This window comes from Sphaerodactylus townsendi, linkage group LG03 (genome assembly GCF_021028975.2).
Source record: "Sphaerodactylus townsendi isolate TG3544 linkage group LG03, MPM_Stown_v2.3, whole genome shotgun sequence".
Taxonomy (NCBI): Eukaryota; Metazoa; Chordata; class Lepidosauria; order Squamata; family Sphaerodactylidae; genus Sphaerodactylus; species Sphaerodactylus townsendi.
The window spans coordinates 62,794,513-62,938,691 of record NC_059427.1 but is presented as its reverse complement, the minus strand read 5'-3'; the positions used below and the strand labels follow the sequence as shown (position 1 = coordinate 62,938,691).

At 40.7% G+C, this 144,179-nt stretch overlaps 1 protein-coding gene and 1 non-coding gene across 2 annotated transcripts; both read left to right on the top strand.

The window, feature by feature from the left end:
* The first annotated feature begins 26,450 nt into the window (after positions 1 to 26,450).
* IARS1 (isoleucyl-tRNA synthetase 1) lies at positions 26,451 to 141,935 on the top strand. The gene is made up of 34 exons (XM_048488688.1): positions 26,451 to 26,577; positions 31,790 to 31,915; positions 32,415 to 32,571; positions 35,742 to 35,861; positions 37,203 to 37,285; positions 43,045 to 43,162; positions 45,558 to 45,705; positions 49,467 to 49,554; positions 53,307 to 53,367; positions 54,651 to 54,746; positions 56,721 to 56,843; positions 57,996 to 58,087; positions 62,494 to 62,592; positions 85,282 to 85,408; positions 88,475 to 88,548; positions 89,621 to 89,815; positions 94,794 to 94,880; positions 96,213 to 96,296; positions 100,220 to 100,367; positions 102,564 to 102,684; positions 105,000 to 105,091; positions 107,598 to 107,675; positions 109,349 to 109,470; positions 113,691 to 113,793; positions 113,975 to 114,058; positions 117,490 to 117,664; positions 119,315 to 119,427; positions 122,229 to 122,324; positions 124,039 to 124,215; positions 128,909 to 129,020; positions 130,074 to 130,199; positions 132,416 to 132,556; positions 133,279 to 133,431; positions 141,333 to 141,935. The coding sequence occupies exons 2-34, from the start codon at positions 31,797 to 31,799 to the stop codon at positions 141,413 to 141,415; spliced, it is 3,795 nt and encodes a 1,264-aa protein (XP_048344645.1). The 5' UTR covers positions 26,451 to 26,577; positions 31,790 to 31,796; the 3' UTR covers positions 141,416 to 141,935.
* LOC125430365 lies at positions 30,892 to 31,023 on the top strand. Its single transcript, XR_007244151.1, has one exon. It is a non-coding gene; the product is annotated as a small nucleolar RNA SNORA84 (small nucleolar RNA).
* Positions 141,936 to 144,179: the final 2,244 nt, after the last annotated feature.

Genomic DNA, 144,179 nt, shown 5'->3' with positions numbered 1-144,179 from the left:
AGGTGGATTACTGACATCTTCAATTGGGGACTTTGGACAACCCCAAACTACTGTGGGAACAGGGAAAATCTCCACCTTTTGTATGATTGATTGATGATGTGGGCATTTTGGGGTGTATTCTTTGCTGCCATTTTAATGTAACCTGTCATTAATACTATAAAAGTAAGAACACACTGCCATTTTGTGTGAGCTCTCCTGATCCTGTCTCTGCTTGGGGATTTGGCTAATAAAAGAAGCTTTTCAAGGAACTTTGTTTGAGGCTTGTGAGCTTCTTTAAGCTTTTTATTATTTAAATCATTACCCTGTAGCAACACCACTGACCAACTCCCTGTCAGTGTCATCCCAGGTTTGAAGGGTAGTAGCCTCATTTGTTTCTACCAAAAAATAAAAGATCACCAAAAAGTGCTTTTTCCTTAATACATTATATTATACTCCTTTTTATTTAATAAACATTTTGATCCATGATCTTCAAGTGAATACATTCAAATAATTGTTCCTGTTTAATAGGCAGAACCCCTAACTGAAGGATTGACATTACTTCCCTGTGACCAAGGTGTTTAGGGCTTTTTTTTCTTTTAAAAATTAAAAAAAAACTATGAGCAGTCCAATGACAGTGGATGGGGATACATTTTTTACTTCCTCTCTCCTAATGCTAGAATTTAGTGCTACCCAAATACTTTCATCTATCTATCTATATATAAATCTAACCATTCATTTGTTGATCTTGCCCTAACGCCGAAACAGCTGGACTGATCGCCCCCAAATTTTCACATGTCCCTCCCTGTTGCGGGCAGGTAATCAGACCTTCAAATTGCCGAAAGTCCATACCTGAGCCAGGTAAAATGTCTTTTTCCTGGTGCACCAGGCCATGAAGCTGGCTCTGTTTAACTGTCACCCTTAGAATATTCATGCAGCCTGTCTGTGGCCTGAGGGCTTGATATGAGGGCTTAGATTGTTCGTGCAGACATTCAGTGCATGCACCACTGTGGCCAGATCTCAGCATTACTGGGCTGGAGGCAGTGTGGATTTTTAGTCATTGTTTTAAAAATCCTGCCCCACTGAATCTACTTCTGCATCCCAACCAGTGATATGTGTCCAAGAGAACCACTGGATTAGAAGACATCTAGAAGACACTTGCAAAACATCTAACTTCTGTTACCATTTTTATTGTACTGATGCTCAACACAGTGATGACCAATAGCATTGCAGATCTTGATCTTCTGTTTTGGAATGACTGAAGCAATTTCAATTGGCACTACTTATTATTAAAATAAGGACTGTGCAAATAAACCTTTCAAAAATCAGATAGATTTATAAGTGATGGATAAAGTGTGAGGTGGGTAAAGCATGTCCTCTGCAGATAATCTATTTTCACTACTAATTCTGTTAGGAAGACTATCATCTAACAAAATAATTACCATATAAAATCAGGAAACTTGAAATTAAACAGAACCAAAGCTGGCACACTTGCATTTCAATTTCATCCTGAAGTGGGATTGATGAGCTTTAGGGGTACTTTACCTTAACCGCTATTTTTAAAATGGCAAACATAGAAGTTTGCCAAAGTAGTTTTATTTAATTCACAGTTATTAAACTAATTGGCTTTATGAATTTAGCTGTTTACTCCCACAACACTGTTCTTTGGCACTCAGATTTGCAATCAGCTCTTAAGAAATAAGAACAGTGACAGGCATGAGCAGGTATAAAGAAAGTTCCTGCCCACACAATGCTTCTCAAGGTCTAAAATTTAAAGTGATATACTATGCAGCATGCTTTTTGCTTTTCTGAGCAATAGTGTGGTACATTGCCTTCCACTGAAAATGGGTTCTCTTTTTGTTCTGGCAGGGAACAAATAGTTACTAGTTGTTAAATAAAATTTTCAATTTTAGCTAGAATTCCTGTGGGTAGGAAGGAAATTATGTTCCCCAAAAGCTGTAAGATGAGGCATGTTGATCTTACGCTGAATCTACTAAGAAATTAGACCAAAGAGCAAACTTGTCTTTCTTGCTGGCTACTCCAGCCAATGCTCACAATTTTCCCCACTCACTGTAATCATCCTCAGACATTGTTCCATTCCTGTTTTACAAGGAGAGATGTATTTTTAAGTGCTACACAGAGATGCGTTACAGAAGGCTTGCAGGCTTCTTGTAAGGGTGATTTAAAATGTTTAATTTAATGTATTTACTTTAGAGTTCACCTTTCTAACGGAGATTCAAGGTGGATTATAAAATGCAAATCAATGAGATGTGACATCTAATAAACAACACAATTGGACAAGGATTACGGAACTTTGATATAAAGCAAAAAGTATTGAACATAAAGACGCTTGTCTTATACCCTGTCTTTCTTCCCAGTGGGGACCCAAACCAGTTTTCATTGTTCTTTCTTCCACTTTACCCTCAGTACAATCCTGTGAGTGGGTTAGGCTCAGATCACCCAGTGAACTTCCATGGCAGAATCGTAGTGATACAAACCTGGGTCTCCCACATCCTGCGTTCTGTGCATTGTAGCAGACAGACTTCAAGGAAAACTCTAGACCATCTAGAGAAAAGGGGAAATGTGTATAATTGTGCTAATCCTTAAAAACTACTAATAGATTTTGATTTTCTTCCTTGACCTGCTGGCTGCTTGCATACTCTCAGAACTAACAAATACTGTTTCTTGTTTGCATTCCCCTCCAAATTTCAGCTAGTTATCAGAATCCAAAAACTGAACAGGGAGCTATAGCTCAATGGTAGAGCATCTACTTTGCATGCAGAAGTCCAGGTTAAGTATCTGATGTAAAATGTAAAACACCCTGGAGAGCTTCAGCCGGACAATACTGACTGATATAGAATAATGGCCTGACTCAAAAGCCCTATTCATCATGTTAAGTGAACACATGAACATCACTCTATACATGTAAAAATAAGCCAACGTGTTCACTTCGCAAATGAAACTGAAGATCAGTGCCTGAATAGAGCTACAGTTTCAACACAAGAATTACTCAACACATTGATAATCAAGTGTAAAAAATGTGCAGATGGCTCTGTAGGTTGTGAACAGGACTAATATAAAACAGGATTACAGGTTCAAACCTTTTCTTTAAGACTCTTTCCTATAACAGGTAACACTATTTAAATAATATTAAGCAAACAGGTGTCTCTTTCGCTTCAAGACCTTGTGCTTTCAGCTGCTACAGACAGACTGACACAGAAGAACTCCTTGCTGGCAATATGATTTGTTTCTCTGCAAGAGTTCTTATGTTCTCTAATACATGTGTCAAATATCATGATTATGAACTGCTAAGGAAGTGTATTTCCCCCTCCCCCGCCCCATATTCAAAGCTGAATGTTGAGGGTGCTTATTTTTTAGCTGTCCATTTTATTAACACTGCTTAGGAGAGCTGGTGCATGTGTGTGTGTGTGTGTGTGTGGGCCTAAATAGCTATGTTTCCATTCTGAATGCATCATCCCATTGATAATTTACATACAGCAACCTTTCACTCACTCAACATCAGTGGCTTTCAAAGGCCTGCTGCCACATTTTAAACTTCTCTACACCAGCCAGTTTTCTACTGCCTTTTGAAGATATTTATTTTATATCTCATTCCTCCATCTCACAATAGGGACCAACTTTCTCCTGTCCTCCATTTTATCATCACAACTCTGCTGTGAGGCAGGTTAAGGCTGAACGTATACGGCTGTGTGTGGCCCCAAAACAGCTAGCAATCCTCCATGGTGGAGTGAAGTTTTGAATCTGGGTCTCTGAGATTGGAGTTTGTCGTTCTAACTATGCCTCTATGCATGCATATCAAGCAAAGGTGCCACTCCTCCTGCTTTGCATGCATTCTAACAAGAGCAACAAGATGATACAAAGAAGTCACTTTGAGAATTTTCTTTCATGGCTTTGGAGTTGGCTTGTTCTTCCCTGTTATACCTCCCGGAACTCAACTCTGCACTTCTTTTCCCGAGCTATCCTACAGTGCCATCAGGACTAATTATACTGAGAAGTCCGCTACTCATGATTCCGGCCTTGATATAACAACTCTGGCCCTTGTGTCACATTACTTTGATGTTACATATTTGCAGTTCAGTGGATTTCAAGCATGGAAAGACTGAAGATGTTCCTCACCACTATAGAGCCACCAGCAATACCTTCTTCAGTTTACACCCAAATAGACCAGATTGGGTAAGAGTCACACACTGAATTCTGCTGTTGCTGCTTTTCTTGTTAGAGGCAGGTTCTCACATAGCCTAAACTTCTCAGTCATTTTTTTCCAGCCACTTTTTGTATGTGTGTGTTATGTGCATACATATTATATGCAATGTCCTTTCTATTTTGCTAACATAATATGGATTGTTCATTGTCTTATTATTTAAGTACTGTTGTTTCTTGCATAACAGAGAGTTAGAAAGCAAATGGAGGAACCCTGAAATCCCCAGTCCCACCATATGATTTCCCACAACCTTTAGTTTTTTGCTTGCACTTTTAACTAATCACAAGCTTCTCACCTTCCCCTGTAAACCAAACACGCACTTGATAGTCAACCATTACTTCTTTCCATCTTCTAACAGAGTGACTGAGAACAAATATTTCACAACAGATCTGATTTTATTACAAAAATGTACTATATTTACAGTCAATATTTTGCATAATAAATGGCCTGGCCCCATTTGACAAAAATGCAAAGGGGTAGCAGGGAAATGTTTTTCTTCTAGATGCCCCAATACAGAGCTCCTTCCTGTCGTCTTCACAACCATTTTTTTCCACTGGTGGGAGGTGAAAGTATGGAGAGGTGTGTAGACACAACTTAGCATGTTAGCAACAATAAAATAAAATCAAAATTCAGAGATTATATTGGGTCTTACACAGGATCTGTTTTACTGTATGCACCAAATCTCAATACAAATCATAGCACACTGATCCTATTGTATCATAAAAACTGCACGTTCAGAATGTATCAGAAATAGTAAGCTGAACCAGATCTAGTATGGGAGAAAATCCTCATCCCTTCCCTCCTATTCCAACCTGTGCACAGACTTGCCATCTTGTTTAACCTTTAAACAGTCATTCCTAATGTAAAACTATTGACTTTACAAAATGGTAAACTCTGCTTAATTTGCCTTAAGAAATGTTTCCCAAACAGTTCTTGTTTGCATCTCCCCCAGTTCTTGTTCCTCCCCTCCCCTTGGCAAGCTGATGCAGGCAACCCTTTTATGTTGTTTACACGCACACCTCACCATGTTACCACCTGGTTATAGACATGTACCCCATTTCTTGTGCAGGTAATGCTATAAATATTATGAAGCACACATTCATGGCAACCCCCCACCCCCACCCCGTCCAGTAACTACCCAGATTCCAAATGGAGTTCTGATACCGAGATTCGCGCAGACAAATGGTACAAGGAAAAGGTGGGAAAGTGGCACAGCACAGGAAAGGAACGGTTTCCACCAGCCCTGCCAGTGAAGCGGCATGACGCCAGCTTAGGCGATCCTGCTACAAAACTCCTGAAAGTCCCTCTCCATGAAGAGCTCGCTCTCGATGACGTCCTCCTCGGAGGGGAAGTACTGCAGGCTCTCCTCCTGGAGCACGCCCTCCAAGCAGCCGCCCAAACAGCGCAGTCCGGGCGGCGGTGAGGGGAGGGCGCCGGCGGGCGGCGACTCCTGGGCGGCCGGGCAGTCCAGGAGGGCCCCGCGCGAGTTCTCCAGCACACCCAAGTAGGAGTCCATGTCCAGCGGGTCCATCTCGCAGTCCGAGCCACCGCTGTCGGTGCCCACCGAGTCCGAGCGGAGGTGCATCAGCTGGTATTTCTCGCGCATCAGAAATTGGTTGGTGTTGCGCGGCGCCCGCATTCCCGGCGCCCGCTTGCCCATGAGGTTGATCGGTCGCAGCGAGAGAAGCATGGGCCGCGAGCAGCGGGGCCAAACCTTGGCTTGCTGCTGGTAATGTTGGCGGCTGGGTGCACGGGAGAAGCTGGGGGTCCTGCCCCGCCGCCTGTGATGCCACCCCGGCCTCCTGCTGCTGCTGCAGACACTCCTGGGCTGCTGCTGTCTTGGTTTCAGCTGCTGCACCCGGTGGTGATACGCCCCTCCTGGCACCTCTTCGTCTCGCCCCGCCTGGCTGGGCTCCCAGCTGCTGGCGTTGAAGACCCCTTTGCCGCACATCAGCAGCGCTTGCCTTCTCAGCATAGCCAGCGCGCTCTTCTCACATAGTCTTGGCAGCCCAGGACCGCAGCCAAGAACCCCCTCTCCCAGCAGCAGAAGCGACGAAGTCGTCTTCTCCTCCTCCTCCTCCCTAGTGCAATCAGTGCCCGCAGCCAGAGGGGCTTCCCCGGGGCCTGCCTACCTTTTCACTATCCGCTGCGTTTTTTTCTTGACCAGGGCTTTTCTACAGCGCATAGCCCAGCGGAGAGGCTGCAGGCTGGGGGGCAGCTTGCCCAGCTTCGGGCTGCGGCTCAGCGTGCCTTAGATCGTCCCTTGTCTAACTGGCGGCTTCAGCGCTCGGTCCCCTAAACCCTCTTCGCAATGCAACGACTGCTTTACGGAACGGGGGTCTGCACCGAAGACACTGAGAAAGGGGCAAGCAAAACGTCACGAGACTGGCTCACCCAGGCCACCAAAACAACCGCAGCATCTCACACACCCCTCAGCCTTCTGGACGCTCGACGCTGCGCCTCGCCCTCTTATATATACAGGACTTGGAATAGTCCAAATCGGGCCTCCCTAGAGGGGTGCATCTTTTCCATACATCAATTACTGTAATTTCAGAGACTTAACTTAAGGAAAGGAAAAAAACCTGGAGTCACAAAGGTGCAACAGACAGTTGTTGCCGCTACTCTTATGTACCCACATTCTATTTTTGGCTGTCTATAGATTGGTTGGCCCCAAATTTTCCGGCAAGTAAAAGTCTCTTGAACTGCTATGCGGAAACGATATTTACGCAAAGATTTCTTCCCAGTGTTAGTCTTTCCACGTCGCCTACGTAAAATGCTTAACTGTTGAAGCTCAAACAAGTGTTAGGAGGTAAAATGGCTCGAAGGGAGAGATAGAAGCGAGTAGAGGCAAGGGGAAGTACGGAAAGTGCGTGTCTCCCTTCTGGCAGCGAACAACCGAATGATGAACCAGACGGGAAAGGTTGCTGTTTTGCAAAGTGGCATTTCCGCAGGAATAGTTTAATTTTATCGACGTTAGCGTCTTGCCCATTAACAAGCAGGCGTGGACCCAGAAGCAGCAAGGAGACGGCGGCGCCATCCTGTTTGCTATGAACAGAACATGGTGGTAGTGCTGGAAGTGAGGTGGGGGGGTGGGGTTGTGTTGTGTTTTGATGGTGGACATATTTGTTTGGAGGTTTTCACGTACATCACGATTACTGATTTGCAAGAAAGCCTAGAGAAGGCACAAGTAAAAACGACCAGGATTTCTCCCTCGGTTTGAAACGCCACGTATAAGTCTTGCCTCCCGACCCCAAACATAACTTACTCGAAGAAACAGCTCTCTTTATACACTGAGAAAATTCTCCCTACGAAAGCAATGGGGACAGCTCGGTTTAGTAAACTGGACAAATGCAATCAGCCACGAAGTCCTCGTTGCTAATCAGCAGAGGAATTTTACCTTTTCAAAATAGGAGCATTTTAACAGACAGCATACACTTCTGTAAAATTAAATGGCGGCCCTGAAAAGTAGAATACGTAGAAAGAGGCTGGACAGACATTTTCGCAAGCGTCTTTCTACTTGGATAGTTACGGAGGCAGGGCCGTGGGCGCACCCCGTTCTGCAACCCTGGCTTGTTATCATCACGTGGAGCAGTCGCTGCACACACCCATCCCTAAAAAATGAACAGACAAGCTCAGTTGCCTCCGAGGGAGATTCGAGGGAATCAGGAGCAAACTTCATTGTCCCCACGGTTGCACTGATTTGAGAATTCACACAAGCGAACCCATTTTGAGCATTGCTGGAAAGACTGCATGCCACCTAGTTCTATGTTTATTTATTTAGCATATTTATAGACTGCCTAAGTGGGAAGGGGTTGTGCATGCCAATGTTTCAAATGACAACAACCTCTTTTTTAAGTTCTTGCAGAGCAGCGTCTAAAAAACAAATTAGTGTGATCTTCATGTCATTCACTCTTTTTCCTCATGATTTATTTTATTTAAAACATTTGTCTCCCTCCCTTTTTGCCCAATCAGAGCCCTCAATTCAGCAAGCGGTTAAAATGATTAAAATGCATTTTTAAAACAATATGCATGTACAAAACCAGAAGTTAAAAGGAAGGTCAGTGAGGGACTACTGGACGAAAAAGTAAAGCCTTCACCTCTTTGTGAAAAACAGTGATCAAGAAGGAGGAGAGACAGATCTCCTTGAAAATGGAATTCCATAATCTTTTCAGTTTACTGCCCTTCAAGCCTCAGATGACAGGGATGCCCAAAGCATATGTAAAATCCCCCCCCCCCCCGCAGCCAGCATTTCGTTTTTGACCATTTTATTTCTGAATTTTTAACGGTTTGTCATTTTAATGAGTTGTTCTTCCCCTTTCCCACTTTATGTCCATTCATTTTAATAGCCCCATTTTCCTAAAGCCCAAATGAGAGAGTGTAACAAACGCGGGTAGACCGCCACTGGCAAGTGTGTTGAACAATGCAGTTCTGGTCATATTCCTTGGCACTTAGGGATGGCTTCTTACCTAAGCACCGAAGGCACTGCTAGCATCACTGGGGCAGCAGCATGAGAGAAGGTATGGGTCATAATGTCTTATGCACAACATTTTTGGCTGGACTTGTTCCAGTCTACTTCAGAATCAATGTGTCTTTTCACATACTATTTTATATCCTTAAAAGTAACTGTTTGCAGCCTACAAAGAGTGGATATGCCAGGAAGCAGGGGCATAACGGCCTAAGGACATGGGGACATCCATGTCCCCGATGCATGCCTTTTGGTCACGTGGGGGCACTCCAGACGCCCCCTCGCACATGACAAAACGACGTGTGGCCACCTGCCACAGCGCCCCATCCCCCCCCCAGCCTCCCTGCAGGCTGGCTTCTGCCCTCCCGAGGCCCTGGGGAGAGCAGGAGCTGGCCTCCAGGGATCTTGGGGGGGGGGCAGCACCCCCCAGGCTTCCTGCAGCCTGGTTTCTGCCTTCTCCAGAGTCTGGGGAGAGCAGGAGCCGACCTCCAGGGATGTGCTTTTAAAAGCACAGAGGCCAGGAGGGCCACACCCCTGAGCGCGGTGGGGGGACACCCAGAGAAGGAGTTGTTTCTGGGTGCCATTTCCCCCCCCCAGTGAATTATAAAAAGGATCTAACATGAATTCAGAAAGCTACAAAACTAGACCAGTGCTTCCATTTCTAAGAAGCACTTCATTTTTTGGAGATACCGTTTGATGGAGACCCTCTTTTACCCTGGTCTTTGAATAGACCCTACATGAGATATCCTTTTTACTTTGCTTGAATTCTGTGACATATTATTACATTTATATATGGTATGTGGATATGATTAGATGGTTTTACACAATGAGAATTCCCTATTGTGCTCTCATTGCTGCTGTAACTACGCAGTAATTTTTTCCATGCTTCTCTCAGAACTCGAAAGTGTCTATCCTCATCTCCCCATTAACAGTGGGCTTTTTCCAGCTTAAAAAAGCCAACATGACTGTAGCTATATCGCTGTAGTATTATGACACTATGTAGCAATGACTGACTGTCACATTTAAAACAGCAGCAAAAAATATCCTGTTGGTGATTTGGGGGTGGGTGGGGAGAATTTTGGGTGTAAGGTGAAATGGCATTGACGTGGACAGGAAGGTCTGGAATTCCACATTTTTCCACGGACACAGTGGCCAAACCCGATAATATCAAAGCAGGTTTGGGAAATAATCATAACAAAACTGCGAAGAGGATCTAGGCTAGGAGATAGACAATTGCACAATGATATGGGATGGTTTGGGAGGCAAGGTGAGAAGAACATCCTTATGGAAGCGACCTGGGCTAGACTAGAATTGCAATCATAAAGACACGTTCCTAAGAGTAAGCCCCACTGAATAACATTGTGCTTACTTTTGAGTAGGTCCACTATTCAAGGTTGCCATAAGTTGAAAGTAACTTGATGGTGTACAACATATACATAATAGACCTGCTTGCCTAGAATTCTTTGTATCCCTTTCATATTTAATAGTCCAAATTATGTCAGAGGTAAGTTATATAGCATAGTGGTTTGTGGAAAAAACCCAAAGTATTTGAAAAATTACAGCAGCAGAAATTGCAGATAGCCCCATGACTTCATTAGAAACAAAATCCTATCTTTTCTCCCATTTCAGCTGCAAGAGACAATGCAATTGAGCAGCAAAAATAGCTGTAACTTAAAGGATGAATGGACTAAAAATTTTTTAGTTACAAAGTAATTTTTTTAAAATCACAAAGTAAAAAGTCAAAGTGGCCAAAATTGAACGTTCAGAAAAATGGTAATTAAAAGAGCTTTGAGATATTCATAATATGGACACTTAAGAAATATCAGAAGCAGTGATGTAGGTATAGATTTTTTATGGGGGGATTCGAGGGCAGGACCACGTATCCCCAAGCCCCACCCCCGACCTCAGTACTTATAAAAGCAGCTCTCCGAGGCCAGGGACGGCAGATTCACCTGCCACGCCCACTCCCCGGGCTGGGTTCCCAGCCGGCAGCCAGCAGTCCCTTCTGCCCTCATCTCTGGGTAGAGGCGTAGCTAGGGGAAATGGAGCCCGGTGCAAAATCTGAGTTTTGTGTGCCCCCCTCCCCCATGGGCAGCCACTGTGATGCTGGAATCCACCCCCAAACAGCATCACTTTCAATGGTGTTTAAACTAGGGAGCCCAGATTCTCCTTTTAAATCCCCAGTTTAAACGGCATTGAAAGTGATGCTGTTTGGGGTGGATTATCTCCCACCCTGAAACAGCATCACTTTCACTGTTTCAACTGGGGACCTCAGTCTGAGCCCCTGCCCTTGCCTTAACCTAACCTATTATTTTAATTTATTTTTTGTTTCAATTTTGGGAACCATTTATGACTGAATAATTAAATAAAAATAGTAAGTTACTGTTCGGGATAAGGCAAGGGCAGGGGCTCAGGGTTGCTTTAGTGATACGTTGTGTTTTAGGGTGCAGTCCGAGAATTGTTTTTTTTTTTACAATGTTGGGAACAATTTATGACTGAAAAAATTAAATGAAAATAAGAAGTTAAGGATAGGGTTAAGGCAAGGGCAGTGGCTCGGGCTTGCCTTAGTGTTACGTTGAGTTCTAGGGCGCAGTCTGAGAAAAGGGCTATGGTCAGTTTCAGGTTTCGGGGTTTTGCCTTAACCCTGGATTTTGCTTGAACCCCAACCCTACCTTTTTATTTTTATTTAATTTATTCAGTCATAAATTGTTCCCAATTTTGTAACAGAAAGCAGAAACCTAAAACTACCCATCAGGCTATTATTGGACTGCGCTCTAGAACTCAACGTAACCCGAAGACAAGCCTGAGCCCCTGCCCTTGCATTAACCCTAACTTATTATTTTTATTTAATTTTTTCTGTCATAAATTGTTCCCAATTTTGTAACAGAAAGCCAAAACCTAATACTGACCATCTCACTATTATTGGACTGCGCTCTAGAACTCAACGTAACGCTAAGGCAAGCCTGAGTACCAGCCCCTAAACATTATTTTTATTTAATTTATTCTGTCACGAATTGTTCCCAAAATTGTAACAAAAACCCGAAACCTAAAACTGACCATCGCCCTATTCTCGGACTGCTCCCTATAACTCAACATAACACTAAGACGAGCCTGAGCACCAGCCCCTGCCTTAACCCTTACCTTATCCTATTATTTTTATTTAATTTATTTTTTGTTACAATTTTGGGAACAATTCATGACAGAATAAATTAAATAAAAATAATAAGTTAGGGTTAGGGTTAAGGCAAGGGCAGTGGCTCGTGCTTGCCTCCTTAGTGTTACGTTGAGTTCTAGGGTGCAATCCGAGAATAGGACTGTGGTCAGTTTCAACTTTTGGGGTTCTGCCTTAACCCTGGCCCTTGCTTGAAACCCAACCCTAACTTTTTATTTTTATTTAATTTATTTAGTCATAAATTGTTTCGAATTTTGTAACTGACAGCCAAAACCTAAAACTGCCCATCGTGCTATTACTGGACTGCGCTTTAGAACTCAACGTAGCACTAATGTAAGCCTGAGCACCTGCCCTTGCGTTAATCCTAACCCTAATTTATTATTTTTATTTAATTTATTCTGTCATAAATTGTTCTCAAAATAGTAACAAAAACCTGAAACCTAAAACTGACCATTGCCCTATTCTCGGACTGCGTTCTAGAACTCAACATAACACTAAGACAAGCCTGAGCACTATCTCCTGCCTTAACCATTACCCTAACCTTTTATTTTTATTTAATTTATTTTTTGTTACAATTTGGGAACAATTTATGACAGAATTAATTAGGTAAAAATAATAAGTTAGGGTTAAGGCAAGGGCAGTGGCTCAGGCTTGTTTCAGTTTTATGTTGAATTCTAAGGCGTAGTCCGAGAATAGGGCTATGGCCAGTTTCAGGTTTCGGGGTTTTGCCTTAACCCTGGCCTTTGCTTGAACCCCAACCCTAACTTTTTATTTGTATTTAATTTATTCAGTCATAAATTGTTCCCAATTTTGTAACAGAAAGCCAAAACCTAAAACTGACCATCCAGCTGGCTTGCACTTCTGCTAGAACCAGTGGAAAAATGGTTATGATTATGATGATGGGACTGAGAGGAAGTCATTTCCTCAAAAGCTAAATAGTAGCTGCAGTTGATCTCAGTTTGGCTTCGTTATGGATGTGAGTTTGCTTGAAAGTATTTAAACACACCAACCGTTTGACCAACAACAGAAAAGACAAGAGAAAGTAGGATCCTCTCTATAAGTAGTAGAAATAAATATGAGAACAGCAGAAGTGATGAGGACAGAAAAAAATGGCAAGAAAATGATTGGGAAATTACGAGAGATTTGCGGTGGATCCTGGAAGTGGCACGGTTTGGAGACAAGGGGGACCTGCGGAAAGGATTGTGCCACCCTGCAAAGCAACCTGTAGTCTGGAAATCACTTGCGATTCCAGGAGATAGCCAGGTTCCACCTGGAGTATGGCAACTCTAGGGATTAGTCTCAGCCAGGGAATACTCACATGCAGAGGTATACTGAGGGAAATTGGTGCCTGGTGTAACACCTACTCAGGGCGCCCCACCCACTGCCCCCGCATCCCACTTACCTTAGCTGGTGGAGGAGAGTGGCGGCGGTCGCAGGAAGCCTGGCGGGGCCGGGCCAAGGGGTGCCTGGTGGGCTTGTGGCAGGCTCCTGGCCTGGCTGTGCTCAGTGGCGGGCAGCTCAGGCAGATGCTGCGGCCACAGGCCGGCTCCTGCCCTCCTCAGCCTCCCTATCAGCAGGGAAGCCAGGGATGGCAGGAGCCAGCCTCAGGCACCTGTTTGAGTTGCTTGCTGTTAAGCTGCGGCTGCAGGCTCACTCCTGACCTTCTGGCAGTCGGCCTGTGGCCGCATCTCTGTAGCAAGCAGTTCAGGTGGGTGCCTGAGGCTGCAGCTCACTGGTGAGGACAGGAGCCGGCTTGTGGCTGTGGCTCACCAGCAAGTTGCTCAGGTGGGCGCCTGAGGCTGGGTCCTGCCCTTCCGGTAGGGCAGGAGCTGGCCTGTGGCTGTGGCTCACCAGCAAGCAGCTCAGGCATGTGCCTGAGACCGGCTCCTGTCCTCCCTGCTGACAAGGAAGCTGGGGAGGGCAGAAGCCAGCCTGTGGCCACAGCTCACTGATGAGTGGCTCAGTCGGGTGCTTGAGGCTGGCTCCTATCCTCCCTGCCCTCCCTGCCAGCAGGAGAGGGCTGGCACAAGGCCCCAGCCGGCACCCAGTGCCCCCCCCCACATGACTAAATGGCACGCACCTAGGGACATGTGATACCCCATGTGATACCCCATGGGCAGTATTGTCAGAACCCCTCTTTGCTTTTAAGTGCTGTGTGAAATGAAAACCGCCATTCTTGGCTTAATGTCAGAACCCCCAGTAAATCCACAAAACTCGTGTTGTAGAACAGCAGTTTTATTGAAACGATGAGTCTGCAAAGGCAAAGCCAAGAATGGCGGTTTTCGTTTCACACAGCACTTCAAAGCAAAGAGGCTGGCTTCCCCAAGCCTGGGAAAGAGCGCCCAACAGAGAATGCATATAGATAACAGTGTAAGGAAAGCAGTCCATGACCTTGGAGACACCTGCACTTCGCAGACATTCTTCAGTAGCTAGAAAAGACAGTTAGGAACAGCATTAACCCTTAGCAACCTCCCACCAGTGAAACATAGTGCAGCATAAGCAAAACCCCTAAACACAGGCCTCCTGACAGTATGCCACTACTCCCATGCTTACCTGGTATCTGCCACATACCTTCACACACATGCCAAATCAAATCCAGGCTCATTGTTTTGAGATGGATTAACCTACCTTCTGTGGAGCTCTGAATTCATGAAAGATTTGTAGAAAATATATTAGGCTACCCAGCACAATTTGTTCAAACTCAGTAAATATTAATTCACTCATTTATACCTCACCATTCTCCCCAACAGGGATTCAACGTAGCTCACATTGGGTTCCTCTTCCCCCATTTTGTCATTACAACATTACCCTGTAAGGTAAGTTAGGCTGAGAGTGTGTGACTAGACCAGGGGTAGGGAACCTGCGGCTCTCCAGATGTTCAGGAACTACAATTCCCATCAGCCTCTGTCAGCATGGCCAATTGGCCATGCTGGTAGGGGCTGATGGGAATTGTAGTTCCTGAACATCTGGAGAGCCGCAGGTTCCCTACCCCTGGACTGGACCAAGGTCACCCAGCAAACTTCCAAGGCAAAATACAAATTTCTAGCTAGTCCTACCAGATCCTAGTCTAATAGTCCAACAACTATAGAACACAATAATTCTTTTTAAAAAATGATTTTCACTCATCAGTTGAAAATATTTATAAAAACAGATATTAGTAAGTAAACACAAAATAGATAGTGAGCATGAATAGGTATGGAATATTTTTCTTGTTAATTTTTATTAGAGGGAATAGTATTTGAAAACAGATTGTACAATGGTTGATGTAAAAGCTCTATTACATCAATATTTAATAAACCTGCTTAAAGAAATTTTAGTTTTGTCTCTTCCTTTATTCTGCTTGGCCACAGATGCATATCACTTTAGTTTCCCATTCTGCATTTATATTATCCATCTTGGGCATTTTAACCTATAGAATTTTCAGTACTGTCACTGCAGTTTTGGCCTAAGATATTCACTGTATACCAGTTCCTTCTTTAATTTTTATCAACACTCAAGGAGGTTGAATCAATTTCAGAAGGCAGTGATGGGCTGGATGATACAAACAGAAGCTTAATCCAAACAAGACAGAGGTGCTGGGATGTGGCGTCCCCTGAAGAGTCACAACCAGACTAGATGAGCTCTTTGACTCAGTATGGCTCTTAGATGAGTAGTAGTGGCCAAGGCTGTATTTTACTTGTTTAAATTAGCATACCAACTGTGTATTTTTCTGGCACTATCTGATCTGGCCATAATCACATATGACTCAGAAACTTCCATATTATAATGCTGCAATGTGCTTAAACCATTGAAAAGTTCTTGGGAATCTCAATTAGTCTGAAATGCAACTGGTTGGTCATTGTTGAGAGTCAGTCACAGGGATCTTATCATACCTATTGTGCTCAACCAATTTGGTTATTGATTCATTTCAGAGCACAATTCCAAGTACTTGATCTTTAAAGCCCAAAACAATATGTTCATAGAATATTTGAAAGACTTGCTTTTACAGCATTCGTTATGAAGGTTATAAGATGAAGCACAAAAACCTTTAATATCTCACCATAAGTTGTAGGGCCTTCATAGTGGTTGAACTGGGATTGTGGAATGCCTCTCCACAAGAACCAGACAACAATCTTTTAGTATTTAGGACAATAATAAATTTTATTTCCTGGCAAGTATTTGCACTAAGAGAATATGAACTACTGGAAGTATTGAGTGGATTTTTCAGTTACTCTTTATGGATTCTGGTTTGTTTTTTAAATTCTGCACTTACTGGGGCCCTTCTGCACATGCAGAATAATGCACTTTTAATCCACTTTCACAATTGTTTGCAAGTGGATTTTGCTATTTTGCACAGTAAAATCCAACTTCAGATTGCATTGAAAGTTGATTGAAAGTGCGTTATTCTGCATGTGTGGACGAGACCCGAGATGATATTTTGTAACGTGAGAGGCAGTGGTGTAGTTGTTAAGAGTGTCAGAGAAGGACCACAATCTTAGCCTGAGCTATTGCACAGGTTTATTATCCTATTACACAGGATTTCTGCCCAGGAGGATAACATGGGAGGAATGGATCCAGAACTGGGGAGAAAGGTGAGGTATCAACGTAGGGAAAAAAATACTTTAGTTTATACTGTATTTTATCCACAGTTTTGCCAGCGTTTTTTAACTGATGTGATCTATTTTTGCATCTCATGGGACGAAGTTGAACTCATCGCAGCCGACGGAAATAATTGGAGAGCACTTGTTGCCCAATGTGCCCAGTTGCACGGGCAGAACTAAGTCTAAGTAAGAAAGTGATCTATTTTGGTGGTAAAAAGTGATATATAATTATTTTAATAAATATAAATGTAAATTAGCTGTATGTTTCCTTGGTTATATATTAATAAAAACGAACAGGGTCTAGGAGTGATTTAAACCATTTAAATGTGCTATTTGCTTTTAAGCAAAACAACCTGTCTTGTGGACAGGACCATCAAAGAGCTATACAGTTCCTAATTCCCTTTTATATTGCCATTTGTGTTATTTGCTGTCATGATTACCCTATGCATTAATGACCTCTAAAACGTACGTCCTATCATTAAAAGCTTTGCTCAAGTCAAGCAAACTGAAGGTCATAACTTCTTTTATGGACTCAATCAATCCTCCCCTTTTCTTACTGCCTTCAACCTTTCTAGCAACACTGCCTTTCCAAGTTAGCCTTGTCTTCTAATGACCACTAATTCTACAAAAAATATTCCTTAAACACATATGAATGCATATGTGTGTACACGCGCGTGCGCAAAGTGGAAAGCTATATGGTTCCTGAGAGGACATGGAGCAGCTCTAACTTTTCCGAAGTGGAGAAATGGTGCCCTCTAATGGTCCTTGATTCAAAGTGGATGGCTGTTGGGCTGAGTCTGCAAAAGCACTGATTATCTGAATCCACTTTTAAAGAAATACTTTTGAGACCCATTTGCAAAACGTCTTCATGATACTTCCATGACAAACAGTGGCATGGTCCAAATTGGACCATCCTTTGCCCAAAAGGGTTTAAATCTTCCAGAACTGGCCAATGAGGATTGAAAGTGAATACCTCATTCGGATGGAATTTAGGGGTCCACCCCAGATGCTCTAGGGGGCATTTTTGAGCAGAGGTGGGATGCATCCTATTCGCACCTATTTGGTAGAACCGGTTACTAAAATTTTCCTCAGTTCAGAGAACCGGTTATTAATGATTAACTCCACTAGGGACAAGGGGGTAATCTCTGTCCCTGGGTACAACAAATCTCGTGGGATGCAGAATCGCCCCCCAGGGCCCCCTGCAGCCCCCTGCCCCCCATGGCACCCCTCATTTGTGTATGAACTGTATGAAATAATACAATATATAGTAATTCTATTTTTTTGTTCACTGGTATAAAGGTTGGGAAAGTATTATAGGTAAAGATTTTTTCATTTTCTATTTTTCCCTTGAAATTTATACTGGAAAGAGAGGAGTTTAAACTACTCTTTTAAATTAAGGATTTTGGATCTCTCCCTCTGTTAGTTTTCTTTCAAGTGGAATAGATAAATTAGTTATAGGAATCTGAAGGGGAAGTAGAAAGTAGGGAGGGAGGGAAATATGGGAAGGAGGGAGGCAATCTGAATTCCCCAGATAAGCCTCCACAGCTCAGGCGGCAGAGCTGGAAATCAAACCCAGTTCCTCCAGATTAGATACACGAGCTCTTAACCTCCTACGCCACTGCTGCTCCTTTCAGCCTATATACCCCACATCCTGTTCTGACCAATTGGCTACCACTCCACACTGACCCTTCCAGACTGGAGAGATCATACCCAAGGACCATTTGTGGATGCCTCCTCTTCCCACCTCCTCCTGTTGCTGGTCTGAGTGCCACAGAGCTTGCCATCCTCTGAAGTTAGCAATGTTCCCATGGTAACAAGGCCTCCTTTGTCAAACTGGCACTGTGATGTCACAAGAACCCAGAGGTCACTGCTGCTAAAGGTCATGGAAATCAACCCCTCCCCATCATCCATCTGGTCTCACCACAGCAAAAAGATATGGGTACCAGACCATGGCCACACAGCCCAAGAAACCCACAACAGCCTGAACGACAGGATTCTTTTAATCTGAAGATGCTAGAGGTGGAACCCGGGATCTTCTGCGTGCAAATGGAATGCTCTACCTGTAAGCACCCGGGGATGGCCTCAATTGGCTTTGTAACTAATAGGCACTCAACCATCAACTTCAGTATTAGAAGGAGGAGTGGCTTTGATATTAGTGTTTCAACACTTCTTTACTGGGACATGTCACCAGGTTCTGTCAGAGTGGGCTACACCCTTGGCTTGTTTGCCACAAATACTGCAAAAATTCTTCTTGTTTCATACCATGGGATCCATTTCCCCCTCTGACACACATAATACTCATACTTGAATAAATATTGTTGGTCTTCAAGGTGCCACTGGATTTCTGTTTTCTTTTGCTGCAACCGATTGGCAAGAAATTATGCAAATTTAAATATACTAAATGCAAGGTCCATTTTTATCACTAAGTGGCAGGATGCAAACATACATTTCCAGTCTATCCCATCTTACACACAGAGATCCTGCAATCCCCAATCTCCCGGTATATTTTCCACTCTCCTGGTACATTTATAGTAGCTATGTTATAATGAAATAGATAGCTCCATGGCGTCAGGTCTACACTTCTTGAGCCATTTATCCGTGGCTACATGGACTTGTTTGCCTCCTCCAGGCTAAGCACCTTCAGACATAGTTCAGCATCTCCACTGGCAGGCAGCACCTATCTCCAAGCACTTCTCAAATTCTGTCTTCTTCTCCAGCACCAGCTTCTTCATCAGTTCCTAAGCCACGATGAAGCCTTCAGCTTGGTTCTTTTGGCAGCCAAGCTTGGCTGGTCAACTTCCATAGCAAGGAAACAGCAGAAGCTGTCGAAGCAGCGGCTTACACGAGAGTAGGACACCTTGAGGGGTGCAAGGCAAACAAGAACTGCAAGACACACAGTCACCGTTCAGATCCGTTTATTTGCTAACCACCACCAAAGTGCTCCGCCAGACACAGCTGTTTCCAAGCTCCTTCCACTGAGTGGACTGTGTCTACTAATATACAAACCAGGTGCCAATCCGATGCCCATGCCATATCAGTCTTTGCACACGTTACTTGGTTATGCACACTGCACTGATTTACACACGGCACTAGCAGGAGGGAGTGTCCAACTGTCAAATAGATCATGTCCCATCTAAGCACATGTTCCAACACCCCTTCCATGATCGGTTTGACAGACATTACATATTTACACTTTATACATTGGATACAGACAGTACATTCAGTTGCTCACATAAAAGTACATACTTTTCTTTAGCAGTAGGCTTGGTTAAGGCGTCAGCTACATTTGACTTTGAATCCACATACTGCAGCTTAATGAACCCACATTGTATCCCAGAACTAAACTCTCTGGGTTGGATAATGAACACAAACCCTTTCTGCATTTGTTATGAAAGAACTACATGATTTCCAGTCTTCCTAAGGGGGTCAAGTTGCAAGTCCCAGAGAGACCTGCTATCTCAGCTGTTGAAGAAGCCTTGATTTGTTACTTGTTTAATGTCTATGCCTAGGTAGTGGGTTATTTCACCTAGATCTTTCACCACAAAGGTTTCACTGAGTTCTTTGTAGATGTTTTCTGCCTGCTGGTCAGTCTTAGTACATACACAAATGTCATCAACATACACCAGTATGATTTCTCTGTCTGATGCTTGACCTCTTACATACACACAGGCATCAGCAGAGGTACGATGAAACCCACACTCTTTCAGTTTTGCATCTAAGCAGCAGTACCAGTTCCTCCCAGATTGAATCAGGCCGTACAGGGAACGCTGCAGCTTATAAACCATGTTTGGGTCATCGCCTTCATATCCAGCAGGTGGCGCCATATAGACATTTTGCCTTAGTGGAGCATTAAGGTACGCACATTGAAAATCAAAATGGCGTAACCTCATGCCATATTTGCTCGCTAGAGCAAGGACAGACCGTAAAGACTCTGGTCTGGCTGTGGGAGAATACCCTTTCTCCTCCTCCGGTTTTTCCTGCGCAAAGCCCCGAGCAACAATTCTTGCCTTATAAATCAGCCTATTGTCGGGCAACAGTTTTCTCTTAAATACCCACTTAGAACCGATTATTTTCTGCTTCGGGGGTGCAGTTACCTTTACAAACACATTTTGTTTAACAAGGGTACTATGTTCCGCCTCCATAGCTTCCTCCCACTTCTCTCTTTCTTCAGTGGGAAGAGATAAAATCTCTGCATAGGAGGACGGTTCAAAAACAGAAGTCTGACACACATAAACATTCTGACTGTGACCGTACCGGTCAGGTGGTACACCCTTGTTTATCCTTTTGGATGTCGGGGATGGATTCGTTCCACCTCCTCCCCTTCTGACTCTTCACTAGAGGGAGACAGTTTGTTTATTTCTCGGACGTTTCACACTCTCTGAGCGCTGACCTTGAACAGCAGCTGGCAAAGCCTGCTGTCCATTAACTGTTTCAGGCTCAGTAAATGGGAGTAACACCTCAGTGTTTGAGTGTATCTTCTCCCAGTTCGCATGCTTAACAAAATTAGCACTCCGGGAGATGACAACCCGTCCAAAACGATGAAAGAAACGAAATCCTTTAGTCAGTGGCTCATAGCCAACAAAGGTCAGAGTTTGCCACTTGGGGTCACCTGTTTTTCTCTGCTGTGGTGGCACCAACACATGAGCCTTACTGCCAAAAATCCTCATATTTGACAAGTCTGGATTTTTTTCATACAGCAGGAAAAACGGGGTTTGTTCTACTACTGAAGACCACATTCTATTCAGCACATATGTGGCTGTATTTATTGCTTCAGCCCAGAAGTACTCTGGCAAACCAGCATCTAACAACATGCTTAGTTTCATATTTTTTGAGTAATGCGGCTATTTTTCTTTTCCGATACGCCGCTCTCATGAGCCCGATAAGGATTCGTTTTCGGCGGTGTTGGATTCCCCTTCTTTCCAGCCAAGACTGAAATTGATTACCTGTCCATTCTCCCCCCCTGTCCGTCTGCAAGCGCAGTCACCTTATGACCCAGCTCCTTCTCTATCATTTCCACCCAGTTCTTGAACTTTGGAAATGCCTCAGCCTTCTCGACTTTAGGAAAAGGAGCACGTGGTACCTACTAAAATCGTCACACAGAACCATTAGGTACTTCGCTTTTCCCTGACTGAGTTGGAACGGTCCTGCAAGATCCATATGGACCAGTTGGAGTGGACGGACAGACTCTCTGGTGCTTCTGGCAGTTGAAGGATACGCCTTCACTTTGGTTCTGCCACACACAGAGCACTCCAAAACTTTGCAGGGTTTTACCTTCAGACCGCACACCTTTACTAGGTTGGCTAGTGCTCTGGAAGTTCATGTGTCCAAACACACGATGGTAATAATGAATGCATTGGTCATGAGGAGGAACATTAGACATTGACACATTTGCTACCTTCTCAGACATACAGACAGTACCATTATCACTGTGTTCTAAATAATACAAGCCATTTAACAATTTCCCTTGCGCACACACAACTTCATTTTTAGATATTGTACATGTTTGATTAGCAAAAGTAACAACATACCCATCTGTCGTCATTTTAGCGACGCTAAGCAAACAGTAATCAAACAGGGGCGCATAGAGGACGTTTTTAATGTGTCCATGCAAAGCAGGCACGTAAGCTGTTCCTTGCTTCTCCACAGAGGCTGGAGTCCGTTTGCCAAACACACGTGTTTGATGTCTGGGGTGCGTTGATCCTCTGTAAGCAAATGCTCACGGTTCACGATATTGCATAGAACAGGCAGAGTCAATGAGCCAAAGTTCCATCTCTGTCCTTGCCAGTGCATCGTAACCAAAAGCAGACGGAAGAAGAGGCAGAGTCCCCTCTCCCAGGACCCTTCTCCTGTCTCTGTTTGGGCTTCCGCCGGTCCAGCACTTTCACGCATGCTCTTGCTAAGTGGCCAGGAGCTCCACACCGGTAGCAGCGCCTGGTGGCACAAACAGCAGCGGCACGACGGACCGAACTCTCAGGAGTTGTTTCCCTCTGAGGCTTCTCGGCAAGCGCTCTTCTGGAATTCCCTCTGTCGCTCGCAGTCCAGCAACTTCGAGGTGACGTAGTCCAGAGTTAAAGGCGGCATCCGCGAACTGTCTGGAGGCTGCTGACCAACGACTCCCGCGAATCGTCCAGCGACGAAATCAGCAGGTAGGCTTTATGTGAGTCCTCATAAAGCAGACCACGATCAGCCAGCTCAGAAAATAACGTTCGCATTTTCTGTAGGTGCTCAGAGACGGAGTCACCCTTCCGTAGCCTGAGGTGATGCAACTGTCTTGTTAGTAAGACATTCACTCCAACAGACTCACGCTGGTAGACGCCTCTGAGTAAGTTCCAGCATTCCGATGCAGCCGCTGCGTCTTTGTTTTAGAGCAGGTGGGAGCTTTCTACTGCCAAAATGATGGATGCTCTTGCCCGGCTCTTCAGCTCTTATCTCCAACGCTGGAGGGCTGCGCTGGTAAGGGAGCTGACACAAAAGTCCACAAATCCTCACGCAGAAGATAGGCTTTCATCTTCAAACACCAGGTCACATAGTTGTGCTCTGTCAGCCTTCGAAAAGGCAAACCGCAAAAGAAGCAGCCATGGTGCAGCCGGGAACTGTTTCGCACACAGCAACAAAACAGCTACTCTCGAGTAAGGGCAGAATCTGGGCCCATAACCTGTCGAAGCAGCGGCTTACACGAGAGTAGGACACCTTGAGGGGTGCAAGGCAAACAAGAACTGCAAGACACACAGTCACCGTTCAGATCCGTTTATTTGCTAACCACCACCAAAGTGCTCCGCCAGACACAGCTGTTTCCAAGCTCCTTCCACTGAGTGGACTGTGTCTACTAATATACAAACCAGGTGCCAATCCGATGCCCATGCCATATCAGTCTTTGCACACGTTACTTGGTTATGCACACTGCACTGATTTACACACGGCACTAGCAGGAGGGAGTGTCCAACTGTCAAATAGATCATGTCCCATCTAAGCACATGTTCCAACAGAAGCTGCTCTCGTGGTCCATCAGATACTTTGGTGACATTAGTGTGGTAGGCCTTGGAAATCATGGCGACCAACTGGACCATGCTGGAACTACGTTTACAATCTGTCTTTCTCTACAAAGTAGCCAAATTCACTTCCTTTTCATATTCATAACCCTGTTGGCAAGGAAAAGGTCTCGTTCTTCCATCCTGGTGACTGATGAGTTGTAAAGGAAAAGCACCAGCACTCTCCTCACTGGGCGATTTCGCACTTGAGAATTGACATAGGTTCAACTCATCAGGCTGAAAAGAGTCGACCTATGTCAATCCCTCGTAGCTTTCCACAGCAGCCGTCAGGAGCTGCAACCGAGTTGATTCCAGCAAGTCGTCCTCCCCCAAGGAGGATTGCTGAGGCGTCCCCGGGTCTGCTGGAGGAGCTGCAGCAGCGACGCCAGCACTCGCCCCAGGTGTCCCTCCAAAGTATGGCTGCCCACGGCTGGGGGTCCCAACACTGCCCCACAGCCAGCGATGGTTGCTGAGCGAGATGCCCAACACACAACGCTGTGACCCCACAGGCCAAACCTGCTGGGACTAAGCACAGGAAAGTTAATGTGCAGGGAAGGGGTGCCCTTAGCCCCTGCAGGCCGAGGGCAGCCACCCCCCTCGTTGCCCGGGCTCGTGGCTGCAGGCCTACGCGCCTCGCGATGCCTGTAGGTGACGCCCCTGGCCGCAATCCAAACTTCGACCTGCAGGAAGGGAGCCCACGATGAGAGAGGCCACACTCCGCCATGTCGTCAGGTGTCGCCACCACTCCAACGTCCTCGCAGGGATGGCCCCAGACAAAAGCCAGTCCCCCATGCATCAGCACTCGCGAGTCGCACCCCTCATCTGAAAGCAAGAGAGTGTGTCGGCCCCGCTGGTTCCTGTGCCTGGAAAAGACTTCCTTAACAACAGAAGTTAGTCAACTGACCACCTGTCCCCGGAGGTGATGGCCAGTCCGCCAAGCCGCCACGAGGGCAGCCACCTCCCCTGCCGCGGCTGGGATGGAAACAAAAACTTGGCGCCTGGCTAGGCAGGCCATGAGCCGGGACACTCTCCCGCTAGCAGGGAAGTGCTGGAGGCAGCTGGAGGCTCAGACGGGCTGCCGAGAGAGTGACCGCCTCTCCCATGACAGAGGGGCAAGAGGCTGGGAGGCCTGCTGGGACCCCTCCCGCAGCAGCGGAGGGCCAGACAAGTGCCCGCCCTGCCGCTGATGAGCCGGGTGGAAGCCACCGCAATCCGTGTGAGGCTGCTGTGGAGAAGCCCAGGAGTATGAGACTTGGCATGGCCAACGGGGCAGGGCTGGAGGTGGCGATGGGCCAAACTGAGTCGCCTCAGGTCACTCCTGCAGGGGAGGGGCAGGCATAGGAAGAGCGCCCTGGCCCCAGGGGCAGGCCCGGCTGCTATGTGGCAATACCACACCCTGCAGCCAGCGGGGAGGGGCAGCAAGAAAGGCCCGGCTGGCGGTGGCAAGAGCACCCGCCCTGCCAGTCGTTGGGCTGGAGAAACAAGGCCTGCAGCAAGGGAAGCCGCCGTATGCCAGAACGGCCGGCAGTGAAAGGAGCAACTACCCTGCAAACAGCACAGCGGGAAAAACAAGGCCCCCGCTCGCCCAGCACCAAGGCGATCAAGGGGGGCCACACACCTGCACTGCAGGTAGCAGAGTGGGGAAAACAATGCCTGCTTGCTCCCGGAACGGGGCGAGCGAGGGATAGGCTTCGCGCCTGCCCGGCTGGCGGCATCAGGAGCACGGGCTCTGCACGTAGCAGAGTGGTAAAACAAGGCCCTTGCTCGTCCCCGCACCGAGGCAAGCAAAGGGGGAAGGCCACATGCCTGCCTGGCTGGCGGCGACGGGGCATGCACCCTGCAGGTAGCAGAGCAGGGAAAACAATGCCCGCTTGCTCCCGTAACGGGGTGAGCGAGCGGGGAAGCCAGCCACCTGCCCAGCCAGCCGCTAGCAGGAGGAACACACACCCTGCAGGCAGTAGGGTGGGAAAAACAAGGGCCCGCTCGCCCCTGTCCCGGGTGAGTGAGGGGGGAGAGGCTGCACGCCTGCCCAGCCGGCGGAGTCACAAGTGCGTGCCCCGCAGATGGCATGGTGGGGAAAAAAGGCCCGCTTGCTCCTGCAACGGGGCAAGTGAGGGAGGAGGCCGTAAGCCTGCCCGGCCAGCGGCAACTGGAGCATGCGTGCTGTAGGGAGCAGGCGGGTAACCAGGCCCACACATTCCCGCAACGGGGCGAGTGGGGGGGGGGGGGAGGAGGGGGGAAGGCCGCACGCCTGCTGGCCGGCAAATTGCAGCCGGTGAGCACAGCACATGGCTGGCACAAAGGAGGGTGAGCCTCCTTAAAGTCTTGGTTTACTCCTCCTTTCTGCAGTAATGCCAGCCCTTGCCAGGCATGGCTCCCTTTCCATTTCTGTCCCTACTTGGGCGGCATCTGCTGGTTTCGCCTCACCCCATCCCCACAGCAACTTCAGCCCGGGGTGATTCCCAGCTTTCTTTACATGAATACAAGCCTTCTTAACTCCCCTTTACATCAGTGTATAGGATTGTGTTTCTCCTATTAGCGTCCATAGGATTATTTTTTAAAAAAATTTTCTTCATACACCCGCACTTGTACTATATACAATCATGTTTTTGCTTTTATTTTAAGGGGTTAACTTTGTCATACAGCGATTTAAGTCCTGAATCATCCCATCGTCTCCTATGAGGAAGTATCAGTCCCCGCTATCACGAGGAGGAAAAACAATAACGTGGCATCAACCAGGAGAAAAAATAGTCTTCCAACAAAAGACTTCTCAATAGCATATTATGGAGAAAATCTGGAAGCAGCATCCCTTTAAACAGCATAAATTGCACCTCCTCCCTAGAAAACTACAACCAACACAACCCAATCTTTGAGTCTGCGCAAAGAAGCCACCTCCATTTCCTTCCTATGTTTTGCCGGCTCGGCCAACATTTATGGTTGCTGGGAGCCCTTCGTGTCCAATTAGAGGGCGTCTTGTTTGCAGCCAATGCATGGAGTGCTAAGTCAACGTGCTAAGAAGGCGTGCATCTCGCTCTCTCTTTTTACTTCCTGCACTTCCTGTCATGCTTTCCATTACTTTCAGGTTGCATCATTTCTAGCCGGTCGGGTGCTGCGGTCACTGGGCCTGCTGGCGGGTGAGTGAGGGATGGAAGGGGGGGGGGGGGGGAGAGGAGCGGGGGTTCACTCCATATCGGATGACTTTCTTTTCTTGTCACTATTTGGATCATGGATCTTTCCGCAGGGATTTGCTCTGTGGCTTTCCGGTTTCAGGTGGCGAAAGTGCTCCACTGTGTGGGTCTGACGTCTATGGTTTACCGTCAGATGGGGTGTTTTGGGGTATACGTGTGCTCCTTTTTGATGGCTAGTATTGTGTTCTTTTGCAAGACTGTTTCTCACTAAAGCTGAAAAAGAAATCGATCTCCCATCAAATAGGGAATACATATGCAAAATGTGCATTAAAGGTTTCATACTTCTGTGTTTTGTCTCTTTTTAAAATTAGCTGTTATGTACAGAAATGCTTTAAGTCGCCTATTCTTAATGCGTTTAACTAACGATTGGGATGAAAGGTTCGGTTCATTCATGTGGCTTACCCTTTAATGAGGTGCATTGAATTTAAACTCATCAGGAATGATAGACATTGACAATGAATTAATGTAGTGTATTTAAGAGGTAGGAGCCGCATGGCGTAGTGGTTAAGTGCTTGCAGTGCCACTCACACTGTCAGGAGTTCGAGCCCCCTGTGGGCCAGATATCCTGGTAGCTGGCTCATGGTCAACTCAGCCATCCATCCATTCCTTGTCAGTAAATGAGTACCTAGCTCAGGGGTAGGGAACCTGCGGCTCTCCAGATGTTCAGGAACTACATTTCCCATCAGCCCCTACCAGCATGGCCAATTGGCCATGCTGACAGAGGCTGATGGGAATTGTAGTTCCTGAACATCTGGAGAGCCGCAGGTTCCCTACCCCTGACCTAGCTCATAGCTAGGGGGTAAAGAATAGCCGGGGAAAGCAATGGCAAACTACTCCACAAAAGTGGCTTGCCTATAAAATCACTGCTTGCAGTGGTACCCCAGGATCGGATACGAGTGAAGGGGAAACTTTACCTTTTACCTTTATTTAAGAAGTATTCTGGATGTTAGTTTCTAACAGCCAACCATATGGCAAGTGCCATATGCTTTTGGTCATGCCGCTGTAGTAGCCACATTAGGAAACTTACCTACAAAAGGGTCACAAACTTTAGATGAGCTTTGTTGACCCAGGACACAGTGGTTGTCTGGGTAGACAAAAGCTGCAATTATCCTAATTGTATCTCCCACATGCTCTACAGTAGCTTCTTCCTTTGAGTTGCTTGCTCTGTGTAATTTCTTACTAGTACTGATTAGAAGAAAAGAGAGCGTGTGTGTGAACATATGTAACATGGTGCAAATGAAGTGTCATGCTTGGAACAGCCTGGATTCAAGTCCCTGCTCAAGCCATGAATGTTACTTTTTTGTAGCCTGCCTTGTGAGGAAAATGGCTGCTTCCATCTGTATCTGCCACTCTCAAGGTTCTTGTCAGAAGAATAAATATGACAAGAAAATGGATATAATAGCACCTATGCAGTGTCTCAGAGAATTCAGTGCACTTATACATTATCTTAGTAATTCTTCCTACAATCATGTAAGTTGGGCTGTGTGATGGAGAGATTCAGAAACCAAAAGGTAACATAGGCATGAGAAGTAGCTTTGATCTCAGGAGAGAGATCCGGAAATCCCTTCGGGGGTAGGGTGGTTTATCAAAGTTTATCAAGGTTTATCAAGGAAGGCAGGCAGGCAGGAAAGGCAGGCAGGAAAGGCAAGCAGGCAGGCAAGCAGGCAGGCAAGCAAATGTACCAGGGTAAACTTCAGAAGACCTAAATTACCTCGTTTTGTGGCTGGAACAGAGTTTTACTGATCCATCAGAAACAAAGGCTAAGGAGATTCCACCTTGGGCTAGGCTAAGGGAACCAGCTCCCTGCCATGGCTGAGTTTTGAAACAAAGGAATCCTATGAGAATGAACTATGCTGAGGAAACTATGTAAAAGCAATCTTTCTTATTTTATTGTTTGAAATAAAGACTTTAAAAACTCAGCAGTTGGAGTGCCTGGTTGGAAAAGAACCTGGATTTGTAGAGGCAAGGCTGGAGCCCTCAGTCTTGATCTCGTGACAGGCTGGTTCCAAATTTTGTGAGATCTTGGGCAGATAGTGCCCCAGTAGAAGCTATGGACCCCAACCACTTCCCCACCTCTGGGAATGTTGATGCCAGCCCTGGATGTAAGTTGTCTGCATAACCCCTAAATATGGAGGGTAGGAAGGTTGTCCAGAAACAGTGACTTGTCAGGGACACCTAGTGAGGCTGTGGTATATGCTTTATTGTACTCGAGAGCTTATTTCTCCAGGCAGTTTAACATGGTCAAGCATGTGAATCTGCCTTACACTGAGTCTAACAAGGTCAGTTTCTGATTAGCAGTGGTTTCCTAGGGTCTTGCAAGATGTCTTCCTTATCACCCATTTCCTGATTTTTTTAAAACCGGAGAAGCCAGAAATTGAGCTTGGGACTTGGGCATTCCATGTAGAGTTTGTGCCACATGAGCCACAGCCCTTCTCCCTTGTGTGGTTCTCCAAAAATGTTTGTAACTTTTCCTTATAAGGATATAGATATCCATACATAGTAGAAAACATGGCAAAGAAGTAGTCACATGGAACTAATTACACTACATCTACTTTTTTTGTGAATGCAGCCCAAACCTGTGTTAAGGTAAACTGAGAAAAAAATATAAAGGTTGGTTAGGAAGGACAGTCACCAGAATTAATTGATAGTTGCATTCCTTGCTGTGTCTTTATTGGAATACTTGTGGCTTCTATGGATACTATGGGGCATAAAGTACCTGCTGGAGGCATAAAGTACCAGCTTTAATGTACCAGCCATTCATTAGCATGTACAAAATCATTTACTGTTCATGCACTGAAAGCATAGTAGCTGAGCAGGTTCAGTGCTCAAGGGGCTGCTTGAGGAGTCAGCCGGGCAAGGGGCTCTGGCATGGTTTGAGTGTAGATATCTGACACCCAAACTGTGCCTGTGGTGCTCCTGCCTACCTTGAAGCTCCCAAAGACAGCATTGGAGGAGGTGTACCCCAGCTCCACTTGGTTCTTGTGCTACTGGCTTCCAATGAGAAGAGGTGTCTCTGCCTCCCCCCTGCCATCACTGGGCTTCAACACTTGATGCTCTAAACTGGTGACTTCACAATTATTCATTTGCTGGACTTGTGCATTTTCAGCATCCTTTGTTTTGAGTTCTGTATTTTTTCCAATCACCTTTGTTTTATTTGTGGAGCACTTTTATTCCTGGCAGTTGCTTTGAGGGCTTTCTTCTTTCCTCAGGAAAGAAGGGGTTTGGTATTGCCAATATAATAATTCTGTGAACTAATAGTGCTTGACGCCTTCCTTGTTCCAGCCTTTCTCTTCCTTGGAACTTCTCAAGTGTGCTTCAAGTAGGCATTTTAGAACCAGTATATGCTAATTAGAGTTAACTGCAGCTACCCTGTTTCCCCGAATATAAGACATCCCTGGAAAATAAGACGTAGTGGAGGTTTTGCTAAAGTGTGAAATATAAGGCATCCCCCAAAAGTAAGACGTAGCAAAGTTTTTGTTTGGAAGCATGTCTGACGAACAGAACACAGAAAAATAAGACATCCCCTGAAAATAAGACATAGCGCATCTTTGGGAGCAAAAATTAATATAAGACACTGTCTTATTTTCGGGGAAACACTGTAGTGCATTACAATTAGTAGTTACTTCTTGTGTGAATGTAACCCCCATGCTCAGAATGGGTTGACCCAGAAAGGGGTGGAGACTCAAAGCAGCAGGAGGGTGCAGAGCTCATGTAGTTTGGAGGAGACAAGGCTACCAGACTCCGACCTTGATTTGTATAAACCCTTAACACCTTGTTAAGGTAACTGCAATGTTGTTGGGAACTAGTGGGAAGGTAGTTGTTTATTTTTGCTATGTTGTAAATGTTGGAGTTTATTGTTCCAGGGTTTTTTGTGTTTGTAATGGGTGAGAGTTCTCCTGGAAATCTTCATCATGTTGAATCCTGTTCACCAAGCCCTTGGAGTCTTCAGGAGCCAACCCACTTGCAGGAAGAATTGGACTTGGCAATATCTGAAGACTGTAACTAGAAGGACTTGAAATGAAACCTGAACAGGACCTTGAAGTGTGATGTTAAATGTTGATGTTTGATGTTATATGTTTTTAAAATTTGTTGTTGCAAACTCATTCCAAGTTCTGCCCCACAGAACCCACAGATAGAGGTTACATGAACACTGGGCACAGATCTTGCAACAGCTACTGTTCGAGATGTGTATAGTAGAAGTAGTTTAGGTTGGTTTAAGTAAGCTATTTAAATAAGTCCACAAATGTCCCTAGCTCATATGCCCTGTGGTTACTGGTCACTGTTGTCATTGTACAGTGCTTCAGTTATTAAAAATGGGCGAAAAGTAATACTTTGACATATGCATGGAGTCTGATATTTAGTAGCCTCCATAGCCCGGTCATTGTTACACTTCATTACTATTGTGTATCTTTGTTTTTATGACTACCAATATTTACATGGTTAGTATTTACAAGAGCATATGTACATGCCTATGTGCATGCTTAGCTTTTCCTTCTTTCTGAGAAAACTGTTAACCTTTTTCTCTGACTTTCAAAATTGGGACATATAGGAACAAAGCAAGCCAAGTCACTACTAGTGCAACTCTGTGGACAGTTACTTCAGTTTAAGTCCACTGACTCCAATGGGCTTAGACTGGAGTAACTCACCATAAGATTGCACTGTACAACAGAAGGCTTCTGGGCACAGACGTACCAAAAGTTGCGTGGAAAACTTGGCATTTATTTTTCAGTCCTCACACCAGCAGAGTGAGAGCGTTTATATACTAGTAAAACTAGGATAATGTTTGTCTTTATACAGCAGGGTGTCCAAGTTGTTGTCACATTTCAGTCAGTGCTCCAGCAGTAGTGAACGAGCAATAGTAATAACTGGATCTATGTCTTTTATTATTCCCATTAAATAATTATATCTTGGGAAGCTGCTAGCATGGTATCTGCAATGACAAATGACTTGGAATAACCTTCTGGGTTCTTTTCAAGGGACATACTTGGCTGTAGCAAGTTGAGACCTGTACTCAGGCGTGGGACGAGGTCTTCAGATTTTGATGACCACTGTATTAAGTGATATATACAGCAGAAGGCATTGTGTTGCATAATGTACGTCCCGTGAAAAAATGATCTCTGATCATTTGTATATTTTTGAATTGTCTTGATTTACATAGGAAAGCAATGGTTCAACAAGTTGCAGAGAATATAAACTTTCCACAGGAGGAAGAGAAAATATTACAGATCTGGAACACGCTGAATTGTTTTCAAGAATGCCTGAAACAGTCAAAAAACAGGCCTAGGTAAGATGAGTCCCATTTTTTCTTCACCTTTCCTATGAAAAAGCAACTGCTCCTGGCTTGTATCCTCACATTGCCTCCCACAGTAGTCGCTGCTGCTGTGAGCTACTTTTGTCTGGAAAGGCTGCCTAGGCAAGGCTCTGACTTTGTAGAGTGAAATTATGCGGTACAAGCTGCTGCTTTTATTACACAGCTTTGCTTTCAGTCAACATTATGGTTCAAGTCTATCATTGAAAAAGTAATGAGTATATGTGGGTATGTGTACTGATGAGGTTAGAGCCAAATTGTGATATTCCAATTTCCAGAGGAACAAGAGAGCCAAATTATAAATGTTTACATAGAACAACTCTGGGAAGATTCTTAGTAGGATAGCATTTGGAAAATTATACATGTCAACATATACAGCTTTTCTTATACAGAGTGATTTACTGTGAAAAACAGATAATACATATGGCCATCCTTACCTCTTTGAAACAGGTTTTTTTTTTTTACTGATCTGCAGGTTTACATTCTATGATGGCCCTCCATTTGCTACAGGCCTTCCACATTACGGACACTTACTTGCAGGAACTATTAAAGACATAGTCACTAGATATGCTCATCAAAGTGGCTTTCATGTGGAAAGAAGATTTGGTTGGGATTGCCATGGCTTGCCAGTGGTATGCTGAATATTTTCTCATATTAAAAAGTAGTCTGGATTTAGTTTTTAGTGTATTAAGTTGAATGTTGATTCCTGCATCTGAATTTATGGTTTTAAAAATGTGGATAGACAAATTCACCATTTTCATTATAGACATAGCTTGAATGCACTGTTTGAATAATGCTTTTATTGGCTTAAGAAAAATAAGCATTCTTAATCCAGGTAAGGCTTCACCAGAACCTCCTTCATTTTTTTAAGACATCTAAAATGAATGGATTGAACAGTTTTGATCAGAGACGTGTCCTGGCAAGATTTTCCCAGTCAGGAAATACATGGATCTTCTGTACTTTCTATCCTCCCCCTCCCCAAGATCTTGTCAGCATCAGTCAAGAGAGTCTATAATCTTTTTATTTACAAAAATTTATATCTTACCTTTTGTCCTCACAAGGAATACCAGAGTGGGTAACTATTTAAAACACACATAATGACATTACATCTTAAAACGATGAAAATCAACCCCCTCCCCCCAAACACACTTCATTAAAACAAAGAAAAAACACAATTAAAATATATACAAAGACATAAAAACAGCCATTAAAACATTGGTCTCACTGAGGGAATGCCAGCTAAAACAATAACGTATTTAATTCCTGGCAGATAGTGACAAAAGGGGACAGACTGATCTCCCAGGGGAGAGAGTTTCAAAGCTTTAGGGCCATGACTGAGAAGGATCTCTCCCAAGTTGTCACCCATCTAACCTCAGAAGGGCCTTAGAAAGTGACTGCAGAGGTTGCATGGATCCTTAGGGGTTTATACGGTTTGTTGATCCTAAACCATATAGGCCTTCGAAGGTCAAGACCATCACCTTGAATTGTTCCTGGAAATAAATTGGAAGCCAGTGTAGATGGGCCAAGACTGGAATGATATGGACTCATAGCCCACTCCGTTCAGCATGCTGGCTGCAGCATTCTGTATCAACGGAAGTTTCCAGCTGGTAAAAAGAACTCCTGGCCACAACTGCCTCTTACTTATCCAGCAGTAGGCCTTGGTCCAGGAGCACCCCTAGCATATGGACCTGTTCCTTCAAGCTGCAGACCATCACAAAGAATAAAACCTTAAATCACGGGTCAGATCATCTGCCGACCAGTAGTACTTCTGTCTTCATGGTATTGTGCTTCAGTTTATTATCCTGCATCCACTCTAAAACTTCTTCTAGGCACTAGTTCAGGGTTTCTGCAGCCTTCCTGGGCTCAGCTGGAAGTGTGAGGTAAAATGGAGTGTCATACATATCCTAGAATCATAGAGTTGGAAGAGACCCCAAGGGCCATCAAGTCTAACCCCCTGCAGTGCAGGAACAGCAAAAAATTTGCTTCCGTCAAGCCGGAGGAATATGTTAGTGAAAGCTCAGCTTCCGTCAAGCCGGAGGAATATGTTAGTGAAAGCTCAGTTAGTGAAATCTCTCAAGGACCTAATCTAGCAGTTTCATGTAGATGTTAAAGAGCATATAGCACAAGGTGGAACCTTGTGGGTCCCCTTGGCCTTTGGCCAAGTGTCAGTCCTCCAACACCACCTTCTGAAACCTACCTTGCTGGTAGGACCAGAACCATCACAGTGGTGTATCCCAGCCCCAGCCCAGATAAGTAGTCCAGATGGATACCATGATTGATGGTATTGGAAGTTGCTGAGAGGTCCAGGAGCATCAGCAGAGTCACTTTTTCTGGCCATTTCCAGCAACAGTCATCCACCAGGTTGACTAAGGCTGATTCAATCAGATAACCAAGCCTGAAACCAAATTGAACTAGATCTAAACATTTAGGGAAACCTTGCAATATGTGCAACTGGCACCTGTTCAGTCACTGTGCTCAATAATGAAACATTTGTTCATTTAATTATTGAAGTCTCTTGGATCCAATGTAGGCTTTGTTTCAAGTCTGGGAGATCACCCCCTCTCTGTTAAGGAAGGATTAATTACCTCTTGAACCCAGTTAGCCAATGTGCCCCCCTCCTTTCCAGGAGGTTTAAGTAACCTGGAAGGGGTGGGGTTTTATTATATTTATTTATTTGTTCAATTTTTACTCCACCCTTTCCTGACAAATTGGGTTTAGGGCAGTTTCCAATAAAATGCAACAGTTATGACAAATAAATATAAATACATTAAAACCACAAATAATAAAAAGTCAGTGGTGTCAAACACAACAGGTTGCCCAATCAGAAGGAAGGGCCAAAACTGAAAGACTAAAAGTAGGGATATCATAATAATAAGTGAGCAAGGGGAAGGGAAATGGGGTCAGCAAGATGAAAATTTTTGCTGTCCTCTGCCATAGGCCTGGCAGAACATCTCAATCTTACAGGTCCTTTGGAACTGCCTCACATTCTGCAGGGCCGGGTCTCACTAGATAGAGGGTTCTACCAGGCCAAGGCTGGCTCTAAAAAGGCTCTGGCTTTGGTTGAGGACATCTGGATGACTTTTGACAGATGGTTTTGACAGGTGGATGCTTCAGACATCTTTGACCATTTGTATTGCATTTTTTCCGGGGGGGGGGGGGAGATCAGGGTGTTTATGCACACACAGGCATGCGCGTGCGTGCGCGTGCTATGCTGGCCACTGGTTGCACTGGGTTTCTGTAGGTGGAGTAAAATGTTAGGCCATGAAACTGTTTTCTATGACAACTTACTGTTTGGTGTCTGGGTCTTTTTATATTTGTAAAATAGCAAATGTTTCCATTTCTACTTTCAAGTTCGTTCTGTGGGCCTCTTTACATGCTCATTTTGCACTATGATTAGTATCACTTCTGTCAATCTTGCTGTCCCTATTTTCTCTAGTATTTCTAAGTTTTAACTCTTTCCTGGATTCATTTGTTCATCTTTCTTTGCCTTTCCAGTTTTGGGAAGGAATAGACTATCTTAAAGGCACATTCTGTGCCAAAGAGCATCCCCCCAAGGACTGTGGATATGTTCAAAAACTGTTTAAAAATATGAGGGGAAGTGTTTATATCAGAATATTTACCTTCTGGCTGTGAACAAATCCACTGATTAGAATAGACTATTCTTATTCATTAATATTGAAGGCCTAAGCTGGGTACACTGTTGCTACATGGTTGAAACATGACTTTTCCCCCAGTTACTAGGGCTGTATTTTTAGAAGTGTAAGCAATTCATGAGCTTTATAACACCTTTTGCTCATTTCAGGAATATGAAATTGACAAAGCATTAGGGATCAAAGGTCCTGAAGATGTGGCAAAAATGGGAATAGCTGAATATAACAACCATTGCAGAGGAATTGTGATGAGATATTCACAAGAATGGAAAGTAAGTAAAGCTATTTAATAAGCCACAAGTTTGGACTTGTTCCCATCCACCAGATTATTTGTGACAAAGGTATTTCTCTACGCTTCTGTGTGTGTATTGGTAGAGATCCAAAAGCTTGCAATATCTTGGAAATTTTGAATAGTGGACTCCTGTGCCATCTCACCGTTCTCTTCAGTTTGAAAAAATGATTTGTGATGTGGCATAATATGGCATGTCGCTGTGAAAAACAAGCCCCAGTCTTACAAATCTTTAGCCTTACCTGATAAGCAGCAGTAGAACAGGTGCCTTTCCTTGTCCTCTCAAAATACCAAACACTGTGTGAATATATGCATTGACATATTGTGGAATTGTAGAGTTGGAAGAGGTCACAAGGGCCATCAAGCCATGTCATTCAGGAATACACAGTCAAAGCACCCTTGACAGAAGACCATCCAGGCTCTGTTTAAAAATCTCTAAAAGAGATTGTGTGCCTCCCCCGAGGCAGTGTACTCCACTGTTGAACAGCCCCTACTGTTAGGAGGGGCAACCTGTCCAGTCAACAGAGGCAAACTGTTGTAGGTGTAAACAATCCAGTCAACCGAGAATATGGACCTTCAGGGTTTATTATTGTTGTGCTACAACTGTTAATTATAGGAATAAGATGGAGCTCTGAAAAGCAGGTTGCTATGGTAGTGTTATGTGGTGCTTTTTTTCTCAGCCCCGGAAATAGATGCCATTTTACTTTGACTTTCGCCTCAATGTGTAAATGAAGTCTTATACATTTGCTGCTATGGCTAGGGGAAGGCTAACAGGCTGTTGGCATTATATGATTCTTCAAGCTGTGTGTAGCTTGTGGACTATATTCTGCTTGCTTGTAGTTCTTCCAGAGAAGAGTCCCATGGTGCAGAGTGGGAAGCTGCAGTACTGCAGTCAAAGCTTTGCTCATGGCCTGAGTTCAAGCCTGAGGGAAGTTGGTTTCAGGTAACTAGCTCCAGGTTGACTCAGCCTTCCATTTTTCTGAGACTGATAAAATGAGTTCCCAGCTGGTAGAGAATAAAGTGTACATGACTGGGCAAAGCAGTGGAAAATTATCCTGTAAACATTGTCTGCCTAGTAAATATTGTGATGTGATGTCACCCTATAGGTCAGTAATGATCTGATGCTTCCACAGGGGTCTATCTTTACTTTTACCTGGTTTTCCCAGAACAAAGATAATTCCTGAAAAAGGCAAAGGGCTGAATTTACCAAACCATCATGCTAGAATAGAGTCTCCTTTTGCTCTCCCTTGCTACAACAAGACATAATTTATGATCTGTTGTTTTTACTGAGTTGCTTCTAAAGTAAGATTTAATTTCTTTGCAGGTCAGTGTTACAAGGCTTGGCCGGTGGATTGACTTTGACAATGACTATAAAACACTGTATCCAGAGTTCATGGAATCTGTGTGGTAAGTGTACTTTTAGAATTCACTTTTGATGTATGTAGTTGGCTGCAACTGTCCAACAACACACATGCTTACTATAATTCTTAAGGACTTGTTAGGAAGTACATACCTTCCAGAATTTAAAAAGTGAAAATGAGGATGCTGCCGTTCACAAGTTTCCAGTAGAAGTGTGGAGTAGTCTTCAGAAGCCCAGATATGATCTGACAGATAATTGTGGGCCAGGTGTATCATCAGCAGAATCCATATTGTAAATATGCTACAAAAAGGAGCCAAAACACACTGTTTGTCAAGAAGTTAAGTGTCTATTCTCTTGGTGTGCACTCTAAAAAGCATTAGTTCCATTTTGCAGATGAAGATTACTGAGGTTAAGAGATGTTATTTGCTCCAGCACAAATAAACCATAAATAGAATATTTTGTATATCACAATCACTTCCATTTTACAAATGGGGATCACTGAGTTCTGGGTTTTATTACTGGGAATGCTGAACTGCCAGCAGAATTTTCTGGTAGCCTGGGTTTCTTCTGGTCTGTAAGGATCTAACCTGCAGGAACAAACAAAAAATGTCTAAAACAAATATTGGTATTTGCTTTTTGCTCCAATCCAAACAGTGTGAATCTAAGTATCATTTAAAGTGTTGTCATTTTTTGATGCTAGAGTATAATGATCACATACAGTTTACCTTTTACAAACTCAATCAGACCATAAAATGAGATTGGTCTTGCAAATCTGTCTAGTCTGTTGAAGACCCTCCAAGAAACCCACAAAGCAATATGAAGGTAGCAGCTCTTTCCAGTATTTGTCCTTAACCACTGGTTAATGCTTGTTTGTCCTTAACATTAGGGGCAGTATTTCTTTAAATAGTAGAGCCATAGTGTTGCCAGCTTTTTGATGACTATATTGTCACTTAGGTAGTGGATGAAGCTTCTGATTTTTGCAGGAACACTCAAGGATTCCTAGTCTCACTTGTGTGTTCACTTGTTGTAGAGATTATACACAGATGGAGTAGTCAGTGGCATTCTCTGCATTCTTAAGCATCAAAAGTTGTAGCATTATCTTTTGGAATGTGTTTTTTATTCTGATATAAGAGAAGTATGGATTTTTCTCCTTCTTCAAGGGAGGGCAAATATATTTATTAGCAAGAAATTGGAAGTGCTCCTAGAAGGTATTAAATACAAGGCCACTTTGACTGTAATTAAGCCTCCTCTCCCTGCCCCGCCCCCTATGCGGTAGCAAGATATAATAATATGAATTAATGAATCTTAGTCTGGAATCTGATTATTAGGATTGCTTTTAACTTTATTAGTGTGAGACTGCTATAGGCCATTGGGTGGAATGAGTAGTTTCATTTAAATACGAAAAACAGTACCTAGAGAAATTCATTGTATAGTTCATACTTTATGAGTAAAATCTAGCACCTTGGATTATATTCAAAATGTCACAGGATCTATGAGATCTATGGTGATGGTGTAATGAGAGACCCAGCATGGAGTAGTGGTTAAGAGCAGTGGACTATAATCCGGAGAACTGGATTTGATTCCCCACTCATCCACACGAGTAGTGGACTCTTAATCTAGTGAACCAGATTTGTTACCCCACTCATACACATGAAGCCTGCTGGGTGACCTTGGGCAAGTCATCATTCTCTCAGAAATCTCTAAGCCTTACCTAACTCACAAGGTGTTTGAATAATAGGTGTTGTGTTGAACAGGGGTCTGCAACCTGTGGCTCTCCAAATGTTCATGAACTACAATTCCTATCAGCCCTGGCAGGGTCTGATGGGAATTGTAGTCCATGAACATCTGGAGAGCCACAAGTTGCAGACCCCTGGTGTAGAATAATGTATAAATAAATGCTCTGATTGATTTGCATGCCATCTGGCCGGTGACACCATTTTGTGTTCAGTAGCTGAGAGTTTAAGTTTTTCAGCCCCTTAAAAGCTTTTTGACATTGCTAGCCGCTTTTTGCAAATAATTGTTTATTTCGGTCCTATAAACATGGCAATGGAAAATTTCCAAAGGCAGCATCTAGTACTCCAGTCTGCTTCCAATAGCAGTCAGGCAGATGTTTCAGAAAAACAATATAAAAGCAAAAGGTGTCCCCAGGCAAACATCTTAAAAACACAGAAAACAGGTAGACAAATGCTACAGAATGGAAATAGAGAATTAGAGAAACTCAAAATAAGACGCACCTAAGCTCATACAATAAATAAATATTGGAATATGTATGCATAATATATTGCACCTGAGTACTGAAGCGACCTTGAACTGCAAAGAAAATTTGGGGTATACACATTTGAAATAAAGCATTCACATTTACACAAAGCACGTACATAGATAATTAACAATATTGGATTATTTAAAAACTATTGGATAACTTAAAAAATAATTCACAACATTATAAGATTATATCGTAATTATAGGATCATTATTATGAGTTGTATTTTTTGAATAGTCCAATATTCTTAATGTTGGAAATTGTGTGGCTACTGTAATTAATTGGTTTTTTTTCCCCCTTTTTTGAGACTTTGGGTATTTTTGTTTCTGTTTGTTTTTGGGTCCCCAGAATCTAACATTTAGAAAAAAGAGGTTTTGATTTGCTCTTCTGGAAATAACTTGATCTTTCCCTTGGATAAATGTTTTTGGTTATGGATGCATCCATCATTCTGTGGTTCTGATCTCATACTCCACAGTCCATGCAACTCTTCTCTGCAGACTTTCCTTCCCTGGGCAACATACCTGTCTGTTTTTATTCTGGTGATGGTACATAGGTTAGCCATGTTGGTCTACAGTAGAAGAGTTAGATTTGAGTTTGAGACCCAAAAGATTTCTGGAGTTTTAAATAAATATTTATGAATAAAGAATTTGAGCCATTATTCAAACAGCTGGAACACTCGCTCATATGTACGAGGGGCTCTTGCTGTATTTCTCAAGTAGAATTTTTCTCTCCCATCAATTCCCTGCCCCAATCACAAGGGAAAATTTCTTTTGGAACTGAAGGGACCTCCACACTGACATAGGTATAGATTTTTTATGGGACGGGGGTTCGGGGACGAGGCCACGCCCCCACCTGCCTCTGGGGGCATGGCCACACCTCCCCAAGCCCCACCCCCAGCCTAAGTGCTTCTAAAAGCAGCTCTCTGAGGCAAGGGATGGCAGACTCCCGTGACCCGCCCGCCCCACCTCCCCCACCAGCTGGGCTCCCAGCTGGCAGCCAGCAGTCCCTTCTCTCTCCCCTCCAGGCAGAGGGGTAGCTAGGGAAAACGGAGTGCAAAATGTGAGGTTTGTGCACCCCCCCCCCATTGGCCACTGCTGTGATGCTGGAATCCACCCCCAAACAGCATCACTTTCAATGGTGTTTAAATTAGGGAGCACAAATTCTTCTTTTAAATCCACCTTAAAGGGAGACTCTGAGGTCCCCAGATAAAACAATATTGAAAGTGATGTTGTTTTGGAGTGGATTATCCCCCACCCTGAAACAACATCACTTTCAATGTTTAAACTGGGGACCTCAGATTCTCCCTTTAAATTCATGCCGAAGGGGGTGGATTTAAAAAGAGAATCTGGGAAAATTTGGGGGTGCCAGCTGTCAGGAGTACAATTGTTAAGCTAGCAGCACCAAACTTTCAGGGTATCTTTGGGAGACTCTCCTGATGATACTACCCAGGTTTGGTGAAGTTTGGTTCAGGGAGAGTCCAAAATTATGGACTCTCAAAGGTGTAGCCCCCATCTCCTAATAGCTTCCATTGGAAACAATGGGGGATGGAGGCGCCCGCTTTGGGAGTCCATAACTTTGTACCCGCTGGACCAACCTTCAGCAAACTGGGGTGGTATCAGCAGCAGACTATCCTGACGATACCACCCAGGTTTAGTGAAGTTTGATTCAGGAGATCCAAAGATATGGACCCTCAAATGGGTAGACCCATCTACTATTAGCTTCCATTGGAAACAATGGGGGATGGATTCACCTGCTTTGGGAGTCCATAACTTTGTACCCCCTGAACCAAACCTCACCAAACTTGGCTGGTATCATCAGGAGTGTCACCTGATGATAGCCTGAAATGTTGGTGCCGCTAGCCTAAAAACTGCGCCCCCTGCAGGCCAAAAACTGAAACCACACTTTAAAAATACAAAAACCCACAAATGGGGGGGCGGAGCTTCAGACATTCAATGGGGGGTGTGAATCCAAGAAACACCCCCCCCCCCTTACCTATGTCCTTGGACCTCCAAAAGATGGTATGGATGTTTGGTGTTCAAGTAAAAACTCAAAACGCCATTGAATTCTGTTGGAGTGGTTATTGTGTATGCCAGCCTTGGTTTATAGTTACTTGGGCTGAACTGCAGGAATATGAGCTTGCATATTAAAATAAGCTGAGATCTGTGAGAAATCCCACTTCTTGTATACAGTCTGATATCTCGCTAAAAGGTGCTGCTATTCTGTGTTGGGATTGCATAGTTGAATTTTAGTGTTGTGGAAATGATCAAATGCAGTATAAATATTTAAGTTCTTGCTGCTATTTATTAACTTATATTTCTTATGTCTGGCAGACAGTCCTGTAGTAAATTTCTTTGTCTCTGCCAGCAAGTAGCTTACTGATTCTTGCAGTGCTGAATTGCTTCGTTCTGTTGATGTTACACAATTAAGATTCTGACAGGAAAAAAAGGAGCTCTTTACCTGCATTTGAAGAAAATTCCACAAGAGGGAATTGTTGACTGAATTTAGCTTACCAGCTTCGCTACTGGGAGGTTTTTGAAATTCTACATTCACACAAGAGATTTGGATTACTGGTCTAATAAAAACTTCTGTTTGGAAAACAAATAAGAAGTCTTGATTTTTCATGTTCACATTAAAGTGCATCCATTCTAATTGACTGTAGAAATCAACTTTGGTCTGTAAAAGGCTTTTGGAGGCTCTAATTTCTTGTCAAGAATAGCACACTGCTCTGTTCTTATGCATTTGTTGTAATAATTGAATGATCCTTTTAAATGTATACCAACAGTAAAAGCCATTCTGGTGTGTGTTCTTACCTTTTTTTAGCTTAGGCGTTGTGGAAGTGAAGACTTAATGGTTTAGTGTAAAGCCCTTGTGGGAAGTAAAGGATGTCTTTAGCACTAAGTGATCTTCGATGCCTACTTGACAACATTTTAATTTCAGCAGTAGGTAGCAGAGCATCTTGATGTGCGTGCTTCTACTGGATAGGAAGAGTTGAGTTTAAGGACAAATGAAGCTGTGTCGATAATCTGTGCAAAAGGGCAGGTGTTATCTCCAGGGTTCAGGGGAGAGGCACGAAGGGAGTGATTGGCCAGGACAACTCTGTGAGCTTGGCAGGATGAATGAGGAATAGGCACCAGAGTCAATAGCAGTTGTGTGGCATTTTACAATTTCTCTTTGGATGCCAGAATACTCTGCTGGTAGGTATGCACACACAGACCTGTTTAGGCTGATGCGTAAATTGTGAAATAAACAATTATGAGAGTTCTTGCTTCATCTGCTTGATCACCTGAATTGTTGCTCCTGGATGTTCTTTTCTGTGTTGGAAGTGCTTGTAATTGTCAGTAAAGTCCAAGATGCGCTTAAAAAGATATTCACCATATAATACCCCACAAGGGGAGGGGGACCTGGCTTTCGACAGAGGCTGTGTCTTTTCTATGTGTGCTAAACAATGGTGTAATTTATTTCTGTTTTCAGACTCTTTTCATTAACATTCTTTCGTTCTAAAAAATTTCCTGCTCTGTTTAAATGAATACATTATATTCTTTTCAGGTGGGTTTTTAAACAGCTATATGACAAAGGACTGGTATACAGAGGAGTTAAAGTCATGCCTTTCTCAACAGCATGCAACACACCCCTTTCTAACTTTGAATCTCACCAGAATTATAAGGTATGTAGGTTTGTTTGTACAACTCATCTATGCTTTTTGCTCGAAAGGGTTAAGTACACTTGTTAGGGTGATGTCTAGGCTTGCCAATATACTTCAGGGTGCTCTACAGTGTATTTACATGTACAGACTGGGCTAATCATTACTTCTCTGGATCTGAACTGTTCTGTGCATCTCCCTTTTATTTGGCCACAGAAGGCTGATACAGACATAACATCAAGGCTTGCTGAAGAATAGTTAAGAGGCCTCACACTATGTGTTCATCTCAGTGAATCACTGATTAAGCACATTGAAATAACACTTGAGAAAAACTTGCCAACTACTCCATCTTGTATAATAACTAATTCAGATTTTGGCCTGATGAATATAATTTATGTTATCTTACTCTGAAGGCTAGGTATCCAGCATAAGATGTTCAGGTGCTAGTCCACATGGAGTTTAATAACTGTAGGGGTAGATAGCTACCAGCTGGGAAGTCTCTCTTCCACCCTAAATCTCCTCCTCCCTCAGTACTGTAAGCTCTCAGGGGCTTGACTAACCTAGTTTTCTCTCCTTGCTTTGTTTTCTGCATGTTTGTTCTTCAGCTAGCACTCACCTTCCTTCATATTCTGTACCTCCTTGATAACAAGGAATTGCCTTGTCTTCTTCAGTCTATTTTTGGAAGTATTTTATTCCAATCCTCTCCACCACCACCCAATAAAATTTGCAAGGGCATATTTGTTGCATACTTGGGAAATGCTCTTCCTTTTTTCTATGTGTGGCTCCATTTCACTGCTTTTCTGCTGAGTTCTCGACACACTTGGATTCTGTGAAGGGTGGGTATCTGTGGGCCACCTGATTGTACTGCTGTTACCTACATGGAGCCGGATGATTCAGAGGGTCAGATCCCTTGAGCATAAGGATTTCCCTCCCTGTCTTTTCAGCTGCACTGACAGAAAACAGGCAGAAATTGTGATTTCCTGCTTCCTCTCACCCCTTGTGGTTATTGGACTACATGAGTCCTGCAACCCCAGAAATAAATTTCCCTGATCAGAATGGAGTGTGGGGGTAAGGGGAATGTGAGAAAGTCATTGCCTGATTGATTGCAGGGTCCACTTCACTGAGGTGATTCTGATAGTGTTTCCTTTTATAAATTATTCACCACCATCCTTCCATCAAGATTTGCTGCAGAAAGCCACATAGCTGATTTAGCATGTGGGTAGGTCTGTGTAAATGTCTTTTCTGATTCCATCTAGTTTTCTAGAGATCAAGATTACTGCGTTCATGATTAGGTAGAGACATGAAAAAGCATCTCCTGACAGGCTTGGTATATTTGGGTAGGGAGATGATGGGGAGACTAATGCAACTTATTTAAATGTTTTAAATGTTTTAAATAAGTACGTTAGGTGGAGTTTTGAGGGAAAGAAATACCTGAGTTTCTGTTTGTATAAAAATGACATTTCAGTGTTGCAAATATTGATGCATAATTAACCTGAAGTAGGAAGAAAAGCAAATCCATTATGTGCACTGGAAGAAAAACAATATTGCTTCTGTAGAGACTGAACTTAGTTCTTTTTTTAAAAAAATCCCTGTAATCAGAATAGATGAAGGACATCTAGTTCTAGGGAACAACTAATTGTGTGGCAGCAGAAAAATAATAATTTAATTATTATTAAAGCAAGACTGTATGGGGAAACAAGACTGTATAGGGAAGGAGGTGGTTCTTTCTCAGGAAAGTTATATGTGTCATGAAATGGGAAATCTATTTGTATATGGGATAAAGTTAGGAACATTGTAGTAAAATATATATTGCCTTTATGATCTCAGACTCACGTTGACTGTAGGCTTGAAAGTGGTAAAATTTGCAGCAGCTCTGTTCAAATAAAAGGGAATTGCTGAATGTTTTGCAATGTGAATTGTTTGATGCCTATCTGAATTATACTGGCCTTGAGCAAAGTTTGGGATTTGATTAGAATTGACATGAACTATTATGGCTGTATGCAGTCTCCCTTCTGTTTGTACATCTGTACTGGCTCTATGTGAAAAATGCTAATTTAGATAAGTGGGATGTTTTGGTCTCAACCTTGCTGTTTAAATAAATCCATAGGAAATCTCAAGTCTTTGGTTAAAATGTTCTGTACTGAGATGAATAACTTCTGTCTATTCATTTATTCCAGCTATTAGTTAAGGTGTTCAGCAAGATAATATAAATATATTTGCTGCTATGTTGTTGTTACCTTTGCATAAATCATTCTTATCTGTAAGTGATGAGAATGTTGCTGGCTGTAATGGTGGTAGTAGTAATAATAATAATTAGTAATCATAATAGTTATTATTTTGCTTTTTGTGTTTATTCGCTAATGCATTAAAGAAGTTAATTTTCTGTGTGACTTTGACCCTTTTAATGTTTTGTTTTAAGGATGTGCAAGACCCTTCAGTCATTGTTAGCTTTCCACTTGAAGAAGACGAAAGCATCTCTCTTGTTGCTTGGACAACAACCCCTTGGACTCTGCCTAGCAACTTGGCTCTCTGTGTTAATTCAGAATTGCAGTATGTGAAGGTGAAAGGCAAGTGCAAACCATGATGTGATATACGTAGTTCTAGTGTGTACAAATGTTATACTCACAACTTCATGTCACTAGGCTAACCCCAAATGGCAGTCTTCTCTCTAGGCCATTGCCTGCATTTTATAGTCATTGGTTCTAAAGTTTAGGGATCATTGTTCAATGATAAACATGCACTTTGCCTTACAAGTTATTAGGTTTGATCCCTGGTATATCTGCTGAGAATTAAGTGCTGAGAAGGTCTCTTACCAGAGGTCAAGGATAACTCCTGTGGGTTGCTGGGGGGCATTTCTTTGAGGCAATGGTGTAATCAGCTTTAGAAGAAGGGCAGCCATAGACCAAATAGCACTCTGTTGCATACACATATGGCCTGGATGGTAACCATGATGCTTTCTTATACTGAAATGGACCACTGATATATCAAGGTCAGTATTGTCCAATGTGAGTGGAAGCAGCTCTCTAAGACTTCAGGCAGAGTTCCTCCTTGTTGTTCTCTCCCTGTTTAAACAGAGTAGGTAATATTTAACCTGAAATCATGCTTTAGAATTGGCCCATACTCACCTCTCTGAACTATGTGAGGAGCATCTTTGGTGCTGCTGACATCCATTCATTGAACTTTTGAATGCATGACTTTATTGCATCTGTAGTTCACTTCATAACTTTTGCATATAGTTTGCTCTCATGATTTATTGCTATCCTATAAAAAGGATAGATTTGTGTGCCAGGATCTGTAAACCCGTGTTTATTCATGCTCTGTATAAGTAGAAGAGAGCAACTTGATTTCTCTAAACTTATAGGAACTGTTTTATTTTAAGGTGACAGAAGTGTGCTTACATATGCTAACATGAATAAATTGAGTGAAATCACAAACCTATTTTGGAGATAGTTGCAGTAAAACCAGAGAAGTTTACGTTTAAGCGCAGTAAACACTTGAGTATGGTATGACATTTGCTGTAAAGATGTCTCTGCACTTTGACATAAATGGTCATTATGCTGTTTTGATTTTTAAGGATATCAGAATGAGTTAAGATTGTAAATTTGTGCAGCCTATGTGATGTGATACGCCGATTAGCAAGAAAAGAACACTTAATAGCTTTCGGAGATCTAGCAGATTATTTTCTTTAGCCATGCTGCTGCTTTCTACAGCATGAATCTAAAACGCAGAACTAATTATGAAAGTAAAGATTCCTATCTATTTAACTCAGTCTTGCAGTATGCAACATTCTAATCAGTCTATATATTTTTAATTGTCCTAACTGTTCCAGGACATCATGAATAATGAGTTCACTTGCCTGACAGAAGTCATTTGCTCTTCACAAATGGGCAGGTGGCTAAATGCAAACCTTGTTTAACTTGGCACATTTGTTCTGTTGTCTTCATTTTTTAAAAAACGGTGGTAATGGAAACTAACTTTATGTTGTCATAATAAATCTTACAAAGCTAGGGAGGAAGGGGATAGCACAATGCTTATATAAGTCCTGCCCTTCAAACTGCTGTAGCTTTTGTTTAGTTCATTATGATTTATTTAATTGGGTTGCCCTCTGATTTACCTATCCAGGATGATCCAGGCTGCCTTCTGATATTAGGATAATGGAAAAAATATCCTTATTAGGGAATTTGGATTTTCAGTTTATTGTCTGCTGCGCTCAGTATTAAAACTTTGGCAGTGTTCTCTTGTAAAGATGTAATCATTTCTATGGACCAGTTCAGACATCATACTAACTCTTGGATTGCACATTACCATAATGTGGCTGTCTTCAGACAAAATGGGCAAATCTTCCATGCCACTTTGCTCATCTATGTGGTCCAAGAGTCTCTTGAAGCTATCCCATATCTCTCTGCAATTCTCAGCAACAGCAAAGTAACATTAGTTGTGCTTTCACATCTAGCTAATCCTATAGCAAACTGTACATGACATGAGGATTGTGCCTTTTCTCCAAAGTGCATTGAGGATGTCTAACTATTGCTTCAGCATTGCTTGCTGCTCAATGCTCTCTTCCTCTCCTCTCATCTGCTTTTTTCCCATTCAGAATGGTTACACTGTAGTTTTAAACACCTATCAAATAAAACAATTAAAATCTATGAATACATTTAAAGACAGTCAGAGATCATTCCTAAGCCATCAAAAATAATCATTTGGAAAGGCTCTCCTTTTAAAGGGACTGGAATGCCAAAAACATGGAAGCCTGTCAGATGCATTCAGGAATTTGGGTTGCCAACCAACAGGTAGTACCTGGAGATCTCCCCGGATCACAGCTAATCTGCCTTTGGTGCCTTAAACAAAATATGAATAATGCATATGTGTTCATCTGATTTGCAGGCTAGTACACTATCTTGGGATACTGGTAATAGCAGCATTTAATCAGATGATTTTGGAGTCTTTGTGTTTTATCCTGTCACCCAGTTATCAAAATTTCTGGACCTTGCCACTGTAAGGAAGATATTATGTTCTCTTTGTTCTGTATAGTGAAGACTGATACATTTGGAAAGCACTCGTGGTCTTGAAATAGTTTTTATGCTTACTGGAAAAGTGCTCTCTGCTAGCCCCATACTGTGAAGGAAGGCATGGATGTTTAGAGTAACATGGCTGGGCATGTTGTTAAATTACCAGGAGACGTAGCTGTCATCCAAAAATTGGGCAGTAAATGCTCCACTGTGCACCTTTTTGAAAAAGCCAGACTATATAGACTATAAAATAATAATTTAACAATCAGACTTAAATTTTGAACTGGGAAAAGGGTTCAGATTTTTGATAGGTAAAAAGAATGGGCTTTGGGTAGATCCGTCTACTTTTAAAAAGGGAACTGTCTTTACTCTTACAGGTATTCCTTCTGCTTATAAACAAACATGTTTTAATGATTTCTGTTGTTTGTCTCATTTTATTTTTCATTGTGACCTGCCCAGTGGAGCCGCACCATAAAATCTAATCTGTGTGTCTACCTGAGAGCTCTTGGCAGAGGGAACCATTCTCTAGAGCTGAGTTCTCAGTGATTGGGAGTGCTAACTAAGCTTCCTTCTGTGCTTTCACTCCTCAGCACTTACATGTTTCGCAGTCTTTGGAAGTTGAGTGGCATCCATAATACGTTTTGTCAGTTCAGATGCAGTAATAAATCCACTTATATGAATTTTTAGTCACAGCTGCTTATCTGGTTTTCTGAGCAATCTCAAACTTATGGTTTTAAAAATATTGACTATGTCAGTGGTGTAACCATGTGAACTGAGCCTTTGCAAAATGTAATTTCCAACTATGGTTGGGTTCTAAGGAGCCCGAGGCTATTTTACATGATGCCTCCTCACCCTTCCTCTCATGTGCAGAGTTTTCTGCAAATTGTGGTGTGCTCTGACTTCAACATTGGTAAGTTGCACTATCTCTGAAAACAAGTATTCCAAATTCTTATTTACTCTCCAGTTTCGTAATATGGTTTATTCAGTTGGCAGGAAGCCTTACTTGCGTGTTAGGAGGCAATAGTTGTAGTTTGCCAGAAACACAAAAATATGCTTTTGGTGCCTGAGTGGAGAAAATAAGGGAAGACAAAATCATGTGTGCAAGTCCTATGCTTCTTTTAAGGACCATTCTTGTAGCACCAGATTGTGGTTTGGTGTTACATGTGAACCTGCCTGAGAGCTTGTTCTGCTTTTTGATGTTACAGTACAAGTAATATAGGTACTTCTTTTGGTATAATAACATTCTTGGTAATTAATTGTGTGTGTTCGTATCTCTCTTTCTGTGAGAGTTCAGACATAGTATATTTACTTTTTTCCAGACAAAAATACAGGGAAAATCTTCATTTTGATGGAAGCAAGGCTGGTATCCCTCTACAAATCTGAAAATGAATATGTAATACTTGACAGGCAAGTAGATATATTGATGTACATTGTCTGAATTTCATATCTTCTAATAATTTTCAAGAGATAAGGGAACCAAAAGATGTTTGATTTGGTGTAGTGTTTGTGAGTGCTACAGTCTCCTAAAGAATTTGGTACTGGCTGCTGCAGGTTGTGAAAAGACAAACCTGCGAAGCAGATCACTAAAAGCATCACAACAAACAGTAAACATTTCCATAAATATATCCTGAGAAGGAAACCATCCAGATAAGCTGTTGGGCCTTTGAATGTCTATGGAATAAATGGATTGATGAAGGAAGATGGAGAGATGCTTCTTTGTTCACTGTGAAAAGTGTGGGGCGTATGCCCATGCCACACTGCCGAAAGGGAGCTTGAAAAACTGATCAAATTGAGGAGATAAGACATAAAATTTTAGACCTTTTGGGGAAATAAAAAACAGTAAGTCTCCAGGTCTTGAAGACATAAACCTGAGAGTTCTTAGGGAATTCAAATCTGAGATTGTTGATCTACTAACCAACATACATAGCTTATCACTAAATTCAGCCACTATAACTGATGACTGGACAAACATTACACTGACTTTGAAAAGGAATATAGGTGAACCTGGAAATTACAGGCTGGTTAGCCTAACATCTGCACTTGGCAAATTAGTAGAAACTATAATCAGAGATAGAACTATTAGGCACATAAAAGAACAAAGCCTCCTGAGGAGAAATCAACATGTCTTCTGCAAAGGGAAGCTTCACCAACCTTTTTGAGTTTTTTTGGTAAAGTGAACAAGAATGTAGATAAACATGACTTGGTAGACATTATATAATTAGATTTTCAAAAGGCTTTTGATAAGGCATGTTGCCAGAGACTCCATGTAAACTTAGCAGTCATCATGTAAGAGAATGAGTTCCCTTATGGATTAAAAATTGGGTAAATGACAGTAAGCAAAGAGTAGGAATAAATGGATAGTTCTCACAATGGAGGTAAGTCAGCATGGGGGCCCTACAGGAATTGGTATTGGTGCCAGCCCCATTTGATGTCTTCATAAATTATCTAGAACTCAGGGTAAGTGGTATAGGGGCCAAGTTTTCAGGTGACACAAAATAATTTAGGAAGGTGAAAACCAAGAGTGACTTTTAAAAGTTCCATCAGGATCTCCACAAATTGGGTGAGTGGGTGGGTAGGCAACAGTGTTGCAGATGAAGTTTAGTATTGGTAACTGTACGAAGATGCATGTTGGAACCAAAATTCCCAGTTTTAGTTATATGCTAACAGAGTCTGAACAATGAAAGTTGTTTTACAGCAGTGAAAATGGCCAATTCTATATTGAGGATTATTAGGGAAGGAGTTGAAAATAAAACAGCTGATATTTCAGTGCCCTTGCATAAATCTATGGTGCAGCAGCCTCCTTTGGAATACTGTGTGCAATTCCGGTCACGGTGTCTCCAGGAGGACATTACAGAGCTGGAAAAAGAACAGAGAAAAACAACAAAACAACAAGGCTGAAGAGTCTGGTCTTTGCAGTTAAAAAAAGAGACAACTGAGGGGTTACATGATAGACTGCCCACCACGTTCACAGCCGGAATCCCTGTAATAGCCTCAGTGATAGATGCCTTTGGAAGAGAATTATACAGACTCATGGAGGATAGGTCTATCAGTGACTACTAGCCATGGTGACTACAGGAAAGCTCCATTTCCAGAGGCAGTAAACGTCTGAATCTCAGTGCCAGAAGGCAACATCACGGGAAGGCATTGGCCTCTGTGTCCTGTTGTTGGATCACCAGTCCTGTTGTCGGATCATAGTTGACCACTGTGTGAGAAAGGATGCTGGATAGATGGACCACTGATGGCATCCATCAGGGCTGCTCTTATTTTCTTAGACACTGGTTCTGAAGGTTCATCTTTAGCAAGCACCAACTTGTTTTTTTTCAGGTTCTGCTGAAAAAGTAACAAGTGATGAAATTACATTTGAAAGAGGAGTAGAAAAATAAGGATCTATAATTCTAAATCTGTCACTGATGGCAGCATTTGGTCTCATTTGCAATACTGAATACAGTTCTGATTGCTGTATCTCAAAAAGGATATTGCAGAGATAAAAAATGTACAGAAGATAAGATGATTAAGGGGTGTTGGAACCTTTTCTCTGAAGAAATACTGAAAGTCATTGCCTTAGCAGTACATTATAGTTGCAAAATTTGCATTGATGAAGCCCTTTTGGGCAGCTATGGAGACCTTGTCCTGTTTGAATGGGATATTTCATTTGTAATTTGAAAATGGTAATAAGAATATTAAAGAGATATCATTTGATAGTTTTCCAACATCTTTAGCCCATTCCCTGCCACCAAGAACACTATTTCCCCCCCTAATAGGAATTAACGGCAATATTTCATTGTGAGGTAAAGGCTGCATTCATATGTAAGCAGAAAAATGAGCACGAACCTAACTTGTTGCTGGACTCATATGCATTTTCCTCTGTTATCCTTCAACTCACGCTCTGATTGTGTTAAACACTAATTCTGGTTGCCAATGATGTACAAGCATAAGTGTAACCATCAACTAGATCAGTGGTGGCGAACCTATGGCACGGGTGCCAGAGGTGGCACTCAGAGCCCTCTCTGTGGGCACGCACAAACAGAGTCGTTCCCACCACACACATCTAGGCTGGCCTGGGCCGCTGGGCTCGATTATTAGCATTAAACCAGAGACCTAGTTTTGGGGAAACAGTGCAGGTAACCCTGTTAAGCCCACTGATTTTCATGTGAAGAACTAAAGTGTGATCCTTTACCTGGGAGTAAGCTCGGTTGCTGGCAATGGAGCTTGCTTCTAAGTAAACCCTCCTCTAGGATTGTGATTCACCCGTTGGAAGAGTTGCATGGTTGCTTCAAAGCAAAACCACCGACTACCACCAAGCTTACTCCCGAGTAACACACACCTCGGAGTCAACTGTTTTTTCTAAACTAAAACCTCAGTATTCAGGTTAAATTGCCGTGTTGGCCCTTTGCGATAAATAAGTGGGTTTTGGGTTGCAATTTGGGCACTCGGTCTCAAAAAGGTTCGCCATCACTGAACTAGATGTTTTCCTGATGCTTAATTGGTTTATAAATTTGTCTAAAATTCTAGTTTAGGATTCTAGTTAGTTGCAGGAAAGCTTTCTGTGGTTAACCCACCCATGCATACTTACCTGGAGCTGGGGAAAAGCACTCCAAGGCACCTGTCTCACCAATCAAAGAAGCTCATCTGGTCAACACACAAGAGAGAACCTTTTCAGTAGTAACTTCATGATTATGGAACAACCTCTTCAGGGAGGTGCACCTGGCTCTATCACCTTCAGTCCTCAGGGGCAGTTGAACACAATTTTATTTAGGTCTGCGTTTGGCTAACTTAGGCCCTTTCCGCATGGGCCAAATACAGCACTCCTAGTTGGAGATTTTAAATTGTGGTCTTTTATGTGTTTTTTGTTGTTGCTTTTTATTTATATTGTAAGCTGCTAATAAATGTTTCAGATATGAATAAATAACTAAATAGTCTATTCTTGGATTTATAAGGCTGCTATTTTGTATTTTTAGCTTGAGTCTATTTCTGTTGTCATCTCCTGCAGTATTATTTCTGATTGCTTTATACATTTATGTATTTCTGCGTTTTATAATGTTCTGCACCTTTAAACAGTCTTCTGGTTAAAAAAGCAGTTTATAAATAATAATGAATAACATTACTAACATTTTATTAATAAAATATGTTAGTTAATGCTGTTTTAAAATATATTTCAGGTTTCCAGGCATTAGTCTTAAAGGGAAGAAATATAAGCCTCTTTTTGAGTATTTTATTAAGGTAAATATTATTTTTTGATATTTCAAAGATGAATATTTGCATATTTATGCTTCCTTATTATGTTCTATTTACAATACTTGATCATTTTGATTTGTCTATTTTTTAGAACAAGTTGTAAAGATCAGATATATATTTACAAGTTGGAAGTAATGATGTATGGAAGAAAAATAATAAATCTCAATTACAGAGTGCAGAAATATTCTGAGGGAACTTGTGTTCTTTGTGCTGCTTCCAGTTCTTTAACCTGATTAAGAGAATATTGCTTACAGAAGTTGGAAGTTTATATTGTGTATTACTATGGAAGACTGTCATTATATTTGCTGTCTAGTATGTTCAAAGAATTCCTTCAAACTTCCATTTCTGTAGAATTTGTCTTTCCGGTTCTTTAATGCAAAAAAACCCTCAGCTGAGTGTCGGGAGCATCCTCTTTATTTAAAAAAACAACAACAGCCTTGTGAGGTAGGGGGCACCAGTGAGGAGGTGGAGAAAGCAGGTCATCCCCCCCCCCCCGCTTTAGTGGAACAAACTTGCCTTCAATACTTTTTTTACTAGTTTAAAACTGTGTGTGTAATCTCTGAATATCTCTTCCCCCTGGAGGTGGAGTATTATAAAATACATTAAACTATATGTTGCTTTTATTATTGTTGACTTCCTACTGTACTCAGGAAGTAGCAACTCTGGTTCTGTAACACAGGCACTAACATCCTGGAGGTCTTGTCCTGCATCTGGCGAGGATCATCCACTGAATACATAGTAATCTTGCTGCCCAGCTGCTTCAGTTCTTCAGTGTGTTCATTTCACAAATTGTGATTTATTTATCACTCAACCAGCTAAATTACTTGGGCATATACTTTACATCTTATTTAGAACTGTTAACTAGTAAGTAGCAGACTTTGCTTATGAAAAGCTTTGGACACTTAATAGCGTGAACGTATGTGTTCTTGTTCAAAAGTAAGTCCCCGTTAGTTTACTAACTTCCAAATAAAGTGCATAGTGTTCTAACCTTAGCCTTCAAATAAGTGGTCTTTGCTTAGAATCCTTGCTTGTGGGCTTAATATTCTTCCTTGGGACCTAATCTGTCTCTAAGAAGGCATCATTCATTATTGTTATCTATGGTGAAAAGTTTAGAATTATATTTCTTGATTCAGTATATTTCGATATAGGCAAATATGTTTTAATTGGTATAACTGGAAATATATAACTTTCAATGTTAGGCTTAATTTTACTGTACTAATATTCGTCATGTTTTCCATATTGTACTCTCAATATTACATTTCTTCCAGTGCAAAGAAAATGGTGCTTTTACAGTAGTGACTGACAGCTATGTGAAGGAAGAAGAAGGTACAGGGGTTGTACACCAAGCTCCTTACTTTGGCGCTGTAAGTTTTAAAGTTCTTTATATCCTATTCATGTAGGAGATATATTCATCATCATCAAGTGTATATGTGTGTGTTCAAAATCTGTTTGACCCAGTCCTTGTTAATGCTTGGAATCCTTTTGTAGAGAGTTGAAGATCTGAACCCAACAGGCAGATGTATCCCAGTAACTTAAACTTAAATGAAATTACTCATCTGACTGAGGAAAACCCTATAACTATTTTTTTCTATTTTAAAATAGTATAACATTTGAGAAATATAATTTTGTGACAGTATGTCTTTTTAAAAATATTGAAAGATAATTGTATTTGCTAGACTTTGGATAACATTATGTATGAAAATAATATTTTTGTGAAAGAAAATGTTTGTAAAAAAACAGAACAACAGCATGTTGTGTTCTTTTATCCAGTATATTACCTCCCTCCTCAAGATTGAACAAGACCAAAATAGGTTATATTTCTTCTCCGTGGATATTGTTTGGTAACTTCTATGTGATGGTATAACAAGTACAGATATTTTACTCAGTAGAAAAAAATGAATGATTCTAGCAAAACGACAAGTTGTGTTGCAGGAGTTTTAGGCCCAATCCTATGTACACTTCATTGAATTCAGAAGAACTTTTATGTATTTATTTGTTTCTTAGAATTGTATTGACATTTGCATAGTCCTGCTGAAGTCCTGAATGTGTTTTTTTTAGAAATATCTCCAAGAATGATGAAGTGTTTATAACTTGAAATAGATGTTTCATGTTTACTTCAGTGCAAATTAATATATCATAATCTTGACAGTCATCTGGTTCACACATACAAGAACATCACTTGATTGCTCAGTGTTTAATTTGCAGTTGAATGAGGACACTAATGAAAAATATTGTCTTTGAAGTAATCTGCAGAGATAATGGAGGTTTTTGCCCCTTGTGTTTGTGATAACTCATTCACACATGCAGATCACCCATTGATACCTCTGTCATTAAGTGATGTTCATGTCTGTTTGAACCCACTCTTAGGCTGTTTCTGCAGTAAAACACCATTTGGTGGGGGAGCCTTCTCACAGGCGCCGCTGCCAAATTGATGCAGTGGTGCTCTCTCCCCCCCGAAATGATGTTTTTGAACCTCGCTCCCCAAGTGGTTTTTGGAAAACACAAGCTTCCATCTGATGCCAATCAAACAGCACTGGGTGGAAGTTGGTATATTTCCTGCGCCGCTCCTGGGCATCTCCTACCTCCTGCCGCCTTCTGTCGCTTTGTGAAGGCCAGGGGACCCGCCTCCTGGCCTCTGACCCCAGAGGCATTGCTCTGGCCATGGGGGTGTGTCGCCTGGCCTCCACAAAGCTACGGAAGGTGGCAGGAGGTAGGAGGCGTCTTGGAGCAGCGCAGCCCGTGTGCAGCCAGTTTGACCGTTCATGCGAATGGCCCCTGGGGGTACATCGGCATGAACTTTGCCAATGCATCCCCGCTCAGCTGACTGTGCAGAAACAGCCTTAGTGTGACAGGATATTTAACAATGTTTTAACTGTTTGAAGAAGCAAAGTTTTTCAGTTTGTGAAAACAGTCAGAGGAGCACAAGTTTATTAGGTACAATAAAATGAAGCTTCAAAAGTATCAGGTTTCCTGTTCAGACAATAATTCACTTGATTGGTTCAAGGCTTTTATTGAAGACATGTCAGGAACATAGAAAGAGAGTTCTGGCAGAAAGCGCGCCAAACTCTTGATAATATGAGTGCAAGACCCCCACCCTCACATGAGAAGCAGATAGTTCACACAGTCTAGCCTGGAGTCTCTTCTCAGCAGCAGAACTCCAAGACCACAATGATAACACAGTACCTGCAAAAGCGAAAGCAGCGTCCCCGTCCCCCCCCCCCCCTCGTGGCAGCATCATGACAAAAAGTTGTGCTGGAGAATCTAGAAACTTTTGAACTTAAGTCTTGTGAGTTGAAAAGATGAGCATTTAATTTTTAGGGTTTTTTACCCCCTTTCAGGATGACTACAGAGTCTGCATGGATTTTAATATTATTCAAAAAGATTCAGTGCCTGTTTGTCCTGTTGATGCCTCAGGCTGCTTCACTGCAGAAGTGACAGACTTTGCTGGACAATATGTGAAGGTGAGTTGTCTGCAAAAACTAGAAAACCTGCTCAAATAGTATTTAGAAAGTTTCTATTTGCTCTCAATTTCCTTCCTGAAAATAATTGGAAATTTAGGTGTCATTATGTGCTTCAAAAATATCCCCAAATATTGGCTTTTCAAAACTGTATGTTTTTGTGTTTCAGTGATGATTAGCTTTAACAAAAATATTTACAAATGTACACCACTATAAAAAGGGCAAAAATGAAGATGTGCACTTCAAGAATGTTAGGACTGTTTGGAGAAGATGTTGGTGTATTTAGAAGTTTAGTTGGTCCTTGGGGGGATTAACCTTGTAGCAAAGAGGGCATTTGGTTTGTGGACCCTTTCAATGTATTTTAGCTGGATACATCTTTGTGCCTTCCCAGATTTCAATCTCTGGCATGTCTTTTTTGTAGATTAATAAGGAGAGGTATGGACCATTATGAATTAGTACAGTTACCCTTTGGCAGGAAGGTATAAATGTCAGATCAGTAGATGAAGTACAGATATCTTCTATGAGTAGAAATGTTTTTAATTTGTTTCTAGCACAAATTTGTTTTGAGGCCAGAATTTCCGTTTTCTGGTTGTCAGAGCAGGTGACTGTGCTGCCACACTTGGGATGGCAAGTTCAGAACTTTCCGTTGATGTTGTTTTGAAAAAGCAATACATAGCCCCAAGATGTTTTCCTAAAGACTAGCATTTAGAACAACAATACTGTTTTCCACATTTGCCCTCAGTCTTTCCCAGTCAACTTTACCAGCACTTTGGCCTTTGCCTTCCAGTCAACACCTTTTGTCGAGAACCTCAGATGCAAGGGATTGGGCTGAGAAGATACAGTTTTCCTTCGGGTACCAGGTAGCAGCTGTTTTTGAAGACTATAGGGATTGTGGCTGAGAAGCTAGAGCTTGCTCAGCCCTTGATGACAGCAAGCAGATTGGGATAGAAACTACTGTTTGAATACCTTAGAAAGCTCTGTGTTACAGATGTAACCTGGCATGTACATGGTTTAAAGAATTTAAACAGTATTGCTTCAGTAATTGTATTATTATAATATCTATACAGTATTGATCTCTTTTTCTCTAGCTGCCTATCAAGAGAATTTTCTTGATATGACTCAATATTTATTTGCCAACATTTTTGCTTTGTTCAGGATGCAGATAAAAACATTATCAAGAACCTAAAAGAACATGGTAGACTGATCCACAGTGGCTCTTTCAAGCACAGCTATCCTTTTTGCTGGAGGTATGGAAAGCACAAAATGGATCTTTGAAGATAATGTTTTGTCTGGTGATGTTTTCCTGAAATGGTAATGCCATACTTTAAATGTTCTTTTCTTCTACCTCTGAGAGGTAAACTCATATAGTTAAAAAGTACTTTAAAAAGTGTATTGGTTCTACTTTCATGATCCAATATTTGATTTCATTATCCAGTATTCCTCTCAATTCTGAGCAAATAAGCAACTTCATGGTTGGTTTGGGTTAATGTTATGACTGCGAATGTTAATAAGTTTATCAGTAAAAGGTTTAGTTGACTGAGGGAAAGCTTTAACTGAAAGGGGCAGCAAGTGAACTATGAAAGAAACTAGAGCTGGTCTCAACCTTCTTATGTCAAAATGTGCGGAGTACTGCACAACTAACAGCTTAAATATAAATACCGCAAAAACCAAAATCATGGTCTTTTCTAATAGACTTAAAATCCATAAATGGTCTATACATGGAAAGGACATTGAACAGGTTAAATCATACAAATACCTAGGGATCCATCTTCAATTCAACACCAAATGGCTACATCATAGAAATGCAGCGGTGAAGGGATGTACTGCCACAATAAATGCAGTGAATAACTTTTTCTACTCCAAAGGCCAAAAGCATATTCCCTCTGCTTTAAAGGTCTTCCAGGCCAAAGTCTTGCAACAACTCCTTTACGGGGTTCCGATCTGGATTACCGTTTGGTCCAATGCGGTTGAAAAGGTACAATCAGCATTTCTCTACAAAATATTTGGAGTCCCACATTGTGTGCCTTATGGGGTGCTATGCTTAGAAGCGGGCATGCACCTATTAACTACCAGGGCTTGGCTACTTACCTTTAAGTTTTGGATAAAGATATGCTTTCAGCTACAACACGGAAGCCTACTGCACAGGGCCTTAGTTGAGGTCCAAAGCTTAGAGTGGTGGAATATAATCAATGGTAAACTCAATTCATTGGGTTTCTCATTAGAGGAGTTGGTATTGAAGGACCCCCAACAAATATATAGCCTAATTAAACTTAGACTATATGATCAGGAGTATCAACATCTAATCAATCGTGCAATAACAACATGCTCCCCATTGTACTTTGGTATAAACCCTGAGCCTGGCACGATGGCCATATACTTATTACAAATCTCGGATTCTAAACAACGCTGGGTACAGACTCGAGCCAGATGCAATGTTTTTTCCCCTGCCCTTTTGCAAGGCCGGATTGAGAAGCGGCCTCTATCACATAGACTATGCCCTTTCTGTCCCACCATGGTGGAAACATTGGACCACATTTTATGTTACTGCCCAAAATATAATCCCCAGAGGGAAGCTTTAGTACTACCGATAATGGGAAATGTGCCCCCCAAAATATCAATCCCAAAATTGTTAAACAGTAATAATCCTTCTATACTTGGGAGAATAGCCAATTATTTGCTGCAAGTCATGTCCTTAAGAGGTATGTAAAATAGGCAAGTACAAAACTATTTAAATGTGAAATACTCCATACCTTTGATACTCCTGGGGTATTTTAGAAGGTGTTTATAAGGAGCTCACTGTTATTTATAGCATTTTATGGAAATTTAATTAATTTATAGTATTAATTAGTATATACAATTTATAGATCTTGGGGAAGGCTATACCTTTTTAGTAAATAGGCTATGAATAACGAATATCTTAATCCTGTCTTTTAAGTGTAGTTTTACTATACCTGTTCACAATCCCGTGTACAATGGAATGGACAAAATTTTTTAATCTACGTTATTTTTATAAATGAAGTGTGATTTTAGAATGTAAAACTACTCATAGATGCCATGTACAACTCTTTTAAATCTAGTGATGATCTAAAATCACGCTTTTGTATCTTATGCCAATAAAGGTCTATTGTAATATGTAATATGAAAGAAAATGTAGGTATGAAGAAAATTTAATTTTATAAATTAATCAAGCTGTAGCCAACATGTGTCAACCCCTTACAAGCCAAGAGACTAACAGGTGGTTTGCCATTGTCTGCCTCTGCATAGTGACCTAGGACTTCCTTGGTGGTCTCCCATCCAAATATCAAGCTGGGCATCCCATCCTTAGCTTTTAAGGTTTTATGAGATTGGGCTATCCTAAGTCATCTAGATCATGTTTTGCCTTCATACTATCATAAAATGCAGGTACAAGAACTTGTTGCTTGGTCGCCATTTGAATGAAGAGATTTCCCTTCATCTTGAAGCTTTCAGCAGGACACACACAAAAATTGGTTGTTGTCCTTTGCCTATGTCCTCTTTTTAAGTCTCCCCTCTCGTTTTGATCCTTTATGCTGTTAAGAGAGCTTCCTTTTTCAGTTATTTTGAAGGTGTTAATTAGGAGCTGAAGAACTTCCTTTTGATCACGTTTGATCAAACTTTTAAGCTGTGAAGAGGACAACTCTCTTTAAAGCTTTAGAAGATCTTAATGTGGGTAGGTTTTGGGGATAAATGGTGATCAGGGAAAGATCTGTGTGATGGTGCCCTCACCCTCTGCAAAGTAGCAACAAAGTAAGCTGTGAGCTTCTTGCTTTACTGTTTTTTTTAAAGCAATGAGAGCGATAAATGGGGATTTTTCCTTCCTCCCTGTCACCGTTCCTTGCAGACCAGCCATTTGTTCAGTAATATTAACAAATGTTGTTTTGTTCTTTGTTACAGGAAAAATAATTACAAATGGTACTCTTGATTTTTTGTTTCTATTTAGTTAATCAACATTCTCATATCCCTGTGTTCTATGCAATAAATTTTAATTGTTTCTTGATACTGAGAAATATTACAGCTTTTCAGAATCTTAAGTCTGAAAAGCTTACTAATTTTTTTCTGCTTCTTTTTATTATGTTGCTCTTGGGAGACCTTGAGCAGGCAGAGCCCATCATGTAAGGGTTTGACAGTGAAAACCAAGTTGCTTTCCTGCATTATTGAACCTTTTAATTTAGTATTTATTATGGGGCTATATAAACATTCAGGGAACATAAATTATGCTCATACAACTGTCTTCTGAGTCTCCTTATTTGGTGTGCAATTCAGTGACTATTTTTTACTTGCCAAATGATTTTTAAATAAAAGACTTCTCACTTCTTACAGATTTAAAAGGAGCCTTCTTTTCTTCCAAGGTTTTTTTTTCTTCTTAAGCAGAGTTTCAGCATAAAAGATCTTGGCTTATGAAAGTCCTTGTTCTGGCACGATTAGAGTATTAGTGGTGCTATTTTTGAATGTTTCACTTTGGAACTTCAGGAACTCTTGAGCTTTGCTCATAGTAATAATTTAATAGTAGCAGTCAACTTCATATTCTCATTCTAAATCTTCCTGCTCAGTTTAAAACTACATTTGTAGCTCTGCTACAATGTATTTTTAGTACAAGTTCCTGTCTCTTAGCTCCTCTTCTGTTGTTTTGAATGGGAACAGTATTTTATCAGGTCTGTTTTAAAGACCTATTCCACTGTTGAGACTGACAATGAATGTATTCAGGGTGTCCGTGACATGGTGTATCCTGCATTCCTTTGTCTACGCATGTGGAAATGCTACCTTAGCTTTTTCCACTTTCATCTCTGAGGCCCTTTCCGCACATGTGCGGAAACGCACCTTCACCAGCATGATTCATGCCGGTGGAGGCTCGGGACCGTTCGCACGCTAGTGTGTGAGCGGCCCCGTCTTTCCCCTCAGCCAGAGAGGCGGTTCCATACAGAGACCCACCACGGAGACCGCTCAGCCAGAGAGGCCGCCTCCGGTTGTCCCCCCTTCACTCACCGTCCCAACCAGTGTTGCTCTGGAGGGCTGCAGGGACCCGCCCACGCTGCCCTCTGACCTCCAGGGGTCAGAGGGCATTGTGGGCGGGGCTCTGCAACCCTCCAGAGCGATGCTGGATGGGACGGTGAGTGGAGGGGAGGGGGAAAGCAGCGTCTTTCCGCCAAGTGCTGTTCGCACTGTGCCGACGGGAAGACGGTGCTTTGGAAAAACCAAGCTTGTTAAGCAAGGTTAACGGGCGGCTCCCAAGCGGCCAGGACAGCAGCCCAGGCATGGCATTTTTGCCGCCCCTGGGCTGCTGTATTACGCCTGTGCGGAAAGGGCCTTAAATATAGTATGTAGTGTTTGTCCCAAGTGGTTCTTTGGAAAGAGCAGGGATACACCATGTCACGGAGACCCTGAATACATTCATTGTCAGTCTCGACAGTGGAATAGGCCTTTTGGTCTGAGTGTGATATGTTGGTGTATGTGGGAAAGAAAAGGGTTAAGCTTCACCAGACAAGCTGGGAGCAAACTGAACTGCAATGCTGCTCTGTTAATTATCCATTAAAATTTGTGTTGATTTTTAAATGAGGGGAATTTTCATAAGAGTAGTCTGGAAGTATTCTGTGATAGTCAAATATTATGCCTAAAGTTTGTATGTTTTTTTTTCAAGGTCAGATACTCCATTAATATACAAAGCAGTGCCAAGCTGGTTTGTTCGTGTGGAGCACATGGTGGACAAGCTGCTGGAAAATAATGCACAGTGCTATTGGTAATCTCATCTGTTCCTTTAAGTCAATAATTGAAACTTCTTCCACTCCACCTCTGCTTTAATTCTCTTGTAATGAACTCTGAGTATGTACTTGCAAGACAGTTATGTACTTCCAAAACAGATACACTTGAGTCTTGAATTTTGAACCAGATTCAGTGCTCAGTTGGGAGCCAGTGCAGCTGGCAGAATGCAAGTTGTATGTGTGATGTCAATGGTGTCCCTGTGAGGATCATTGCTTCTGCATTCTGGACCAGCTGACATTTCTGGAGCAGTATCAACGGTAACCCTACATAGAAAGAGTTACAGTAGTCTAATCTGGAGGTGACAATTGTATGGATCACAGTGGAATGGTTGGGGCGAGACAGATAGGGCACCGGCTACTTAACCCGGTAAAGATGGGAAAATGCCACTCTGGTTATGTTTGTGACTTTGACCTTCATAGAAAGGGAGGCATCCAGAGTTACCCCCAGGCTCTTGATTGTTGTTGACGTTAAATTCACCCTGTCCAAAATTGGCATCTGGTGCCCCAAGTCCGGATCCCCTCAGCCCCTCCAAAGGACCTTTGTCTTTGATGGGTTTAGTTTCAGCCTACTATGGTTAATCCATCTCACCATGGCTTCCAGACACCTGGCCAGTGTTTTTAGGATAGTATCTAGCCAGCTGTCCATCAACAGATATAGTTAGGTGTCATCTGCGTACTGATGACAACCCAGCCTGAAAGTCTGGACTCACTGGGTGATGTAAATGTTAAATGACACTGGGGAGAGGATCATCTCCTGAGGGACCCCACACACCAAAGGGTGTTGTGGTAACACACTCTCTCACAGCACTACCCTCTGTCCCTCATCCTAGGGAAATGAGACCAGCCCTTGCAAAACTGTTGCACGCAATCCAGAATTGGCAAGGCAGTGGGCCAAATCTAGTTCTTCTGCAAACCATCATGGCTACCCTCTGAAACTATGCTTCCAAAAGATGTTTTATTTTGATTTTCATATGATACTACTTGAAACAGTTGATATTGTGCTCCTTAATTCAACCAGCAGAGGTGTAATCTAAAAATGCTTTGAAAATAAGGTTACCTTAGTACTGAATTTTTATATATTAAACTTGGGGAAAGCTATTCTGTTAATCCACTAGGAACTTTAAAAATATTTTTGGGTTTTACTAGTATAATTTTAACAGAAGGAACCACCATATTTTAAATTAAGGAGTTTCACCAGAAGAATGGATAGTTTCTCTGTCATGACTCTAGCTTAGAGTGTTTTGCAAAGCAGTATTTTTTTCAGAAGCTGCAGTTTTGTGTAGAATAGTGCATGCTGTTTAACCATTTTTCATTTAGTGCTGCAAAAATGAACAAGTTTTTGCCTGAATTAGGCATAAGTGGTAGAATTTCCTTTTCTGTGTTACCTTTTGGACTGATACCAGAAACTGTAGTTGGGGCTTGTGGTTTTGGGCTTAATATTGGTTTTTTGTTTCGTAACGTAGGATGGTTACTAATGCAACCATTCATACACACACACAAAGCCTTTATTGGCATCATACAGTAAAACAATTTGTAACCAGAAACGTTTTACAACCAGAATAACATAGTTACAACTCAAATGACCATCATTTAATATAAAAATCTCCCTTAGCAGATGTGCCAATTATATCCAACAGAAACTTGGCAACTAATTCAGAAAAATCCTGATTTGATCCATCCAGGAAATACTTTATCCTTTGCTCATCTGTCATATCTACATTAAAAGATGTAAACAATGGTCGATACTTATACCTTAAGCATTCCCTATTTGGACAGTGAAACATGATATGCTCTAGTGTTTCTACTTGTATGCTGTTGCAAGGGCATAATCTTTCGGTCTTTGGTATTTTTTGGAATCGACCCTCGAGTAGAGCAGATGGCAAAATATTGAATCTTGCTAAAGAGAATGCACGTCTCAATCTAAAATTAATCATATAAAGTAAATAATGAGACATACAACCCTTTGCTTCCAACTAGTGATTGATTTAGAGGTGAGCAGAAGTTTAATTTGCTGCTATTAAAGATCTTTGATAATCCCATTCAAGGAATTTTTCTTTTAACAATTTTTTTGCCTCTAAATAAGATAACATTGATATTTCATCCATAGATATGCCAATTTCTGTGATCTTATCAACTATTTTATCATGCCAGCTTGAAGTGTTAAGTTCAGAGAGCAATAAGCATGTGAAACTGCCTGGCTTGGAATGATGGTGGATTTTTAACCAGTATATAGTTGCTCTAATCCAAGCCAAGGTAGTTAAGAACATAGGCCTAGTTCAATCGTAAGGCTGCATAAGTCAAGCAATTGGGGAAACTCATAATCTTATGCAGAAATTTAGAGTGTAGAGTGTTTAGACTGGTGTTTTGGGCTAAGAAAAGAACCTGCAAGCCATAGAGTCGGAAAGGAACTACTTTTGTGCTGAATTCCTTGATTACTGCTGGAATGTAATGGTATCTTTTGGTGTAAAAGAAGTTCACTAAAGCGTTTACAGTTGGAGTAGCTTTTACTGATGCCGTTTGACATGGGCTGTCCAAGAAAGATTATAAGTGAACAAAATACCTAAGTATTTGTATTTCTTGACTTGTTCAATTTCTTTTGTCGCTACTTTCCAGGGTTGTTTTTCCATGATCTAGCAAACACCATAACTTTTGATTTATCAAAGTTAAGTTCCAGCTTGTTTAATTTACAGTAACTGTAGCATCTGTTCATTGAACGTAACAGGCCTACCCTAGTGTATGACATTATAATAGTATCATCTGCATAAAGAAGCGCCGGTAAATGTGTATTTCCCAGTTTGGGGCTGTGTCCCTCAATATCCCCAAGTTCCAGTGGTAAGTCCCTTAAGTATATGTTAAACAAGGTCGGAGCAATTATACACCCCTGTTTCACACCTCTTTGTTGCTTAAGATATTATGGGTCAGTGCCCACCTAGTGAGTGCATTTTACCCGGCAAGAGGTGTTAGTGTGTATTTGCTTGATTAAAAAAAGCAGTCTGGGAATTAGATGTTCAAATCCTCCATTTTCTTCCATAACAAGTCTCTAGATAGTGAATCAAAGGCTTTTTTAAAGTCTAAAAAAAGCAACATAGAGCTTGCCTGATCGTTGTTTTAACTGTTTTTGGGCAAGGTGGGCCAGGACTATTGCGTGGTCATAAGTAGATTTTCCTTTGGAAAAACCTATTTGTTCGTGTCCTATGACCTCTTGCTCTTGAATCCACCTGTTTAGTTTAAGGTGGAGAAACCTGGCATATAATTTGCCCACTACAGACAGCAGGCTGATGGGGCGATAGTTAACAGGGTCCTGATAGTCACCTTGTTTATAGATTGGAACTATTATCGCTTCGAGCCATGTTTTTGGTATTTTTCCTGTTGAATTTACCTGGGTAAAAACAGAAGACAGGAGTTGTGACCACCAGCTTGTGTTGGATTTAATCAGTTCAGAAGTAATTAAATCAGGGCCTGGAGATTTGCCATATTTCAGATCTTTTATTAGAAAATTTATCTCTTGAGGAGGCAACCATTCATACAGTCATTACTTCTCCATTTACTGTTTTAGAGGAATGGTTGTCAGAATGCTTAAGAGACTTTCGTAAAGAAGTGGTCAAGAAATAATGTTTACTACTTTTTATCCTTTGTCTTCATTGGACAGAGAGGTCGAATTCCAACCCTTGGGATGATATTAAAACATTTGTTTCTTCGAAGCTATTTGCACTGGCACCTTATACAGAAATTGTTAGACAGTTTTCATGAAAGCTACATTTAAGCATGTTCTTTATGCAAGTTTCTTTAACTGGCAGTAAGCAAATGATCAGTTCACATTTTATAAAGACTCTATCTAGCAAGTGCAATTTTGGGTACTGAAAATTGCTAATGCTATTGTGAGGAAAATAGCTGTTGGATTGAAGTATTTGTCTTCTCTGTTAATTGGCTTTGATCAAATCCTTTTATTGGCTTGAAAGTATATATTGGGCAAATGATCATTTTCTGTGAAAGCAAATTATGTGTCTGCAAAGAAGGGGTAGTAAATGAACATTTAATTAACTACCTTCCAGGATTTTTTATTGGATGGCATTTGCAGAAAAAAAAACATTCATAGCGTTGTTCAACTTGTATTTTGATTCTGAATTTTGTCTGTTCCTTTTAAATACAGCTTTTAAATAGTACATGATAGGGTGGCATTGTGCTTGGGATTGTATTTAAAATCTCTGTTGGGCCCAACAGCAGGTTCTTAGCTGTGTGTGGTTAATGGTGGAACTTCAAGGAGAGAATCTGTGGTTGTATTTTCTCCTGCTTTTCAGTACTTTCTTGCAAATGGCTTGCCTTGAAAATTTTAATTCACCTTCCATCTTGAGCTCCCATACCGGGAAAAAGAACAACCACAACAAAATTAAAAAGGAATAAGAATAGACAAAGGTTGAATGGTTGTTCCCAGATGCTGTTTTTGGTGCTGTGAACAATCTCTTTGGATTCCTAATTGTGAACAAAACAGTGTTCATGTTTTCAATATGTACTGAAGAAATTTGGCAAAGTATCTGAAATGCACACATACTAACACAATACAACATAAATTATTCCTCTTCCCTTCTTATTTAATGCCTCTCTGGAAGCTTTCTCTACTGCTGATCTGGAGGGTGGAGGAGTGGGGATTGAAGTTATTTTAATGTTGTTTTTATTGTTTTTATTTTTATTTATTATGTTTTATTGTGTTTTTAAAATTGTTTTAACTAGTGTAACCTGCCTAGAGATGTGGGTATGAGGTGGGATATTTTTTATTTATTTATAACATCAGTGAACCCTGCCGCCCCTCTCTCAGGGGGGTTTAGTTGTGAGACGCCATCTGTTGTTGTTTTTTGTAACTTAGAACGCTGTATTTTAATGGGGTATAGAGCCTAGATTGATTGATTGATTGATTGTTAATCGATTACGTTATTTTGTGCTCTACTTGTATTCATGTTGTTTACCGCCCTGAGCCCTCCGGCGGAGGGCGGTATACAAGATTTAATAATAATAATAACACAACAACAACAACAACAACAATAATAATAATACGCCAATACATTATAACTTCCTAGGCCTCTGGGTGAGGCTCAAATTGTAATGAAGGCCAACAACCAGCTAAAGATATGGCAGCTGTGAAATCAACAACAACAACAACAACAATATGAAAACTTGATTCAAAATAACTAGTAATGTTTATGATGTCCAATAATTAGCAATATAAATTTTTATCAATTGTATAGTGATGAATGCTTCCCAATACTTTTTGTTACAGGCTGATCTCATGTGTGTTTGCTTACAAGTAAACCCTGTTGTATTGAAAGGAACTTATTGTTTAAAAATTACAATCCTGTGCATATTTTAAAAGAAAGTCACCCCTCCAAGTCAATCTGCTTGATCTAGCTTACAAAGTAAAACATAACAAAAACATATAATGTAATAAAATGATTAGTGAACTATTAAAACCAGAGCATAAGCAATAAAAAAGTAAAGCACTTACCGGTAGCAGCTTAAAATTAGTCTTATAGAACAGATCTCACTTTAATAGAGAGTAGTATGTTAGGCATTTATGGAGGTTCAAGTGGGAGGGCATTCCACAGGTGAAGTCCTATATCTCATTATCACCCATCTTACTTTAGAAGGTACAGAGAGGAGGGATGTGAGGGTGATCTTAAATGGTAAACTGAACAGTATGTAAAGAGGTGGCATTCTGTGTAGGAATTACTCAAGTTTAAACCCATTGATTTCAGTGGAATTAGATTAGAGTAACTGTGCAAATGGGTTTCACTGTTAGCAGCTGTGGTAGCTGCAATACAGAAATACCCAGTGGTGTGATTCACCCCGAGCTTCCCTCTTCCAGGGCTTTCAGAGCCCTGGAGCAGCTGGGCGCGAGCTGGCCTCCCCCCAAAGCCGTGCCCCCGGCCCAGAGGTGCGTGGCCCAATCGGTACGGAAGTGGCAGCCGAGGGGGGGGGGCACAACTGGTAGTTAAGCCATTAGAATCCCACCACTGGAAATACCTTTTTGGTCTTACAGTTAGATTCTAGTCTAGTAGTACCTCAGAGGCCAATAAGCATACTAGGGTGTAAGCTTTTGAGAGTCATAGCTATCTGATGAAGGCGGCTTTGACTCTTGAAAGCTCATAACCTGAAAATATTTTTGGTCTTTAAGGTGCCACTTGACTAAAACCTAGCTCTTCTATCGCAGACTAACATAGTTACCCTGTGAAACCACCTTTGTTCTTAAAGTTCCTTTAAATTTCTGTTGCGTTTTCAGGAACTCAAAAGAACCACTGCTTGGTTTTTTAAATATCACAGTTACTGAAAGCTTTTTTGAAGTGAGGATTGTGTGTTTGTAGGAACTTGTTCAGGATGGTTAATGCTGAAAATGTTGAAACATCTGGCTTCTCTGGAGCCCTGTTTAGGTCATAGAAGTACCATGTTTGGTCAGGGTTCTTGTGGGATTTGCAGGGTTCTAAAATAGGGCACTAAATGCATTTTAGGCTGTAGTAACCTTTGTAATTGATCCTTTGCCTTTTAGAATCATTGCTGACTGCTAGGATGAGTTGTCCTTTAGGAATACTCTCTACTCCTTATAGACATTGCTTCTGATGAACTAGATTGGTAAATTTGATAACCTAATTGACTTTCTAATTAGTTTTTAATGAGAAGACTTAATACTAATGTATTTTTGAACTGGCGTATTTTAAGAACCTACCAACAGTTTATCTGTTAGTAACTGACTTGAAACCCAGCACATAGTTATATGGTGAAACTGGTTTCTAAATATTGGTTTTAGTGTTGTTTATGTGAATGCTTAGTAGTTAAGTTCTAGAACAGAAATGAAATAAATCAGGGTACATGGTGAGAGCTAAAAGATATCTGGAATTTGCTTGTACTTAGTGTATTCTTCTTGTATTTAGTGTCATACCTAACAGTCTTCTCAGTAATTGATTGAAAAATCAATTATATAGATTTGGTGAGCTTCCAGAAAATGTTTTGTTTGTTGGAGTCAATAAAAGCAAGATTAGTAATTGACGATCTGCCTTCTAGTGTATGTTAGATGAATTCAGTTTGCATTCTGAAAACTCTGATCAGTATTGGTTCATTATACAGTGGGAGGTGGTTCTGATGAAGTGGCATAGACTTTCTAAGTAAGTATTACCCTCTGCTGCAGCCCTCATAAGGTCATAAGAACAGGGAATACACTACTGCAAGATGTATGTTTGATAAACAATTAATTGGAGATGTTGGTTGCTTGGGGAACCAAGGGAAGGGTATCAAACCCTATCACAAGCACAGTCACCATCCAATATAGTTTAACTACCTGTTGTGCTCAAACAAGAGAAATCAGGGGTATTTCTCCTTTTCTATGGAACAAGTATGATCAGAACTGGTCCAGAAATGTGGAATTGGAGTGCCAGACAGTTTCTTTGGAAAAAGTTCTGTTGACTTTAAAATGAACAACAAGCTTGGTGACATATGTAATTTAGACTATTGGCTGGGCTTATTTTTAAATCCTCCCCACTAAGAAAATGCATAACAAGATTATGAAACTAGATGGTGGTATATACTGGAGAAAATGATGCAGTAGCAGCAATTATGTTCTACAAGAAAGATGAGCTTATCCCTTCTGTAGAGATTCTATGCAAGACAAAAGAGAATCTCTCTCCCCCCCTTTGTCTCTTTTTCACACCCACACTCTCTCATTGGGGTCTGGCTTGACAGCAACCACTGGTAGCTTGATACCATTTGACTTGCATGACTTACCTAGGACTAGTTGTTAGGTATTGTTCAGCTACAACCACCCCAAAAAGCCAGCTTCAGGCTAGGATCTGAGACCCAGTTTGAATTTCCACTTTGCTGTGGAAGCACTAGATCAGGGGTAGGGAACCTGCGGCTCTCCAGATGTTCAGGAACTACAATTCCCATCAGCCTCTGTCAGCATGGCCAATTGGCCATGCTGGTAGGGGCTGATGGGAATTGTAGTTCCTGAACATCTGGAGAGCCGCAGGTTCCCTACCCCTGCACTAGATGATTTTGAGCCTGTCACGCACTAGCAGTGTAACCTGCCTCACATGATTATTGTGAGCATAAAATGGAGAAGAAAATGATGTAAGCTGCTTTGGGTCCTCATTCTGGAGAAAGGTGAGGCATAAATGAAATACATAAATAATATGGCTGATGGGGCAGATAAAAGATGAATTAGGAGAGAAGGAAGGATTGGAGACTTGCCGGGCAAGGAAATGAGCTATCCCCACAAAGGTTTTTGTGGATCCTGCACTTGTCCTTTTCTAAAATACTGAAAAGATTAACTACTTAACAAGAATTGTGTAGTGCCTCCAGTGCCATATAAATAGCTATGTCCTGGGAGATAACAGTTCAAATTTTTATTTGGTCATGATGCACATAGGGGCAAAAAATCCAAACTTCACATACATGCTACAGGGGTCAGTGCTATCAGTCACAGACCAGGAAAGGGATTTGGGCATCTTAGTTGATAGTTCCATGGGAATGTCAACTCAATGCATGGCAGCTGTAAAAAAGGCAAACTCTATGCTGGGGATCATTAGAAAAGGAATTGATAATAAAACTGCAAAGATTGTCATGCCCTTATATAAAGCCGTGGTGCGACCGCACTTGGAGTACTGTGTCCAGTTCTGGTCGCCGCATCTCAAAAAGGATATTGAGGAGATACAAAAAGTGCAGAGAAGGGCAACAAGGATGATTGAGGGACTGGAGCACCTTCCCTATGAGGAGAGGCTGCAGCGTTTGGGACTCTTTAGTTTGGAGAGGAGGCGGCTGAGGGGGGATATGATTGAAGTCTACAAAATTATGCATGGGGTAGAAAATGTTGACAGAGAGACATTTTTCTCTCTTTCTCACAATACTAGAACCAGGGGGCATTCATTGAAAATGCTGGGGGGAAGAATTAGGACTAATAAAAGGAAACACTTCTTCACGCAACGTGTGATTGGTGTTTGGGATATGCTGCCACAGGAGGTGGTGATGGCCACTAACCTGGATAGCTTTAAAAGGGGCTTGGACAGATTTATGAAGGAGAAGTCGATTTATGGCTACCAATCTTGATCCTCCTTGATCTGAGATTGCAAATGCCTTAGCAGACCAGGTGATCGGGAGCAACAGCCGCAGAAGGCCATTGCGTTCACATCCTACATGTGAGCTCCCAAAGGCACCTGGTGGGCCACTGCGAGTAGCAGAGAGCTGGACTAGATGGACTTTGGTCTGATCCAGCTGGCTTTTTCTTATGTTCTTATGTTCTAACATGAGCCTGTAGTGTCTCTCAGCCTAACCTACCTTATAGCGTTCTTACAAGTATGAAGTGGAGAAGAAAACCATGTTCACTGTCCTGAGCTTCTTGGAGGAAGGGAGGGGTACAAACAAATGAGTAAAGTAAGACACACTCCCCTTTTACATCAATTTTTAAAGTTTGGTTATAATAACAAATTAATATGGATTTGAATTGTGCTTATATGTGATGGGAAGTAATGAGAAGCTCAAAGGAAAGGCGTGAAGTTATCCTCTTGTCCAATCATAGGCTTCAGAGGCGTTCATCCCATTGGCCAAAGTGGGCAGCTGCCCAGGGGCGCCACCTTCTGGTGGGTGACAAAATTGCAGGTTTGTTTGTGGGGAATTTTGTATTTTGTGTGTATTTTCCGTTTTTGGCCTGCAGGGGGCGCAGATTTTAGGCTAACAGCAGCAAAACTTCAGGGATTTTTTGGGAGACTCTGCTGATGATATGACCCAGGTTTGGTAAGGTTTGGTTTAGGGAGTCCAAAGTTATGGACTCCCAAAGGGAGCCTGACAGAGGCTGATGGGAATTGTAGTTCCCGAACATCTGGAGAGCCGCAGGTTCCCTACCCCTGAATAGATCATGCTGTTATGCAGAGCAGTACTAGTATAATGTGTGTTGCTTTGTTCAGTTGGGATGGGGTGCTGGCTGGCTGGAAGGCAAGTGAGCTTGGGTGTGTGTGTGTGTGATTTTATTTATTTTTTTGAAGTAGTTATGCCCTATTTTCCCCCCAGCACACAAAGTAGCTTATAGCAACAAGAAACAACTGAAGCTAATGCACAAAAATCCAGATAAGCCGAACAAAGAAATGTGTCTAAGGCTCATTGGCTGACTTGAATTAGGATACAAGCTGCGAGCCATAAACTAAAGGCCAGAGGTCCTTTTGTGTGTGCTACTGGCCATGCCCAAGCTTTATAAGATACCTGAAACAAGATGGGGGAAAACAGTGATCCTTATCAAAGATGTTCATCCTTCCTTCCCTACCTGCTAATCCCAATAGTGAGCGTAAACACCCACATTGTTCTTCCTTCAGTACAACTGGTCCTTGGTCCTTGTATAGCCATGGGTCTTGAAAGGAGAGGTCCCATTGTCATTCCTGCATAAGCAAAGATAACACTGACTCTGCAAGTCAGAATTACTTCTGGCATCAGTACTTGCAATGCAGTACGAACAAGGAACCGAAATAATTAAAACTTAGGTACATTCCTAAAAGAACAGGTTTTCTCCAACCACATTCATGAAACTCATCTGTACATAAAAGGTCTTCCAGCTTTTTTAAAAAAAGTGTGTAGAGGGTTAGTCCTGATCAGGACCACAAAGAGTAAACATTTAATATTTTAAACTAAGAGTACATTTTTTAAAAGTTGGGATTTTTTTCCACAAAGTACCCAGTGACAAGTGTAGGCAGCCCCTTAATCATGAGATGGAAGTTGTATGCTGTACCTAGACCTTGAGTAGTTCCAGACAAGTTAGTATCAAATTCCATTGTTTATATACGGTATACCCACACTTGATAGAATTCTCTTAAGACAGTTGTTTACTTATTTATAGAATTTATATTCAGTCTTTCTGCCCAAGAAGAGCTACTAAGACAACTAATAATTTAAAGCAGAAAATCGTAAAATGATAATAAAACCAATTTAAAACTAAGAGTAAAATAACAGGTATAAAAAACAGACCCAGCAATTAAAACGTAGAGCAGGAAGGAGTGGTTATTGAGAGAATGCCAGATGAAACTGATGGAAGACAATGATAGAAGATGAATAACCCTGTAATGGAGTTCCACAATTTTTACTTCCTTAACAGGAAAGGCCTTCTTTCAGGCTGCCACCTGTCTGATTTCAGAAGATGGAGGCACCTTTTGCAAGGCCTCTGCAGATGAGTTGAGTAGGTTGAGTAGGTTCATATATGTCCTTCAGATGTCCTCCAGAACAGTTGAGTAGGTTCATATATGTTCTTCAGATATGCTGGTCCTATGAAACATGTCGAGCTTTAAAGGCCACCACTAGCATTTTGAATTGGGGTCAGAAACTAATTGGCAACCAGTATGGGTGGGCCAAAACTTGAGTAATATGGTCCTAATGACCTACCACAATCAGTGCTCCAACTGCAAAATTCTGCACCAATTGAAGTTTCTGAATGTTTTCCATGGGCAGCCACATATATATCAGTAATCTAATCCAGCTGTTACCACATATGTACTACTGTGACCTTGTCTGTTCCGCCCAGGAAAGACTCAGCTGGCTAAACAGTTGGTAAAAGGTTCTTCTGCCCATAGCCCCCAGTTGCTTATCCAACAGTAGGCCTGGATGTAGCACTACCCCAAGCTGAATCTAACAGACTTCGTGCATTTGTTATGTGCTGTCAAGTCACTCCTGACATGGTGACTGTATAAATGACTTCCGGAACGTTTTCTCATTGACAGCCTTGTGCGGGTCTTGCACACTGGAAGCCATGGTTTCCTTTGTTAAGTCAATCTAGCTCATGTTAGGTCTTCCTCTTTTCCTACTACTTTAAAGTTTTCCTAGGTAGATTCTTTAGCTAGTGAAAACTGCTGTATAAAGGCTTAACATGTCAGAAATTTTGGGTGGTGTACAAAGTCATATCGCATATTGTTGAATTTTTATGTATGTAGAATGAATAATCGTAAAGCTTAATTTTGGAAATGTTTTCTATTATAGCCAACCAAATGTTTATTAATAATGTTTGGTACATAACAAAAAATAAAACAAACTGGTTGTAACATTGTATTATCTAGTAGGTGGGAGTAATGTAACGCTTCTCAGTATTTTAGTTCATGTATGAGGTTTAAATCTTTCTATCAGAGTGCTGTGAAAGTGACAAGAAAATAGAAACTGCTGTAATCGTATAATGATATTGTAAAGTCGTAAATAAAGAGCTTTGCTTCTGCTGAGAGCACTATGGTATGCTGATGTGGCAGTCACTTTACCTTCAGTACATATTTAAGAAGGGGATAGGAGCTCATTCTACAATAATACCAAAGATTTATTTATTTATTTTGATTATACCCCATCTTTTCCCCCAATTGAGGCCCAAGATGGCTGACATAATTCTCTCCATGTTATCCTCACAATAATAATCTTGTGAGGTAGGTTAGACTGAATGTATGACTGCCTGGCCCAAGGTCACCTACTAGATCCCTCTGTCCTGCTGATTTCTAAATACAGTGAAAGTTGGCAAGAGATCTCATAGCCAGTATCAGCATTTCTCTTATGCAGAAAAATTGTCTGACCTTTCATCATCATGGATCTCTCTAGCAACTCTAGTGCATTTGTGTGTGTGTGTTTACTCCTTACTGTTCCATGGCTGGAGAGCCTTAAGCCTCTGTCTCACCCCCATCTTTGCTTTTGTTCACTTCCTATCCCTTCTGCTTTTCTTCAGCTATAAGCAGAGTCTTTGCTTCAGCCTAGCAGGCTCAACTCTCAAGGGCAAAAGTAGCTCGAATTCTAGGTTTATATAGAGTACGAAGATGCTCCAGAAGATGTGGTACAATTATAGATAGAAAGGGAAAACTCTGCATGCAGAAGAATAGCAAGGAGGATGCAGTTGATTGGCTAACTTTTCTGACTATATTGTGGCCAAGCCGTTCCCTTGAAATAAAATGTGCAACGAGGCACTAGAGTAGTTTATTGATTAGAAGGTTTCCAGTTTCCAGTTGCTTTTGAATGACAAAAGTACAGTATTTCTGTTTTGGTATTTAGAACCCTTAACAGTTGGTATGGTTTAGTTGATACCTTAATCGGTAAACTGACTACTCACTGCTGGTGCATAGCATCTCTTGATGTACACTGTTATAATTCAAACACAGTGAACTGCACTGTCAAATACTGTTTCATTTCACTAAAGAAATATATTTAGGGGTTTCAGAACCTTTCTATGTTATGTTCCACAGATGTAGGTTTTTATTAAAACCAGCCTAACAGTGTAGTCCAAAACAGTTGCACCCTTCTAAGTCTATTGAGTTCAGTGGGCTTAAAAGAGTGTAACACTGCTTAAGATAGCACTAACATTTTCATTATATGGTGATATCAGACTCCAATATGACCCCAACTATAAAGGTACAATGAATCTTTTGCCATTTAGAGGCTGCAAGTGAATATTTTTTCTTCAGTTTGCTCTCCTGATAAAAATGTTCATTTTCCAAAATAAATGGAAACACACAGACATGCTTGAAGATAAATATAATTGATGTTTGCCTTGTTGCATTTTGGACCTCTTGTTAGAATCTGTTGTTCTAGATGTAAGTCGTTTTTTAAATCCCCATTAATCCATGGGTACCATCCACCAGCATTTTATAGTAGAAAGCTGTTGTATCAAACAGCAAGGTTTCAAAGTTCATTTTTCACATTAGTAAACTGTTCAAATGCTGCTTTATCTTAATTTGGTTTTCCCCTTGTGGTTAGATAGGGCCTTGTAAGGTCAGCGTAAAGAGTGTCAGAGTAATAGGTTCAAACTTTGAAACTTTTAAAGGCAATTACATTCTTTCAGAGCAATAGAACTAATGCTATCTGAACATGAACTTGTGGGATTTTTCTAAATGTATTTAAACAGTAGTTATACCGGGAGTACAACGTATCGTTACATATACTTACTGAAAGCTAAAAATAACTTAATGTTATTAAAAGAGAGAAAAATTAAAGTCTTCATATACTAACACATGAACTTAAATCTGCAATGTGTTTCTGTTTGATTGACTTGGTGTTGGAATTTTAAGGGTGAATTTAAAGCTGAGATGAAGCTTTGGAAAAGTGCAGGTGTTTAGGCAAAGAGAATAGGGTTTTAGGAATATTAATAATCTCACTAATCATTCCTCACCACCCTCACCTCAAAATATTTAACATTGGGTAAAGAATGTGTTCTATATTTAGTGAGGAATATTTCACAAATACTGAGGCAAGAAAACTTTTCTGAGTGTTTGCATAATGCCAGAAAGCAGAATTCATTGCCAATCCAATCCAAAAACCTTTATTAGGCATAAAACCAGAAGTACCATACATTCCAAGTACAACAACAGGGTCATTGTTACACATCATGTAGAACACGGATTAAAAATGTGGCAACTGCTTCAGAAATTTCTACATGAGGGCTGTTCAATAGCTTAGACGTTTTTAGTTTGTCTGATAAAAACATAAATTCTAGAGGTAGTAAAGCTCCCAGATTGGTTCTAATATTATTATATCTCGAACAGTAAAACAGGATATGAGGAATTGAGTCCATAGTGTTGGGACAGTACCAACAACAACACTCACCTCGTGGGATGTTAAGGAAACGACCTTGAAGATAGACAGAGGGGAATGAGTTGCACCTTGCTCTGGTCATGACCCATCTGCACTTATAGTTGACAAGCTGTTCTAAGTATACAGCAGAGCTAGATTTCTGGGGTGTGATCCCAAAGTATAGAGGGGAACGAGAGCTTTGCCAGCACTCAGGAGAGATTGGTATTCCTGGTCATACAGTCTGGTCTTTAGATGATGGTAAATTTCCGTGGCGGTAAGCATATGAAGAGACTCCCATGAGAAACCCAAGGAGAAGATTTTTTTTCGATATGAAGCCACCACTTCGAAAGCTGAAGCTCCCTCATTTCTAGCAGAGATAAGCTTTTTGGATCTGTGCAGAAGCATAGACGCAGCCAAAACTTAAATGTCACAGCCCATGCCCTAGTTTCTAATAGATGTTGCCCTGATTCCAGACAAGCACCCCATAAGGGACACAATGTGGGGTGCCAAATATCTTATATAGGAAGTTTGATTGGATACGCTCCAGGTTCTTGTGCCAAGCTTGGATCCAAACAGGGATACCATACAATAGGTACTGGACCACCTTGGCATTAAACACCTTCAGTGCTGCTGGAATAAACCTCCCACCATGGATGTTGAACTGTAGCAGACAGTTCCTTGCAACCTTTAATAGTGTTATCCCTATGAGTGGTCCAGCTTAACTTATGATGAAATGTTATCCCACGGTATTTGAACAATTTGACTTGCTCTATGTCAACCCCTTGGATGGACCATCTCATGGGTCTAAAGATGTTAGAAAAGACCACTATTTTAGATTTCACAGGGTTAATAACCAATCTATTGTTTCGACAATACTCTTCGCATTTGATCAGAGAGTTTTTGAGACCTAACCTTGTTCTTGATAGCAAGACTGCGTCATCGGCATAAAGGAGGATGGACAAAGGAACACCATTCAGATAAGGACAATGAGGGTTGGAGTTATTCAAAATGGGGGCAAGATAGTACAAAAAAGGTTAAATAATACAGGTGCCAACACACAACCCTGCTTTACCCCCTTTGAAACCAATATTTTGGGTGTCAGAACACCTGATGACGAACACCTTATCTGACAGGTGGGATTACTGTATAGAGACCTAATTAGGAAAAGAAGCCTGGGTTCTATAGCAAGCTTCTGTAATTTAAGCCATAGTAGTGATCTATCTACGGAGTCAAACGCCCCCTTTAGATCAATAAACGCTACATATAGGCTGGATTTTCCTTTGTGGAGGTATTTGGTTGCAAGAGCTTTCAGTGTCATGCAGTGGTCCAGGGTGGACTTTCCTTTTGTAAAACCAATCTGCTCTATTCCTATAGGTCTATTAATCGAGATCCAGTCCATAAGACGATTCAATAAGAATTTGGCGTACAATTTGCCTGAAACAGACAACAGGCTGATTAGCCTATAGTTGGAGGGAAGATTGTGGTCACCCTTTTTGAACAATGGTATGATGGTAGCATTAGTCCAGATTGCGGGCACTGAGCCAGAATCATTCACAATTGTGAATAATGAGGCTAATAGAGGGGACCACCAATCAGGAAATGATTTGTAAATCTCCGCCGGGATTCCATCAGGACCTGGGGCCTTGTTGGATTTAAGATTTGCAATTAGTGGTAAAATTTCCTCCTCTGTTACAGGGGGCCATCTGGGAATCACATTAGACAAGAGTGGCTCAGTCCTAGGGATGTCAAAATTCCCACCATTAAAGATATTACAAAAATAACTATACCAAATTGGAGGGTCAATGTTAGAGGAGATGTCAACAGCGGAGCACGTTCCCCTAGCAACAAGACGCCAAAAGTTTCTGGTGTCATTAGAAAGAGCTGCTTGAATAAGGTGCTTCCATTTCTCATTGGTTTGTTTATAGATGTTTTTGCGAAGTGCGTGCGAGAGATGCCTCTTCAACACAAAGTACTCAGCGGGTAATTTGTTTAGACCTTGGTGTTTGGTCCTAGAAAATATTGTCTGCATTTGTTGTTTTATAAGCTTACAGTCCTCAGAGAAATATGAGTCAATAGGTGTTCCTTGAAGATGGCCTGCTTTGGCTGGTACTGCTAAAGCGTCTACCAACTTTTCAGTGAGAGTTTCAAATTTACCAATACACTCAGCAGGTGAGGAGGGTGACAATAGAGCATGTCTAAGTGACAACATGGAGGGACTATGTAACAAAGAATCTGTTTTGAGTTCAGTTACCTTGTTCCAACTGATTTTGTATGGTAGAGAAATTGGATTATTGCCACAATTAATGTTCGATACACAAGTGGACAATTGCAATACAAGTGGCATGTGATTACTCCAAACTTGAGGGGAGACCACAGCCTTATCAATAACATTTAAACAGGATTGTGATACTAAAAAATAATGTATAATGCTATTATCACGGGGAGAGATATAAGTAAAATCAGCCATATATTTGAGCTGAACCAATCCATTTAAAATAATTAGGTCAAAATGAAGACAAAATTTGACCATATTTTCACCAGCATGGTTAAAGATGGCATCTGCTGAAAGTCTAGGGGCAGAGAAGTGCCATGGCAGGGACTCAGCTTCTGGGCCAGTCAAAGAGATAAGTTTAGACTCATCTTTACCAATTCTGGCATTGAAGTCTCCTTCCAGCAACAACCTGTCAGGCTTATAATTGTGAAGGATATCAGCAACATAATTGTGAAACCCGAACCATAGCTGATCATTCTCTAAAACCTCTGGGCAAGGAAGGAAGTATACATTTATAATTAATAGGGTAGAAAATTCCCCACATATCAGTAGCGACTGTGCCCACTGCTCAAAAGGAGGAAGGTCCTTGATAGTAAACATAAGATTTGTGGAAGTGGGTATAGCGAGGCCAGATTTAAAGCGGCCTTTAGAGTGACTCTTAAAGGCAGTAAGATGGAAAGTATTGAATCCTGGAAGATGTGGAGGAGCAAGTGACCAGGTTTTTTGGAGCATAATTATCTTAAACTTGGCTAAAAGATTGTAGAAATCAGCATCCTGGAACTTATTATACCAACCAGCAATGTTCCAAGACATAATGCTTAAACAACAATCAGATAGTCAATCAAGTTCAGTAACTTGATTTAAGGACTCATTGACGTCTTTGTAGATGCATCCATTAGACCCACTATTCAAAACTTGAAGATGTGGACCAGAGATGGAGGAAGTTGGAAATGGGTCCATGACTCTCATTGATTACTGTAGAGAGGTTGGTAGGATTGGAGTTATCTCCTGTAGCAATGGACAGAAGTTCCTGGGCCCATGAGGAACCTGTCGTCTGTATGGGGTTATATATGTCTCTGAAAGAACGAGGGTCAAGGTTGCATTCTACACCATTGTTCAGAGAATCAGTGTCCAACACTAAGCAGGGAGAAGTTGAATAGCAAGGGGCTATGCACTCCATAGCAGATACAGGAGAACAGGGTTCTAAGGTCGTAGCTTGCGGCACTGTGTCAGATAAACAGGGAACAGGAATGTCAACAGGCCTTGCAGTCTGATTATCTTCCACTTGTAAAAAGTCAGACAAACCATCCTCCAAAGTCTTTTGATTGCAGCCAGCTTGCATGTGGGCAAACATAGCAGTTGCATCATCAACAGTAGAACTTTGGGATCCATAGGGTACCAACTGGTTGGGCTTCAGACTCTCATCTGTATGCTGAGTGTTGGTAAATAGAGAGTTCTTGATAGCATCAGAAAATTGAAGAGAGGACTTCTGGCTACAGACTGGTACCTCAGATGAAGCAAGAGGAACAAGAGGGTGAATGAGAGTGTTATGGAACATTCTTTTAACTAACACTCCTTTCTGAGCAAGTTTCCTCTTTAAGAATTGTCCCAATAATAGCTTAGGAATTTGGTTAGTATTGAAAGTTACTATAAGTCTTTGGGGACAGGAGGCAGTAATAGAACCAAGAGAGTTCAGGCTCTTTACAGAGACTAAGTCGATATTCCTTCGTTGGATCTTCATAAGATTACTAAGATGGTTTACTGCCAGGCTGGTCGATCTCCAAACAGGGCGTGTATCCCAGTACTTGAACACATAAACACACACTTGCTTGGGCAAAAAAGTCAAAAGTTGTTTCGGATGTCTTTGAGAACTAGAAGGCATGCTAGTTGTGTTACAAAAGTAGTCTCTGGAATGGTAGGAAGAATCCGAATTCATTGAAAAAGCATTGATGATGTAGTCTTTAAAGATTGACTTTGGGCACCATCTGAAACTGCATTGACTATAAGTGGGCGTGACTGGGTAGATATATGGGGATAATTTTTTTAAAAAAGCAGTCACACCTTTCCCATGATAATATAATATTTGTATGCTGAATTTTTGACATAATATCAAGAAAGCACTCAACATTAACTAAAAGTTTATATAGCATTGTGACTGACCTGAAATCAAGGTTACAGGACATCTGAGCTGAGCAAATGTATAAGCAAGCCAATATCACTCAGCTTCAGTATTTTGCTGTGAGAGTGGTTTAGAGCATTAGATAGAATTCTAAAAGAGAAAGAGTTGTAAACAACTTCAGCCATTTTAAATACATCATAAATGTAAGAAATATTCATCCAGACTCCTGATGTCGGTTTATAGTGAGGGAGGGGGTCTCCCAAGACTAAACTGAGATTGAATCAAAAGGTTTCAAGTTAGTATCTTAAGTTCTTAACTACTGGAATAAGGTCTCTTCTTTTTCCCTTCAAAGGCACTGATATTCTTAAACCTTACAGACTGAAGAATTTTAGAGGCCAATTACTCACAAGGTGTTCGCTGCATGGTGGAGGGGAATGTCTGCTGCAGCAAGATTTCTCTAGCCCCACTTTCAGTTTCTGCTCTCTCTGCAGGAAGCAAATCCACTTATAGCATGGTTTTAATTTTGTTTTGCTGCCAGAGTGGGATAGATTTGCCAGTGGGCACAGGTTTGCCTCGGACCTCTTTCCTCCAGCCACCCTGCCTAGTCTTTCCCCCCACTCCCTCGCTCTGCTTTGCATGCTTCCCCCACATTCTCATCCCTGTAGCCGACTACTTTCCGTTTCTTGTCCTGCTGTATCATTTCTATAGCCCATGGCCTCCCTGTTCCTCCATATCTTTAGATTAATTTTTTAATAACCATATTGATAGATTGATAAATCAATACCAACACTAAAGAATATAACAGTGAAAAGACTAGGCCATTAGTCCCAATACCCAGTTTGCCCATGCATTTGATCTACAAACTGGAAAGTCTCTAGTCTTGTAGTTTTATGCACAAGCAATCAGTGATTCCAGACCACACCAGGAAAAGCCCATTGGTCTTCATGCTTGGGTTTACAGCACATTAGGAAACAGACAATTGAGAACCTGGGGAGCTTAGCAAACAGCAGTTTACATTGTCCTTTTGTGGTTTTGCAGTTTGCATGCCACCATTACTCCCCCCTCACTTCACACCATAAAAGACAATCAGTGTGTGGGCAAAGTGTACAGATGCTGTATTCAATACTTTTCTTTAATAGTTTGCCTTTTTATGTCAATATATGAATTGATATTTCAGTCTATTGATAAGATTAAAGATAAAAATTAAAGATTATATTAAAAATTAAAGGACGCCTGCATGATAGAGAACCCGCAAAACATTGCTTCCCCCCCCCCCCCCCGGATGCAAACTAAAAGCCAGCTGATGGGTAATTCCCGCCCTTTCTGCAAACACGGTGGTGGAAAATAATGTTGAACATGCCCTGAAACAAAGACTCCTCGACTAGTGACATAGATTTTTTTATGGAGTGGGTTTGGGGGCAGGGCCACGCCCCCACCTGCCCCTGGGGGTGTGGCCACAACTCCCCAAACATGCCCCTGGCCTCAGTGCTTATAAAAGCAGCTCTCCGAGGCCAGAGATGCAGACTCCCCTGCCCACCCTGCTCCCCCCCCCCACCGACTGGGCTCCCAGCCAGCAACCGGCAGTCCCTTCTGCCCTCCCCTCTGGGCAGAGGCGTAGCTAGGGCAAATGGAATCCAGTGCAAAATCTGAGTTTTGTGCCCCCCTCGGCGGCTGCTGTGATGGCTGGAATCCACCCCCAAACAGCATCACTTTCAATTGTGTTTAAACTAGGGAGGTCAGATCCTCCTTTTAAATTCACCTTAAAGGGAGAATCTGGGGTCCCCAGTTAAAACAACATTGAAAGTGATGCTGTTTTGGGATGGACTATCCCCCATCCTGAAACAGCATCACTTTCAATGTTTAAACTGCGGACCTCAGATTCTCCCTTTAAATCCATGCCGAAGGGGATGGATTTAAAAAGAGAATCTGGGGAAATTTGGGGGGTGCCTGCTGTCAGGGGTGCAATTGTTAAGCTAGCAGCACCAAACTTTCAGGGTATCTTTAGGAGACTCTCCTAATGATACCACCCAGGTTTGGTGAAGTTTGATTCAGGGGGTCCAAAGTTATGGACCCTCAAATGTGTAGTCCCATCTTCTATTCGCTCCCACTGGAAACAATGGGGGATGGGCACTCCCTTTGAGCGTCCATAACTTTGGACCCTGTGAACCAAACTTCACCAAACCTGGGTGGTATCATCAGGAGAGTCTCCCAGAAAATCCCTGAAATTTTGTTGCTGCTAGCCTAAAAGCTGCGCCTCCTACCGCCCAAAAACTTAAAAAAACTAAAAAAACTAAAAAAACTCCACCAACGGGGGGTGGGGGTGGAGCTTTGGACATGTAATAGGGGTTTTGAACCTGGGAACCCCCCCTTACCTAAGTCCTTGTCCCCAACTAATTCTGTTTGAAGTCATGGGAACCTCACTGTGTGAGATAGGCAAGAGTTCTGTGTTCTTTGTCTTTTGGTGATCTAGCTTTTCTGTAAACTGACAAATAGGCAAGCTATGAAACAGTGATGTAAAATATAGAAGCCTGTAATGTTAATCTTTTAATTGCGATATATTTCCCATGTTTAATACAATCCCGTGCATTCTAGATGCGCTAGGGGGGAGGTAGAAACTAAGAAAACTTTGCATGAAATGGGCCTTCAAATTTCGTGTTGCCTACAAGTATGTGATACTTGAATACATTTCTTAGCTGAGGGAAAAATTATTAACTGTGTATATCACAAGCTACTTACCTTGGGGGGGGGGGGGAAATCATTTTCTGGAGTTTTTGTCATAAATAGTTGAGGTGCTAAACAAGATTTCTCTTTCACAGAAATCTTCTATATAATTTATCATCCTTTACCCAGATATTCTTATAGCCCATTCCTGATTCTTTTTTAAAGTGTTTCAGCAATGTTGACAAGGAATGTGGGAGCTTAATCTGTGTTCATTACATTTTAGTGAATGACAAAGTATTGAAAATAATCCTCCAAAACCACTGCATCAGCATGAATTCTTGTTAATTCTGTAATTACTCTGAAAGTCGATAATGACATTTTACCTTTCTAAAATTGTAGTGCTTTGTGTGAGCCTTTCTGAATCTGTTGTGTGGCCATAGCTAAGGACATATGTTTTGCATGAAAGAGGTTCCATGTTCATGCTCTATCATTGCCAGTTAAAAATGATCTAATAGTAAGTGAAGGGAGAGACTACTGTCCCATCACAGTAGGCAATACTGACCATTATAGACCAAATCCCCACTAACATTAATGAGACCTCATTGTTTCAGACTGTGTTAGGACTGTTGGGTAGAATGTATTGTCGAAGGCTTTCACGGCCGGATTCAACTGGTTCTGGTGGGTTTTCCGGGCTGTGCGGCCGTGGTCTGGTGGATTTTGTTCCTAATGTTTCGCCTGCATCTGTGGCTGGCATCTTCAGAGGTGTATCACTCTCTGATATCTTCAGAGATACCTCTATTTCTTTTCTGTGTTTCTCTTCCGAAACATTAGGAACAAAATCTACCAGACCACAGCCACACAGCCTGGAAAACCCACCAGAACCTGTTGGGTAGAAGTTGCATGGGAATGAAGAAGGCAGGAAACATTATTGATATGATAATCATCCTGGTGGAATAAATTGAATAGATTCTGACAAAGCTGTCACATTCTGATGAAGAAAAGCTATGCATGCCTATCAATTACTATGAATTTTGTTCATCTTAATGAAAAGGACCTTTTAAACAAATTTAGGGTTCCTGAATTCGTGAGAGAAAAGCGATTTGGAAACTGGTTAAGAGATGCTCGGGACTGGGCTATTTCACGAAACAGATACTGGGGGACACCCATCCCATTGTGGGTCAGCAGTGATTTTGAAGAGGTGAGTAAGAACACTAATCAAGAAAGCATTGTTACCCTTAGTCCATTTTCTGTTTTCAGTGGGTGGGAATCTCCAGTAAACAGATTAAGAATACAGTTTAAATAACTTTTAGTAAGATGTAAGTTCCAGTGACCTAGTAAGACTAAATCTTAGGAATGTTTGCTTTGTAAGTACGGTAAGTCTTGTCTACCAATTATGTCTTCATTTCATTCAATTTCTAAGCAAAAACAGTAAAATCTGGCCCTTTCCGCACAGCGGTGGAGGGGGGGGGCGTGCGCACAGGAGCGTGCGAACAGCTCCGCAGAAGCCGGCGAAGAAGAGGTGGCTTCACACGGAGCTGCCTCTTCTGCGTCCCCCCCCCCCCACTCACCTCGTTCTCCAGCGTTGCTCTGGAGGCCGTCAGGGACCTGCCCACGCTGCCCTCCGACCCCTGGAGGTCGGAGGGCAGCATGGGCGGGTCCCTGACGGCCTGCAGAGCACGCTGGAGGACGAGGTGAGTGGAGGGGACAGGGAAAACGCCGTCTTCCGAGCAGTGCGGTTTGCACCGCGCCGATGGGAAGATGGCGTTTTAGAATAACCTCGTTCAACGAGCGAGGTTATTAGGAGCTGCCAGGACGCCACTCCCGAGTGGCCAGGACAGCACTGCTGCGATCCAGCAGCTCCTCCTGTGTGAACAGCTGCCCAGGGACGGCGTTTTTGCCGTCCCTGGGCCACTGTAAATGGCCCGTGTGGAAAGGGCCTCTGTTTGGAAATTTTGCAGGAAAAGAAGGGCTCTGATTTCTTGGTATTTCAACTCCCTTATATGGTGGTCTTACTCATGGGAAAATTCTACATTAGTGGGAGTACAGAATGGTGTAGGCAAGTTTAATATAGAAACTTGTGGATCCAGTTAAGGCAAGATAATTTCTTTCACCTATCCCCAAGTCATTGGGTTTGGCATGAGCCTCCAGGAAATTAGAACTTGCTAAACCTTTAGAGACTCATTACCTTTGCAAGACAGTTACTTCATTGGCACCATCTAAAATTCAAAGCAGTATAATTTCTTCTATTGAAATGAATGAAAATATACATTGTTCAGATTTTCAAATACACCAGAGCTCGTTGTTAAAAAATGGAAAGGGATTGTGTGTGTGAGAAAAAATATTCCTTTTTCAACTGTGGTGTTGCCTGATTAACTGATTTCCGTGGGCATGGAGTATGGTTAGCTGGCTCCCGATTGTGTCCCTAGCATGCTGGGCAGAAGAAACAAAAATGGAAGCTATTCTGTAGATAATCTAACAACTAATAGAATCCAATAAGCTGCTACTGCTTTAAGATAGAGATTTTCCTTGAGGAACTTGCTTAGGGGAGGTAAGAGCAAATCTGTGAGTCTCCTTTTTACTTTGTGTGGGTCTTTGAAAACTTACTGGGGACCTGTTCTGTCTGCAGTGTTCATGTTACTTGAGTACTAAGAAGAAGGGGGGTAGTATCGAACTTGCAGAGTTAAAGCATTTTAGAGAATTTAGTTCAAATAGCTGATTTGTTAGTAACTACAGAAAGTCAGGCAATTTATAAAAGGAAAGGAAGCCTAATTCTATTTATTCTGGCTGTGATTTGGTGTAATATTTGCTGAAATAGCAATAGAGTTTCAAAAAATAGGATGTAAATACATTTTACATTGTAATGTGCAGTAAATCAAAAGCTAGCATATGTATTTACATTTTAAGGTGCATTATGATGGGCAAAATTCCACTATGTCAGGGGTCAGCAACCTATACCACCCAAAGAGCCATTTGGACCTGTTTTCCACGGCCCTGAAGATCTACTGAGCCGGAGAGGCACTCAGCACAGAGCCGCCTCCTGTTCGGCCCCTCCACTCACCCTTCCTTCCAGTGCTTCTCTGGAGGGACACACCCACGCTACCCTCCGACCTCCAGGCCATGCGGAGCCACAGTATAAGGCTGAAAGAGCCGCACACGGCTCCGGAGCCACGGGTTGCAGACCCCTGCACTATGTCATTTCTGACCTTCTTCACTCCTGGAAAGCCTCTTTTTCAAAAGGATGTTTCTGGACACACATTGTTGCTACGGGAATGTTGGCCAATCATACCTGGGGGCTGTGATTTAGTTATCTTTGCCAGAGTTGGGTCCAGCTAACAGGGAAGTTATCTATTAATTATACAGTTGTAACAAATGGTCACACCGCCTTTCAATAAACACAGAATTATTATATCAAAATACTGATTAAACTGTAACAGACATTAAATCTCTGGAGCTGAAGATGTAAATGACAGAAAAAGCAGGTATTTTTTAAAAATAAAAAGCATTTGGAAGACTTTCCAGTGGAAAAGTTGGGACATTTTTGGGGAACACTTAAAAATAATTTTTTAAAATTTGAAATAGGTTAAATGTTTAAGGCAAGGTTTTACACACACAAAATATTTCACATGAATCCCTAAGAACTTCTTTCCCCCCCCCCCCCCCCCCCAAGGGAAATGTTGAGGAGTAATGCAAAAACAAATAACAAAACAAAAATGAAAGACTTCTTTGCTTTGGGAATGAAAATGATTTTTAATGCAAGGTCTTACTCAAAATAAACAGTGTTTAGTTTTTCAATTAGAAAAATTAGGAAATTTGGGGGAACACTGTCTTAATGGAGCATGCTAAGATAAGACAGAGTACAACAGTTTTCAATTCATTTGCTTTAGTATTGGATATAGTGGCAATTTTGCTTGTGGAAAATTATGCTATTTGTACTTTTGTATTCATTGGCATATTTTATTGCGAAGTTCTGAATAACAGTGTGTGTGCTTAGAATCAATCTATAAATGTGTTTAGTGCCAGGTGAAGATACTTTGGGTTTGTTAGCCTTTCAGGAAGATATTGTTTCGATTATCGGTTTATATAGTTTGAGTTATGAAAAGATTTTATCTTTATACTGAAAGTTAAAAATCTTTAAAATTTGCTATGTAAAAATTCAGCATCCATTGAGACTTTGCAATTACATGCATCATCTGAGAGTTGTGTGTAACATTGCAGTATTGGTTAATACTTGAAAAATATTTTTAATATTATCTTTTCAATACAGGTGGTCTGCATAGGATCTGTAGCAGAGCTGGAAGAGCTGTCAGGAGTAAAAGTAACGGATCTCCACAGGGAAAGGTTAGTGGTTATGACAAATGCAAGTCAGAGTTTGCTACAGTTTTATAATAGCTAGGACTTTTGTCAAATAATGTTAAATAATTTACTGGGAAGATAGCAATTTCTTGCTCTATTTATCCCTGCTGCTACCACCTACAGCTTTCTCTGTCAAGGTGCTGAGGATTGCTGGGTTGGCTAACAATTTGAGTTTGAGCAGAGAGCAACCTACATTAACTCAGTGTAAAGTACACACATGGCCTAGATATTTTGCCTTTTGGGTATACTTTTTAAAATTATCCCATATTTCAATAGCTTGAATTCAGTTATTTCATTGGAGGAATGGGAGTTGGGGTTGAGCTAAGTTTTTATGCTGAACGTTTGGAATGAGTAGAACCTTTCACTCATTTTAAATAAGAGTTCATAGGAGTTTTTTCCCCAATGCTGCCCAAAACGTCTCAATTTTTCTAATGGATAAAAGCAACACGCCCCCCCCCTCCCGTCTTTATGGATGTTTACCCCCTCCTCAATGTTTATATCTCTGGCTAGAACTTACAGAAAGTCTGTGTTAAGATAAATAGGGTGAAAGTTGAGAACCCATGTTTTATTTTTGTTGGACTCTAAGAAGTTTTCCTTTATGGGTTGACCTTAGGCTTCCAAAGTTGCCCATGCAGGAAAAAATTGGTGGTAGACTTCCACAGAACATTGTCATATTCAAGTTCTGGATGAAATTGGACTTTGATGTGATTTATTAGGGATCATGGGTTATTTTAAGTGTTATCAGGTAATCTGTTGACCATTATGCTGTGAAAAATAACTCAGACACGAGGGAATTTAGTGTACTGCTCAGTCTGCAAAAGAAGAATTACATTGTAAATATAGTACATATAGTTTTATGCTAAAGCAACAGAGTCCTTTAAATTATGAAATGAACGTCTGGAAAAATCAGTGAAAACTTATTGTAGAATATCTGATGTAAAACATTTAGAATAGTCAATGGTCTTTACAATAGGCTTGCATAATGCTAATTTCCTATTTGTGCAACTCGGATTCCTTGTCTATGCTATGCTGCTGGAATATTATTTTTTTCTTTCAGTGTTGATCAAATAACCATTCCTTCACGCTGTGGCAAAGGTGTGCTGCGCCGTGTTTCAGAAGTTTTTGACTGCTGGTTTGAGAGTGGAAGCATGCCTTATGCCCAGGTCCATTATCCATTTGAGAATAAGAGAGAATTTGAAGATGCTTTTCCTGCTGACTTCATTGCTGAAGGCATTGATCAAACTAGAGGATGGTAAGTTTTTTGTCATTAACTTATGCAGTGTTGAGCCTTGTAAAGGTTTCAGTGTGAATTAAAAGATACACAAGGCTGAACTCTCAAAATTCTTAGAGCTCTGTTTTACTTGTTTTATCTATGTCAGTTTGACTTATTTACATAATTTATTTGATTATGTTCCTCGACTCTGACAAAGGAGCACATAACATCCCTCTTAAACTTACACCCTTCTTCAGTTGATTTAAAGCACTATCAGGATTTATCTAGTAATCTTTGATTGTTTGGATTAATGCTCCTTTTCTATTCCCTAAAGTTCTATCTTTAATCTAAATCAAGAGTGGCTTCACAACCATGGTGTTCTTTCCCAGTGTTCTTTTAAAACTACTGCAGTCATCCTCCCCTTCTTCCCACTAAATTCCCAATGAAACCTCTCTCAGAAATACCCAAATTACTCAAGAGCAACAGTTATAAACCTTTATTAGCTGAGAGGCTGACTTCTAAAATCTCAAAAATCCCATTTATCGATTTAACAGAACTGTTAACACAGCAAGAAGGTACAGATCTTCTAAAGTTGCAGAGAGTGAGGGAAACTCAAAACTGTTTCCCAATATCTCAGAAGGAAAATGATCTGGTTATCATCAATGTAAGCTTTGTAAGCTCTTTTGAGGCCTTCCTTTTGGATGAACAAACAAACATCTTTATGAGATTTGAACAGTTACAAACCAACTTGACTAAAGTGAATCAAAAGTACATAATTAAAGCTGGCAACAATGATATAAACAGCAACAAAACCATAGAACCCATCACACAACAACCCCTTAAGAATTTTCATTCTAAAGTGACAAATAATCAACCCAAGAGGAAATCAGAGGAAAAGGAAAACCTCTTCCTTTACAAAGGCATGAGAGGGATTATTCCTTTCCTCATCAAGAAACCCCTACACAATTCTTCACCATCTGATTCTCCAGTTCCAATTCCTCTTGAACCCAAAATTCAGATACCCTCTGTAAATCTCAATATAGTCCTTTCAGCTGGCCCAATTGAATCTGCTACATCTGATTGTCAATGACCATACTGTTACAGCACTATGAAAATAGTAAGTTAAATATGGTTGGCTGAAGACCAAATGCCTGCTCCAGAAGTCAGTACTTTGTTACCCACTTTTGACATTATCTTACTACAAGAAACCTGATTAAGTAACACTAACCTTTTCAGGCTATATCAGCTTTTCTAGGGAGGCTCAAGATGGGGAGAAAGGGGGAAGACCAAGAGGAGGGTTAGCCTGCTTTATGTCATCTGCCCTCAATATCTCCAAGTTGGAAGTAGTAGCTTTATCTGAACTAATATTTCATATTTTGATACAACTGGTTGATTTTGCTCTCATAGTAAGATCACTTTGGTTTTTCCTTTGGAAAACCTATGATCATTTTACTCACCAATTTCATAACTTTCCATCTTATTAAGGGTGATATCAATGTCAGAACTGGCCAAGATGATGAGCATTTGATCAAAAAGTGGTTAGATGGTGAACCAGAAGAAACTGTATCCATCTACTTGTATAACAAGAATTAAAAAAAATAGTTAATGGTGCAGGCTTCAAATTGTTTGACGTCTCTATGCAAAGAGGGCTGATAACTATGATTGGATAAAAGGAATAGATGGAAATGGTGGTTTTCCTTTTTTTTGGGTACAAGGGGGCTACTCTGATCAATTACTTTATCATAGCAGCAGATCATTTTAATTTAATGAAGAAAGTCAAGGTAGAATAATATATAGGAGATCACCTCCCAGTCTCCCTCAGTCTCCATACATCCACAAATAGTCACCTGCTCCACAAGCATATGGTTCCATTGCCCTATAATCAGATAGCTACATGCCATATCTGGTGGTCTCCAGCTATTGAGGAGTCAGTAAGCAAATTGTTCAGCTCTCAAAAGTTTCAGGAAAGAGAAGAACAACTCCACCTGTGTAATTTAAAGAATGACCCTATCACTCTTTTATATTCTTTGTTTAATATTTTGAACCACTGTACATTAAGCCATTCAAGGTTTTAAAAAAATTAATAGACATAATAGTTGGTTTGGTGGCCAGTGTAAATCCCTAATGAAAGTGTCTTTGGTTAGTCTGAATGGGGTAGTGCCTGTCTGTATTACCTCCAAGCTCCAACAGAATTTCCCTCCATTTTTAAAGAGGCTCTGTTGTTTACTCCTTAAGTGGCTGAGAGTGGGTAGGGTGTTGGGGAGAAGTGACCGTTACGTTATATTTGATGGCAGCGTTTCGTTATATAGAGCATTTATGCTTGCATGTTTGAACACTGCACCTTTGGACGTCTTATATGGAAAGTATCATAGTCTACCCTATTCAGATAGGCTCTGACAATGCAATTTGAAGAAGTTTGATTATCTGTCCCACATGATTTTGGAATGCCTTCATTATAATTCTTATCATGATTTATGGATTTCCCCTATTTTAACTAAGCTTTCTTCTGTTATAATAAAAGATAATATAGTCCCCTTTTTGTTGGTGGATAAAGATCCAAGAATCGCTCTGGCCGTGGCTATCTCTCAGCCATATTTTTCTTAAAGAAATAAAAACTCCCTGTTTACTGCTCAAGATCTTTAGATCAAAGGAGCTTGGAAGAAGGAAAGGAAAGAAAAGTTCAGAGCCTTTATCAGTCCAAATGATCTTCATTTAGCCAAACAGTATTTGTCCACCATGTTATCTTTAATTTATAAATCAGCTCTCAGCTAATGAAATTTTCACAGATAAAATTTGTATGAAAAGCTTCAAAGTATCAATGCTGTTGTTAGAACCACAATGTGCTGTACAAAATGCCGATGTGCAATTGTAATTCTTCTGCTTATACTAAGAAAGATGCGTAGTATAGAAAGAAGCCAGGGATTGAGGATAGTTAGGATGGCGGAGAGGAAGAGGGATGGAACAGGAAGTACAGTGCAGTGAAGCTATGTCCACTTGCTGAATTCAAGAATTCTTGCCCATGCTCCCATTGGAAACAATGGGGGCACCCCTTTGGGAGTCCATAACTTTGGGCTCCCTGAACCAAACCTCACCAAACTTGGGAGGTAGCATAAGGACAGTCTCCTGATGATACACTGAAATTTTGGTGCCACTAGCCTAAAAACTGCGCCCCCTGCAGGCCAAAAATGGAAAACCACTAAAAATACCCCAAAACAAACCCTGCATGTTGATGCCCCCCACAAGGTGGTGCCCTGGGCAGCTGCCCACCTTGCCCAATGGGCATTACCCCCCTGTTTGGATCACAGTTTCGTGCATATCTGAAGGACCATGATCTCTCATGTGGTTTCATCTGCCAGTTGTGGTCTCCAGGATGCCACCACTTAGGGTGGCTAGCCTGGCATTAACTAAAGCTCAAGTATTTTCCATTGTGGCCCCTATTTTGTGGCACCTTCTCCTGTAAATGTGAGGGGAACTCCCTTGCTGTAGACCTTCAGAAGGCGCTGCAAGGCTTGGTGGTTTGCCAGAATGTTGATGAATTAAGAACAGCAGAAGTCTTTTGGGAGGGGAAATATTTAGGGGTTATATTTTGTTTGGATTTGATTTGTAATGTATTAATTATTACTTGTAGTTTTCCTTGACCTTAGAGGAAAAGTGGGATATAAATATTTTAATGAATAAATGTCTGCTTGGCTGAACAAGTGTATTCTTAAGAGCTGTTTTGCAGCTTATGTGTGATTCTCAGGAAGTTTCTGACTTTTTCAGAGCCCAGGTTTCTTAGTTTCAGCAGATAACCTGTGTTGAATACTTTCCTTTATTCATTTTACCAGGTGAAAAACAACAAATGCTGAATTCTTTTGCTGACATATTGCATCTTACTGATGCTTCTCTCTTTTCCCCTTCTCCTCACTTTTTAACACCCTGCACCTATGAGTTCTGAGCATGCAGTGCTCTTAGAAAATGGATAGAATTTGTGAATCAGTTAAAGGGTGTGTGTGGAGCAGGGAATAGCAAGCTTGGGAATTTTGGCCTGATTTAGTCTGTAACCATCCCTAGTCTGCTACAGGAGGAGATCAGAACTGGTAGAACAAAAGATTTCCAAGCATTTATCTCTTCTGCCCCTGTAGTCTTCTAATACAATCTACTCATAGCTGTAATTCCCATAACTTATATAAGGTAAAAGTGTTATCTATAATAATTGATTTCTACAGTTTTATATTTAAAAAAAAGAATTGGGGAGGACATAAATACAAATAATTAGTATTGCTGCTCATTACATTTAACTGAGTATACACATACAGGATATACCCTGTTTCCCCAAATATAAGACATCCCCTGAAAATAAGACGTAGTAGAGGTTTTGCTGAAGTGCGAAATATAAGGCATCCCCCGAAAGTAAGACATAGCAAAGTTTTTGTTTGGAAGTATGCCCAACGAACAGAACACAGAAAAAATAAGACATCCCCTGAAAATAAGACATAGTGCAACTTTGGGAGCAAAAATTAATATAAGACACTGTCTTATTTTCGGGGAAACACGGTAACAAGGGGAGTGGCTTGCTATTTAGTTAACTAGGAACTAGAGATGTTTCTGCTGGTGTGCATAAGCTCTCATGGTACGCACCTTTGTCTTTAAGAGGATCTGGTAACATTTTTATTCAAAGTTTACAGATGTTATGTAAGCAGTGGTATAGATACACGTTATAAAACATAGAAACACTGCATTATTTATGTTGTTTTGTTTTGATTGGCACAGTTAGGAGTTCTGAAATAAGTACTGTTGCATAATAATATAGTTTGTTATAAGAAACTGGTAATTGGGGAAATAATACAAGAACAGAATTTTGGACAATGCACTCCCTGGGTTTCTTTCCCTTTTGGGTGTTCCCTGGGTGCTAGAAAGACCCAGTTTTGTTTAATTGAAATGTGAAGGTATGCAAGAGCTGAAAGCCTGCTGCTTTAGCATCAGGTAGTCAAGAATGTGACCTGAGCTAGCTTCTAATTACTGCTTTGTTTTCCAGGTTTTACACTTTACTAGTGTTATCTACAGCTCTTTTTGGGAAGCCTCCTTTCAAGAATGTCATTGTAAATGGCCTAGTTCTTGCCAGGCAAGTATAATACTTAGCTGTTCCCCAAATGTCTGCTCCAGGTGAAACTGTGTGCTGCAAATGTTTAGTTTTGTAAGCATAGTTCATGCTTTTAGGTTACCATTTAAGTCATGGAAGGGTTGCGAAGTTGGCAGAGGTTGGCCCTTGTACCAGTAAAACATTTTGAACTGTAGATGAACTTCAGCTATTCTACTGTAAAGGGCCCAACCCTTCAGAAAAGAGCTATGTTTAAGTCTCCAGAATGAAGCAAAAAAGGGAATAATACAGTAAATAGTTCATCCAAGTAAAGCTTGGGATCACTTTGAAATGTTCAATATGGGAAGGAGATCTATTCTTTCTCTGAATCTGCCACTGATCTTGATATAGCCATTGTTTAATTGTCAAAGGCCCACTGCTTCAGTCATAAAAACTGCAACCCTTGAATTACCTGGGGGGAGACCAGACCAGCAAGTTTCATTCCCTTGTGGCATTCTGCATAAAGGCAGCTGTTGACTATCTGGGAGAGCCTGGCAGCATTTGGCAGGCTGTGTCATTGGACTGTGTCATTGGACTATGGGGACATTTTGAGGGTAGGACTTGTCTTGGAGGCCTTCCTCCAGGTCCACTCCTCCCCCTTTTATGGCTGCATGGTTGCCCAGCTTCTTCCAGTTCAGCTTTGGCCATCCCTGCCTCCCTCAGTTCTTTGGTTTTGAGCACATTTGTAATTCTTGTTATTTCTTACTTGCTACAGCGTTGGGTGGTTTTAGGCATTGAGCCATATCCATTTGTGGGGGAGGCTGTGCCTGCATGCTTACCTCCTGTATGTGGGAACTCTCTTAAGGGATTTTGGGGATGGAGCCAGGTAGTGTCGTGCCCAGTTTAGGGGTTGCCACTTGGCGCCACTCAAATCTGGTGAACTGGGTTTGTTTCCCTATTCCTCCACATGAAGTCTGCTGGATGACCTTAGGCTAGTTACAGTTCTCTCAGTACTCTCTCAGCCCCACCTATCTCACAAGGTGTCTGTGGTGGGGAGGGTAAGGTAGGTGATTATGAGCCAATTTGAGATGCCTTAAAGTTTCAGAAAAGTGGGGTGAAAATCCATGTTTTTCTTCTCCTCCTCCTTCTCTTCCTTCCTCCTCCAATGGCTGTAAACAATAAAGCTGTGGCCTGTTTGTCCCAAACTTGGTTGCTGCATGCATGTGTCTTCCACCCTGCCTCCTCCCCCACCCCTCACCTGCCCTTAGGACCACAAATGGTAGACTTATTTCTCAAGAGTAGCTTGATTAATTGTGAGAACCTTGTTAGTGTTACATGTATATATTGACATAATATCCATATTTTATCTCCTCTTAGCGATGGGCAAAAGATGAGCAAGCGAAAGAAGAATTACCCTGATCCAGTAACCATTGTAAACTCATATGGGGCTGATGCACTAAGGTCAGAATCTAGTTTTTTCTACCTTTAAAAAATTTAATGTTCAGAATGCTGCTTTTTGCAACCTGTTTTGGTTTGTTCAGGTGCTACTTCTCCCTCCATCCCTTAGTGTTTGCTTCCCCCATCCCTTGGTGGAGGGAGTCACGTGTCCTACTCCTTAGCAATGACGTATATGTTGAGAGTGTTGAGAAATATCTAGTTTGCACAAATGAGAGCCTTTAAGGGAAGGTTTGCATGCTTTCATGTGAAAATACTTGTAAGTGCTTCGGGGGACAGGTTGTATGATGAAGCCCAGCCTGCGCAAGCTGTTCACAACATTTTCAGCTTCAAATCACATAAACATCAGTTTGTTTGACCATACCATTAAAACTTACTGTGCATTTGTATGCCACAAAGTCCACTGATGGCTGTATATATCGAATGCTAGAAAGGGTATTGTTCAGAGGAGTGATGTTCAGTGATGCTTAGTAAACCAAAAGTGAGTCTGTGCGGTTTTAAGAGGCTGGAATGTTCTTTTAAAATCAGGTGAAAAATTGTTTTCATTTTGCCCCTTCCTCCAAAGAATTCAAGTTTTGTTCTGCCCTCCCCATTCAGTCCTCACAAGACTCATGTGAGGTAAGTTAGGATGAGAGATGGTAATTGGCTGAAGGCCACTGTGAATATATGCTTTTTAAAAGATTACTGCCTTAAGGAATTTGAAAACTTTCTGGTATGAATACCTTGAAATGTTAGCTGCAGTCCCAGCCTCCACCCCTTGAATAAAGTTCCTTTCCAATGTTTTTCTCTCAAGATAAAATACAGCAGTCTTGAGTATATATATTTTCTTCTTTACTTAGATAAAAATTCCAAACTCTCAAGAGAGTTCATTATTGTGCCCGTTTTTAAAAAAAGGTTGAATCTGTTTGTGCCTGTTGCCTATCTGATATGAGTACACTAATGTCTTATTTATACATACTCCCACACAGAAAGGATTCTGGGTTCATTTAAGGAGAGAGTGTTCCAGTTCAGTTGTCTGAACTTATTTGAAGTGCTTGATGTCAGGCACTTGATGTGTTCCATTTATAGACTAAGCTACTTCTGACTTTCTTGTGGGTTTTTCTTTTGTCTGTACTAAGCTAATTTGGCTTCTATGGAAAGGTTTTTTTCCTCCTCTTATGCAAATTTTGATTAAGTGCTACATAAAAATACCCTTCTCAGTGTACTGCTAAATGCCCTGCTTTTGAGCAGTTGTGCATTTAAGATGCTTAAGGAAAATGGAGAGTTCCAGGTGGAAGTAGGGGCAACTATTGTAGTGTTTGGTTGCTTTGTGCTCTTTGGAATCATAGTATATTTGAGGTAACTTGGATCACTGGCTAAAACACTGTCTACATGCCATTTTTGCACTTCTGTTTTGCATACAGTAGCTAGTCATATAATTACCCTCTTCTACCATTACTGTATCTAAGTTGTGTTGTACGTAATTATGACATCAACTACTTTAGGCCTTTATAAGCCCTTCGGGGGAGGCGGTCTATAAACCCAATAAATAATAATAAATAATAATAATAGTATCAAATGATGTTCAGGGCATTTTCAGTAATGTAGGATGAAAAGAAATGACCTTGGATTAAGGAACAGTGAGTTGAAGAAAGGATTAACTTGTCACTGTTACTATAAAACTGTTTTCATTAAACCTTTAAGGTTCTTGCATACAACAGGAGTAGTTGCATCTGCCATTCCCTTTTCCTATACCATGAAAAACTTGGATATTTTTTTAAAAAATTCATCTGCAATGGGGAAATTCTTTTCTTTCTGTTTTGCTATATTGCTATATTGATGGAACACAGAGTGGTTGCAATTGGTATATGGAGATGAACTGATAGATTGGATCCAATGGAGTATGAGGTCTCCTCTCCCAAAGTATGTCCTCCTCTCCCCAAGCTATTTTTGGGAGTCTTCTGTCCTCAAGGAGCAACATTTGGGGAGCATGCTTGAGCTGCATCAGAAATGGGCAGGGAGGTTTCACTCCAGTGATGGAAATTCCTTCCATCATTGAAAGTTTCTAGTGTTCCTAAGCCTGGGATTTCTGCAACATGCAGAGTAGATGCTGCAGCATACATTTGACAGCTATATTTTCAAGATTGTAGATTCTGTGACTGATGGTTGATTCTGTGACAATTCCCAGTGCTTTCCCTTCATCTCCATTGATGTAATCTGTATCTATATTTTTATATCATATTTTGTTTTACTTCTTGATGATTGGCATCTTGTTCCTGAAAGCTGGTATCCAGTGCATTGATTTTTGCACTTTTTTCTATTCTATGTCATCAACAAATAGTAGATTCTGATAGTTGTTGTCTTACATTATGGGCTTAATAACTGTTTGATATTTTAGGGACAGTATATACTTATTAATTATGAATAATACAGGTAAAATTTAGAAAACCATCTGTCCATATGGAAATATAGGACAGTTATTTAAAAGAGACAACAGATGCAACAAACTAGAGTACATGATTCTTCTTTAGTAATAGATGCTTTTATACAGGTACATTAATCAGCTCGATATAGAAGGGTCTAGTAATGGAAAAAGGATGATGTTACAAATGTGATACTTATGTAGCTGGGAAAGAGGGATTAGGGGTATGATTAGAATAATCATTAGAATTAGAATAAAAAATACCAATAATACATCCCAGCTGTTAATCAAAGAATTGGTTCCTGAGGTAACTTCCATCATGATAAGATCACAACAACAACAATAAATAAAATGCAACTGAAAATTTATATAGGAAAAATAAAATTTCAGATAGTCAGGAACATTAAAACCTTCAATTGCATGGCAGAAATTTTTAAAAGGAAAATTTAAAAAAAACAATAATCAAGCTATCAAATAGAAGGGGAAGAGAAAAAAGAACAAATCCCACTTATAATCCTGGTGGTACTCGATAAATAATCTGGCACTTCAAGCACATTCCAAATTGGAGTGCCACAACTAAAATGGCTGTGTTTCCATACTCTGTCTCACCAAAATTTCTCAGTGCAGTCAGTAGTTGTTAGATGGAAGTAGAATGCTTTTGCAGTAGAAAATATTCCCGACCACACTTTGATCTTTTGCTGGGAAAATATTCCTGGTGGGGAAGCATGTGGCTGGCTTGGTCTTTGGGATGGGGAAGGGTTGGAGGGGGCTTTGGAGATCTAGTGCTGGACCCTGTGAAGCAGAGAGTGCCTTTTTCTTTTCTTTTTTTTTGGGGGGGGGGGTTGTGAATTCGATGAGGGAATTGCTGAAGTGGTTTCACAGGACGTGTCTTGCATTCGGGGGTCTCGTAGGTTCAGTTCTTGCCTTGGACACCATTTTAGATAGGTACATTACTGTCCAATTTGGTCTTTGGGGTGGAGGAAGGTTTGACGGGGTTTTGGAGGCCTGGTGCCAGGCACTAGGACCCAAGCAGAGCAATAAAGAAGGTCCAGGAAGTGGTGGCAGACGAATTCAAAAATCTCTTGAGATCTTTAGGTGAGACAGTATAGTTATCATGTGAGATTGAGATGATTGTCTCAGATTATCTCAAAAGACAGGCAGGACTTGCATTGGATAAGATGTCTGGTGTTTCAGCACAATCTGGAGCCAGGCGTTTACGAACATTCAGTTTTGCATGTTAAATGTAGCCTATTTACTTCATTTATACCCCACATTTCCCATCAGTGAGGGCCCAAAGAGGATTACATTGTTTTGCTAGCCTACCTTTTATCCTCAGAAATACCCTGTGAGGAAGGTTAGGCTGAGAGCAGGTGACTGGCCCAAGGTTATCCAGCAAACTTTCATGGCAGAAAGGGAATTCAAACCTGTGTTCTAGTCCATCACTCTAAACACTGCACTAAATTGGTAAGTTGTTTACTTTTAAGAACATTCCTCATAATATACTGTTGCCTGTTGTGTGCTCTTGCAGGCTGTACCTCATCAATTCTCCTGTAGTAAGAGCAGAAAACCTGAGGTTTAAAGAAGAAGGGGTGAGAGAGGTGCTGAAGGATGTTTTCCTGCCATGGTACAATGCATATCGCTTCCTCATTCAGAATGTTGTCATTCTGCAACTTAAGGTACCAAGCTTTGAGATATTACAAGTGAAAATTATGTGTTTTTTTTCTTTATTATTATGGCATCAGACAGTACCCTGGCCAATTTATGTATTTATATCACTATTTATAGTCTACCATTCTGACTATGAGTGCCTCTAGATAATATGTGCAAAATGAATCAGCGCTGTTTTAAAATAAATTGGCGCTTTGGTTATGCTACAGAAATGTCTAGGTCAGTCAAGGGCAGGACAAATGGATGAAGAGAAGTGCAGTGTGTAATGTCCTGTAATGAAACACAGATATCCAAACTTCCAAAAATATTTGCATAACTTCAGTCATTTGCTTAAAACTATCTTCATGCCTTCTGTGAGATTAGGCTGTATAAAATGCAACCTCTGTATTTCTGGAAAAAAAAGCATCAGGAATCTTCATGTACTCAGTGGCAGAAGTACAGAGATAGTATTTAGAAAAAAAATTCCAGTGGAATCATTTGATTGCAATCAGAATAAAACTGGAAGGAAAAGAAATCTGAACTTGCATAGTTTGACTATGCTTGAAAAAAAACATAGCCTTTGGCATCAAGATTTATTGTCAACAACGTGCATGGAAAAGGCCGAAAACTCCTCATTGGTGAAAATTTTAAAGACCTCTTGACCATCAGTTGTTAAATTCTACCCTGTTATCTCAATAATTATAGTTAACAGCTATAGAGAGTAACATGTGAAATGTGGGATATTTTGAGAGAATTTTTTTAGCAGATTCTTTAATACTGGTGAAATGAAAAGGTAGTCCTGTGACACCTTGAAAGACTGAGTAGATCACTTCTTATTATATGCAAGTTGATAAAATCACTTCTGAGGCTGCTGTTAGGAGCAATAAAGGCAGCAGACTTCAATAAATGGTTCTGGAAATTGGTTTACATTTTTAGCACTCACCTCAGCAAGGAGAGCTTCAGATCTTCATAATTAATCAGCTATTTCTGAGGCTCCCCAGACAGTGTTAATACTCGTTTTCAGAGTGCCCTAAAACTTGACAGTTTCCTTCTGTCATATTTTGAAATAACTGCGCTGAAGTTTGGGGCCTGCATATTATTGTTTGTGATCCCGTTACATTCTGATGGTTGAGTGGAATTAACGCCTCCAAGATGTGTTTGCGTCGCCGAGAACTTTTGCAGTTATACAAATAAAAGGATTTCTTTGGAATTAACTACAGAAGCACGGCTAAGCATTGCTCAAATAAATGAGAGCTGCATCTAGCATTCGACAGCTGATGCCTGTAAGAGAGAGAAGAGCTGACCACTTGCTCCATTCATGCAAGAGGTAAACATTAAATCCAAGCATCCTGGCAAAATGGCTCCAAGTTGTACACAACCTTTTAAGCTAGCTTTGAAATTAGAATTGGCTGAACTATTTGCATAACATTATGTTCTGTAGGGCTGAAGTGAAGTGCTTCCTACCATTGCTAATGGAAGCAGAGTCCAAATAAGAGGTCTTCAGATGAGAACCCTGAAAGCAGCTATCTCTGACTAAAGCACTTTTCAAGCTATCTAATCTTATTAAAGCAATTGAAGCCATTGCTATGTAATGTTCTTTTTCTTGCCAAGTAATTTGAACTACTGGTACTGTACTGAATGCTGTTACTTTTTAGTAGACAAGGGAAGAGACAGTCTTAAAGTGAACCTGCTTCAGAACGGCATTTACTTTGGTAGCTCTTCAACCCCCCCTCCTCAGAAACTGCAGATTTCTTATTTTACCATATTTAAGAACTCTGCTCATGAATATGTTTGCTGCTGGCTCCCATAAAACTGCAAGTGTCTGTTTTCATTTAAGGTGCTGCAAAATGGCAGATGCATCTTAATGTTTCTAATTAGAGGGCCAGCGTGATGTAGAGGTTAAGAGCTGCAGACTCTAGTCTGGAGAACTGGATTTGATTCCCCCACTCCTCCATGTGAAGCCTGCTGGGTGACTTGGGCTAGCCACTCTTCTGTCAGAATTCTCTCAGCCTTACCTACTCACCAAATGTTTGTTGAAGAGAAGGGAAGTGTAAACCACTCATAAATTCCTTAAATGGATATAGAAACCATCTCTTCTTCTTAATTGAGTTGATGTGCTGCAGATATTAATTCTTGCTGACTGAAAGTTAGTAGGTTTCAGTAGAAGAATCTTCATTTTGTTCTAAAGCTATAATACCCTTTGATATTTCTTCCCATATTCACAGGAGGATGGAAAGGAGTTCCTTTACAACGAGAACACAGTTAAAGAAAACAACAACGTCATGGATAAGTGGATTCTTTCATTCACCCAGTCACTCATTCAGTTTTTCAAAACGGAAATGGCAGGTGTGTGCCTATTCCCTAAGTTTGGGAAGCAAATTAGTGTTCATTTGGTATAATGATCTAAAGATATAAGCTTTTTGCAAGAACACATTCATGAAGCTGTTTTATACTAGATCAGGGATAGGGAACCTGCGGCTCTCCAGATGTTCAGGAACTACAATTCTCATCAGCCTCTGTCAGCATGGCATTGGCCATGCTGGTAGGCCGAAACTGATAAGGACTGTAGTTCCTGGGAACCTAATCCTATTTTGGAGGAGCCTGAAATCTACCCCTGTACTTAGAATTTGATACCAATGGAGCCCCATCAATATGGGTAATATAGCCTACGGATGAGATTGTTATTGTGTTCTCTTGTCCTCTTGAGATTCAATTATTAAGATGGTTTAGAATCAGATATAATTTGAATAGTAATACTAGAGTAGGAGTCCCATAATGCAGAGTGCAATCACAGCTACAGTACTGCAATCAAAGCTCTGCTCATGACCTGAGTTTGATCCCAATGGAAGTTGGGTTCAGACAGCCAATTCAAGGTTGACTCATTTTACCATCCTTCCGAGGTTGGTAAAATGAGTAGCCAGCTTGCTGGAGATAAAGTGTAGACAAGTTGGGAAGGCAATGGCATAAACATAGTCTGCCGAGTAAACATAAACCACCCCATAAACTTAGTTTGCCTAGTAAACGTTGTGATGTCACCCCAAGGGCCAATGCGATGTCACCCCATAGGACAATAATGACCTGGTGCTAGATCAGGGGGACTACCTGTACCCAAATACTAGAATACAACAACAACAAAAATCATGTATTTGAACACAACAACAAAATACTAGAACACAACAACAAAAAAATCACTTCAAAATACCCATGAAAATAATGGAGAAGGCAAAAATGTTGTAAGTGTTTTGAGGCTGTTCATTGAAGAAGTAGTGAGTGTACAATATCTAAATAAATGAACAATAATCCTGCAAAGCAAAATGATCATTTGTGTAAAAGGTTTGCATTAGTAACATATTTGCTCCTTTTTTATTTGATGATATTCTTAGTTCTCATAAACTGGTCTGGTGAAGAGATAATGCTGACTCTCTGGTAGCCATGATTTTGCAAGTTGCTACTCAGACTTAGGAAAATGCAATTGCGGCCTCCCCCTTCTTCCCTTCTTTGTTGAAAACAGCCCCCTCCCCACAATGTTGGCCTTGAACACAGGAAGCTACCTTATGCTGGATCCGACACTTTGGTCCTTGGAGGTCAATATTGTCTACTTAGACTAGCAGTCTCAGGCAGACATCTTTCACATCATCTAACTCATGGATTACTGTTACAAGTGAATCAGTGCCAACTTGGACTTGTATTCCCCTCTTAGGGTGAAACTCTTGAGTTTGAAGTAGGTTTGCAAATCCGAAGTTAAGAGGGAAATAATACTTGCAGACCCAGGAGCACAACCAGTTGGGGAAAAGTAGGCCACACCTTTAATGAAAACAGCTGCAGGAGTACTTGTGCAGCATGAGGATGGATCCATGATCAGATAACCCATTCTCCCAGCCCATCTACTGCTGGAGTGGGGGGAACTGTGAAGTGGAAAGCACCCAAATCCTTACGTGGACACAAGCTGCTGTGTGGTTCCCTTGTCATCTAGTGTTGAAAGCCAGTTGACAGCCCCTGCCTGGGCATGCCATTGAATGGTTACAACTCCCCAAGACCCCCTTAGGGAGTCCCCAAAATGGGGGAGGCTGGCTTGCAGGTACAGCCTTCCAGTGGTCGGATTCAAATAATTTAACAACCGGTTCCAAAAGGACTCAGTGGTGGGATTACAACCAGTTCTCTGAACTAGACAAAATATTAGCTACCGGTTCTACCGAATAGGTGGGAATAGGCTGAATCCCACCACTGCAGCCTTCCCCAACCCATGGATCCATCTCAATTCCCAAAACATTACAAGAGCAGGGTGAACCGCCCAACTTCTGCCAAAATTCCCACGACTGCAGCTGACAAAGCAACCATGTGCCAGAGGGGAAAGGCCTGGCTGCAGCCTAAGGCGGGCAGTCTGCATTGAAAAACATGCCTAGGCTCACCTGGGCTCCCTGCCCCTCCCAGGCCAACCTTCTGCCAACTGGGCTGCAGGGCCACCATTTCTTCAGGGGTGCCTGCTACTGGTGCAGAGCCAACAGGATCAGCCTCCCTCTGACTGTTTCATGTTTTGTAATTTTTTATTGTGTCAAGTAATGTATGAATATTCACTTTAAACTTGCACGACTTCAAATAACTAAAATAGTGGTCAGAAGGTTAATTTCACTGTTTATATATTTCACTGTTTCCCCCTTCAGCCTACAGGCTATATACTGTGGTTCCTCGACTAGTTAAGTTTGTTGACATCCTTACCAACTGGTATGTCAGAATGAATCGCAGGAGGCTAAAGGTAGGAAGTTCCTTCTTGCAGTTTATATACACAGAAATTTGGATTAGGGAAGTACAAAAATTTGTTTTGGAATAACAACAACCACACCTTTAATGGCATGAAATCATACAGCCATAGATAGGTAGTTAAATGTATAAAAGATAATACAGGAAAAAAATACAGGAGTTGTTGAGCCATCACAAGAAATGTAGCTACATCTTCTGTTGTTTGGGGGAACTGATCACCTAAAAGGAGATTAATCTTTGCTTCATCAGAACGTGAGTGTCAGTGTTTTATGTGTGGCTCAATAAAAGTTTCACTAAGCGAATTATATAGTTCACAGTATAATAAAATATGATCAAGTAATTCAGTCTTTCGCTGGGAACAGGGGAATCTTTTGTGGCAAGGTAAAAATCTACCCCAAAAAAGTGCAGAGGGGAGAACTTGCATGAAAACCTGTCTTAGCTGCGGTGAAGATAAGCAATAAAAATAAGATGGAAGGGCACTATTGTTTGGGTGTATTCCAAATCTTATAGGTGAGCTAAATATCAAACTCTGAGATAAATTTTTTAAATTTTTATATCAATCAGTCTTTGTTTTAGAAGGTTAAAAATGTGGCACTCGTCCATATTAACAAAAAAGTCCAATGAAAAGCCCAAAGAGTTTATCTTGTTAATGATTTGTGTGCTCCATTTGGTACAATGCAAGTCATTCAACATCAAACATCAAAGTCCGGGCATAGACTTCAAATGAAGACGTAGCCAATATTTCAATGTACATAGCCATATTTGAGTCTACATTAGATTCAAGCCAGTTTCAGAGCAGATTGTGCAATAGGTTGCATAGTTGGACATTCCGAGCAGGTTTAGAAGAAAACGTGATTGAATCTGTTCAAGTTGTTTCAGTGTGCGACTTACTCAGATCGGGGTACTGTACAAAATCTGTGATAGCATTCTGATTCTAAAGGCTCTGATGGCTGCTGGTACATATTGACTCCACCCCCCACCCCGTAAAAAGAAAAAGTGTCTAATTGCCATTGTACTCTGTTTTGTCTTAGTGATTATGTGTTTAAATTGTATAGACCAGTTTAGAATGTATTGGAAGCATTTCCACAGATAATTGAAACTTTTGACCTGTTCGATCTATTTTCCTCTGAGGGACCAAAGTTTTGGCCACTAAGACCTTGCAAAGGCCAATATTTTTGTATTCTCATAATCGATGATAAGACTGTTTTGCTCACAATAGTTGGCGAAGGCACATAGTACTTTAGTGCGGGAGAATAGAACTATGTTGTCCGCTGGAATTATTGAGCTGTAATTATCGAGTTATTAAGTGTGGGGCAGTGGCCCCCTGTGAGCGGTAAAGATTTTGTGAGGTCGCTTTGGAAGAGGTTAAAAAGGAATGGGGCCAAGACACAGCCTACCTTGATGTCCTTGTTGGAGATAATTTCTGCAGTGAAATGGCCAAGGTTGTTGCAGTGTATTCTGCAACTCGTGGATGAGTAAAGCTTTGGGATTTAAAAAAGGAGACAAGAGCCGATGCTCATCGCTTTCAGCTTATCCCACATGAGCTGTCTGGGGATGGAATCAAGGATGCTCTTTAGGTCAACGAAGGCAGCATAGAGACTGTTACCCTTGGCTTTGCTATATTTCTCAGCTAGATGATTTAGGACTACACAGTGATTGTAAATTGAATATCCTTTGATAAATCTGATTTGTTCTGATTTAAAAAGTGGAGTTGCCCATTCCAAGAGTATCTCTAGGAGATAACTCGCATATAATTTGCCTGCAATAGACAGAAGGCTTATGGGTCTATAATTAGATGGAATACCTGGATCACCTTTCTTATGAATTGGCACAACCGTAGCTGATGTCCATGAGTTAATCTCAAGATCAGCCACCTCCCTCTCCTCCAGAGAGTCAACACCTTTCTGAGAGGGCTCAGTGGGAGGAATTGTCTCATCTAGTTGAGAAGTCATCGTTAAAGGAGGCTATTTTGTATTGCTTTAGTTTGGGTTGATCTGAGGAAATTGGTGACTCTGGCCTTTTTTTCTTTTTTGATGCTTGAGTTTTGTTTTTGTTGGTCATTTATAGATGTTAAGTGGGAAGGTAGAATTGACTAAGTTAGAGCAGGAAAAAAAACTGGTGGAAATGCTGCCGACTAATGAGGCGTCCTGGTTCGATGATGAGGCAATAAAACTGCCCTAAATTGAGAGTCAGCACAATAGGTTATTATAAACAGGATGCTAGTAAGATTAAAGCTTGGAAGCTGGAGCAAAAACTTGATAAACAGAACTTGGTGTTAAAAAAAAGTATACAGCTCACTGCAGGTCCCGACAGTTCAAGGAAACACAGCCATCAGCAAGAGAACTGGAACTCTATCTCCCAGATCAGTTCATTTTGGAATACAAATAATTAATACATCTTTTAAAACTCAGTGCTGTCTTGTTCTTATGTGAGCATGTAGAATCAAAACATGGCCTTAAAATGAAGCTGAAGTCAATCTCTTTGTCTCTGTGAATGCTTAGGGTGAAAATGGAACTGATGACTGCATCATGGCCTTAGAAACCTTATTCAGCGTTCTCTTCTCAATGTGCAGACTTATGGTAAGGGTGAACTGTTTTATACTTAACAGTCCTTTGTATCAATTCTCTTATACGCTTACTTACAGAAGTTTTCTTATCCTATAAAGTTAATGATGCTTCACTGGAATACAGAGGGCGTTTAGTCAGGGCTTTGTGTGTCCTGTGACTCCTTGAAGCCTGTGGCAATGTGATAATGGGGACATAACTTGGTGTCCCATCAGTCAAAGCTTTCATTTTAAAAAATGGTTTCCAGCCCTTATGATTGTGAAAATCTGCTTGGCAGTGTGTGGGTAGTGTCTGGTTGCAATCTCAGAAGTGATAGAAGTAAGTGGATAGTGGGTAGGTGTTCACTCCCTGGCTTAGCTCCCTCCTCTGCCCAATAAGCAGAACCAGCATAAATAATGCAAACTAATAAAAGGAATAAATTATGCATATAGTAAAATATGCATGGCTGCTTAATTTGCAGAATGTAAACTGTTCTTAGAAATTAGCTGTTCTTTTAGCAAAATGTTTGTTAACCTTGGCACAAAATGTTATTAAAAAGGGGGAAAGCACAGATTTACACATCCCAAGTTACAGACTTGCTGTATTCAGCCTTGCAGACAGGAGAGCATTCAATATTACATCTTCAGAGGCTAAATAAATGGACTTCCAGAATCGACTGTGACTGACTTGCCTATTGTAGGGATAGGAGTGATACCCTGGAGTTTTGACATTATTTATAAAAGGAAGAGGAGAGGACTGAAATCCATTAACAGAAATGGTTTCAAACTTGTTCACTGTGCTGACAGATTCTTGTTCTTTCCTAGGTCTTAATGCCATTACCCAGAATATAATAAAAGTGATTTCTAGAGTTGCCAGGCTCTGACTGGCAATTAACGGGACTCTAGGAAAGAGAAGAATGGGGCACCATCAGGGAGAAACCTGGAAGTGCCTCTTAACAGGAATTGCTGGGAACTCTGTGGTAAAACCATAGAATTTCCAGTGATTGCTAGAGTTGGCTGGCATTATTCTTCTGAAAGTGATGTCATGCTGTTGCTTGGCAGCAATTTTTCTCCTGGTGGCTGAAGGAATGGGAAGCCTGGGAATTCTTGACTAAGTGCTTCCTAATGTGATGGGAGGTCTCCTTTTAAAAAAATTAGTCAACGGTGTCTAAAACCCCCAAGCCCTGGTATATGGGAATGGTCAATCAGAATATGCATTCTAAGATCTTTGGTGTGATCCCTGTTCATATCATTTTACTCATTTGGTCTGCTCAGGTATGTCATTTAGAGATGTAAATTATCCCTGGACTTGCTTGTTATTGAAATGTGCTCTTTGATGTCCTTAAATACCTGTCAGATGATGAAAAAAGAACAAAGGGAAAGAACAACTTTTCGTGCTTGGTACAGTATTAGATGGCAGTAAACTTTGTGATCCGGCTGTTTTATTCCCTTGGTAATTAATTACTCAGAGGCAGTAATTCCTGTTATGCACTACCTAGTCTGCATTTAGAACTAAATTACTCTTTTGTATAACAAATGTTAATATTGTATTTCTGTTGGAAAATGGGAAGGAAAACTTAAATTCGAGGCAATATAATTGTGTAATAGGACACAAAGAAGCATTTAGCAAACATACTATTAGAATTTGTAATAAATTGAAAAACAGGGCCTGCATATGAATCATGAGGTAATGCGGGATTGTTGTTTCAGGCACCTTACACTCCATTTATCACTGAACTGATGTACCAGAATTTGAAGACTCTGATTGATCCAGCTTCAGTTCAGGAGAAGAACACAGATAGTATTCACTACCTCATGCTTCCTCAAGTTAGGTAAGGGACTCTGTTGACCTATAATAGATGGCCGTTCCTGTGGTGTGTTTAAATTGAAGCTCTTGTGCTCTTTTTAACATTTTCTACTCCTTAATGGATTTTTCAGGGATGCATGGTGGTAATCCTAGTCATCATCAGATAAGTTAATATGCTCAGAAGAACTAGTTTAGACTATGTGCATCAGTAAGCCTGCTAGAGATAATTATTTATATGGATTGCTTTTGTTCCATTTTTCTGCTTTAAATAGTTCCTGGGGTAACAGAGGACCTAATGAGCATATGATAGGGTTACAAATAGGACTGCTTTTTCATTTTCAATTTTAGCATTCATCTTTCTTTGTAAATGTAAGAGTATTTGTTTAAAGTAAATTAAACTGAACAGACGGCAGCTTTTCTTAATTACAGGGAAGTAGAACTTTAGACGTACCTGTATACTGATCGTTGACTGTAAAAAAAAAAAAAGATTAAGATAATTCTACCTGTTGCTGTCCTTATTCACGATTTTCTGTTTCTGATAAATCTGTAGTATCCATTTTGTTTTACACAAAGAGCAGTCTTTAAAGAAGTTCTTGCATGAAATTCAAAATCTGGAACTGTACCTATGCGTTTTTGCATGGTTGCATGCTTTCCTAATAATCCATACTTCATGCTGAATTGTAGACAGAAAAGAATGGTCAGCATATCACTTCAACAGAAAAGATCAGCTCTTCAGAAATGAGTATACAAGATAACCATTTTACAAAGGAGTAGTAATTGGAAAATAGGATAGCATCAGCTATTCAAAGGGTCTGCTAATTTATTTGAAGGGTGAATCTGTCCTGATTATTAAGAATTTATTTGATACTGGGTTTTTTCCCTCCGACTATGCTGTGGTTTTAGTTTGTCTGGGCATAATACCTGGATACTAACATCTGTTTCATAAACATGGCTAGCTTAACAACTCTGCTTTACTTTGAATATTTCTCATTGTGACTCGTGGAATTGTGAATGCATAATTTTTAGTTCATAATTCTGAGTGCCTTCCACTTCAGAATAATTATTAATTAAGAAGAATTTTCTTCTAATAATCCATGTGGTTTCTCTAGATGAAAATAGATGATGTGTCTGTGGATTTGTTGCAGCATAGAAATATGCTTATCTCAAACGCACAATGCAGACTAGTTCTGCAGTGCCCTTGGAGTAGTATTGTCTAAGACATATAGAAATATTTTCATTTATTTGTAGAATTTGCTAAGTCCCAGGTGCAGTCTTGTTCCTTACAATTAATAATGCTTAAGATGACATAATGTTTAGAAATCAATCACTTTGCTTTTGTTATTGTAAACTTACTTGCTTTGCTGTTGGATTTATTTATTTATGCTTATAACCTACCCTGTAACGAATCGCCATGGGGGTTTCTCCCTATCATTTACATAAATCATTTTCTAAACTGTTCAGATGCATAGCGGTAATGAGGACATCCGGGGTGGCTTGTCCCAAGTGCCACCATTTCCGTCATGTGGCGGGGGTGTGGTGGAGTAGGGGCGGGAGGGGGTGCGCAGGCAGCTCATGCCCCGGGCACAGTTCCCCCTCCCTTCGTCACTGAGTCTGTTGACAGGGATATAATGATAACTCTTCCCTTTACTTTCCCTTCAGGCTGTTTTGGACTGTTAATAAGTAACAAATGATTTTTCACCCATGGTTATAATGAAAATATGTCCAGTTTTTTACAATTGGGGCATATTTGTAATTTATATGAAATTTCTGTGTTGTCCATATGGTGCTCATTTGATGTATGAAGTCCTTAAACAAAGTCCATAGTTATTTGTCGCTTTAAACATTTATAGTGGGAGGAGGAATTATTTCACCTCTTTCCATGTTGTCACTTTAGCCCCTCCATGCAGCCCTTGAGTTTACTCATGTGTGCAGATCTTGCGCTTTCTCATACTACCCTTTCAGTGGGCCCAAAGATAAGAACATGTGAATTCTGTGAGCCTTCCGTTCACACACTGTTATTTATTAAAAATACTGCAGTACAGCTCTTGAACTTTCAGTTAACATTTTTGTTTTTAAAAGTAGCATTTCAATATACCGTATATACTTGTATATAAGTTGACCCGCATATAAGTCGAGGCACCTAATTTTACCACAAAAAACTGGGAAAACTTATTGACTCGCGTATAAGTCGAGGGAGGGAAATGCAGCAGCTACTGGTAAATTTCAAAAATAAAAATAGATACCAATAAAATTACATTAATTGAGGCATCAATTTTTTGAATATTTTTTGAATATTTATTTCAAAGAGAAACAGTAAACTAGCTCTGTAAATGGAAAAGAGGGTCAACAAGAACAATATGGTCTCAACAATAACTGTTTATGCTAGCAGTACCAACATTTCAGAGTATCTTTAGGAGCCCCTCCTGATGATATTACCCAGGTTTGGCGAAGTTTGGTTCAGGGAGTCCAAAGTTATGGACCCTCAAAATGTAGCCCCATCTACTATTAGCTCCCATTGGAAACAATGGGGGATGGGGGCACCCCCTTTGGGGGTCCATAACTTTGGACCCCCTGAACCAAACTTCACCAAACTTGGCTGGAATCATCAGAAGTGTCACCTGATGATACCCTGAAATGTTGGTGCTGCTAGAATAAAAACTGCACCCCGTATTGGCCGACAAAATAAAAACCCTAAAATATTTTTTAAAATACACCTCACTCATATATAAGTCGAGGGGGGCTTTTTCAGCACAAAAATGTGCTGAAAAACTCGACTTATACATGAGTATATACGGTATTTTATTTTGCTTAGATTATTTTTATCTACCTTCTTAATATATTATCAAAGCAAAACACAACAGTCATCTGTATTCCTTTAAAATCAAGGTCATCTATGATACTGAAGTATCAATAAATTTTGTGTTACAGCACAGGTCATCGCAACATGAGATTTGAAATAGCCCCATCAGTATCATCAACTTTATTCAACTTTCTTGCATGTAATCTCAGAATTCCCTGTTTGTTTATTTATTACTTACTAACTTTATATTTTGCCTTTTACTCTGATGGGGATCCGAAACAGCTTACATCATTCTCCTCTTTTCCATTTCATCTTCCCAACAACATTGTGATGTAGGTTAGGCAGAGGGTGTATGATCATTCATATACCCTCTGCCTGACTTTCTTCTGGAAATTACTAAATGCCAGTAGATTTCCTTCGTCCTAACATGTATATCCTGTATTGTATATGCTTTTTAATCTGTTTTTATTATTGTTGTACTGCTGTCTATGCCAATAAAGGCTTGCTTCGATACCCTCTGCCTAACCTACATCACAATAGTCACCCAGTGAGCTTCCGTGGCACAAGCAGGGTATGAACATGGAATTCCTAGATCATAGTCCAGCGCTTTAATCACTACACAGTTCTGGCTCTCATTTTCTGTTCTGCTTGGCCATCTGGATTTTTTGAAGAGGAACAAAGAATCCTTTATCTTTTCATAACCAAAGTCAAATCTGTTATTTTTCCAATATATTATACAAAATTTTGTTTGAGCAAATTTACAAATAACCATTCCAGTTTTTTTTTCTTAAACTGCCCTTGTTGGATAATTGTTCTGTTTAGGGGAAGGGTTGATCTTTTTTAAATTAGTCATGACTCATATAGGAATTAGTAAGGAAAGCATTAATAGGAAGCATTCCAGTGCCCTGTAACTTATTTATACCCTGCCTTTCTCTTTAAGCAGCTTTCATTGTCTTCCCTCATTTTATTTTTACAACAACCCTGTGAGGTTAGACTGAGAGTGTGTGTCTAGTCCAAACTTAACCAGAGAGCTTCTATGGCAATGTGGGAATTTGAGCCACGATCTCCTAGATCCTGATCTGGCAATAAAACTGCTACATCACAGTGGCTCTCAGGATTTCAATCTAGTTCAAATATTAGTATTTTGGATGGCAGAGTGGTTTTAACTTCTGTTTGTTAGTAACTACGTGTCCATTAACTGAGCAGGGTGAGATTAGAACCCAGATATGCATAGTCCATTGTCTGCTATTGTATACCACACGCACACACATGCACAGCAAATTGATCTGCATTTAATTGAAATTAATTTTTTACATGTGTTCACAAGAGTCTTCATGCAGAAGTTGCCTTGTCAGCCAAGTTTTAAAGAGAGGTTGTAATTTTAAAGAACTTGCCTCAGTTCATGTAAACAAGAGTTGAAATATGTTTTTGTCTTATGAATCTAGGGAGGATCTGATAGACAAAAGTATAGAAAGTGCAGTTTCCCGAATGCAGTCTGTTATTGAACTTGGGCGGGTAATCAGAGATAGAAAAACCATTCCAGTAAAGGTAAGATAGTCTTTAATTTCTTTTACATCAATATACCATAAGCATATATTGGCTCTGTCAGAGAATGTCATAAGTGAATCAATATGATCCAGAAAATGAACTGAGAGAAGATTTTAAATGGCCAAGGCTATATTATACTGTAGCCCCTTTCCAGAGTAATATTGTTGAATTTTAATTTCAGTATCCCCTGAAAGAGGTCGTTGTCATCCATCATGATCCTCAGGCACTGGAAGATATCAGGTCCTTGGAGAAGTATATACTAGAGGTAAGACAGAAAAGCAGAATACCAAGTCCTTTTATGGATTGGGAATTGGCTAAAAAAAAAAAAGGGAAGCAAAGAGCAGGAATAAATGATCAGTTCTTACAATGGAGGGATACGAGCAGTGGAGTTCCTTAGGGATCTGTACTGGAATTGGCGCTTTTCAACATTCATAAATGACCTGGAGTTAGGGATGAAAAGCGAGGTGCTCGAGTTTGCGCATGATACCAAATCATTTAGGGTGGTTAAGAAAAATATGGATTGTAAAGCGCTCCTAAAGGATCTCACTGAGCTGGAAGAATGGGCATTAAAATTAAAATGGCAAATGAGATTCAGTGTGAGCAAGTAAAAAGTGCTGCATATTAGGGGAAATAATCCCTACGTCATATACTGCTGAGATCTGAGCTGGCAGCAACAGACCAAGAAAAGTACCTTGAGGTTGGAAGTGGATAGCTCTATGAAAATGTCGACCCAGCATGTGGCTACTGTGAAAAAGGCAAATTCCATGCTGGCCCTAATTAGACAAGTAAGAAAGAATAAAACTGCTACTATCATACTGCTGTTATGTAGATCTATGGGGAGATTACCTTTTTAATGATGTGTACAGTTGTGGCCACCATACTTGAAAAAAATATTGTAGAGCTTGAAAAGGTATAGAAACGAGCAACCAGACTGATCAGGGAACTAGAGCAGCTGCCCTGTGAGGATCGGTTAAAACACCTGGGGCACTTTAACTTCAAAAAAGGAAAACAAAGGGTGGCATGATAGAGGTTTATAAAATTATGCACAGCATGGAGTGACTGGACAAGGAGATACTCTCTCTTATAATGTTAGAACTAAGGATCATCCACTAAAGCAGAAGGGTAGGAGATTTAGGACAGACAAAATGAAGTAATGGAAGTACACACACAGTATGTAGTCAATTTGTGGAAATTGCAGCTGCAGGATTGGTGATGGCTGCCAATTTGCAAGGCTTTAAAAGGGGAGCAGACAAATTCGTGGAAAATTCTGTGACTGGCTGCACCCATCTTTTTGGCAGCAATGGCCACCACCACAGAGAGTCAGGCCTGGTAGTCCGTGGAACAACCTGAAGCTGTTCTCTCAAAACTCAGCCCATGTGGAGGCAGGCAATGGCAAATCACTTCCAAACATTCTTTTGCCTCGAAACCCAAAGGGATCGCAGTAAGTCAGCTGTGACTTGACAGCATAAACAGACACACCATTTCTGCTGAACAGTGGAATGCAGTTCCATACAGGAAGAACCCTCCCTTTTTAGATCTTTAGATCGTGGCAAATAGCTTTTCCCTGACGTCTTGTAAAAGCCATTACAATTTAATGTGGTGACCTATATACCATAGAACTATTCGTTGTAAATAATTAGGACATTTTAGAAAAACAGTCTCTACTGGTGAGTAGATTTTTTTTAAAAAAACAATCCTCAAATATGAGCTGATCAAATACGTGCAAGCTTATTTTACAATCTGTTTTTTAAAAGGGGGGCCTAAACCAAAGTTCTGCTGATGTGCAAGCTTATCATGTTCCATTTTCATACAAATAATTAGAAGTTTACAAGTGGGTCACTTGCAAGAATTTGTGGAGGGCTTCTCGCCCCCCCCCCCCCCCCCTCCCCAAGGTTTGTTTGACATTGGGGAGGTTTTAAAAAATAGTTCTGGGAATTTTGCAGAGCTGCTTATGGAAATGTTATACATGTGCATCCCTCTGGAATGCAGCCAGTAAAAAATACAACTGAATCTCCTTTGTAAAGCCTTCTAAATTGCCTATTGACATGTTTCTTCATTCTGAAGCCTGTTGTGAAAGCAGTACAATTCATTAAGGTGTAAATAAAAGAAAACAAATAAATACTTGTGCTATCCTTTTTAGAAAACAAACAGATGGGAAGAAAACCTGAAAACCTGTTTTGATTGGTCTGTACTGGTAAATTGCTTTCAGCTAAGCACTGCTGCAAAAGTCTGATTGCAAACGGTTTCTCTGTATAGGAAGCAGAGCCATTTCAGATCTTAATGCCATTTTCGAAATTACAATGTATACCCTGACAGATAGAATAACCCCATGTATGGTTTTGTGTAATTGGATTCTTATATGTTTGTGCCTCATAAAAAATGTGGATCTCTTTATAACATCGCATACATATTTGTTCTGGCAAACATACGGTTTCTCAGGTTGCAAGAGTTTGGGCCATTGTAAAAGTATGCTAGAATACATTTTTAGGTGCAGAATAGAAATATTCCAGCAAACAGAATATTTCATTAGGTAGAGTTAAAGAATCAGCATATTGCCTCTGACAAAGGGATCTTTAATTCTCAAAAGCTTATATCCCCAAAAGCTTGTTTGTCTCTAAGGTGCTTCTGGACTTGCATTTAGCTCTTCTACTGCAGATAAACATGGCTACCTAACTGAAACTATCAGCATGATGTAATAGTCAAGAATGTTGGACTAGGACAGTGGTGGCGAACCTATGGCACTCCAGATGTTCATGAACTACAATTCCCATCATCCCCTGCCAGCATGGCCAATTGACCATGCTGGCAGGGGCTGATGGGAATTGTAGTCCATGAACATCTGGAGTGCCATAGGTTCGCCATCACGGGAGTAGGAGAAGAAGAGTAAGAAGAAGAGTTTGGATTTATACCCCATCTTTATCTCCTGTAAGGAAACTCAAGGTGGCTTTCAAACTCCTTTCCCTTCCTCTCCCCACAACAGACACCTTGTGAGGTAGGTGGGGCTGAGAGAGTTCCGAAGAACTGTGACTAGCCCAAGGTCACCCAGCAGGAATGTAGGAGTGCGGAAACATATTCTGGTTCACCAGATAAGCCTCCGCCACTCCAAAAGCCCTTTAAGAGAGGGCTGGGTAAAAATATGACAAATAAATACATAAAAATAAAAGGAGATCCAGGTTTGAATCCCCACTCTGCCATGGAAACTTTCTGGGTGGTTTGGTTTGACTCCCTCTCATCTTTACCTGCTTCACAGGGTGATTGTTGTTAGGATAAAATGGAGAAGGTGGGGAGTGGTATTGTAAGCCCCTTTTGGTCCTCATGGGGAGAAAAATCTACATATATAAAAATGGAACCATGCGTTTGTTGCTTCAAGAATAACCCCGCACCTGCTGGCCCAAACGCTCTGAAAATTTCACAGACACTTACTCATTCCCCTGACTGTGTTCTTACGTATCTCCCGCTGTCAGACAACACACCTGAGCCAGGTAAAACATCTTTTTCCTGGCGCACCAGGCCATGAAATCCATGTTACACTCTTAAAGCAGTGTAGCAGATGGAGGGAGGTTTTTTTGCTGTAATATATTCTATGAAGTATTCTGTAATTCAGTTTTTAAATATAAAACAGGTCATTTGTTCCTGTTTGATTTGTTTGGTAAATCTTTGTTAATTTTTATTATTATTATTTGGCTAAATGTTCAGGAGCTTAATGTTCGTCAAGTGACATTATCAACTGATAAGGATAAGTATGGCATTCGACTCAGAGCAGAACCTGATCACATGGTGCTTGGGAAGCGCCTGAAAGGTGCCTTTAAATCTGTTATGGTTGCTATCAAGGAGCTGACAAGTGAACAGCTGGAAGAATTCCAGAAGACAGGTCAGTAACTATATAGGATTTGTTTTTTGTCAGAGAAATGTGGTAGTGGCGACCTTGGAAAACTGACACGCAATAACTTCACATTGGATCATACTGGGCAGTCTGGTTTAGCTGCTTGGCAGTATTTTATAGCCTAATAACAAACTGCAGAGAAGTTAAAAGCTGCTTCTCTAGCTACAGTACTGTCAAGTGTTTATAGGTTCTCTAAACATATTGGAGAATAATTGCAAAGAGGGGAAGGGTTAAATCAATTCTCTGAAGGTTTCCTGGTTTTTCAGAAGTGCCTACTCCGAGAATCTATACTCCTTTAAAAGAAGTTTCAGTGCCAGAAGCGGAAAACGTTTAAATCTTTTTGTACTTTCATTTGCTTGTTCTTTCAATGCCATACATTTTAGATCTTTAAAAGATTTTTGGTCTAAATATTTCAGGTGAAAACTGGACAAATTGAAGATGCAGGATATGAAACCTGTAGGCTTTTCACCATGTTTCAGAATGAACTCCAATTTAATTTTTTTAGTTGACCTTGTTCCAATTTTATGTCCTCCAGAGTCCCAATATCTTTGGGACTTTTCTCCTACGTAGCTTGGCAGCAGTTTAGACTTGCAGTGGATGTTTAAATTCTCCATTCAAATTACAGAAAGTAGCCTCAAAGGCCACCAGGAGCTTTGGGAAATGTGGTCCTTGATTGATTCCCTGAACAATGAACTTGGTTGCCTCCATTTCTGGACAATATGATAAGCTTGATGGGAAGGGAAGATACTGATGGGACAGAGAGAAATCCTTATGAATGGGGTGGGTGGGTGGCCAAGCTGAGTGAGTGTTTCAGCCTGGTTTATAATGACTTTTCCTTTTCCTTTCAAACTACCCCCTCCATTATTAGACTTAGCATTACCACCCAAACACTGCATTAGACCATAAGCATGGGGGAGAGAATTGTGGTACAAAAAACTGTATAGGGTGAAACAATCACAACCTGTCATCTAACCAGTTCCTTTCAGAGTCTGTTCTAGAAACTTTGTGCAGTTCTGATATGATATGTGGCTGTTTTGTTTCTTGAACCTTGTGGGCTTGATTGTAAGACTCTGGTTACTTCTCTTGTTAAATACTCTATTTGTGAATTCTATATTGTGTCTACAATCTGTTCCGTGGGTCTAAGTGTCCACCTGGTTCCCAAGTGGAGCATTCTAGAACAAAGAAGGTCCAGCATCTGGTGGACAAGTCTATCATCATCTTTCGGTGGAAAAGAGCATAGTGAATATCAGTTTGATCTGTGGGCTCTTTAGTTCTGCTAGGAGTCTCCATAGATAGAACATTTTCCTGAATTTCATTTAAAAGGAGGCAATGAGGGGAGATGCACCAAAGGTAGTTGGAGGTTTCATATGGTGCAGCATTTTCATTATACAATTAAATGTAATTGAAGATATGTTAACATTTCAGGACAGAGTTTCGTTGAAATCAAAAATATGTTAAAGGGTTTTATTTTGAAAGCATTATCGAGAATGATTTATAGAAGATAATGATGTGTAACAAAAACCCTCACGAGATCTTGCTACTGTTTCAGTAGAAACAAAAATGTCATGTTAAAGATGTATATAGTAATGCAATATTTATACAATAACTGTTGGTAACTGTTTAATTTAAATAAATCAGGCACCATTGTTGTGGAAGGACATGAACTGTATGAGGAAGATCTTCGTCTGATGTACACCTTTGACCAGGCTGTAGGAGGATCTGCCCAGTTTGAAGCACATTCAGATTCTCAGGTATCAGATACAGTAACCATGGATAGAAATGGGTGAAGGCTTCCAGACTGTTGGCATCCATTGTCATGCTTCATTGCTTTTTTACTTCACAGTGTAGAACCAATTTTGGAATATTTCCCTTTGATGGCAAGAGGCAGTGACCAAGCTATAATGAGTTGCTGACCCTCAAAAGTTTATGTCAGCTTAGTAGAATCTTAGTGATAGTAAAGGGAACTGTCTGTTGTCAGGAATGGCCTACCTGAGGAAAAAGATACTATACTCTCTCGTTCCCAGTCTGATGTCTGACCTTGTTATGAAACAGAGGAAAATAGCTTTAGTTGCATTGGTGGATGAGCTCAGCCTACAAATGGATATGTTGTTGTCTACCCATAAATGCTGTTGGATCTGATGGTAGCCTTTAACATAGTCAACAATTCTCTCTTATCTACCCATTCAGAGTGTGGTTTCAGAGTGTCCTGTGTTGCACTCTGTTGGTTTCATGCTTTGTCAAGTCTACAGCAGAGAATTTTCCTTCAAATACTGTACATTGATTCAGAATTATGGAAATTTTTATGCTGTGTCCCCTGAAGGTTCCTACTATTATCAGTGTACTAAAATATTACATGAGACACTTGAAAGAGATATTCCAGAGATTTGGAACTCTGGGAGTCATCAATATGTTGATGACAGCCTATTCCTTGTTTCATGGATCCTCAATCTTTTTGAGTCCGTGGGCAAATTTTGGGATTGTAATTCAGGGCGTTGGGTGCAGTCCCAAAATGACTGCTATGGGAGTGGAGCCAACCACAGAATGGTTACTGTGGGAGGCAGAAGCCCACACAGAGGGGAATTTTTAAAAAAAACAACTATACTTGGAAAGAGAAATAAGAGAGAATAAAACTAACACTCGAGTGGGAGCCACTACCAGAAGAATGTTATTTTAATCTGCACAACCAATCAAAAGCCCTGTTTTCTAAAAAAAATTTGGCGGGTGGCAGTAAGGTGTTAGCGGGTGCCTATGGGTACCATGTTTGGATCCTTTGCTCCAGATATAGCTTCCTGTGTCTTGAATGCGGTGTTTATATGCTGTGAATAGCTGGATGAGGATGAATAAGCTGAAACTGAATCCATATAAGATGGAACTGATAGTTAAGAAAGCAGATCTTAGTGGAATGGATTCACTTAACCTGGATTGAGTCAAGTTAACGCTATTGGATCAGGCATTAAGTGTTCTCTTTGAACTTCATATTGGTATTGATTTTGAGCTATCTTCTGTTAGTTGCATGTGATTCAGACACTCTCTTCCCTTCTTGACTGCTGATGTGTTGGCACTTACCTTTGCCGCTGTAACTCCCGACTCATCTTCTCTAATGGGCTTCATGTGGGGAGTAGCGTGCCTTTCAGTACCTCACTGCTTGGGCCCTGGGTGGCCTCAGTAGAGAAGCCCAGAGAGTTGGCAAGCATCCAGGGGTTGTCTTCCTCTCACTCACAGGCCTCTCCTTTTAAGTTGCGGGAGAGGCTCTGAGCCCATCCTTCTCGGGCCTTTCTCAGCCCCTAAGAACAAGTCCATCCAGATTGTGGGAAACCGTCCCCCAACAAATCAGAAGGGTAGAGCTACTTTGCCTAATAAAGTAGCCTATTTTTTCTTCCTATATTTACCTAGTCCAGTTGAAGCTTCCCAGCTGGCCTTGTCCCAAGTCATGGCTCTGAAAGTCCTGACTTAACCTTTCACCTTAGCCAGCCCTAGCACTGAAAAAGTGATTGGATCTATGGCAACAGGCCAGCCATAGAATATGCATTCCTTGTGCATCCTCTCAGTGACTGTAGAATGCAGCCTTGGATTGTCCCCCTCCAAGCCCCTCATATTTGAAAGACCGTCTCTTCTGTTGCAGATGTGCTCACTGAGTCTGCTCAGCTCAATAATGTTTATTGGAGGTTCTTTCCTTTTGTTTGTTTGGCCTCATTGGGAGAGTTGGGTTTTTTTGTTTTCTTCAGCCTATGAAATAGGCTATCAAAGGAAATACATAACATGCCTTCTCTGGTAAGGTTCTGTAGGCTTTAACGTGGTTTTTTTTCCCATCAGACATTTGACAAATCTCTCTGTTTCTGGTGGTTGTATTTTTTGTGGGAAAAATAGATTCATTATAGGGATGGGTTTTAGTAAATGTTTTTTATGCTTCTGTTGTGTCTTATTTTACTGCTGTATTGATTACTTGAAGCTACTTGGAAGGCAGTTTAAAATGTGATATGAATCTTTGAAATAGAGAATAGAGCAGCCCATGCTCAGATAGGCATCTTTCTACATAATTGCAGAGAGCGCAGCTATATTGCTTTTCTTGGTCCTGCTCATTAGAAAGGAGTTGTAGTGGGTGAGTGCAGCTTCTTCAAAGTGCAGTAGTGTTAGGAATTTTCTTGTCTCCCACTAAGACCTGAAGACTTAGCTCCTTGCCATCTGCATTATTGTTGGGTGAAAAAGGCAGGAGATAAAGATCTACGTCACCACTTTGCGCTATGGCATTGAAAGCTATGGAAAACTATCTTGTGACAAGATGGTGGATGGGATTTAAATAAACATTAGCTTCTGACCATTGAGTGCTTATTGTCATACACTGCATCAGAAAAAAGGTATTTACCAAAAGTTAATTACGACTTTTCAGAAATGATTATTTTCAGCTTGATCCACTGAGAGTGTCTGAATTTTTAAGTTACTTTTTAATATACACACTATACAATATATGATAGAACACACAACTGTACAACCTGGATTTTATTTGTTGTGTTGTTTATAGCATCTGTTTGTATTTATTCCACTCTCTCTTAAGGTTTTGGTTCTGTTGGATGTTACTCCTGATCAGTCCATGGTCGATGAAGGTGTGGCACGTGAAGTAATAAATCGCATCCAGAAACTTCGGAAAAAGGTCAGCAAATCTAAGGACTCAAGCACTTCGGCATTTCAGTGGGGATGGGGGGCTGAGTGCCCCTTCAAGTTGCCTCTATGATTGTACCGTCCTCTTTTTAGTTAAATATAAACCAGAAACTTTGTGTATTAAGTACTGTCAAGTCAATTTTGACTCAGCGGTGACTCTATGTATTAATGACCTCCAAACCATCCTATTGTTAATAGTGCTGCAAACTGAAGGCTGTGACTATATAGTCAATCCATCTCATGTTTGGTCTTCCTCTTTTCCTGCTGCCTTCAACTTCTCCTCACATTATTGTCTTTTCCAGTGAGTCTGGCTTTCATATTGTGGCTAAAGTATGATAGTGTCAGTTTAATCATTTTAGCTTTTAGGGAGAGTTCAGGCTTGGTTAGATCTAGAACACACTTATTTGTCTTTTTGGCGTTACATGGTATCTTGAAGGCCATATGTAATAGAAACAAAGGGCAACCCCCCATTTCAATTTAATAAATAAAATCAGATATGGCATTGTTAGTTGTGAATGGTATAGATATTTAAATAGCAGTTCATCCTTTGCTACTTGCTATACTATATCTGATTATTTGCAGTGGTTTCTGTGAAACCGGCTTCCCTACAGCTTTTTTTTTTTTTTTTGCCATAGCTTACGACCAGCATTTTTTGGCAAGTACCTACGTCCATTCCTACTTACTATTGTAGTTGTGCCTTACAGGAGCAAATTTAGCTCTTCACTTTCTTTGTGGTCTCAGTGGTATTTCCCTAGCACATTGACTTTAGGTCAAGTTCAAGCCACCTATTTTCTTAAGCATCAGTGTCTGCAGTGGTATCTGAGGGTCTATTGTTCACATTCCTGCCACTCTTTCTGTCTTTGCTTACTGCCTTAGTCACTTCTACCTTTTATTTTGTTTGCTTTTAGTACCTCAATTTAGCTACTGATGCTGACCATGAAATGGGTGTATTAAAGGCATTACACTGTGTGTGTGTTTTTATGGTACATCTGAATAGGCAGACTTCTCCTCCAAGTCCGTGCTTTTGGTTTCTCCCCTCTCCCCCCACATGTAAGCTCATATTTAGCTCTGGCCAAATCAGCTGCAGTATTGCCAGAAACAAGATCATTAAGCAGATCATAATAACAGTGTGTCTGCAGAGAGACAAGAGAAATCAATGCTTTAAATATAATAGGAAAGTATTGAAGGAAAAGTCTTTGTGTGGGGGTGTATGTATGACATAGGGACTGAACAGATGGCTATAAAAGGAGAATAAAAATTGAGCATGACACAGGTAATTGTGTGTGAAGGTGACCTCTTTGTGCTAAGACAGAAATATCTATAAATAAACTTTAGATTCAGACAGAAACAACCACAGACTTAGAACAAAACGACATTAATTCAGTTAATATCCTTATTCTTGGAATAATTTTTGATTGTCAACAATTAGTAAAATGAAGATTTTTTTCTACAAAAAAGACCAACTTCACATGTAAAGCATAATTATATATGTTCTCTTTAAACCATTTTTTAGATTGTTAGCTTAGAAAGTAAATGTCTGATAAAATATGCAATTATTTCTTTCCACTTCCACAATGTTTTAAAAATATCTTTGCTTGACTATTTTAGATGTTAACTTTGGTCTGGTAATAACCAAAATAGGTTTTGCTTTCTGGAAGCAAAAGTGAACTATGATTGTTCACCACAGTTGCTGATTTTTATTACAGCGCAATCTAGTTCCCACTGATGAGATTACGGTATACTATCAAGCACAACCAGAAGGAGATTATCTTGATACTGTGATTAAGGAGCATACAGATTTCATTTTTGCAACAATAAAGGCAGCCCTGAAGGCATACCCAGTGCCTACCTCAATAGAAGTGCTTATTCAAGAGAAAACCCAGGTAAGAACAAATATAAATCTTTGGGAGAATATTCACCTAGGCCATCAACTGAATAATGTATTGTTCACATTAAATGTTTATTGGACTAAGCTCACTATATCCATTTCAGATGTTCATATTATATAACAAGTTTTAAGGTTCAAGAAGTCACTGGAATCTTCCAACTGTTATGTGCATAGAGTTATATACCACCTAGAGGTCTAAGCCCTCTTTTGGTCATGTGTTGTTGTTTTTTTATATATATAAAAAGAATATATATATTCTTATTTTCACTAGTGATCTCACTTGCTGCTTTAGAATTTGTTCAGATTAAACCTGGTGAATGTATGTATGTTGCAGCTGTGGAAGGTTGATAAGAGAGTATGTTGATTTCATGTGCTGTCAAGTATTGTATTGATAAATTCTTATGTTTGCCCGCAAAATTGTTTAATGTTTCAGTCCACAAATACACATCTGCACCCTTGTTATGTAGTCGTCTCAGCAGCCCACCAGAGAACATAAAAAGTCCCATTCATAGATCATAGATTCATAGATTAAAGGGAAATTGCAACAATAAGGCATATAGCATTTTCCCCTCATGTTTCCATCTTCAAAACCCTCATGTCAAATTTTCGAATGGATTTTTAAATTGAGAGGATTTTGGTGGCTTTCTGGCTACAGAGACCATTTTTGAAAAATAGATAAATGTAATAGTGGTATGCACACTCATGAGCATCCTTCCTGATTTGGAACTTTTCCCATTTCTGATATATCTTCATCTTCCTACATAGTTTATTGTTTCCAGGAGTACTGTTTTCTGCTTCAGTTGAAGCAGAAGTACCCTACTAGTTTAGGTCTTCAGGGGCAGTTTCATTATGAGGGTATATACTGAGCTTTACTGTGCATAGGCAGTCCATGTGAATACCTGATTTTGCAGAAGCCCTGTTTGCATGGTTTCCCTGCTTCCCTTTTGTGTGTATGTTATAGGGGAGGGAATGATGTCGATCACTTAGCAAGCATTGTATGCAGGGTCTCATGTTAAGTCTTTTTTTCCCAGGTAAGTGTGAACTGGGGGTTGGATTGTCTGACTCTCCTTTGCCAGTTCCTCTCACCAGGTCTTTCTTCATTGGATGAAATCTTGCTCTATTGAAGGAAACCTTGGCAGATCAGACCTATAGGAACCAATTTAGTGGAAGGAGATTATAGGATCCAACCCTGGATCTATAACTTTGGTTTAGGAACCCAACATAATTTTATTTAATCTAAACTCTTCAGTGCTGAACAAATCTTCGTATCTTTTAAATCTGAACAGCACAATACATCCAAGCAAAAAAGATTTATGTATTTTGTGCTTTCACATTGAGAAGGAACCTTCTTGTACTGAATACTGCATGCTTTCAGATTATCTGAAAGAAGAAAGGCAGTCAGTTAATTTTTTTTTATTTTTTCAAACCGTATAAGATAAAAGAAAAATGTAAATATCTAGTGATGACCTTGATATGTCAGAAGCTAAGACATCTTCTTATTATTTGAACTTTGAATTAGTTCATGAGCATAGAATGCTGGATTTTATAGTGTATGATTGGTTAGCAGTTTGGGAATGCAATAAAATTGAAGCACATTTGCAAAGTGTTGGTGATGTTCCAATTGCTTCATTTTTAATTCAGATAATTAATTCAGATTCATATAAGTAAAACACTGCCAGCCACTGAGCATAAATGCTTATGATTCTGGGGCAGTCAAAAATGTATTTATCTTGAATTTAATGGACTAGTTTACATGGGGCTAGGATCATGATTTTTTAAAAATCTGTTAATTAGATTTTAACTGAAGCAGTGTTTCAGCATAGGAAATTTAAACAATGACTGCTTTTTAGAAAAGGTGAAAATATGACTGTGTATAACTATTTGAAAAAGAAAATGTAAACATTCATTATATTATAGAAATAAAGACTCACATTTTAGTCAACAACAGACCATGAGTTTCATAAGTGGACTCTAAAGTATCTAGAATAGATTGTTTCTGCAGAGAGACCTATCTTTTACTGTGACAGCCATCATGTTATTGTTAAGAGCACAGATCAATCCAAGTGACGCACTTTAAGTTTAGCTCATGTTCAGTGGAAGAGTTAAGGACATTCTTGGCACTGTATTGGTTTCAGAGTGGATTTGTGTCCTTACCTTTGTCTGTATCATATGCTAATTGATCTTTTGACTGGAATATACACTTCGTGTTCTAATGTATATATCCTTACCTGGATTGGTCTAAAACACAGGTGTCAAACTCACGACCCTCCAGATGTTCATGAACTACAATTCCCATCAGCCCTTGCCAGTATAGCCAATGCTCATGTTGGGAAGGACTGATGGGAATTGTAGTTCATGAACATCTGGAGGACCGCGAGTTTGACACCCCTGGTCTAAAACATGATGACATTTGACCAAGGGGGGCTATATATGTCTCCCAAGTCAACCGAAATGCTCTAGTTGCTATTCAGTGATTAGACCAATGAAAGTCCCTATGGTATTAGTAACTTGCTATCTTTCTGCTGGCTAGGCCAGTGTTGCCCAGTGTAGTGCTTATGGGTACCATGGCACCCACTGATGTGCTTCCTGGTACCCACTTTTTCTTATTCCCCAAAGCAAAGAGCCAATTCTGGCTCATTCAACCTCACTGGAGCAAAAGGTGATTCAAAAGAGCCCAAGAGACACCAACTTTGTGTCTCCTGGGAGCAGAGGTGTACAGGGCCCAGATTGCGCCTGGAGTCAAAACCTCCTCGCGTGGCATGGCACCCCGCCCCGTGCGGCATGGAACCCCTCCCCCACGTATTCCCCTTCAAGCCCCACTTACCTGAGCCAGCAAAGTTGTGGGATTCTCTTGCGCTGGGCCTGCTGCCTGGGCAGGGAAGAGAAGCCAGCTGCGCAGCAGCCAGCCCCTCTTCCCTGCCCAGCAGCACCTGTGGTGCCCACAAGGGAAGGGGAGAGAAGGCTGCCGGGCTCCAGCACTGTTTCTTCCCCTCCAAACAGCCCGGCTGCTTGGAAAGGAGGGAAGGGGCTGCTGCTGGAGCTCCAGCAGCGCCTATGCTGTTTCCCTCCGCTTCAAACAGCCTGGCTGCTTGGAAAGGAAGGAAGGGGCCACTGTTGGAGCTCCAGCAGCGCCCGAACCACTTAGCTCCCCTCCAAACAGCCTGGCTGCTTGGAAAGGAGGGAAGGGGCTGCTGCTAAAGCTCCAGCAGCACCTGCACCGTTTCCCTCCACTTCAAGCAGCCTGGCTGCTTGGAAAGGAAGGAAGGGGCCGCTGTTGGAGCTCCAGCAGCGCCCGAACCACTTAGCTCCCCTCCAAACAGCCTGGCTGCTTGGAAAGGAGTAAAGTGGCCGCTGCTGGAGTTCCAGCAGTGGCTGCACCGTTTCACTCCCCTCCGAGCAGCTTGGAAAGGAGGGAAATGGCAGCTGCTGGGGCTCCAGCAGCCCCCCTCCCATTTCTCTTCCCTCTGAGCAGCTCAGAAAGGAGGGAAACGGCCGCTGCTGGAGGTGCCGTGGCGGCGGTGCGAGTGGAGGGCGTTGTTGGAAGATCCACAGGGAAGACTCACTGGTCACGTGGGGGGCCAGTTTTGCGCCCCTGCGTGACCAGATGCCGTGCACTCGGTGACATTGGGTACCTCATGTCACCAGGTTAATACACCTCTGCCTGGGAGGTCTTATTTGGAAACAGCTGACTCCATTATAGCTGAATGGTTGGCTTGGAACCTCCCAACACTTTATGGCACCTCGCAATACTTTATCATTAGATTCAGCCACCATGGCAGCCATGTTATTGTGGTATGCATTATCAAAATTCTGAAAGGTTTGAGCATCTGGGTTATGATTTTGCCAGCCATCTGTCAGTTGGATATGTGTGGCACCCTTTCACAAGTTTGAATGTTTATGATTAAGTGCTAATCTTCAACCAAGTTCCATCCATTAAAATTATCTCCTATGGATTTTTTAAGTCTCTTGAGTGTTACAATGTAAATGATTCCTTCTGTTGTGTATTCTGTCACACTGTTAATCTGTTCAACTTTTTTGTGGGGAGTTGAGGTTTATAAATTATGTAAATAAATAGAATTGGAGTGGCCAGGTTCTGGGATCAGTACATTGTATGACAGTTTAGAATAAATGCTATATTGTGTTTACCAGGCATTACTTTATTGTGTTTGAATGTAATGAGTGTAACTTTAAATGTGTATATAAATGCTTACAAAAGAACTATAAAACTGTTCAGCTGTTGAAGACATTTGTGGGGGAATTCATACACTTATGACTCATGTTTTATTATTTCAACCTCGAAATTTTCCAGATTTCTGGTAGTCAGTAACAATTGTACCCTTACAATCAGAACTGCAGACAAGAAATACAGTGCATCACTATACTAGCTCCCAATCCATCTGTATGTTTCTCCTCAGATTTCTAAAGAAGAGGCTCTTTTTCTGCCTTTGAGTTAAAAATGGAAGTTTATTTACGAGGGATATATTTTGAATGTGTCTGGAGTTATCTCTGGCAAATGCTCTCCACAGTTGTCTACTATGAAATAGGTGCTAAATGCGCAAGAATATGTAATAATGTTGCTAATATGCAAGAGTTCCTGACAGTGTCACAAACTGGTGATACTTGTGAAATACACTGTGTATCCTTTCTTAGAATAATGATTGAACAAAATATAATTGTCGTTTGTTTAGCTGAAGGGATCTGAACTGGAAATTACCCTTGCAAAGGGAGCTTTACACCGCTGTATTGAGCCAGCATGTAATTATGTCATTCTCAACATCAGTGTCAATGGTAAAGAACAAGGTATGGATACATAGATCTTTTTTTTTTTAAGGAAGAGGTTGCTGTGTAATGCATCAGGGATCACTTTGGGTTGATAGCTATAACTTCATGCCACTGGTCAAAACTGCTGATTTTCACTAATACCGCATAAATCACAATACATCCAAAAAACAATTAACTGCAGAAAATACACTTTGTGCTATTCCTGCTCCAGTTGAAGACAGCCCTGCCAACTGTACCTAATTCTTGTCTTTCTAGAAGATTGTGAAGGAGATTATTAAACTTTGTGGGAAGAAGGGAGATACTTGTTAGAAAAGAATAAAAATGATTTGGAAGACACTGGTTGGTGACTGTTTACTTGCTTTAATAATTTAAAAATGGTAGTATGTAACAAATATATTTAAGGAAATGAAATATTTATGGTTTGACATACCATGGGTCTTTGTAGGGTGTACTAATGGCCAGTATTCATAACTGTGAACAAAAAATGTGAACTTGATAAATAAATGTTCTGGCTATCATAGGTTTTTAAAATGTAATATCCAAACAGAGAGCTATTTTTTTAAAATGTTGTGGCTAGAATCCAGAAAGCTGTTTAGGTTCATACAAGCGTCTGGATGTTCTAGTGAGCTTTTTTTTCTGATGTGGAAAAGCTGACTACTGTTCCACATTTCAACCAGTTTCTAAAGTGCTACGCTTTGTGGTTCAAGGTCGGGCCATTGTTCAGGAAAAATAAATCTTAAACATCTTTGAGACCATATCACGTATCTGGCTATTTCTGGTTATTTTAAAAGACCTACTTTTAATATTTCAAAAGAACTTCAGCCTCCAGGATTGTAGTCAGGAATCTTATCCTCTCTAGTATCATTATCGTAATGACATGTTAGACAGCCTTTCTGTTGATGTAATTTTAGATGAAGATACAATGGTTAATTAGTTCCTGGGATAAGAGAGATCTGTGTATTCTGACTTACAGTATTTGTTAATAAATACTGGTAAAGTGTAATGATTTCTGATGTTTTAGTATAAGATATTTGGTTTCTTTCTCTCTCTCTCTCTTTCCTTACTCCCCAGATGGTATGGTGCTGTTGGAAAATCCTAAAGGAGATAATAAATTAGACTTCAGCAAACTGGTTAATGCCATCTCATCCATTTTTGGTCTGGAAAATTCAAAGCTTGCTATTTTCAGTGGAAAAACAGGTTGGTGGTTGATTTGACTGACAATGACACACTGTGTATATGTGTGTGGAAAACTAATAGTGTGTGACATTTGAATATATATATATTGTGTACTCTCAGACCTGCTTTTTACTAGATCTAGGCCAGATACTTAATACATGCTGCACAGCTCTGGATTGTTTTATGATTCTATTTGCATGAGACTTGCAAATGCCTTAACAGCAAATTGCAAATGCCTTAACAGACCAGGTGCTCGGGAGCAACAGCCGCAGAAGGCCATTGCTTTCACATTCTGCATGTGAGCTCCCAAAGGCACCTGGTGGGCCACTGCGAGTAGCAGAGATCTGGACTAGATGGACTCTGCTCTGATCCAGCTGGCTTGTTCTTATGTTCTTATGACTTCCAGATAAGTTTGGTCAACTTATTCTTGTGTACATTTTAGATGAAGATACAATGGTTAATTAGTTCCTGGGATAAGAGAGATCTGAGATATATGTTCCTGGGATAAGAGAGATCTGAGATATATGTTTGATACGTAACAGTTTTACGTTACGAAGGGCTGCAGTAAGTGACGAAGGTGGGTCAGCCCCACTTTAGTGCGAGAGAGAAGCACTGTATCGTCCACGTAGTGTAATGCCATTAAAGGTTGTCTGCCTAGACAAGGCAGTGTGCCTCCATAGACGGAAGGGATTTTAGAAGGTTGTTCAGGAATAAATTAAATAGAAGAGGAGCAAGAATGCAACCCTGTTTAATGCCTTTGTTAGAGGTGATTTCGTTGGAGTAGAGACCAGATAAGGTGCAACAAATTCTGCAAGTCTCATCAGGGTTCCAAAGTTTGTCCAGTATTGTGCCCAGATAGCATTTTTAGCATGATTTCACCTAAAGAAAACATGTTTCTTGTAAAGACTTCTTGTCTTAGTAATATGGAAAAGATGCTGCCTTAAAAGCTGTGCAAATTACAAGCCCAATATTTGGATTAATATGGATAAAACTAAATTTTCCAGTACTCATAGAATGCTGATAATATGGTCTTCATTTTTTTTTTTTTTTTCTACATGTGTGTCGATTTAGTAAAATGTAGGGACGAGACAGGAGGAAACCTGCCAGTTAATATATATATATATATGTAATAGTTGCTCAATTTGTTGTTGTTGTTGTTGCATATCTGCTTACGATTTTTTTTTGTCCTAATATTCTAAACTCATAAGAGAAATGTAGATATATTGTTGTAGGAGAAAATTGCCAATGAACAGAAAATCCTTCTGGTTTTTCCTCTTTTAATTAAAACAATTTTTTTGCTTGCCTGTATGCTCGTGAGTTCGGTTGCTGTCTTGATTCTGTTGAGAAGCATTTGCCATTAGTTTGAGTTAGGGGGGGAAATGAATTCATATGAGCAATGTGCTCATCAGGCCTTGTGAGCACAAAGCAGTGTAGCTGAATCTGCGATGTGTGTGTGTGTCATTATTTAGTGATGAGGGTCACTGGGAAGGTTTTTTTTTTTTTTTTTTTTTTTTTTTTTTTTTTTTTTAATTTTTTTTTTTTTTTTTTTTTTTTTTTTTTTTTTTTTGTTTTTTGGTTTTTTTTTTTTTTTTTTTTTTTTTTTTTTTTTTTTTTTTTGTTTTTTTTTTTTTTTTTTTTTTTTTTTTTTTTTTTTTTTTTTTTTTTTTTTTTTTTTTTTTTTTTTTTTGCTGGTCCACTCAGCATTTTGAACTGAACATTCAGCCAGATCACCTTTACTGAAGCCCATTGAATTCAAATTCTGAATTATTTATCTCTTTTTAAATGGTTTCTCTTTACTGAAATAAGGCAAGTCAGGCTATCTGCATATCTTACATTTGGAGTTTTTTTTTTCATTTGAAACGGTACTTTGAAAAAATGTTGCTGTGCTTATAGTTCCATACGTACATGAAACATCTTTCTGTAACTTATACTATCCTTTCAGGGCTTGTTTTAATAATAAATGTGTTCTCTTGCAGCCTCCTTCAGCAGATATTCAAAATTTTTACTAGCTGAACAATTATATATATTAATGTGAGTTGCTAACAACTTCGGTATCCACTGCTTAAGTTTATAGTAACTGTAGAAGCATCCTAGAAAGTAAAACACTTAACACATCTGATGTAATGAGTACCATTCAACGTATTAGTCAGGTTAGCAAAAAAAATTGGAAAGAAGAGTTTTGTTGATTTTTTTTTGCATACTTCTGAAGCCCTGACTTGCCTTATTTGTCTTTTCAGAACTGAAAAACCAAACTGACCTGGTAAGCCTCAGTGGAAAAACACTTCATGTGACTTCAGGGTCAGCTCCAGCTTTGAACCATCCTAATGGTTCCCTCTGTCAGTATATAAATTTACTGCTAGTGAATGCAAAACCACAAGGTAATGTCTGTAGGACCCCAATCAAGTGACTCAATATGAAGTTTAATTACCTTAGGCATTGTTTTGAAAGCAGATTAAATATATGCCTGCCCAGAGCATTGGTTTTTTTGGTTCTAGTTGTTGTGGTCACATAGATGAGGCTCCACTGGCATCGTCATGTTACTAAATAATCACATTTGTCTGCCTGCCCCCAAGCCTGGCCTATGATGCCATAAAGAGATTAGCATGCAGCAGTATCCCATGCATATGCTTCTTATTCTAGGAAGTGTTGAGTGACAGAAGGTACTAGAAAAGGTCTAATATGATAGGAGGAGGAAATAGCAAATAGAAACATGAGATTTTTAAAATGCTGTCATCCTTTTCATTTCGGTTTTGTATTTGAGGATATGGCTGACGTGAACAACTGCTAGTTAAAGATGTACCGGGATGGTGGTATGCTTATCTGACCATCTTATGATATGTTATCATAAACTACCAATGTTATGTGTAGGTTAGTTCCAAATTCAATTTCATTTATACATATTATGAAAGTATTCTAGATGGTTCTGTGCAAGGCTTTTGCTGCCAAAACTTAACTTCAAATACTGGCTAGGATGTAGAATGATGTTCGTGTTAGTGACTGAGGCAGAAATGGAATTTTTGAGAAAAATCTGTGCTTGTAGAAGTCAAGAAATTGCTTTTTCTTTGCTTTACTAAGAATCAGAATAATTTATCTTCTGTAGAATGTCTGAAAGGAATGGTGGGAACCCTTCTCATGGAAAATCCTATTGGTCAGAATGGACTGACCTATCAAGGGCTCCTACATGAAACAGGAAAAGTATTTGGGCTCAGAAACCGGAGACTAAAATTGTTCCTTGATGAAGCATTAAAAGAGGGTAAGAACATGCAGTTGTTATTCTTTAATGGCAAAACTGTAGAGTAGATTCACTGTATTTCTTGCTGCGCTAAACATCATGTTGTGTCCCTCCTTCTCTCTTTTGTTTTCTGAAATTGTATATCAGCTGTACAGCCTTATTCAGCATCTGGGAGTATATCCTTTACATTACAGACTCCTAGTAACATATTTGTATTTGTTGAAAGACATGGAAAAACTCATTAACCAATTTTCTTATCTAGTACTCTAAGATAATTAAGAAGTACTTATCAAATACTTAACCAGGTTACACTCAGCCTCATTTGTTACAGTTTCTTACATTCCAAACATGGTTTAAACCATTGCCTCATGTGTCAGGGGATCTCATGCACCCAGCACATTCCTGGAATTGTTATTGGATATGTTCAGGTGTGAATAGGTCAGTGGCGTATCTGCCCAGGGACAAGGGGTAACCCCTGTCTCCGGCGCAACTAATCTAGTCACGTGGGGGGCGCAAAATTGGCTCCCCACGTGACCAGATGCCTTCGTGAAGACGATGAAGAGGACTTCCTGCTGCCTTGTTCTCTTTGGGCACCCTTGACCCTGCCCACGTCGGCCCTGGGGAGAGCAGAAGCCAGACTCCAGAAACCTGCGGGGGGCGCTGCCCCTCTCACCCCCCCACTCCCTGCAGCCCAGCCTCTGCTCTCCCCGGAGTCTTCTGGAGACGTGCTTCTTCTGGAGACGTGCTTTTAAAAGTACGGGGGCGAGGCTGGGGGTATGGCCCTGCCCCCCATGCTTTTAAAAACACATCTCCAGAGACTGGCAGTGGCTTCTGTTCTCCCCAGGCTGTGGAGAGCCCGGGAGGGCAGGGGTTGGGGGGTGCGGCCCTGCCCCTGAGCCCTGCCCCCAAGCATGGGGGGGAACGCCCGGAGAAGGCTTGTCTCCAAGTGCCATTTTCACCCCATATGCCTCTGAAATAGGTTCAAACCTTTCTGAGGAAAGGGTTGCAGGTTTTGGGATGAATGCATGTTGGATAGCTGTAATATGTCAGTCCCATTTTAGCATCAAGGCATGACAGGTACAATTTGTAATGAATGTAGGATTCCAGTAGCTACTAAGCTACATTTCTGAGACTAGTTTAGAAATACAAGCTGTTATCAGTGATATATTCTTGGACAATATGTCAGGACTGTTAACAAAAACATTAAATTTGGATAGAAATACTTCTCTGCTCAGAATGGATTTATAGTATTGTGCTGTATTTTGTAGTCACAATTTATAGTGGATGTTAAAAAGTAAAAATGATTTATATGAGGTAAGAGGAGATTCTTGACAGTACATAGGCAGTATTTAGTACATGCAAAAAAATTACATTCTCTTGTAGTTTAATCTTCAGATACAAGAAAATAGCTCATTGTGTACACTGATTGCATAAGATGCATTTAGTCAAAATGCTAGAAGTATCCAACAAATCTGAAACCATAGCTTTGGAAAGGACCACAAGATGTTTACCTGTGGGCTCCTTGCTGCAAAGTTAGACCATCCAATCAACAGTCTCTTTCCTGTCATCCGCAGCGTTGTGTATAATTTGCAAATTATAACAAAATGTCTCCAGAGCACAGAACATGGACTGAGGCAAGCAGACTCAAATTGCATGTTAGAATGGAACACAAAAATAATCTAGGTCAAAAGTAAAGTTTAACTGGAAGAAGATCCCTGCTTGCAGTTTTTGCAAATTGAACTAGCAAGACACAGGGTGGCCTAGTTCTCGCTGAGTTTATAAACCAGTATCTAAACTGCATCACCTAAGCCTGCAACTGGTAGCTCAGATGACTTGGGCCCTTTCCGCACACGCAAAATAATTCATTTTCAAACCACTTTCACAACTGTTTGCAAGTGGATTTTGCCATTCTGCACAGCTTCAAAGAGCACTGAAAGCAGTTTGAAAGTGCATTATTCTGCATGTGCGGAATGAGCCTTAGTGTTCCTCCATGCCTATAAAACCGTAGGAAACTAGTATGTTGGGGAGAGTGCTAATTTTCTGTTTGAGGGAATTATATTTGGCTAGAAGAGCATGTTGTGCAACCCAGTCATAGGTCTACCACCTGAGTAAGAAATAGGCTTATATGGATAAAGTCCACCAGTTAAGGAGGAATATAGTACCAAGTAAGTTCTTTTGACAGTTTCTTGTGCTTTCAATAAAATGTGGTGAATACTATTCTAGAATATTTTCATTTGAGTCTCCTGTCATTATACAAAGTGAAGAACTGAAAATGCAGCAGAGTCATCTGGGGTTTTCATATAACTCCAGATCTACTGTGTAGAATACCTTTCTCAAAGTGTATGATTTTCAACATTTGCAAGCATTTGAAATAGAAGCAATTGCTAGCTTTAAACTTAAAACATTTAGAAAAGACATGAAGAACAAATTATAGCAACTCCTGGAAATGAAAAATGAGACAGTACTTGAAATGCTGATGACTTGAGGAAACAAATATGTTTGTTGATTTATTGTTCCAGTTAAGTTTATTTTCAACTTCCATTAACGTAACAGAGCAGGAAAAAAGTTCATTACAGCAAATGTTCCATGATAATGTTTTAACAGTCATCTCAGTGAAATGCCTAACTTAGTAAAATAATTGACAAACAGAAAGATGTACAATAATTGGATGTCATTTACTTGACATGTCTCTTTCAGGAGAAGATCTCATACGCTTTTGTCCTACGGTACTTCAGTTACTGTTACACAGGTTTTGTGCATAATGCTAAGACCTCTTGTAAAGGCTGAACACATAGTTTGGCTTAATGTTCGAGCATCAACTTGAGAGATCAGTCATGAAAATCAAATAAAGCACTATGTTTTGTGCTGTAGCTTTACTATGAAATCCCTTCATATTTTAAATACCTTGTTTTGGCATTTTCTTAACTCCTGGAACATAAAATAATGGATTTAGCATGCTGATTTGTATTGGCTGTCTTAAGTTAAGGCTATTAAAATCCAGTTTTAAATCAAAGTGGCTACTTTAGAACTCTGCTGACATCAGACATAACTTATTTTGCTTGAATCACTAAATGTTTCATAAAATAACATTTCAGAAAGAACCATAATACTGTTTCAGAAATATTAAGACAAATTGTAGGCACATATTTTATGGTTGATTTTCAAGAAGTATTCATGAATACAATCCTGTGTTTTAAATGTGGATATATTTTAACACAACATATAAGAAAATGTATAGAGAAATTTTTCTGATTTTCTGGTTCTGATTTTCTGAAAAGTCAAGTATGAAATGAGATGACCTTGCTGTATATCAAGTAGATGCTCAAGATGGCTTGGGGTCAGTGGTGACTAAAAATGGTGGCTAGTAGCCGAGGAGCACTTGAGGAACCCAGTCTTGAAAATTCTGCTCATATTGTTTGCCCATCTTCATTGTTTTCCAGCTATGCATAGGCATTAGAGTACCATCATAATTGCAGGCATTCTTGCATATCCTGATCTCCTCTCTTGCATATCCTCATCTCCTTTGGTAAATTATGGCATGAAAACAATATTAACAATTTTCTGTGACAAGTCAAAGGCCCACAGGACTTGCAGGGAGGAATCTCATGCCACCATTGCCAAGCCCAGCGCAACTCCAGGGCCCACCACTCAGCTTTTAGGCCCAACTGGGACAGTGGTGGTGCTATTAGAATATAAGGTAACTTAAATCATAGTTAGTGAAAACAATCACAACATGTCTTTTTGAAAACAATGTTGTAATGTTCCAAAAGGTACATGGAATTCAAACTCCATCACAATTATTATTTATACGTTCGATTCATGAATTTGCAGGTGTTAAAATTCTTTCAGGTGCTTAAGAAGCAATAATATAATTAGCTGTATTGCTATTATCGGAAGTTTGGTCCAGGTTCACACATTATCTTTCTTGATATAATGAACCCAAGTACCTGGGGTTTTCAAGATTTATCAAGTTGTGTGAGTGTCTGTTACAGACTGAGTTTTTAATCCATGTGAATGTGATAACACATTGCTGGAGGTAAACTTAATGAAAATTGGTAGGCACAGCTCAGTCTCCTTCCAGGCATGAGGCTAGCAAATTGGTGGATTGAACTGTTTTTCACAGGATAGCGTAGGAACAAAATGTTGCAAATTTCCTATTATGGATGCTGTCTACCCGGAATGACAGAGCTCATTAAAACACGATGAAATAAATGTCAGCATAGCTTGCCTTGCTTTATGAAGCAATTGGGCTCTTATCGCAATGCAGATTATTTGCCGCTATGCTTTTTAATGCAGCTTTCACAGAAGCATACTGTTAGCCATCATCTTTGAATTTGCTTATTAAAAACAGATTTGCTCAAAGCTAGCTTTTAGGTACGTACTTGCAGTAGCTTTCAGGTCACTTTCTGTCAGTGGCAGCTAACCCTACATACCTAAACATGTATACTTTTTGCCTAATGTAAGTTACCAAATATTAAATAAATTATTTGGATCATCAGACTTCCTGGTTTGTACTGTGACACAGAGCTGAGCATTAATCTAGAACTGTGACTTGGCCTTAATGAAGGATTTGGTCCAGGTTCAGGAAAGTCAGCAATTTAGTGCAAAATTAAGGTATTTTTTCCCAGTCAGTTTTGATAACTGGAACAGAAAAGTGGGGTCATGTCCAATCTATAAATCCTTTCTAGCTGGCTTGTACATTTATAGTGTGATCACATGGATGTGACATCTTGTTTTTGCACTTGGCCTTGTCCTAGTAGTTCATATTGCATATTAAAAGGTTATGGTGAAAGTTTGTTTCACTGTACTCCCACCATACATTTTTTAGTTTCTAGCACAGGGGTAGGGAACCTGCGGCTCTCCAGATGTTCAGGAACTACAATTCCCATCAGCCCCTACCAGCATGGCCAATTGGCCATGCTGACAGAGGCTGATGGGAATTGTAGTTCCTGAACATCTGGAGAGCCGCAGGTTCCCTACCCCTGTTCTAGCATAAACTAAGGACGAGCTGTAAGGCCCAGGTGGGGAAAGGGTTGTTCTATATACTAGAATCTGTCTGCTGATATGCCGCTATGCTTTTTAATGCAGCTTTCACAAAAGCATACTGTTAGCCATCATCTTTGAATTTGCTTATTAAAAACAGATTTGCTCAAAGCTAGCTTTTAGGTACGTACTTGCTTTTAGGTACGTACTTGCAAAGCTAGCTTTTAGGTACGTACGTGCCACCTTTCCCTGTTGGTTGGTTCTTCTTGAGTGAACATTGGAGGAAAGATTCCATGGAGACTCCAAGAATATTTGAAACTCTTCTTTGTCAGGTTCTTAAGAGTGTGGTGTAGTCTTACCTGACATAGTTTGTAATCTTTATATTATGTACTTATTTGATTTGGTTTGTGGGCTGCCCTTCCTCTTACAGGTTCAGGGAGGCTTCCATCATAAGACAAATACGATAAAATGATGCATGGCAACCAAAAACCTAATCTGTTCTATAAAATCTATCTCTTTAGGGCCACACATCTCTTAGTTCTGAAAGTTTGGTGGAATATCTTTATTAAGCTTCTGTATTCCATCACCAGTATATGTAATAAAAGGCAGGCAGAAGTTAAGAGAAACTCATGGGTAGGAGGGCAAAAGCAAATGAAGAGATGGAGGAATGAATGGGTAAAGTGAATTTTTCCCCACTTTCTCATTTGATTTATTAACCTTTAAAATTAAGGCTGCTGAGATTTCTTTCTGCATACCAACATTCACTCATAGTTTGGCTTGTGGGTTTCCAGTCTTGTAATACTGTGGCTCTTCCAGCTGTGAGAATTCTGCTAAAACAAAATTTCTACTAATAGTTCAAATTTTTGTGTATATTTTATACAGCAGGAAGACTGGATACATAATCAGAATCTTTAGTTGGCTAAAGAAGTGTGCACTCAGTTAACACTTTCAGGATTCTTTCCTCTCATGCCCACTTTAACTACTACTTATTGCCGTCTGTTTGGCTATATGTTCTAATTGCTTGAGTTACTAGAACTGTCTGTGCAGAGTAGTAAAGTAGTAATTGTTTAAGAGGCTCCCTCTGGAATGTAACCACACCAAACTTTGGCTACTAGGGTCTACTGAGAGCATCTTCATTTCCTTTCATACCATCTTTTAAAGTCTGCAACAAGGAGATAATTTTTCATGGCATAGGAAAATGCTCACAAAACAGTCATTGCTAATGTCGAAGGCTTTCACAGCTGGGTTCAACTGGTTCTGGTGGGTTTTCCGGGCTGTGTGGCCGTGGTCTGGTGGATCTTGTTCCTAACGTTTCGCCTGCATCTGTGGCTGGCATCTTCAGAGGTGTATCACAGAAGGAAGTCTGTTACACACTGTGTCCAGAGAGAAAGGAATGTTTGGGGTATACATTGTCCATGTCCCAGGGTGAGAAAGAATCCTGAAAGTGTTAACTGAGTGCACACTTCTTTAGCCAACTAAAGATTCTGATTATGGACCCTTAAAGGGGGTGCCCCATCCCCCATTCTTTGCTAAGGAGACGGGGGCGAGCCTTTTGAGGGTCCATAACTTTGGACCCCCTGAACCAAACTGCACCAAACTTTGGGGGTCCCATCAGGACAGTCTCCAGATGATATTGTGAAATTTTGGTGCTGATACATCAAAAAATGCACCCCCTGAAGGAACATCCCAGAAATTTGCCCAAGAATCTTTGTTCTGCATTGAGTTTTCTGCATTGCTGTCAATGGGGTTAGGGTTAGGGCACATTTCAGAAGGCACAGTCTCAAAACTTTTATGGTCTCATCAGGAGACTTCCCTAATGATACCCCCCAGGTTTGGTGCAGTTTGGTTCAGGGGGCCCAAAGTTATGGACCCTCAAAACTGTAGCCCCCATCTCCTATTAGCTCCATTAGAAACAATGGGGGATGGGGGCACCCCCTTTGGAAGTCCATAACTTCGGACTCCCTGAACCAAACCTCACCAAACTTGTGGGGTAGCATAAGGACAGTCTCCTGATGATACGCTGAAATTTTGGTGCCGCTAGCCTAAAACTGCGCTCCCTGCAGGCCAAAAATGGAAAACCACTAAAAATACCCAAAAACGAACCCAGCATGTTGATGCCCCCCACAAGGTGGTGCCCTGGGCAGCTGCCCACCTTTCCCAATGGCCATTACGCCCCTGGTATTCAATTAAAACGTTTTGAATATGGAAATAAAATGTTTTGGGGTGAAAGCAACACAGAACTCCATGGAGGAAATGTTTTATTTCGTGCTTCAAAATATTTTAAATTAATTGTGTGAAAAAGCCCTGTGTCTTGAATCTAAGCAAAATGTTAAGATAATATTTCAGATGGTCAAGATCAGAGAACAATGGATCTGTTCTGATTATGCATTCTTGTATTCTGTGTGTTCAGAAGAATGGTGAAAAATAAACATAGAAACTGGAGGTTGAAAGCTTTTCCCAGTTCACATGATTACTGGACTGGTGTAAGAAGTAGTCACAGTGCAGCCGCTATCCCTTTTAGGCATTTGATTAATTGGACCTGTAATGAATGCAATTGGTAGCCGTGCCCCATGCCTGACTGTTTACTAGTACAAATCTTCTTGATTACTGTTGTCTCCTTCTGAATACCTGTATAATGAAGAATAACATATTAGGACTCTGACATCGTATAGTTTGCTGCACCAGAAAAGGCTTTTGAACTTTGCGTATTAAGTTAGATGCCCATATCACTTCTCAGTCTGATTTTTCTGTATATCATAAATAAAAGTGCAGCGTTTACAAGTCTAAATTCATCTTTTATTTCATTTTGATGAACATTCAAATATTGATTGATCAAGCTTCTTTGTTTGAATAATACAATTATTCTTTTGCTTTGAATATGGAAATTGCCAAAGCCTATTACAGCAACTACTAATGTTCCACATTATCTTTTCTTCCAGAGATTACAAAAGAGAGCTCCATGAAGGCCCTAAATACAAAGACTGTTTATGTTCATGTTGCACCAACAACAGCTGAATATTGAGTGCTCTATTTTTATGAATGCAATGATTTCAACTTTTCCCACGGAGTAGTCTTATTCGAAGTTGGGATGGGTTTATGAAGAATCCAAAATGGTGTGTGGTAATAGCTGAACAACAGCAGTGCTATGTAGAACATGTTTCTACCAGTGCATGTGTAATATGCTGCTTTTAGGTTTGAAATACACTGAATTTCCTTGATGTTCAAAGATGTTGTAAAAGCTATGCAGAGTAATGCCCCATCTCAGATATATAGAGATCTATGCAGTTAGTTGCCTGAAAGAAATCAGGATGAGTACCTCAGTAATTCTGTTCCCTGCCTGTCCTTTTATTGGGAGATTGTTGTTAGTTTTTCTAATGTTGCTGTTTCTGCATGGGGCCCTCATCATTCATATTGTGTTACATTTGCTTTATACCTAATTCAGCTTGGTGTTTATTCAGCATTGCTGATTGGCTGTTCATAAAATATTGACAGCAATTTTCTGTATTGTCCACAGTTTTGAACAATAAATCACTTTATCTAGAGTATTGTGTTTCCTTGTTAAATCGCAATTTAATTAAAACATTTTAAAGGAATGATATAGTGAATACCAGAGGTGGATGGTTAATGTATGATCCTAAAGTGCTGAGAAGTGTAGCTAGCTGGCTTATTTTAATTTAGTATGTTGTTTATATTTCCTTTACTAAATCTTTTAAATACATCTGTGGTATTTGGGTCTTAAAGCTGGTTTACTTTACACATATATGAGATTAGGTTTGTGAAAGTGATTTCAGGAATAACTTGGGTATTATTTGACGGAAAGCTCCAAGAACCTAACATGCATCTTTTATAAAATAAAACGTGGTGTTTCTTTACTGTGTCCTTTCTACCCATATCTTTTTAGTGAACACTAATGATTTGTTTCTGCTATTATGGTTGGGCTTAATATGCAAATTACTTTTCTTGCCTCATATTGTTCAGTAAGGCATATGGAAATTGGTTGTGGATAACAGGTATAGAGATTCCTGTTTCATTAAGTTTGTGATCGAGTTAACTTGCTTAAAGTTCTTTCTCTGCACCTGAAAAGCACAGCCTAAGAAATAAGCAACATTGACTACACGGAGTGTACTTGTATTAACAATGATAATCAAATGCATCCGTGGTTATACCAGTTTTGAATAAGAAACTGTTCATCTATTGCTGATTACTTTTATGTACTTTCTGTACAGTAATAATGTAGGCAGTGAAAGAGAGCAATGTAACTGTCTTAATAATCAGAAGTGGTACCATTTTATTTTAATGATAATTCAAGAACAGAGCGTTGACCTCTGCATTTGTAAGAGCTGCACCATCTGTAGACATTCTCTTGAGAATGAGGCAGGATTTTGCAGTATGACTTTGGCTTCAGAGGGACATGGGTTTGAAATGCCAAGGTTGCCAGAGAAAAATAAAATTATTTGTAACAGACTGTCTTCTTGATTCAAATACATATGATTCTATTTTCATGTCAAAAATAGGCTTTACCCTGCAGAAAGAAATACCTTAAATGGACCAAGTCTGGCTATCTCTCAATTAGCATTTAGCATAAAATGCATCCAAACTAGGCTTCCTAGATTTTTACCCTAGATAATCAACTGGCATGTTCTGCAGATGAAAAATAAAACATCTTCCTTTTATGCTTTCTACCCATAATCTACTTTGCTTTGAAAAGTAAAATACTGTTTCTTAAATGTTAGAAGGAACATTGCTCTAAAAGTAAATGAAGCATCTCTGTATTAGAAGTGTCTCTCCTAAAGCAGGTTTCATTGGAAAAGTGCTCCCCCTCAAAATAGGTTCATGTGCAACGCTAAAACTCTCTCAGATCAAATTATTTCATAGTTAACCTTTCCACATGGGATTAGGGGCACGGTCCTGCTGCTCCCCTAGCGATCTGAAAATTCTTTGGCTCTCCTTTTATACCAGAGAATGTCTGAATTTGTCTTTTTCTTTTCTTTTAACTTAAAAAAAAGAAATTGTGTATATTTTTGGTATTAAAAGATAAAGATGTTGCTATTATATAATACGAATATAATACTAAACATATGTTCTGTGCATTTCTGAGTTTCTAAACTTTTTCTGTGTCGTCTGCTGGCCTTCACATGTTGTCTGTGACTTCCACAAGACTCCCCCCAAATTCCAATTTAATTTCTTATTCTGACTGCCGATATATCAAAACCATGATCAGGAAAGTCTCAAAGTGGATGGGATAATTGTACTCTCTTTTTCTTTGATTATTTATTTTATTTTACTTCACTTATATCTTGCCATTCTCCCCAAAGGGGATTCAAAATGGCTGCCATTGTTCTCCATTTTATCCTCACAACAGCCCTGTGAGGTAAGTTAGGCTGAAAGTGTGTGACTGGCCTAAGGTGACCCAGCAAGCTTCCATGGCAGAGTAGAAATTTGAACCTAGGTTTCCCAATCCATGTCTGATACTTTAACCACCTGCACAAAAACAAGCTATTTACAGAGGGGCCTTTTGAACAAGATAGAGGTTATTTAGACTTGTTTACACACATGAGTCAGATGCATTTCTGTACATTGTGTTATAAATAATGTACTTGATTGAGTCGAGAAACATCACACAATATTCAGTAGGTGTAGGACAAAATGCCTTTATGCTCACAGAAACAATTGCTGACTTACCACGTCACTGTTTGAAATAAGCAGCCTTGAATGTTTGAACTACTTCATGGACCCTGCCCATAATATTTACAGCTTGTCAGTTGCACAACAATAACAGCAAGTGC

Bases quoted from the DNA above. Each gene is read 5' to 3' on its own strand.
- IARS1 (XM_048488688.1), top strand. From the start codon at position 31,797: ATGGTTCAACAAGTTGCAGAGAATATAAACTTTCCACAGGAGGAAGAG. The intron at 100,368-102,563 runs GTACCAAGCTTT...CCATATTCACAG, and splicing joins TTGTCATTCTGCAACTTAAG to GAGGATGGAAAGGAGTTCCT. The intron at 117,665-119,314 runs GTCAGTAACTAT...TAAATAAATCAG, and splicing joins GGAAGAATTCCAGAAGACAG to GCACCATTGTTGTGGAAGGA.